This window comes from Symsagittifera roscoffensis, chromosome 4 (assembly GCF_963678635.1).
Source record: "Symsagittifera roscoffensis chromosome 4, txSymRosc1.1, whole genome shotgun sequence".
Lineage (NCBI taxonomy): Eukaryota > Metazoa > Xenacoelomorpha > Acoela > Convolutidae > Symsagittifera > Symsagittifera roscoffensis.
The window spans coordinates 9,758,973-9,903,151 of record NC_087065.1 but is presented as its reverse complement, the minus strand read 5'-3'; the positions used below and the strand labels follow the sequence as shown (position 1 = coordinate 9,903,151).

The 144,179-nt window shown below is 37.0% G+C and overlaps 3 protein-coding genes across 5 annotated transcripts; 1 reads left to right on the top strand and 2 right to left on the bottom strand.

Moving 5' to 3' along the window:
• The first annotated feature begins 23,839 nt into the window (after nt 1–23,839).
• On the top strand, nt 23,840–89,097 carry LOC134843696 (probable G-protein coupled receptor No18). 3 transcript variants are annotated; one of them, XM_063859928.1, is made up of 4 exons: nt 23,840–23,883; nt 56,414–57,303; nt 81,799–81,901; nt 88,033–89,097. In XM_063859928.1, exons 2-4 carry the CDS (start codon nt 57,033–57,035, stop codon nt 89,015–89,017), a joined length of 1,359 nt encoding a protein of 452 aa, XP_063715998.1. In that variant the 5' UTR covers nt 23,840–23,883; nt 56,414–57,032; the 3' UTR covers nt 89,018–89,097. The 3 variants fall into 3 exon arrangements, with proteins under 3 accessions (XP_063715998.1, XP_063715996.1, XP_063715997.1); XM_063859926.1 differs by lacking the exon at nt 23,840–23,883 and adding an exon at nt 24,829–25,121; XM_063859927.1 differs by lacking the exon at nt 23,840–23,883 and adding an exon at nt 55,926–56,029.
• Nucleotides 89,098–90,015: 918 nt separating this feature from the next.
• LOC134844731 (zinc finger and SCAN domain-containing protein 12-like) lies at nt 90,016–94,425 on the bottom strand. Its single transcript, XM_063861545.1, has 5 exons — nt 94,169–94,425; nt 93,659–93,825; nt 93,193–93,433; nt 92,632–92,762; nt 90,016–90,281 (listed from the first exon to the last, which is right to left on the bottom strand). Exons 1-5 carry the CDS (start codon nt 94,423–94,425, stop codon nt 90,016–90,018), a joined length of 1,062 nt encoding a protein of 353 aa, XP_063717615.1.
• Nucleotides 94,426–95,773: 1,348 nt separating this feature from the next.
• LOC134844240 (coiled-coil domain-containing protein 81-like) lies at nt 95,774–103,747 on the bottom strand. Its single transcript, XM_063860825.1, has 8 exons — nt 103,274–103,747; nt 102,341–102,487; nt 101,477–101,587; nt 100,593–100,765; nt 98,173–98,251; nt 97,324–97,538; nt 96,592–96,725; nt 95,774–96,012 (listed from the first exon to the last, which is right to left on the bottom strand). The coding sequence occupies exons 1-8, from the start codon at nt 103,523–103,525 to the stop codon at nt 95,876–95,878; spliced, it is 1,248 nt and encodes a 415-aa protein (XP_063716895.1). The 5' UTR covers nt 103,526–103,747; the 3' UTR covers nt 95,774–95,875.
• Between the last annotated feature and the right edge of the window lie 40,432 nt (nt 103,748–144,179).

Genomic DNA, 144,179 nt, shown 5'->3' with positions numbered 1-144,179 from the left:
ATGGAGACTGACAATAAAAATCCATTTCAATCTATTATTTTTTCTTTTTACTGAGTGTGGGTTAGTCGGAACATTCTGCGCTACTGGAACAGTAATCTGATATCCTGTTTTTAGTTGAATAAACTATGGTGACGGATAAGTCCCTGTATATGGTTTACCTGTACATCTTTAGAAGCGGCAATAGTTCCATGTTGAAAAGCAAATCTGAAATACCATTTGAAAATTAATACATGAATCGTTCATTATAAAAAAAAGTAATAAAAAAGTAATTTATAAAATAATAAAAATATTTTAAAATAATGAAATTCAACTACTCCCACTTTCTCCAAAAAATCACGAAAAATTTTGATAGGAAAAAAACGTTATATCTAATGCAAAAACGATGTTCCTGCACGACCTCGAAGATCTGAAAATCGCGCAAATTAGCTGATTGACTGATACATAAACTCAGCCGACCCAATGGGTCCCCCTTTACGCTATTTTGAAAATCCATTTTTGGCGACGGACACTAAAATTTCTCTAAAGGCGCCTTTGGCGCCAATATATACTAAATTTGGGGAAAGTGGGGGGGGGGGGGGGGGGGGGGTTGGGAGCGCGCATTGAATAAACGCAATTTTTATTTTTTTTGTCATAATTTTCCAAAAAGTGCCTAAAAACGCCTTTTTTGGCCTGTTTTTTCAGTAGATAAATTGGCCAAAACAGGGACTTTATAGTGCTTTGTGAGAGCTCAAAAAATCAATTTGATGGACCTAAAAAAAGTTGGCAAAAAATTTCGAACATGTTTTGAAAATTAGCTCCTCCCCCGTCAAAAATCCAGGATCCGCGCCTCGTTGCCGGCTTATTTAACGCCTGGTTTCAATGATAGCTTAAGACTACCTTGATGTTTAGAATGAATCTGATCGGAACATTCTTCTTTTGTAGTTCCTCAGTCGCAGTGTAAATTTTTGATACTCATAAAAAATACCTTTTGCATGAATGATACCCAAATGTTATTAAATGATCAATTACCTGGATTTGGTTGCCAAAATTGGGTCGTTTTGGTGTTTTGGAGAGCTCAAGAAACCAATTTCTTCGACTGACAAAAATTGCCAAAAAAAAGGTTTGAAAGCTCTCCCCGTCAGAACCAGAGTATAATCTGAGAAAAATCTAAACCTATCGTTGGGTGGGCTTAAATTAATCCGTCAAAGTTGATTTTTTTTCGTAAAATGTTCAGTCGTAGCAAAAAACTTAGATGATGATTGCTACTCACAATGTTAGATGTGTCAGGACAGTTTGAGGATGCTCGTTGCAATTCTGATCACATAAAGAATTGTTTTGTTTGTTTACGTAGTTGGTACGGAGCTGTCTGCTGAATTAACCTAACTTAATGTGGCATGCCAAAATCAATAAGTGTGTCAAATGTAGTATCAAGCAACTTGAAACGAAAATGTTATTTGACACGATTTGAAATTTAATGAAATGCAACGTTTAATGGAAACAAATTATTAGAAAACCGTTTGATCAACATTGATGATGATGAAGATGAAGTTCAAAATGACTTCATACCCGCATCCAAGTATAGGCGTAAGTAATCGATTATAAGCAGTTTTTTATTTTTTGTTGTTCTGTTATCGGTGTAATCAGTGTAATCAACTTATCTCATAGATGAAATTTTTATTATCTAAGCTTTCAACATGCTCAGTGATTTTGTGCTATGTGTGTTTCGTTATATCGTTTGACTAAAACAACTCATTTCTTATTGCTTATGTTCCTTACTGACGTAAGTTAAATAAAAAACATGTTATGTTGAATTATGCTGATATGTCAAAAATTTTCGATTGATTTTGGATAAAAGTTAACAATGTTTCTATTTTCTTTTTATACTGAGCTTTCTATTAAGAATATTATGGTAAGACATTGCGTGAAACAAGAAAAAAAATGAATCGTAATATCTACCCTTCAGGTTCGAAATCCAAACTTTTATGATTTATCAGCCTAAAATGATACAATAATTAACAATAAAAACAACGCATCACGACAACAGCCAGCAAACATTTATAATAAAAACTGATTCAAACAGAATAAGATATTGAGTTCAAAGCGATTTCATCTACACTAAAAAAATAACTCGGGCTATTGAGGGTTATTTGAGAAAAATCGTTAGAATGAATAAAGCGATTTTCGGCTGCGCTCTGCACATTTAAATGATTTATTGTTATGTTTTTGTCAAAAACTAAAAGAAGCAAAAAGCCACAAAAAAGGCTAAAACCTTCATAAATCTAGGGTTACACAAGATAGTGTATGGAAGCTAAGCTCTATATCAAATGCAGCAAACGGGGTCATTCTTTCTCTTTTTTATATACTTTCAACTTTCTCTTTTTGTGGTTCAAAAGAAGCGATTTTCGCTGATCTTGAAATAAACGCAAAAAGTATCTATATATATACCTACGTTATAAGTAAATGTTACAAATGGCAAAGCAGTTTCCGCTGATCGATCAATTTAATAAATATAACAATTTCATTTCTAACCAAAAAAGAAAAATTAGCTTATATGTAGGTTTTTTATCAAACACTATAATTCTGACTGAAGCAATTTTCCGCTGAAGTTAGATTTTACTGAACTATCTAGCTATACATCTTTAATTAGTGAGGTTTCTAAATTTGAGGTGAGTGAGAGCAAAGCGATTTTCGCTGAACTCTCAAATGCATCTCTAGTTTAAGAAGTTGATCTTGTTTCTCAAATTATGTAATAAAATCAAATAGAGCGAAGCGTGCACTGCTCATATATCTATTTTTACTCAATGTTTTCAAATCTAAAACAAAAACATTTTTTTAAATTCTATCTCATGTAATTCTGAACACCGACAATTACATAAGACGCTTTTTGCACATTAAATAATTACAACTTCTTGCGACAAAAATTTAAATTAATAACAAATGGCAGCTCTGGAAAGGTGACCAAAGATTCAAACCAAATTAAACAGAAATGCTTTTTCTAAAAAATATACGCTCTCTTGGAGCAAATTATTAGGAATTGGATGTACTGCTTCAGCAACAAAATTTGAAGCCTTTTTTTGTTGTTCTAACAGAAAATTGGCTTAGCGACATATCTAATCTTAACATTTTTTGCCAAAATGATTTTCAGCACATTCAACATGTAACAAAACCAAAGATAGAGGTGGAGGAGTAGTAATTCTTTCTAGTGAAGAAAACGTTTTGAAGATTCTGAAACTTACAGCCTCAAAAAAATCCAAATTTTTACAGTCTCGACACAATCTGTAACAAAGAAAAATTGTTTCTAACTGAGGTTTACAAGTCAACCAGTGCAAAAAATGAAAATTTCCGTCATTTGATTGATCCATTTATTGAATTGAAAATTGACACTAAAGATAATATATATATAATGGAGCCTTTAACATAGATTTATCTGTTGTGACACAAGATAGCACGCAACTCCTTGAAAAAATAGAACTGCTTGATTTTAATCTGATATCTGGGCCAAATGACAGCACGCGTGTTACACAGAAATCTCAAATAACCATAGATTTGGCCTTTGCAAATTTTCCATGCACCAGTAGAATTTTTGAACACGCAATCACTGATCATTATGGTGTTGAAGTTGACTTCAACATTGAACGCAATAAAATTTTGAAAACGAAGGATTTTACGGTAGAAATTATGGAAAACTGCAAAAGCAGGAATTCAAATTTGAGTTCGACTGGTTTTACTGTAAAAACTAATCGAAATTGAGTTTCAAGATAGCGCAATTGGGACTGATGAAAAAATTGAATTACTGCAGCAGCAAGTTCACAATACTCTGATACACAATGATATCAAAACAGCGAGTGACAAAAAGCACAAATTACTAAAAGCGTATCAAAATCAAGGTACTTTAGAGGAAAGCAAAAGTTGAGAAAATAAACTGTCAAAGTCAAAAAAATGGAAGCAGAAAATTTAAAAAAATTTACGATATTCCATTCTTTTAGAACACTGGACAACCCAATAAAAATTTGTCTGGTTATGTGAAAAAAATTAAAGGCAATAAAAAGAAAAAAATCAAATACGGAAGGAAATCCTATAACTGCACAAGAATTGAACAACCATTTGGTCACAATCGGTCCAGAGTTATATCCGAAGTTCAAAAACAGAGTCATTTTTCCAAAATTATTTCAAATACAAATTCTTTCTTCGTGTCACAAATTGTTGAACAGGAAGTTCATGACACAATAAAGCATCTGCCCAACAAAAAGTTTGAAGATGACATGGGTCTGTCAAACTACCTAATCAAAAAAAATAACCCTATTATAACAGCTCAATTGACCATTGTTTTTAACCAGATAATTAGCGAAGCAGTTTATCGCAGTTGTAATAAAACAGCAAAAGTAATAACGATTTTTAAAGAAAGAGACAAGTCACTTCCATTCAATTATTTTCCTATTTCTTTACTTTCCTATTTCTTTACATGCAATAATTGTTTTTTAAATTAGTTTAACGTGTTAAGTAATAAACAGCTTGATTTTCGCAACAAACGCTCTACATTTGATACTATTATTGAAACTTTAGAGGTTCTTATTGAGAGCAAAAAGAGTGATGCGTTGACGCACTGCATATCCTTAGATTTATCTAAAGCTTTTTATACTGTTCATCATAACACCCTTTTTCATAAGTGTCACCTTTAAGTACTAAGAGGCGTTCCTCTTGTAGGGTACCTCAAAGTTCTGTTTTGGGTCCCCTGCTTTTTCTTGTTTATATCAATGATCTTCCCAACATACCACAGCACAGTGAATGTATTCTTTATGCGGATGACACTTATATTTTTGGAACACTCAACGAAACTAAAGAACTTAAAACAGACTTGGAATTAATATCCGAATGGATGGAAAGTAATAATTTTACAACAAACAAAGGAAAAACACAAATTATAATCGCAAATGGAATAAAAAAATTGCAAGTTTTACCTGGAACCAAAACATGATAGAACTAAAAAGGGCAGTAAAATACCCGGGATTAATTTTGGATCAAAATGTTACCTCCAATCAACATATTGAATCAATAAGAAGAAATGCAATCTATTCATATTCGTTTTTTTATCAAAGAAGACTCAGCTGTTCTCATTAGAATTTACAAGCAGTTTATACAACCAATGTATCAATTTGGTGTTTTAGTATACGGAGCTGCCAATAAAACCGCTTAAAAAAAATTGCACGTACAACAAAAATTTTTAATTCGAATTTCATTTCGTCTCAAAAAAAAACAAGAATTAAGGACTGTAAAAAAACGCGGGGAGTTTGCTCAAGCAATGAATTACCCGTATACGAACTGCTGAAATTACTCAATAAAGTAATAAGACGAGAACATAAAAATGACAACGTGAATCATTTCATTTCAAAACAAGAATTAGACAAATCGCTCGATGCCACTAGGAGAATAAAATCACTAACAACAAAAAAATTAACGCGAAATAACAAAAAATGAATATCTGTGTGAATACGGACACTATATCATTCTCTAATTAATTTCAATATGAATATCATAAGAGAAAGTTCAATCGAGCCTAACCAGTCTATAGACAATCTTATTCATAAACTCAGAAATACCTATTTAATTGATTGCGACTACTTCAACGAATGGTTTTGGCAAAAAAAAGTTTTGATTAGTTTTTTTTTTAATAACTGAACTATAAAGCGAACACCAAAAAAAAACTGAAATAAAGCAAATAATATGATGTTAAATTTCAAGTCTGAAAATTGTTTTTGTTTTGCTACTTTTCTTTGCTTGATAATACTACTGTAAAAATATATAAATTAGATGCATAATAATGGAACTGTAAAAATTTAATCTAACAAATTTTTTTTCAGTTTAAATGTTACTTAGATTAAACAATCAGGACCATATAAGACAAAACTTAATTGAAAGTTCTCAGCGGCACTTCAACAGGTTGAATTACCTTCTGCGCTTGTTCAAGTTGGTGCTCTATCAGTGATCAGTTCTCCATATTATTGGATTATTGCACTTCTTCAAACAATTTTATTAAATTATTTTTTTATGATGGTGTTTTGAGAATTATATTGATTATAATTACGAAAATCAGGTGTTTCGAATCAATCATGAAACTAAATCAATATGCTGATGTTTTGGTAGTTGAAAAAGCTTAAAATATGCATCACAAACAACTCTAAAGAGGAAGAAAGGAAAAAAACTTAGTAAATTAGAGTTAATTAGAAAACTTTTTAAAAAAATTTCTCATTTTTCATAGGAACCAACGTCTACAAAAAGCGTAAAATATAAGCAATTTAGATTAAACTTCGAAGACAAAATGGACAACGAAAGGGATTTTAATCATGTATAATCGATTATAATGGATTTTTGTGCAAAACTATTGAATTAGAAATTTGAATAAAAATAGTGGATTATAATCAATTATAATTGATTATAATTGTATCGAAAAATAGACAAATAAATAATCGCTTATTATCGAATCTAATGAATTATATCTAACTATAACTTGATTTGAAAAAGAGAGATTATAATCGATTAATAATTGATTAAAATAGATTGTTTCTCAATTTTAATAAAACTGGCACTAGAATCGTAACATAATCGATTATTAACGCTTGAAACTGGATGCGGGTACTGTATCCAAAACAAACGAATCCCCCTAAAGGAAACGATTTTTGTAGGTCTGTAGCCTGTGGTGTTGTAGATATAGCGAAACTGAGATTGTAATGCTATGGGGAATGGTTTGGTTTGGTCAGGTTTGGTTTGGTCTGGTTTAGTCTGGTTTCGTTTGGTCAGGTTCAAGTAGGAATCTCAATGTCGCTTTTTGTAACTCCTCTTCATTTTAGAAGGGTTCTACGTGAGCTGTTCAAAACACTGCATCCTTCTACTCTGCTTGTATAGCTCTTCGACTTTAGTCTGGTTGTTTCTAGGTTTTTGACGTGCTCGGAAGTTTTTGAATACCACCTTCCTAGACATCGTTCTTTGCACTTTTGTGGCGTAAAACTTTGGTATTCGGACTTTATTTTTTCGTTCACTCATCTTTGAAGTAGGGTTTGTGTCTATCGTCTTGATAGCTAACTCAGATATGCGGGTAACTTTTATTACTTTTTCTTCACTGAGTTTTCTGTAAAAAGGTTCATGTTTCTTTCGATCTGATTTTTCTAAATTTTTTGTCCAATTTTTTTGACTCATCGATTGTTAAGTTTTAAAATTCCTAGATCGATTCGTTTTCTTTAGTTTTCTGTAACACTTTCACCGGTGTTCTTGCTCTATTCGCAATGTATTTCGTCGCATTTGAGGTTTCGTCTGATAATTTTGGCGAATTTCATTCAACAAGTATCGTGTCTTCTTTTTGTGGTCTGAGCATCACAATCTTCCTTTCTTGCTCCACGCATTAATTTTCCGCTGATCTAGGCATAACATTATTCGTTCCCATATCAGCTTTTATTTCGATGATTTTTTTCTAGGCTATACCAAATTGTATAGCAGAGTAACCATTGTGTCTTTTCTTAGACACTTAATGACTTTTAGCCTTGTCATTTCTAACGGTGGCTCTGGTTTTTCCTGTGACATTACAAAGCTTTTCTTATTTACTTTTTATGAGAGTTGTAACCAGTCCTGTTCTTTTATGATCCCTCACTGGGCTAAAAAAAGACTGAATTCTTTCTTTTACAGCAAAATTGGAAGACATAAACTCTTGACTATAAACTCTGACCCTCGATCAGATCTGCTTTTCATGCTAGCTCTGACGTTCAGTGCGACTTAATCTTGAGAAAAACCCATGAATAATTGTTCCGACTTTCGATACGAAAGTAACGGAATATTTGTGCTCGGGTGGGTTTTTTTTTTTCTTCAGACAAATTTCGACTTTTTAACTAGCCATTATTGACGGATTTTTTTTATATCACTCAAAAGGCATTGTTATCCTGAGCTTAAATTTGAAAAGATATTTCACCTGTGATCATTTTTCGTAAAGTTATGAGGGTTTAAAGATTGCCATTTTGGTCATTTTGACCAATTTGGGACAATCAACGCGCGATATAATTCGCGCTATTAACGCGTAAGCGGAGATTTAATCCGTCTTATAAATCGTTCCAAATTGGTTGAAAGAAGCTTATTTGCCATAATTAATTTGTTACAAGGAGCGAAATCTATCCTTTTGTACTTTATATGGCGTGTGGGGGGATGATTTTCATAAAAAAAAATACAAATTTTAGAAAAAAAAATTTTCTTTTTAATTTTATTACATTTAATTTTTTGATGTTATTACTGCTCCATAAAACCTTAAAAGGCAGTCGGAACATTCAGGGCTTCGCCCTGATACGAGCAGTCTTGTTTTGCTTTGAAACTATTCCCGAATTGCTGAAGAACGTTTGAAAAAGGGTCGATGCACACAACTACGTGTTTTTGTCCCCCAGACTATGAAATCGAACTCCAGTTCTTATGTGGGCTCAAAAACAGGTGGTAATTTTTCCAAATCGGACACCAAGATTTGAGACTTTACCGGCTTTTACTAGCTCGATTCAAATTTTTTCATTGAACTGAATCTCAAGATACAATTAAGGCCATCAGATGTACTGCATGACTAAGCTCTTCATTGTGAAATGGCCTGGTTGGGCTTTGCCTTGTCTCGCAAACATTGAGGCCCTAGAGCACGGTGAGATTACAAGGCGTCCATCAAACTTTGATAGTCGCACTTGAAAGTCACACCTGAAGGACAAAATGGTCTTGAACAATATCAATTTATGATTTAAAATAGTTCCCCAACTGTGCAATATCTTGTTTTGGCCTTCGATGATTGATTTTTTTTTCAATACCCGAATTTTAGCGATAAAAAAGGCCAGAAAGCATATATTGGAAATTTTTGGACAGTTGGAAGTGAATTTTTTCGTTTCCGGTTTATTATCATATCTGTTCAGGGTGGAGATGTTTGGTATTTTATACTAGGTTAGTATAAATTAGTTTGCGTCTCAGTTGAATGAAGCAGAAAAGATAAGTTGGCCATTGGTTTTCAGCTTGGTATGATTGTTGAGAAGTCGACAGTCTCGATATCTAGAAACCTACTGCTTTTATTTTATAGCGTGAAAGTTTTGACGCACGCTTAATTTTACTTGATCTTAAGTTATTCGAAGATACTCAGACTCAGCAACATGATTATATGCATTTTCGCAATCGAATTCTTTGGCTTGTTTGTTTTCGCTATCCCGGGTTGGCCAAAATGTGCAACCATACGTCGCACCATGAAAAATTGCCGACGTATTTTTATGTCAAAATGACACATTTTCCATGCATGGCGCGACGTATGGTTGCACATTTTTTTTATCATGGGGACTTCAAATTAGACAATATTGATACTTTTACATATTGATCATTTATATGTCACCATGGATACTTGCAATGTATGATTACTATGGTATCATGAATGGCGCGACGTATGGTTACTATGGTATCATGCATGGCGCGACGTATGGATACCATGGAAACATATATGGCGCGACGTATGATTAACAAAGAATCATATTTGGCGCAACATAGAAACTGAATAATCAAATAAATTCAATATTCTCGTGGGCATCCTAAAAGTGCTCTGAACGATCTCAAAGACAATGCTTGCATAACATTGAGCTTGCATAACAATGAGAAACCGTTTTATTACTATTTTACTCCGTTAAAAAGCTGTTTTGAGGGTTTTCGAAACCAACGTATGTGCTGCGTATGATTAGTCATTTTCCATGCAAATCAAGCATGGATGTGCATGGTTGCGCATTATCTTCTATGATGGGCAACCCGGGATTACTGCCGACGACGGTACAGCAATAAATTTTGCTGTTATTGTTTTTATGGAACTTTGTTTTGGTTTTGGTCGTAAAATTATCAAAATCCACGAGACTAAAAATGTTATTTTCCCATGAAATAATAATTTTTTCTTTATCTCCGTAACTGCTATAGGTATGTGTAATTTTTGGGAGGCGTGATAAGTAACTAATCAATGCCCTAATTTTTCGCTGCATACTTTTACGTAAAAATCAGAATGTAATTATTTTCCATCTTGTTATTCTAGATTGGGTTATTTTTGTAAATATTATCGCGTAGGGCTCCTGAAAATGCTTTGTGATTTTAAAGTATTTTAAATTGAGAACCTTTAAGCTAGTTTTTATAATGATTTGATTGATAAACTAAACCATTAGTGGCAGAACGACCAGCTTGTTTTGCTGCGTTCAAAAAACAAGACTCAATTGCTACAATTTTTCAAGTACTAGTAAGATTTTGTTTGAAGCTTTCGCATTTAAGAAAAGTGAAAACAAATCGATTATAATGGATTTTCGTGGTCTAAAGTGTTGTAGATATAATCGATTCCCATGTTACGTTCAGACAACAAAATAGGACTGAAAATGGATTTTAATCCATTTTTTCTCGCTAAAACAAAATGCATTATAATTCATTTGGAACCGATTATAATGGGTTTTATAATAAGTAGGAAATCACATTAAAATGGATTTTTTTCCACTCTATTTTTGTTTCGCGCGTCGTGCAAAAATTTGCAAGAAGTTTTGCAATTATCAAGTGAGTTATGCGGAAACTGTGCAAATCGAGCATCAAGTATTCAACGTAACCAAATTTAGTTTGAAACGTAGAAAAGATTTTAAGTGCGTTGAAGTTCGCATCTCAGTAAAGTGGAAATAAATCAATTATAATTTAGTTTCATTGTCAGTGTCCACAAAAATGAAAAAAAAAAATTCGATTATAATGGATGAAAAAAAGAATTTGCTGCTTCGAAAAACAGTAATACAATAATCCATTTTTAATTGATTATAATCGATTTGTTTTCAATTTTAATCGGATTTTAAAAAGGAAACTCAATTATAATCGGTTTTTATCCATAGAACTCAAATGAGGGCCTAGCCCCAAACGTGATCCATCGAATTTAACTGGAGGTTCTTCCCCTGTATCGCAATGATGATTCGTTACACTTTTAATGACTGAAGTTTTTCCTATTTTCAATTGTTTTCTGTTGCTCGTTAAACGGGAAATGATCTATTTTTTTGCTTTAACTTCACAAATGAGATAATACTGTCTTCTGGTTAAAAACGAATCAACTGAATCGATAGCAGCATGGCTAAATGGAATGACTGTAACATTTTTAAGTTCTCGCTCTTTTTTTACATTTTCTCAACCTCTCCTAGTATCACAAATCAAATGCGACTTTCGGCTGTTCAATTTTTTTGTTTTCAGCGGTGCCAGGTTTGCCTATTTCTACGATTTCCAATAAGCAGCTTTTCGATGACATTGTTCGATTGCCTTGATAGTTGGCATGTGGGTTAAATACTCAATCACAAACACATCTAGGTTCTTAAAAAGCTGCATTAAATAATAGTTACACAGCAAAAACATTGTTTTTTGATCATTTAACGGTCAAGCGCGACTCAAACTGTGACAATAAACCACCATATTATCTCTTTTAGGTTTTTATTAATTTAATTGCGTCTCCTTTATGACTTAGTGCCTTGTTCCAGGATCTTTTGTATCAAAACTAAACCATTTGATCCAGTGGCACAAAATAAACTGCACTTTTATCAATTGATGATTATTTTTTCTTCGTCTTATTTCGAAAACTACAAAAACAGTTTTATTGTGACCTGAGGCTGAGCGCATTGTAAAACTTCGTCCATGAAAGTCCATGAACACTTAGTAATTGGTTTTTTTCATGATAACCAAATTGGTTACTTGGCATTATCCACTAAATACTAAAACTTTTTAATATAATTTCTGAAAATGTCAGCAAGTCATTTCTGTGGCGATAATTCAGTTTTGACACAGCGTTTTGGATTTTTGGCCTGGTTTGACTAAACCATTTTTTCGTGACTATAAAAAAGGGTTGATGATGAACCGTTCTGAGCATCTTGTTGTTCCGACTTTTGATACGAATGTAAAGGAATATTTGTGCTCGGGGTGGGTTTTTTTTCTTCAGACAAATTTCGACTTTTTAACTAGCCATTTTTGACGGATTTTTTTAATATCATTCGAAAGATATTGTTGTCCTGAGCTCAAATTTGAAAATATATTTTACCTGTGATCAATTATCGTAAAGTTACGGGGGTTTAAAGTTTGCCATTTTGGCCAATTTGAAACAATTAACGCGCGATATTTTTTGCGCTATTAACGCGTGAGCGGAGAGTTAATCCGTCTTAGAAATCGTTCCAAATTGGTTGAAAGAAGCTTATTTGCCATAATTAATTTGTCACAAGGAGCGAAACTCATCCTTTTGTTTTTTAAATGGCGTGTGGGGTGATGATTTTCAAAAAATAAATTCAAAATTTAGAGAAAAAAAATTTTTGTTTTATTTTATTGCATTTAATTTTTTAATGTTATTACTGCTCCATAAACCTTAGAGGGCAGTCGGAACATCCAGAACTTCGCCCTGATAGGAGCAGTTTTGTTGTTCCGACTTTCGATACGAAAGTAACGGAATACTTGTGCTCGGGTGGTTTTTTTTTCTTCAGACAAATTTCGACCTTTTAACTAGCCATTTTTGACAAAATTTTTTAAAAGGCATTGTTGTCCTGAGCTTAAATTTGAAAAATATTTCACCTGTGATCAGTTTTTGTAAAGTTATGAGGCTTTAAAGACCAATTTGGGACAGTTAACGCGCGATATAATTCGCGCTATTAACGCGTAAGCGGAGATTTAATCCGTCTTATAAATCGTTCCAAACTGGTTGAACGAAGCTTATTTGCCATAATTGATTTGTTACTAGGAGCGAAGTCTATTCTTTTGTACTTTATATGGCGTGTGGGGGGATGATTTTCATTAAAAAAATTCAAGTTTTAGAAAAAAAATTTTTCGTTTTCTTTTATTTCATTTAATTTTTTAAATGTTTTTACTGCTGCTCCATAAACCTTAAAGGCGGTCGAAACACTCACTGCACATCCTTAGATCTATCTAAAGTTTTCGATACTGTTCATCATAACACCCTTTTTCATAAGTGTCACTTTTAAGGACTGAGAGGCGTTCCTCTTAAATTACTGAAATCTTACCTCAACAATAGAAAGCAGTATGTCTTTCTTTCTAAAAATTGTTCAACAACAGAGAAGCCTCATTGTGGGGTACCTCAAAGTTCTGTTTTGGGTCCCCTGCTTTTTCTTGTTTATGTCAATGATCTTCCCAACATACCACAGCACAGTGAATGTATTCTTTATGCGGATGACACTTATATTTTTGGAACACTCAACGAAACTAAAGAACTTAAAACAGACTTGGAATTAATATCCGAATGGATGGAAAGTAATAATTTTACAACAAACAAAGGAAAAACACAAACAATGAGGACACAAATGGAATAAAAAAATTTGCAAGTTTTACCTCGAACCAAAACACGATAGAACTAAAAAGTGCAGTTAAAAACCTGGGATTAATTTTGGATCAAAATGTTACCTCCAATCAACATATTGAATCAATAAGAAGAAATGCAGTCTATTCATATTCATTTTTTTATGAAAGAAGACTCAGCTGTTCTAATTAGAATTTGCAAGCAGTTTATACAACCAATGTATCAATATGGTGTTTTAGTATACGGAGCTGCCAAAAAAAAACCGCTTTAAAAAATTGCAAGTACTAAAAAAAATTTTAATTCGAATTGCATTTCGTCTCAAAAAAAAACAAGAAGTAAGGACTACAAGAAAAACGCGGGGAATTTGCTCAAGCAATGAATTACACGTATACGAACTGCTGAATTGACTCAATAAAGTAATAAGACGAGAACTTAAACATGACAAAGTGAATCATTTCATTTCAAAACAAGAATTAGACAAATCGCTCGATACCACTAGAAGAATAATATCACTAACAACAAAAAAAAAAATTAACGCGAAATAACAAAAAATGAATATCTGTGTGAATACGGACACAATATCACTCTCTAATTAATTTCAATATGAATAACATAAGAGGAAGTTTAATCGAGCCTAACCAGTCTATAGACAATCTTATGCGTAAACCCAGAGATACTTATTCAATTGATTGCGACTACTTCAACGAATGGTTTTGGTATTAAAAAGTTTTGATTAGTTTCTTTTAAATAACTGAACTATAAAGCGAACACCAAAAAAAACACCGTATTAACTGAAATAAAGCAAATGATATGAAGATAATTTAAAAGTCTGAAAATTGTTTTTGTTTTGCTACTTTTCTTTGCTTGTAAATACTACTGTAAAAATATATCAATTAGATGCATAATAATGGAACTGTAAAATTTTTATCTATTAAATTTTTTTCAGTTTAAATGTTACTTAGATTAAGCAATCAGGTCCATATAAGACCTTACTTAATTGAAAGTTCTCAGCGGCGCTTCAACAGGTTGAATTACCTTCTGCTCTGCGCTTGCTCAAGTTGGTGCTCTATCAATGACAAGTTCTCCATATTATTGGATTATTGCACTACTTGAAACAAATTTATTAAATTATTATATTGTGATGGTGTTTTGACAATTATATTGATTATAATTACCAAAATCAGGTGTTTCGAATCAATAATAAAATTAAATCAATATGCTGATGTTTTGGTAGTTGAAAAAGCTTAAAATATGCATCACAAACAACTCTAAAGAGGAAGAAAGGAAAAAAAAACTTATAAATTTGAGTTAATTAGAAAACTTTTAAAAAAATTTCTCATTTTTCATAGGAACCAACGTCTACAAAAAACGTGAAATATAAGCAATTTGGATTAAACTTCGAAGACAAAATGGACAACAAAAGGGATTTTAATCATGTATAATCGATTATAATGGATTTTTGTGCAAAAATAGTGGATTATAATCAATGTTTGTTAAAATAGTGGATTATAATCAATTATAATTGATTATAATTGTATCGAAAAATAGACAAATAAATAATCGCTTTTTATCGATTCTAATGAAATATGTCTAATTTAAACTTGATTTCAAAAATAGAGATTGTAATCGATTAATAATTGATTAAAATAGATTGTTTCTCAATTTTAGTAAGACGGGTACTAGAATCGTAACATAATCGATTATTAACGCTTGAAACTGGATGCGGGTACTGTTTCCAAAACAAACGAATCCCCCTAAAGGAAACGATTTCTGTAGGTCTGTAGCCAGTGGTGTTGTAGATATAGCAAAATTGAGATTGTAATGCTATGGGGAATGGTTTGGTTTGGTCAGGTTTGGTTTGGTCTGGTTTAGTCTGGTTTCGTTTGGTCAAGTTCAGGTAGGAATCTCAATGTGGCTTTTTGTGGCTCCTCTTCATTTTAGAAGGGTTCTACGTGAGCTGTTCAAAACACTGCATCCTTCTACTCTGCTTGTATGGCTCTTCGACTTTAGTCTGGTTGTTTCTAGGTTTTTGACGTGCTCGGAAGTTTTTGAATACCACCTTCCTAGACATCGTTCGTTGCCCTTTTGTGGCGTAAAACTTTGCTATTCGGACTTTCTTTTTGCGTTCACTGGTCTTTGAAGTAGGGTTTGTGTCTGTAGTCTTGATAGCTAACTCAGATATGCGCTAACTTTTATTACTTTTTCTTCACTGAGTTTTCTGTAAAAAGGTTCATGTTTCTTTCGATCCTGATTTTTCTAAATTTTTTGTCCAATTTTTTTGTCTCGATGATTCTTTGATAAGTTTTAAATTTCCTAGATCGATTCGTTTTCTTTAGTTTTCTGTAACACTTTCACCGGTGTTCTTGCTCTATTCGCAATGTATTTCGTCGTTTTGAGGTTTCGTCTGATAATTTTGGCGAATTTCATTCAACAAGTATCGTGTCTTCTTTTTGTGGTCTGAGCATCACAATCTTCCTTTCTTGCTCCACGCATTAATTTTCCGCTGATCTAGGCATAACATTATTCGTTCCCATATCAGCTTTTATTTCGATGATTTTTTTCTAGGCTATACCAAATTGTATAGCAGAGTAACCATTGTGTCTTTTCTTAGACACTTAATGACTTTTAGCCTTGTCATTTCTAACGGTGGCTCTGGTTTTTCCTGTGACTTTACAAAGCTTTTCTTATTTACTTTTTATGAGAGTTGTAACCAGTCCTGTTCTTTTATGATCCCTCACTGGGCTAAAAAAAGACTGAATTCTTTCTTTTACAGCAAAATTGGAAGACTTAAACTCTTGACTATAAACTCTGACCCTCGATCAGATCTGCTTTTCATGCTAGCTCTGACGTTCAGTGCGACTTAATCTTGAGAAAAACCCATGAATAATTGTTCCGACTTTCGATACGAAAGTAACGGAATATTTGTGCTCGGGTGGGTTTTTTTTTTCTTCAGACAAATTTCGACTTTTTAACTAGCCATTATTGACGGAATTTTTTTATATCACTCAAAAGGCATTGTTATCCTGAGCTTAAATTTGAAAAGATATTTCACCGGTGATCATTTTTCGTAAAGTTATGAGGGTTTAAAGATTGCCATTTTGGTCATTTTGACCAATTTGGGACAATCAACGCGCGATATAATTCGCGCTATTAACGCGTAAGCGGATATTTAATCCGTCTTATAAATCGTTCCAAATTGGTTGAAAGAAGCTTATTTGCCATAATTAATTTGTTACAAGGAGCGAAATCTATCCTTTTGTACTTTATATGGCGTGTGGGGGGATGATTTTCTTAAAAAAAAATTTCAAATTTTAGAAAAAAAAATTTTCTTTTTAATTTTATTACATTTAATTTTTTGATGTTATTACTGCTCCATAAAACCTTAAAAGGCAGTCGGAACATTCAGGGCTTCGCACTGATACGAGCAGTCTTGTTTTGCTTTCAAACTATTCCCGAATTGCTGAAGAACATTTGAAAAAGGGTCGATGCACACAACTACGTGTTTTTGTCCCCCAGACTATGAAATCGAACTCCAGTTCTTATGTGGGCTCAAAAACAGGTGGTAATTTTTCCAAATCGGACCCCAAGATTTGAGACTTTACCGGCTTTTACTAGCTCGATTCAAATTTTTTCATTGAACTGAATCTCAAGATACAATTAAGGCCATCAGATGTACTGCATGACTAAGCTCTTCATTGTGAAATGGCCTGGTTGGGCTTTGCCTTGTCTCGCAAACATTGAGGCCCTAGAGCACGGTGAGATTACAAGGCGTCCATCAAACGTTGATAGTCGCACTTGAAAGTCACACCTGAAGGACAAAATGGTCTTGAACAATATCAATTTATGATTTAAAATAGTTCCCCAACTGTGCAATATCTTGTTTTGGCCTTCGATGATTGATTTTTTTTTCAATACCCGAATTTTAGCGATAAAAAAGGCCAGAAAGCATTTATTGGAAATTTTTGGACAGTTGGAAGTGAATTTTTTCGTTTCCGGTTTATTATCATATCTGTTCGGGGTGGAGATGTTTGGTATTTTATACTAGGTTAGTATAAATTAGTTTGCGTCTCAGTTGAATGAAGCAGAAAAGATAAGTTGGCCATTGGTTTTCAGCTTGGTATGATTGTTGAGAAGTCGACAGTCTCGATATCTAGAAACCTACTGCTTTTATTTTATAGCGTGAAAGTTTTGACGCACGCTTAATTTTACTTGATCTTAAGTTATTCGAAGATACTCAGACTCAGCAACATGATTATATGCATTTTCGCAATCGAATTCTTTGGCTTGTTTGTTTTCGCTATCCCGGGTTGGCCAAAATGTGCAACCATACGTCGCACCATGAAAAATTGCCGACGTATTTTTATGTCAAAATGACACATTTTCCATGCATGGCGCGACGTATGGTTGCACATTTTTTTTATCATGGGGACTTCAAATTAGACAATATTGATACTTTTACATATTGATCATTTATATGTCACCATGGATACTTGCAATGTATGGTTACTATGGTATCATGAATGGCGCGACGTATGGTTACTATGGTATCATGCATGGCGCGACGTATGGATACCATGGAAACATATATGGCGCGACGTATGATTAACAAAGAATCATATTTGGCGCAACATAGAAACTGAATAATCAAATAAATTCAATATTCTCGTGGGCATCCTAAAAGTGCTCTGAACGATCTCAAAGACAATGCTTGCATAACATTGAGCTTGCATAACAATGAGAAACCGTTTTATTACTATTTTACTCCGTTAAAAAGCTGTTTTGAGGGTTTTCGAAACCAACGTATGTGCTGCGTATGATTAGTCATTTTCCATGCAAATCAAGCATGGATGTGCATGGTTGCGCATTATCTTCTATGATGGGCAACCCGGGATTACTGCCGACGACGGTACAGCAATAAATTTTGCTGTTATTGTTTTTATGGAACTTTGTTTTGGTTTTGGTCGTAAAATTATCAAAATCCACGAGACTAAAAATGTTATTTTCCCATGAAATAATAATTTTTTCTTTATCTCCGTAACTGCTATAGGTATGTGTAATTTTTGGGAGGCGTGATAAGTAACTAATCAATGCCCTAACTTTTCGCTGCATACTTTTACGTAAAAATCAGAATGTAATTTTCCATCTTGTTATTCTAGATTGGGTTATTTTTGTAAATATTATCGCGTAGGGCTCCTGAAAATGCTTTGTGATTTTAAAGTATTTTAAATTGAGAACCTTTAAGCTAGTTTTTATAATGATTTGATTGATAAACTAAACCATTAGTGGCAGAACGACCAGCTTGTTTTGCTGCGTTCAAAAAACAAGACTCAATTGCTACAATTTTTCAAGTACTAGTAAGATTTTGTTTGAAGCTTTCGCATTTAAGAAAAGTGAAAACAAATCGATTATAATGGATTTTCGTGGTCTAAAGTGTTGTAGATATAATCGATTCCCATGTTACGTTCAGACAACAAAATAGGACTGAAAATGGATTTTAATCCATTTTTTCTCGCTAAAACAAAATGCATTATAATTCATTTGGAACCGATTATAATGGGTTTTATAATAAGTAGGAAATCACATTAAAATGGATTTTTTTCCACTCTATTTTTGTTTCGCGCGTCGTGCAAAAATTTGCAAGAAGTTTTGCAATTATCAAGTGAGTTATGCGGAAACTGTGCAAATCGAGCATCAAGTATTCAACGTAACCAAATTTAGTTTGAAACGTAGAAAAGATTTTAAGTGCGTTGAAGTTCGCATCTCAGTAAAGTGGAAATAAATCAATTATAATTTAGTTTCATTGTCAGTGTCCACAAAAATGAAAAAAAAAATTCGATTATAATGGATGAAAAAAAGAATTTGCTGCTTCGAAAAACAGTAATACAATAATCCATTTTTAATTGATTATAATCGATTTGTTTTCAATTTTAATCGGATTTTAAAAAGGAAACTCAATTATAATCGGTTTTTATCCATAGAACTCAAATGAGGGCCTAGCCCCAAACGTGATCCATCGAATTTAACTGGAGGTTCTTCCCCTGTATCGCAATGATGATTCGTTACACTTTTAATGACTGAAGTTTTTCCTATTTTCAATTGTTTTCTGTTGCTCGTTAAACGGGAAATGATCTATTTTTTTGCTTTAACTTCACAAATGAGATAATACTGTCTTCTGGTTAAAAACGAATCAACTGAATCGATAGCAGCATGGGTAAATGGAATGACTGTAACATTTTTAAGTTCTCGCTCTTTTTTTACATTTTCTCAACCTCTCCTAGTATCACAAATCAAATCAGCGACTTTTGGCTGTTCAATTTTTTTGTTTTCAGCGGTGCCAGGTTTGCCTATTTCTACGATTTCCAATAAGCAGCTTTTCGATGACATTGTTCGATTGCCTTGATAGTTGGCATGTGGGTTAAATACTCAATCACAAACACATCTAGGTTCTTAAAAAGCTGCATTAAATAATAGTTACACAGCAAAAACATTGTTTTTTGATCATTTAACGGTCAAGCGCGACTCAAACTGTGACAATAAACCACCATATTATCTCTTTTAGGTTTTTATTAATTTAATTGCGTCTCCTTTATGACTTAGTGCCTTGTTCCAGGATCTTTTGTATCAAAACTAAACCATTTGATCCAGTGGCACAAAATAAACTGCACTTTTATCAATTGATGATTATTTTTTCTTCGTCTTATTTCGAAAACTAAAAAAACAGTTTTATTGTGACCTGAGGCTGAGCGCATTGTAAAACTTCGTCCATGAAAGTCCATGAACACTTAGTAATTGGTTTTTTTCATGATAACCAAATTGGTTACTTGGCATTATCCACTAAATACTAAAACTTTTTAATATAATTTCTGAAAATGTCAGCAAGTCATTTCTGTGGCGATAATTCAGTTTTGACACAGCGTTTTGGATTTTTGGCCTGGTTTGACTAAACCATTTTTTCGTGACTATAAAAAAGGGTTGATGATGAACCGTTCTGAGCATCTTGTTGTTCCGACTTTTGATACGAATGTAAAGGAATATTTGTGCTCGGGGTGGGTTTTTTTTCTTCAGACAAATTTCGACTTTTTAACTAGCCATTTTTGACGGATTTTTTTTTATATCATTCGAAAGATATTGTTGTCCTGAGCTCAAATTTGAAAAGATATTTTACCTGTGATCAATTATCGTAAAGTTACGGGGGTTTAAAGTTTGCCATTTTGGCCAATTTGAAACAATTAACGCGCGATATTTTTTGCGCTATTAACGCGTAAGCGGAGAGTTAATCCGTCTTAGAAATCGTTCCAAATTGGTTGAAAGAAGCTTATTTGCCATAATTAATTTGTCACAAGGAGCGAAACTCATCCTTTTGTTTTTTAAATGGCGTGTGGGGTGATGATTTTCAAAAAATAAATTCAAAATTTAGAGAAAAAAAAATTTTGTTTTATTTTATTGCATTTAATTTTTTAATGTTATTACTGCTCCATAAACCTTAGAGGGCAGTCGGAACATCCAGAACTTCGCCCTGATAGGAGCAGTTTTGTTGTTCCGACTTTCGATACGAAAGTAACGGAATACTTGTGCTCGGGTGGTTTTTTTTTCTTCAGACAAATTTCGACCTTTTAACTAGCCATTTTTGACAAAATTTTTTAAAAGGCATTGTTGTCCTGAGCTTAAATTTGAAAAATATTTCACCTGTGATCAGTTTTCGTAAAGTTATGAGGCTTTAAAGACCAATTTGGGACAGTTAACGCGCGATATAATTCGCGCTATTAACGCGTAAGCGGAGATTTAATCCGTCTTATAAATCGTTCCAAACTGGTTGAACGAAGCTTATTTGCCATAATTGATTTGTTACTAGGAGCGAAGTCTATTCTTTTGTACTTTATATGGCGTGTGGGGGGATGATTTTCATTTAAAAAATTCAAGTTTTAGAAAAAAAAATTTTCGTTTTCTTTTATTTCATTTAATTTTTTAAATGTTTTTACTGCTGCTCCATAAACCTTAAAGGCGGTCGAAACACTCAGGGTTTCGCCCTGATACGAGCAGTCTTGTTAATTTTCGAAAAAAATTCTTCTAGCAGTTGGTTCACGCTGAATTTGACTGTAGGCAGCAGTGAAAATAAATCTATTTTTTAAAACCTGTATTGCGTTTAATGGTTCTATCAAAAATGGGTTAACTCTACAATTTTTGTTCTACCCATTCTTTCAGTGATGAAAAAAAAATGTTTTACATTTTTTTCTGAACTCTTGTCTTCTAGGGTTTCTGGCTTTTTGCTTCAAATTGCTTTTAATTTTTTGTACGGTGTTGCTAGTTCCTACTTGAGATATCTCTCTGCTCGAGTTTGTGGTTGGCGCGAAATTTATCTAGAGTTTACCTAAGCGGGGTAAAATATCGTTGCCCGAATGATTTCGTTGTTCTATCTGTCAAATAGAACTTCTCCTTGTTGGGTTTGCACCCAGTTGATTGTAATTTGAGTGATACTCTATCAAAAAAGTTAATGATAACTCTAGTTCCTGGATATGCTTTTAAGTAATTTTGTCTAACTTTGTCTAATGAATGGTTCAATTCAATTTTTAGTTTGTGAAGCAATTCTTTCTTCATGCACAATACTGGATTTGCTGAGTGAAGTTTTTTTTTCGATTTTGGACGATGTATTTTCTACAAGTTGCACTTCAAAAATCTTCTGAACCTTTTGGCTTTCATATGAGAAGTATGAGGATATTGATTTTTTATGATTTTTAATTTTTCCAGGATGATACTAGTTTTGGATTTTTTGTCGACTGCCTAAAATCTAAAATCGTCCTTATTTACTACAAATTGTGATCGCAACCAAGATTTTTTTGTTGAATGTTTGTTTTGGTTTTCTAACACGTTTTGATTGTCCTGACTTTTGTTTGGTCTCCAGTCGTACTCTGCAAATTGTCCTTTCTTGCCAGAGATATAACATGTTTTGTTCTTGCTGGGCATACTCCAATGCGTTCTTTCTCTAACTGTTTTCCGCCATTTTTGCTTTTCTGATTCTCCAATTTTTTGAGGGTTGGTAACGTAGCAGATCTTGTTCGAAAAAAACACAACCGGAAATTTTAATAATGGTGGTGAATTTTAGTGCCTTTCTCATGTTCTAGTACATTTGTCTCGTTATTTTCTGGTGTTAGCTATTCAATGGAAAATTTCTTCCGTACTTCGACATTGCTTTCTTTGGTTAGGAACATATCTCTCACAAGTTGTGTTTCCAAACATTCAAGACTGTTTTTTATCTAATTCTGTAAGATTTTATTGGAAATATTCAAGAAAATTACTATCCTATAAAAGTCTACTTTCAAACATTCGCAAATTTTGGGGGAAAAAATTATTTCCGATTTCGTGTTTTTAGTGTTTTTATGAGCGAAGCATTTTTGTCACTCTTTCCCTATTGCTTGATAAAATTATTTGTAGTTTTCATGCCTATGTGTCTCTTGGTTAGTTTCCAGTGAGTTTTCTTCGTACTTCCTGTCTTCGTCTTCTGATATCTTAATTGTAGTTGTTCAGCAGTGCTGTATATTTTGTTTTGACAGGTACCAAAAACCATGGTACTTAGCTTTCTTTTGCATTGTCACGCAAACTCGCAACTTGGTTCGCGCAAAACCTCAACATAGTTCGCGTAAACCGCAACATATCATTTTGGGTGTAACGCTGCAACATACCATTTTGTGACTTTGGAAACATCATTTTGCTTGTTTGCAAAGTCGCCCAAAAATACTTTGTTCGCGAAAACCACACTATGTTTTTTTGAGTCACGCAAAGTTTAAAAATACTTTTTTTGAGTCGCACCGGTCACGATGATCGCATCATAACCAATTTTAACCGGGATGACTAGCTCACTTTTTAGCCTTAATTTAAGACGAAAACTTTAAATGACTAATATTCTTTTTTGCAATTTGCAATAAGGACATCTGTAATACAATTTCAAATAATATTTCATTTCGGCCTAACTCTAAACTTTCCTATTTCCTTTGCACGATTAAAGGAGACGAACAAAAAGACCACAAAAAACTGTGTTCTCATTTTTTTAAACTGCCAATAAAAGCAAGAAGAAGATAATGTTTAACTTGATAGTATATTGAAATTTCAGTCCGCCTCCTTTTTAATTCATTGCCATGTCTTCTTTATGACATTGAAGTTTTCACTGGCCTCAATGTAATTGATTCGCTGAACAAGGGAAGCTCTAAAAGAAATTTTTTTCATATGTGGGTTGCATGATTTTTCATGTTTGGTAGATCTGTACTAATGTATTGAATTTTTTGAAATCGTTCGTTTTATTATACTGAGATCACCACTAAATATGCGGCGGCTTAGTAAAATCACCTTTCAAATCAAAAACGAATGCGTTAGCATTACATTAACAATCTCTTCGGGCTAAAAGCTTGAAAAGAACTGAGACAAGCTGAATAAATTGCATGTCAATGTGCTTCATTATTTTGATTGGATCTCGCACAAAAGCGATTAGATTTGGCGCAAACCCCAGAAAGAAGTGCTGCTATTTCACATTCTAAATACCATTTGCTTATTTTGCTAGATTTTACCTTTTCAGCCCATGAATGCAGGTAAGTGGACCTAATTTTCGACGTTTTTTTGATGATAAAATAGCTGAAAGGTTTTCTTGACCCTTGTATCAGTTTTCTAAACAATTTCAAACGTTTTTATCATCACTTTTTCCAACGTTTTTATCATCACAATTTAAAAAAATGGTATTCAAAAATTCATTAATCCATAATTTTTAGGGTCAAAATTTTGGCGTCAAACAGTTGAACTAATTTTTTTTAGCGGAGGCCGTTTCAGTGTTGACAAAAACTGATATAAACTGGAAGTTTTCTTTGACAACCCTTTTTAACTTCAGAAACCAGTTGGATAGAATTAGTTGTTTTAAAACTGCGTTTTTAAAACTGTCAGACAGTTCCGCAGTTACAAAAATATTCATAAACAAACAATAAACTTTGCTTTCTTTTTGCTGTAAGACCAGTCTTTGCACCAATTTATTAATTTTTTTATGATGTCAATCGGAGATGAATTTATGCTTCATGCTGTCAACCGTGGAACTAACAAATTCCCTAGCCTAACAAACTAAAACTGAGTTATTATTTAGTAATCAAAGATTTACGACCCTTCATTGATTTATTACATGACTTTTAGGACCCCATTAAAAACATGTTCTTTTTCAACTAAACCCTTAATTTATGTTTCTACTTTTTCAGAAATTCTAAGAGATAACATTTTTTCCGCTCTTCGTGAGCTTAAATATTTGTAAACCGCCGCAAGGTTCGATCGTTTCACTATTTAAAAGGACAATCATACATTTGGAGTACCTGAAGGCTTAACATGCGAGGGTGTATTTCACAATCAAGCCAAAAATCTGGCCACTGGAGCGAAGGTATGAAAAAATAATGAAACTTAAAGGTTCCCAGAGGAAAGAAAGGAAGTCGCAAATTCCTCCCTTGGCTTTTTATCACACCTCAATCACACCGCATAGATTTTTTTCATCATGCAATAATCGGACAGCAATTTGGCCTCAAAGTCAATTTATTATCGGGAGAAGTGACCGCAGTTTTAAAATTTAAAGACCCAAATAAGCCCAAAAATCGATTGAAAATGGATCCCAACTTCCGTTTTTTTTCAGAATATTTTCAAATATCTTAATTTTACTGTCTCAGTTTCTAATTCACTAGACTAGCAAGGATCAAAATTCATGATTAAAGCCTTTCGCGCCGCATTCTTGATAACCTGCTATTTGAAAGTGGCAAGTCAGAACTAAACGAGCCATTGTGACTAACAACAGGAATTCAAGGTAAGCGGTTTGTTTCAAAATCACCCTAATTGAAGTCGAGTCCCTTTTTGTAAGATTGTACAAAAGTCTGAGTGATTCAAGCATTTTAAAACTGTAAATATTTTGTGAAGTTTTTCGATATTTCAAGTCTTTTCAAGTTTTTTATTGATATTTTTAACGAGGACCCGGTTTTTAAGGAACTCGTTCATCTATGCGTTCAATTGTAAGAACAAAAACACTCTTCGTTTTTTTTAGAAGAATCTTACAAGCAGCTCTATTCTGAAGCAATCATGTCTCAGTTGCGCTTCTATCTATCTCGACGGGAGTTTACCGCTTTTTTTTAAATCTCGACTAACGTTTTTTTTGAACTTTGCTATTCAGTTTGAAAAAATCTGTGTGATGATTATTTGTTTTCCTGAGAGCCTCGATATAAAATACAGAAAACGTTCGAAAGGAAGTGCTGGTGGCTATGACCTAGCATAAACGAATCGGTAAGCTGAGTGCGAAAGTTAATTATATTTCATTTAATGAAAAATCTATCATATTTTGCAAAAAAAATCAGCAATTTTCCATCGATTATTCACTACTGTTATGGTATTGTGATAGCTACCTATGATCAAAGTTAAAAACGCACTGAATAGAGTTTGATGCAGCAATGCTGAAAAATACTGTCACCACTCCGAGACAAAATCTTTCTTATATTTCTTCTTCTTTTTCTAAATCCGAGAGTATATAGCCAGTAAAAAATAGTTTACTAAACACTGAAGAGCTTAGCTATTGAGCTATCCTTTGACAGATTTTCGACTCTTAAAAATTAATCTCATGGCTGTCCTGATTTTATGTATTGTGCTGAATCTCGGTCCTGCTTTCGATTTTGTTTTTCTCTAGAAATAGGATCGATGTCCAAACTGATGGTTCCTTGAAAACTTGTTGTGTACCAAAGTTAGTATGATTAGTATCTGTAAGTTAGGCCCAGAACTATTTGGATGGTTTCTAAAATCCACGGCAACTTTTTTCCGGATCCAAGGCATTTATTTTTGTTACTTAATGGATTATAGTGGGTTATAATAGATTTTCATGTGTGAGAGCCTACATTTTCCAAAACCTTGAAAATAAATATCCAAAACTTGAAAGTTGTAATCACTTAGTTGTCTTTTACGTTTGGCTACTGCAAAAAATTGTATGATTTTAAGCTTGTTTTCTTATTTCTACTTGTCTCATCTTCCCCCATAAATAATTGCGTTAACTCCCATCGTTCTTACTTACTTCCTTTTCTACTACTTGCCCTCCCCCACCGCTTACCCCTTTCTTTTACTAACCATAAAATCCCTACACACATCTTTAACCCCCCCCCCCTAGAGACCTTAACGCTTCCACCCCCAAACTTAACTTACGGGGGGTGTCAAGTAGTTGAAGGATGGGGAGGCTAGGTGTGTGCGGGGTAGGCTAGGTGGGGTAGGTCGGGGGATAGGTGGAAGTAGGTGTGCGGAATTAATTTGAAAATGTGGGGGATGGGGAGTGGGTAGGTGTTTGTGAGTTTGGGCGCGTTCCACTTGTGTGTTTAAATTGTAAAAACTTGGGTTTAAAGTGCGAGGGATGTGATTTGCAGAAAAAACTACAAATCATAATGGACTTTAAAAGGATTAAAATCAATTGAATTTTTCTAAAAATTCAGGATTCAAATGGACTACACGCGATTACGTGCAATTATAATCGAACATAATGACAAAACTTTAACCCCGAAAGTCGACTACACGCGGTCCTAACGTGCAATTATAATCGAACATAATGACAAAACTTTAACCCCGAAAGTCGATTGTAATCGAATATTATCTGTTGAACCTCGCTGCGGGTCACTTTGCTTCTATTGCTTTCTTTTATCCAATTACTAGAAAAGTCACATCAGATATATTGCCATTTTTCGGAATACTTTTTTCATCGAGTGATCAGTTTTTTTTCAGAAATTGTCTGCAATATTTATCAAAGTGTGCCCCACTTCATTGAAGATTTCTTGCAAAATTTAAAGATTATGCGTAATTTTTTGAAGAGTCAAAGTATGAAAATGCTGATGTAAACTAGCCATAGGTCTTCAGGATTATTTTTGTCTTTGAAGTGCGGGTTGTTTTCAACCCCTGCCAAAATGCCGTACTTTTGATACAAATTCATGCAATGTTTTTGATCTTCAATTGTTACAAATCTGAAAATAATAATCTCGATGGTCAGTTTTAGGTATGCGTTGTAGATATAAACAATTTGAAATCAGTATGGCAATGATGGTGAGTGAGAACAAGCTCTCTTTTGACCAATTAAAAGTCACACGCAAAATACGACTTGGAGTCAATAAAAAAGGAGCTTGGCTCGACAAAACAACTCAGTTTAAAATGCGAAGAAAAAAATAAAAGGACTCAGCTTAGACAGGCTGAAAAGCCTTTCATGATCTTCCGAACGCCTCCCCCCCCCCCCCCTCAGGGATTCGACCCCCTGCCGACCCAAAGGGTCCACCCTTTGATACTTTTTAAGAAATCCATTTTTGGCGACCTTTTATATATATACTTTGCTATTATATCGGAACATTACTTATAACTATGCATTATGAGGCTAGACTGTAGCATTGCAAACAGCTATCCGACGTCATTGAAAACACATCTTGTGACGGAAACTGAAAATGTCAATTTTTTAACTTAAAAAATGAAATTTTTAATTTGTATTGCATTTTGTAAAATTAAGGGCTTCTCAAAATTGCCATTTTGGGCTAAATAATGCGCACTTTGCATCATTGTTCGGTGCCAAAGTGCTTCTGCATCAACAAATTTATTCCATGTTAAATTAAATTGGCTGACGCAAACTAAGCCCCCATTGTTTTTCAATGCAGTACAGAATTATGAGAACAGACTCTGAGCGAACTTATTGAACAATTTGTCTTCTCTGTTAAATGGACCAAATTTATTAAACTCTTAATAGAGCTTTAATTTTGTTTGATAAACTAGAATTCTTTCCGCTGATTTTAATTTTAATCAATCAAGTTCGAGCAATATGATCAAACTTTCGAAAAAGCAAAAGTATTAACTTTTGGTTTGTACAACAGAAATTCTGTCGTACCGTCCAAGGACCCGAGACAATTTATGAACTAATCGAGAGAAACTTTCAAAATTAACTCAGCTCACTTCGATAATTGCTCTCAATGTTCTTTTTGCGAGTTTCTTTACAGTTTTTTTATTGTTTTCTTAGAGAAAATGGCATAAACGGTACTTCATTAAAATTTTTGCTATTTTTGGGCCCATTATTCCAACACTTCTATTAAGGCACTCCAATTATGTTCGGCTTCCATACCCAGAACCAAGTTAAGTAGGAAAAAAATTGAATTTTTTCAATTCAAGTTTTTCTTATAGACAATTGTCCAACTTTTGAAAAAACAAAAAGTTCTTATTTAATTTAAATGTACAGTAACGATCAAAGTTCTTGCTTTTTTCACAGTTTTCTGTTTTTCAAAATTTCATGTTTGAGTGTTAGATAATTCTTACTATTTTGGTTTTCGTCATGTTACTTACAGAAAAGGGAACAGAATTCGTAAATCAAGAATTATCACCTGATGCCATTTAAATAAAAAATCAGATCATGTAGATCCTGAGCCCCATGGACTACTGAATTAGTCAAAAATATGGACTGCTATTTACGAGAATACCTCCGATGTTTGATTTTTGATGAAGAAAAAATACCAAGAACGGTCAAAATGACACAATTTATTTCAATATGCGTATTATTTACTTATCACGACTACATTGTGGTTATTGCTTTATGATTTTGTTTTAAATTAAACATCAGATTAACAATTACAAGCATAACAAAACTGCTCGTATTAGGAAGAAGCCCTAAATGTTCCGACTGCATTTTAAGGTCTATGGAGCGGTAATAACATGAGAAAATTCAATATATAAAATTAAAGTTAATTTTTTTTATTTGAGGTTTTTGTAGTTGTAACAAACCAATTTTAGCAAATAAGCGTCCCTCAAACAGTTTGGAACAATTTTTAGACGGATTAAATTTCCGCTTACGTTTAAATTGCGCGAAATATATCGCTTGTTTATTGTCCCAAAATGTCCAAATGGCAATATTTAAACCCCCATAACTTTACGAAAATTGATCACAGGTAAAATATCATTTCAGTTTTAGGCTCAAAACAACAATAACTTTTGAACGATACAAAAAAAAACGTTGTCCAAATTGGCTAGTTAAAAAGTCAAAATTTGTCTCAAGAAAAAAAACCTACCCCCAGCACAAATATTTCGTTACATTCGGTACGAAAGTCGGAACAAAAAAAATTTTAAAAAAAACTTTAAAGTTTGACATTTTTTGTGAAAATGATCACACCACACCCCATATAAAAAACAAAGTGATAGATTTTGCTACTATCAACAAATCAATTATTAATTACGGTCTACCCAAACAAACAGAGCGAATTTTTCTGTCACTAAAGCATTCTGAGACTAGCCTCAAGCAGTTAGACAGAAATTCAAAAAAAAAAGAAATTAGCATTCACAGTCTAGTACACCGAAAATTTACCAAATAAAAATATTTACAAAAAGAAACCACAAAATTAGAATCAATGTCTAAATTCACCTTTCCATCAGAGCTCACATACCAAACTTTGCTTATACCAAACTGGAGGGGATCGCAAAATCTCACAACTCACAAATCGAGGGAATCATAAAAACAGAAGGAAAATATAATTAACAAACTAAGTGATGACTAAAATACAACCCAAAATTACACCACTACACTCCAATTAACCAATTTAAATTAGAATTTGACTTTGAATGTGATACACCTTCCAACACATAATGTTAACTTTTTTTAACCGAAAAAAAATAATTCATCACTTTGAACAAAAAACTCTTTCAAAGTAAAGCTGAATATTTTTGTCAACATAACGTCAGTCTTTCATCTCCTTCATTATAATTTAGAACATTTTGATCAAAAGCTGAAAGAATGCCCAATGATATTTGAGCCACATATTGCAAACTCAAACACCAAAAGAGTCGAAAACAACTAAACCAACGTATCAATTCTTCACAAAATAATACATAGTTTTATAATTAACTTCTCAGAACATACAGGCAACTAATAAACAAATCGACACTTTTGACAGTTTGAAACAATGAGTTTTTTTTGTAATTTGACCTTAAGGTCACAAAACTAACACTTAGACAAATCAGATCAAACTCAAAACCTTTAAGAACCCTTCAAAAATGAAACAAAACACCCAATTTAGCGTTGAGTAAAAACCTACCCGGGTCGTCTAGAAAAATAAAAAAGGAGAAATTAAAAGAAACTAAAAGAAGAACTTAAAAAGTCCAAAAAAGGAGAAAAAAAAACGGAAACACCAAGAAAATAAAAAAAACGATGCCTTTCAACCTTAAAAAACAGAAACAAACTTCCTGAGATTACAATAGATGTCAAAAGTGATATAAACACAACCGCTTCTAATTTCTAAGAACCATCAAATGTAGAAAAAACCAACATTCACTTTTCAATTGAAACAGCCTATTTTAGTCTTTTCAAAAAAAAATGTCCTTCAACCTCAAATATTTTTATTTTCCAATTCTTCAAAAACTAAAGTTTTTCAATGTTTCCCAATCTAACAGAAATTTTATGCAATTTTTTTTCTTTCAATTTCTTTTGAATTTGAGGAGAGAAACTTACAGGAAACACAGTAACAGAGTTTCAAACCTCTAAAGTTTTCTGTAGTTTTATTCTTCCGTTGAGAAACTGGCACGTTGGGACGGGCTAAGATTTAGTTTTTGCCTCACTTTATTTCTTTGTTTTGCTCAATCAGAAACTGAGTTTTATGCAAATTCGTCTGTAAAAAATTTTCATCATACCATTCCATTGAATGGAAAAAATCATTATCATACAATTCCATTTAATAAAAAAAATGGCTATCATACAATTCCATTGTATAGAAAAAATGCTTATCATGTGATTTTCATACGATTTTTTGATTCTATGGAATTGTATGGAATCGTATGATACACGTTTCTTCCATAGTATGGAACTGTATGACAAGCATTTTTTGTTAACCTGGGTGTATAGTCGTGAGATTTTGAATTTTCACAATCCACTTCAAACCCAATCTATTTTGAGGTTATCTGTTTTTACAGTTCCAATAGAAACAACAAATTAAATTTTTATAAAGGATAAGGTTATTTTTCATCTAAAGAAAATAACTAGTTCTTGCACGTAGATTACAAGCATTTTCCAATCAGTAATACCTAAATAGTCACAAAACAATAAAAAGCAATTCTAAGTTTTGCTAAGCACTTACATTGGTATTTTCATACTTAAAAACTGCCAAACCGGTTATGAATAAAACACAAAATTTACGACTTAAAATTTAACAAAAAAAATCTTTCATAAATGTTTTGACTCAGTTTCTTAGATTATTACATCATATTAGTTTTTTGTATTTTTTCACTATTATATTTACTTATACGTTTTTCTTGCGTCAAAAACCACCTTAAACAGAACAATGTAGCTAAGTACCTCACACAACCATGTTTGGCCTAGCTCCCTTGGGAGTCCCACATGTAAAATCTGAGCACAGTTAGAATAAATTTCAGGATTTTAAGATAAATTAAAAATGATCTTAGGATAAATTAAAGGATTTTAGGATAAACTAAAAAAGTATTTCTGTTGTATTACATATTTATACATTATATTATTTATGATATTATGACGTGCACTATTGTACATTTGTATGTAGGCAATGAAGGTCTACCAGTCAATTTTGTTTTGGATTCTGAATGTACCGATAAAAGTGTTTCTCTCATCTACCCTTCAGACTGAAATCGTACAAACCTAGTAATTATGACCAATTCGGGTCAAATGTAGCCTTTTTTGGTGAACTACTAACGCATGTCTATAACAACCTGAATACATAATCGAAAAAGAAGAAAGCAAAATGTAATCTGGTCCCGATTGAACAAAAGTAACAAAAAATTACTCTCGAGAACTTTCAAAAACTTTCAAAACAATTCAAAACTTAAAGACTTTGAAGCTTTCAGTGAACACCGGATGGGTGTTACCCGTTTGCAGTTTAGTCCAATATTATTGCTGCACCTCTGATATATTTCTCGAACTGAATATTCAGTAAACTTGTAATATTTGTAAAGATATATTACTCACTATCCAAATTCCGTATCTAACATTTAAATTTTTAGTGTTGAACCTGACTGTCTGCAGTCAGGGACCAGTTTAGAGAGAAAAAAAATGAATCTTATCTTCAACTATTCGCTTATACCAATTTTGGTTAGGATCTATTTGAGACCTAGGAAACAAAATAAGGGTTAGTCCAAGAAGTTGTCCGAGCCTATCCGGCCGAAATTAATTGGCGTGACAAGCAGACGGTGTACTCTATAAATTAGCCAACAGTCGGAAACGCGTCAATTTTTTGCCCAATCTGCCGTCTGGGGCTTAGGAAATTGAATATACAGGCAATTAAGCATATATGGGTAATTCAAACTACATTCTTTGTTGAATCAGAAAACTGGGAATTGGAGATGACAAGAAAGAAATTGAATTAGATATGAGAAATGTGTTGCTGATGCACTAAATCGCGCTAGCAAAAAAACTGAAATCCAAAATTGAAGGTACTCAAAATGGTCAGTCTTTGTTGTAAGCTCTTACAGGACGGCGATGGCTTGGGTCACCATTTACACGGGCGATCAGTGTTCGGTTCAACCTATAACCAGTCAGATGACGCTGATCACAATTTCTGTATTTAGGAATTGCGATGCATTCGCTTGTTTTTTCAAACTAAACTTAGTCGCCATTTCTGCTTTCAAACGCAATTAAATGTATGCTGACTTTCCAATCGCTTTTTCGCATTTCTGAATTAAGCCTGCATGAATTATGCCATCATGAAAGTTTGCTCGAAAAGATTGAAACCTAAAACTTCCTGCAAAGTTCTCTCGACTTCCGTTATTCTTTGCTAATTCTCGCCCTTCACTAAATAATTAGCTTCATCTGTAAAACATTGGCTCGCAATGCGAGTTATTTCATTGATTGGGATGCAAACTAATTAAACGATTGCAAAACATTTCATTCGGTCTTCAAGCTCAACCTTAAGTGTAAAGCCATTTTTGACCACAATCTTGATGCATATGCGAGATCGTGGGTGGACATAGACAGAAATTTTCATTTTAGAGAGTTTTTTGGAATTTACCGCAGTTAGTATAGAGCAATTTTTTTGCAAAACTTGTACTTGATGAAGCCAAAGGCTCATTTATTAAAGTTTATACAATAAAAAAACTGGGTGTCGTAAAACAAAACTAGGTGGGGGACCCTTCGAGCTCTGAATTAGGATATAGGACCGGGTCGAAACTGGATATACCCAATTTTTACGTTGGCTCAAAAATTGAGTTTCTCGAAACTTGCTTTATAATAATTTCACCTACAATTGATATTAAGTAACAATTGGTAGTTAATCGAAACAAATACCTTGAGAGCGGCAAATAAATACCTATGCAAAGCGGGAAAAACTACCTTGCGTCAATTGAAAAAGATAGCTCATCAATTATCTTAACTTTGCATTGTTGTCTATTTCAAACCCATAAAATCGCAAAAAAATACAGTCAAAACGATACAAAAGTGATACGAGCAGTCTTGTTTGCTTTATCCATATTATGTCTAACTCAAATATTTGATTGAATTTGATACTCCAAAGGACACATCATTTCAGCAGATATGTGTCATTGATTTATAGTGATATATAATGCTCACCGAGTCTTTCTAATTAGTTTTTTGTTTCACACTGTTTCACTATTTAACTTTAACTGTTATTTCTACTTACGAATCATACATTCATTAAATTTGATTTGGTGGTCTAGACATCTCAGTCTTAATTAGATTCGATTGAATTTCGAGTAATTAATTTAATTTTTTTTATTGTGAATGCGAAAAAAGCGGAAAAAAACGCATGAAGGTGACCATGTTTTGATGATTGGAAACTTTCAAACAACAGTATGGCGACAAAAAAATCACCCTCGAAATTATATTTTCAATTTAAATCGATTATCTTTTTCTTGGTCAACTTCTGTTCAGTTCACATTATTCCTAAGTCTAATTATTCCTGTAAGTTGATTTTATAGTGTTTCTGAGACTCGTATCCATTTTAGTATGCAGAAATAATTTAGATGGCAAAGTCTTAACTTTTTTCAATAAAAAAAAATTGTGTCTGAATTCCTCGCTTAAAAAATACTAGTAAACGCACCCGAGTAAATGGTTTTTTGTAGGTATATATCAAGACTCTGGTATTAAAAAAATTGTTGAAAAATCTGGCCAAAAAGTCTGCCACTTTTCTATAAAATATCTTGGCTTCAATTTTTTTGGGCGCAGCGGTGAAAAAATTAATTAGGAGAAATATCACTGCTGTGCAAGCAGACAGGTCAATTAAGTAGTAGTTATCGGAGCTGGTCAGGGGGAGCGGGTCCTTGCTGACTACCATGTATTAAGATAGGTTATAGATATTCTTTCAGCAAGCTATGGCTTCCAGGGTATAGGTTTCTCCAATTGAGTTTGTTTTAAGATAGATAAGCTAACCCTTTACCTTAACCTTACCCCTAAATCCGCTAAAAACATCCTTGTGTAGTTTTATCAGCGTGTGGGGTGGTAATTTGAAGTAGAAAAAAAATTTAAAAAAAAATATTTTATCAATTTTTGAGCCAGAAATTTTTTTAATTGGCCTTAAAGTGCACTCAGAACACCAGGGCTTCGACCTGATTTTCGAACAGTCTTGCTTATCCTAAATAATATCTCAGTTCGAGTAGATTTGGTATCCGAAAAAAAAATATTTTAACTGAACAATTTTGAATGGATATTTCAAAATAATACCTCGTTTTTTCTACAACACATATATAAGTTTTGTTCAATTGTCTTGCTTTAATTACTTTTTTAGTGAACATGGAGACAAAAATCAATTTAGTCTAAAATTTTAATTTATTTGAAGGGAGTGTAAATTTAGAAACCGTAAACTGCTTTTCAAATTTTTCCCCTTATTTAGAACTAATCACTTTTTTGATTCAGCTTGTCTTTTTTTCAAATAAATGAAAAGGAAAAATATATTATATTATACAGTTGAGTAAAATTGTCGAAGTCGATAATGGAGGAGACAGGTCTGATCTAGACAGTGAACTTAATAACCGGTAAAATAAACAAAATGAAGACATTTTGTCGGTAAAAGAATGATTGTTTCACACTTTGCTTGCCCTCAAATCGAACGAAATTAAGACTAACTGCTGTAACAAATTGTGATTCAAAATTCGACCAATGTTTTTTTTTCTAATTGGGTGCATTTGCTTATGATTTGTTTTTTTTCTGTCTCTGATAATTGTCGATCAAATTCAATGTCTGGATCAAACTTGTCTCCTTGTCAATCACAAGTCGGCATTCTGACTGCTAGTTTTTGCGGCTTTGGAAATTAACTTACGGTGAATTCGGTAATTAACCAGGCTTAAAACTCAAGTTAAGGTTACTCTCCTTTCAATCTTCAATCGACACAACTCTATCGGATTAATCAACATCGAAGATCCCAATTTTTCTGAATGCGATTGAATACAGTCTGTGCTATATTATCAAGGGTACTACCTCATTTGAAGAACTTAGGTCATCATAGTAAAAAGCCTCTGTGCTAAAATTTAAATTTCCAAAGCTTAGTGTACTTCATGAAGGCCAGAATGATTAATCGAAAACAACAACTGGTAAAAAACGACAACTGGTAATTTTTAGAAAGAGTGGCTTTTCGTCTAACGCGGCATTGGCAAGTAGCAACCAGTTGCTCCGATTCGGAGCAGCGCCTACAATTGGCACGAGTCGAATAATGCGTGTAAATCAGTGCTTCCTACTCATTCTGCTGTCTGAATTATCACCTGATGTGAGTTTTCAGTGCTAAGTTTTTTTTTAAATTGTCTTTTTCAGCTAAACGTCGCCCTCGACAGGTTATCTTCTAACGTCTTCTGTGCTTAAACGTTTTCAAAACATGATAATTTCAAATTGATTTCAAAATAACTCGTTTTTTAAGCTTCATTTGAAAACTTTGTTTCTAATTCTCTAATTGCGTGATTAAAAACAAAAATTTCATCCCAAATTTATAAGCAATTAGTTGTCGTTTTGTAAAAAGGTGCAAACCATAAATGAAAAAAGGGTGACTTAACAAACAAGTAGAAAAAAGTGTACCTAACAGCCTTTGTTATCATTACCAAGAACACTTTAAAAACAAAAGCGTTTAAAAAAAGATCTTTGGCAGAATATGTTTTTGTGCCTTTGAAAAAGTTAAGTAAAACAATTATATATTATTACAAGAGAAATTACATGTAGCCTGGACTGCAAATGACTAATAAATAAGCTCTTTGGTTAGCTAAAGTCTATATATCAAAAGTGTCAGAGCATTTTTTTTCGGCACAGAACAATTTTCGACTTTTCGGATTTCAATTCACGCATGAAGGGTTTTTAGGTGGCACCAGTTTCAATTACAAAAAGTCATGCGTTTAGGTGCTTGAGGTATTTCATTTTGATTTTAAAAATCTTTTTGAGCCATAGTTTTTCTTTTCCCGTAAACGAAATAAAAACAATTATAGAGTCTGCACAGTCGATAGTTGCCTAACGCAGCTCGCTATCAAAACCAAATGATATGGCTAGTCAAAACTTCGAACTTGCAAACTTAGTATGGGCTCTCACGTGATTTTTTTTAAAAGAAAATCAAGCAACACGCTTGATGATGCAGAAAACAAGACTGCTTTTATCAAGTAGAAGCCCTGAATGTTTTACCTGCCTTCTAAGGTCTATGGAGTAGTATTTGCTATAAAAATTGATAAATTTTCTAAAAAGGAAAAGTTTTAAAATGTTATACAGTTTTATATCAATCTCCACCACTACTATCTAAATTGAAAAATGACAATATTTAGTACATGTTTAAAAATATAAAGAGACCAAATAGCATGGCTCAATTCAGTTGGGACGGGAATGTAATTGATATCGCCCATGCACTATCTTAAAGACCCGGGATGACCAAAATGCTTATCATACAATTCTCATAAATGGGAAATTTCTTTTCATACAATTCCATACAATTCCATACGTACAGAAAATTGTATGAAAACTCTATGATAAACCTTTTCCCATAAATAAAATTGTATGATAGGGATTTTCTCCATAAACCAAAAAGTTGGTTTTTGTTGCTACATTTATTTTCTGACAAATTTTCGGTTGTGTTTGCAACCGAGCACAAATGGCAAAGACCTTGGTTACTCAAAGCAACAAAAGTTGGACGGTCTTGCATTTACAATGCATGAAAAACGACCTGAATTGTCTTCCAACTGTCTTTCACAAATTATATAACAAAAGTAACAAATTTTTAATTTTTGGCAAAATTTTTCAATGATGATTAATTTAAATTTTGATTTTTCAAATTATCAAACATTGATCAAGGCACACAAAAACACGCCATACAAAAGAAATAAGAATTTTCAGTGTTTTTAAAAAAAATATGAAATGAAAAGAAAAAAGCCATTATTATCGTATCTAGAACTACGTTATGCACACAAAAAATTAAATTTTGCATGCAAAAATTTTTTTTCGGAAAATGTTTGTTTGCGTACAAAATTAGATTTGCGGTTGAAATTGTATGGTAAGCATTTTTTTCAAAAAAAAATTCAAATCAGTTTTTTTGTCACCACTCTTTTCAACTGTTCTCAAAAAGCCGCAGAAATGGTTTATTTTTTTTTCTATTATTTTCCGAAAATGTATGAAAATTGTATGGCAAGCATTTTCTCCATACACTTGATGTATGGAATTTTATGATAATGATTTTTGTGGTATGGAATTGTATGATAAGCTTTTTCGGCGTATGTTTGTCAACCCAGGTAAACAGTGAGATAATTAGCCTCTTAAAATTTTACTAAATCTAACTGGAATAGTTTTTGAGCCCGACTGAGCTTCTGCTCATATCTAAATAGAACGAGTTAGTATAGTCCCAAATAAACCAAAATGTCAATTTTAAACCGTCATAAATTGACAACCAGACAGCTTGTAAATCAAGGCAATGCTCTGAGAGGTCCGATTGTACTTCATTGTCAATCAAAAGTTTTTTGGTTAGCAAAAAGCTAAGAAAAAGCTCGAAAAAAATCAAGAAAAATTAGAGCCTGTTTTTCGTTTCTTATCTCCTAATTTCATCCCTTCAAAAGTTATGCAAATTAACCAGTGATTTGTTTTACAAGTTATAACGTACTATTAAGAGCAAATTGTTTGCCTCAGTTAAAATTGAAGGATTTATTTTGCTGCTGGCGTTTGGATAGAACGAATTGTTTGAGTGTTAATTATCTTGATTTGAATTATAGTTGTCAAAGTAATCCCAACTTCAAAGCCTTTTTTTGTGAAAATTTTTTTTGTTTTGTTATAATATACTTTGTTTTTCATTTGAGCCCCAAGTAACAAAATCATTCAGAGGGCATAGCAAATATCCGTGAAATACTCCTATTTAAGAAGTCAAAAATCATTGTCGTAATAAAAAACCACCTCAAGCATAAATGTTCCGCATTTCTTCGAAAATCGGATAACAAATATTTCACGGGTAAAAGTATTTTGCGCTCAGGGCATCATAATCTTTTGGATGGTAAAAACAAATCCATTCAAGGGTGGCAAAAATCACTACGAGCACAAGTATTCTATGCATACTTTGAAAGTCGGAAGAAAAAAAGGAAGTATTATTTTCTTCTCTTCAAGTTATTGTACAGTACAATTTAGTGACCGAACAATTTTCTATGCTTCGTGTTAACTCGATAGCTTCACTTCACTTGTTTGAAGTTTGTTCGAATGATATAATTCGTTAGTAATTCCTGTCTTTTAAATTAGTTTTGGCCCTGGTATAAGCAAATTCCAAAACTTTCAAGATCAGACACCTGGAGCACTTGAAAATTTTGTTTAGTATTAATAGAGGTTTTCTTTGTTGACTCGAATTTTTCAACACATTTTAAAAATGATGAAAAAATTTTATGGAGTAAAGCATTTATTGTTTTATTTATCATTTTAAAAACTAAAAACTTTGCTAAAACTTTTGCATCAAGCTTTCCTAGCCTCAAAATGTGAAAACTTTCTTCTGAGTAAATTTTAGAAAAAAAACATTATAATTCGAAATTTGAGTTTTACGAATATGCGAGTTCTTACAAAAGTGAGAAGAAAAAAATTATGGCCTTGGGTGTATTTTTTTAACTCAAAATGGAGAAACACAAAAAATATCCAGGGCATCGAAAGTGGTATCGGAATTAAATCTTATAGTTCACAGATCTGAGCTCCCTTAAAAATTCAAAATAATTACCAGTCGAGAAAAATATTTGAGCTTCCTTTTCACCCAGGGGAGTGAGAGAAAAATTAAACTGCATATATAATTGCGCTTCAGTTTATTCGTATTTTTAGCTAGTTCAGCTTCATTAATTAAGCATACAGCATGATTTTTTCCTTTAGTGTGCTTCAACAATTGCTCGTAGATAAAGTAGTTTTTTTTGCTTCATTCTACTTTTTTGTTAAATGTAAATAAAATAAAAAAGTTTTAATAATTTTTATGTTTTCAAGATTTTCAGACGATTGTATGTGGGTTTTAAAAAACTAAGATGTTTAAATCACAAAATTCTTTGATATTCCTTGAATTCTGAATCAAGCCATTTTCGATAGGGCCTTGAAAGTCTGAAATCTGAAATTTTGAAACAGTTTTTTTTCCATGAGTTGTTTTCAATCAGTTTTTAATTGATTTATTTTCAAAAACCGGAAAAAGAAATTTTATTTCAATAGTTTCAAAAAAGTTCATGGAAAAAAGTTTCTTTTCAACTTTGGAAGATAAAGAAATATTACTTGTAGCAATAAGTTCTAGTAAACCTTGGGTTAGTTTTTTCCTTAATCAAATTAGGATTTTGAAACTCTATTGAAAATATCTTGATAATAAAAGAGGTTGCTGTTATCTCCAGGTTGCTGTTAGTTGATTATTTTGATTTTTTCAATAGTATGAAGAAGCTCTCAAACAAAAAATTGCCGAAAACATGATTTTAAGGCAAATATTTAAAATCTTTAATTGTTCCACTTTTCTGCAAGTTTAGGTCAAAAGTTTGTAATTAATGGCTTGAGTTATTTTAACTAAGTCATTTTTATATTAGCTTATTTCTTTTTAGCTCGGTTTTCCTACAAATGAACTTTAAAAAAGCTAAAAAGAAAATAGAGCAGTTCAGTTTTCGTTATTGATAGGGATATAAAAAAAAGATTTCTTAAGCTCCGTCGTGTTTTTTTTTCCGGCCAATTTTAGGATCACATGTTATAGTTTTCGAGAAAACAAAATAAAATTTTCTAAAATTCTAAATTTTTGCGCATAAAATATTGTTTCCGGATTTTTTTGGAGGTTTGGATAAATAAATTTGGCTCCCTGTGTTGCACAATTTTCTTGAGCTTAGAGTTTTTTGTGTTGCACAGTCTTCTTAATTTTTTTAGTTGTTTTTTGTTACCATTATGATTTTCATCAGTTTTAGGGTGATTTTTTAAGGTTTCTTGATTATTACAAAAAATAAATATAATTTTTAAATAACTAAAAACAAGCCAAACTGGTCAATTGTTGGGTTAAAATATGACTCATTTTTTTGATAAAATTTTGTTTGCGAATTTCGTAAAATAATTGCACCATATTTTGCTAAGGTGAACTTTTAAGCATTTTTTTGTGTTTTTCACTTTTATTCTAATCTTAACTCAATATGTTAAAAAGCCTTTGAACTTTCATTTTTTGTTCGTTTTGACCAAATATGTTCAATGGGCACTGTTTTTTATTATTAATACGATGATTAGATTATAGATATTTTTGATTATTTTCTTGATATGATGCTTACAACCATTCATTCAATAGGATTGATTATAATTTTTGTAAAACTGGTTGAATTGTCTCAGGCTGAGTTGTCTGTATACTTTTGGCGGAATTGTCTGAACTTCAAATTGGCTGAATTGTCTTTGGCCGAATTGTTTGTGCGCCAATTGGAACATGTAAACAGAAGTAGACAATGATGGTTTGATATCCATATTTACTAAGAACGGGAAATCTATAGGCTGAAATTTGTCCGGTTATACAGATTGCTCTACTCTTTTTCCGCAGATATTCTCATAGCAGGGTTTTCATGACATTATCTTCGACTTTAACTTTGAAAAAAAAAATCCAGCTACAATTCTTTCAATTTTTTTTTTCATTTTTGATTTTTTCAATACCGGAGTGTCTCAGCATCCATGACAAAAAACTGAACACGTTTAAATAGATCGGTTAAGTATTTCTTTTTGGCGAAAAACAAATTTCCATTTTTGGAAGAAAAAGCGGATTATATATATTCTTGTGGTAATTTTTTTCAGACCAATTTCCGCAATCTAAATAATAACTTCCGAAAAAAGCTTCCATAAGGCTTCCTGAGTTCAACTATAAAAAATATATATTATAGCTGCAATCGTTTCTGGTATAGTTCTTAGAGGATAAAAATTGCCAACCGGGTCAATTTCTGAATTAATTCATGCGCGCTTTGAAGACTGTTTGTATGATGCTGAAAAACTAATCTGAATTTTATGTTGAACCAACCCGTATTAACTTTCGTTCCAAGTTGAATTAATGCACACCAATTTGTTTTATTATTTCTCTAGAGGCACTTAGCATAGTGGTAGGGCGTTCCCTCTGAAGTCGACAGATTGTGTAATCGATCCCATTCCATGGTAACAATGGTGTGTGAGGACGAGCTCTCATTTGACCTCTAGATTCAGGTCTACCACAGCCTGACCAATTTCGACTGCAATAGTGGTACAACGTGAAAGTTCTAGACGCAAAGAACGGCCCCGAGTCGCAAAAAAGGGCTTCGCTCAACAAAATAACTCATTCTCGAATAGGTTGGGGGGGATAATTCAAATGGACTATCATCGACTGATAGCTCCTCTGCGATTCGCAGGAACCACATTTTTATTATATATTTGACTCATTATTGAAACATTTTCTTAATTACTTGAACTTGGCTGTTGGTAAAGGAGAAGCAGTCGAATTTTCCTTAAAGTTTTTGAGGACTTCGCAGCTTTCATGGTCTTTTTCTGATACGAGCAGTTTTGTTCATACAAATTGTTAGTGGGATTTGCTCTGGCTCAAAAGTTCAACCTTATATCAGACGCAGATGCAATTTAATTCGTGATCTAACAGGTATAGAAATTGTAGAAACGTGGATCTAACTCTCACAGAGTGTAAAACCTCTTTAAAAAACTTGGCTTAATTGAGTCCATCCAAAAGAGTCCATTTTTTGCCTGTCTTCTCTCAGGCGAAGAATTAAAATCGTAAAAAGTAATTCTCACAATGTAAATTGCTCCAAAAACAAGAATAAAATGGTCATTTGATATTCATATTATTAGCTCAGCGTTGTATTGATAGAATTCTGAAAAGTCGTTTGTTAATCAAAGTTGCCCGCTTTGATTTTTTAAGGCATTGTGAACAGACTGAAATTCATGACTGAAGAGTTTCATTATTATAAGCTGAAGGCAATTTTGGCTAATTCTTTCAAATATCAAGCCGAGTTTTTTTGTACCTCTGAACAAAAGGTAATTTTGATGCCCTCTGTCCACCAATTAGTTTTCTAAGCGGTACTATTTTGAAATTTTGCCCTTTTTTGTTTGTCCTGCTTTGACGGGCTTATAGGTCATTCAATGAAGTTCATTGCTAAGAATTTCGATAGAAATTTAAGAGGACTTAAACTGAAAAAAGTGTCCAGATAATGCTACGTTCGTAAATGCCCAATTAGGGTTATCGCTCTATAATCGACGCCGACGAAGGCCAGAGTTCTTATCTTCGACTCTATTCTAAAATTGTCATTTAATCGATTAAAAAGACCAACCGGGTCCAATTTTCAAACACATCAATTTACCTCCTTACTTTGCCGAAAAAGGGATGTTCTTATATTATAATTGGGAATTTAATATACGGCCGCCTTAATCGGCGGATTATTCTTACCTTTTGTTCAATTTTCGCTCCAATTTTGCAGCGCATTAATTGAACCCACATACTTTGATACTTATATGGTCTCATCTACAGGTCATGCCAATAATTTGGACCGATTTTCTTTTATGTCCTGTTGATCTTATTCCTCATATTTTCCGCTTTTTTATGACCGCCCAATTTCTTTCTAAATTTACTGACCGCCCAATTTCTTTCTAAATTTACTGACCGCGCGATCAATATAACCTTTAGTAACAGGCGAGTCTGAAGTAAAAAAAAAAGGTTAAAAACTTAATCATTTGTATGTCGGCCTTATAATTAAATCTTTGGACGACAAAATAAACGTGTTGTGGTGAATGTCAAGGAGACGGCTCTAATCCAAACAGTGGAAAATAGCCAGTTATGAGAGATAGTGAAGCAAACAAGACTGCTCATATCAGGGCGAAGCTCTGAATGTTCCGACTGCCTTTTAAGGTCTATCGAGCATTATTATTATGAAATCAATTAAATATAATAAAATGGACTTTTTTTAAATTGAGAATTTCATAAAAATCATCCCCACACTTCATTTAGAGTCTGATGTGATAAATTTTGCTCCCATGAACAAATCAATTTGGCAAGTAAGCTTCCTTTAACCAATTTGGAACGATTTTTAAGACGGATTAAATCTCCGCTTACTCGTTAATAGCGCGAAATATATCGCGCGTTAATTCGGTCCCAAATTGGCCAGGATGGCGATCTTTAAACACTCATAACCTTACAAAAATATATCAAAGGTAAAATATCGTTTCAAATTTAAGTTCAGGACAATAATCATTTTCGAATGATATTTAAAAAAATCCGTCAAAAGTGGCTTGTTGAAAAGTCGAAATTTTTCTGAAGAAAAAATCCCACCCCGAGCACGAATATTCCGTTACTTTTGTTACGAAAGTCGAAACAAAAATACAACTTCACTAGATAAAAAGGGAAAACAGATTTTTTGCTTCAATTGAAATATGGGATAAACTTTAGAGCAAGTGCAATCCGTTGCTAAAGCACTGTACATTGCAGTTAACTGGGCATAAACCTCCAACAAAACTGCTCGTATCAGAGCGAAGCTCTGAGTGTTCCGACTGCCTTTTAAGGTCTATTGAGCATTATTAACATAAAACCAATTAAATATAATCAAATAAAGTGGTTTTTTTTTTCTTCTAAAATTGAGATTTTTCATGAAAATTATCCCCCCACACGCCATATAAAATACAAACGAATAGATTTCACTCCTTGTAACAAATCAGTTATGGCAAATAAGCTTCTTTCTACCAATTGAGAACAATTCATAAGATGAATTGAATCTCTGCTTACACGTTAATAGACCGAAATGTATCGCGCATTAATTGTCCCAAGTTGGCCAAAATGGCAATCTTTAAACCCTCATAACCTTACAAAAAAATCATAGGTAAAAAATTTTTCAAATTCAAGTTCAGGACAACAATAATTTTTGAATGATATTTAAAAAATTCCGTCAAAAGTGGCTTGTTAAAAAGTCCCATAAAAAACCCATCCCGAGCAAAAATATTCCGTTACTTTCGTTACGAAAGTCGGAACAACAAAGCAGAAGAAAGACACCCAATTAGAAGTATAAGTTTTAGCCGAACATCGAATCACAGTTTCCTAAGTCTTATTCTTGTTCTAAGTCTTATTTTCGTTCGATTTGAGGGCAAGCAAGTTGTGAAACAAACATTCTTTTACCGCGTAATTCATTCAATTACCAGTCAATAAGCTTTTTTTTGCTTTGCTCTCTATTACGTTCACTTTCTAGATCAGACCCGTCTCCTTGTTAAAATTGAATCTTTTTTTTTTTGAGAAACCATTTAAAAACAATAATTGATTTCTAATTCTAGAAAATTTTACCAGGAAATTTGTCAATTTTTCAACAAAATTGAATCCAAAATTCCGAAGAGCAGCTGAAAACTTCTAAAAAAAAAGCTGAAGAAAAGTTGAGAAAAACACTAGTCATATACTAGTGATATAGGCTTCAAATCTAGTGATAGGTAAAATACAAATAACACAGCCGGTTTTCATGACCTATAAAACAATTTTGAAAAGACCAATTAGTAATCGCAGAGGATTTGTCTCACAAATCAAATTGACATTGGAATTAAAAATAAATAAAGGAACACCTGTTCAGCTTGTAGAAATCTTTGATATCCAAAAGTTCACCAAAACTGAACAACCAAATATGAGAGGAAAATCAATTCATTTCAATAAAACTATTGGCATGAGTTGCGATTTTGAACGCGGCAGCATCATTAACACATCTCCTTCACGCTTTTTTTCAATTTCCAAGCGTCCTGTGATCCCTAAGCTTTCTGGAACCTTCAATGAGTCTCTTTAGGGTATTTATTGAATTTGTTTCATTAAACCCACCCATCATTTCAGCGAGAGTTAAAGTTCTGCGATAAAATTCAAACAAGTTCACATTAGGTAAAGGACGGGTCTGGAGTTTCCACCTTGTATCGCTAGTAGGAGGTCTCTCAGTTTTGTTTAGACAACCATGAGCATGAACACCTTACAAAAACTTCAGAATTTATTGCCGGACATTTAAAATGGCAGAGAAGCAATTAAGCCAATGGTCAGCCTCAGTTAAATTCAAATGCAGACGCCTCGGCTAAGAAACAGGCACGGGCGGGGTGCATCTGGGCTCTTGGCTTTTTGATGTTTGCATCTATTTCTTTTCAAGTTTATATTTTCCTAAATTCATACCCAACAACATGATTCTAACCTGGATTAGAACCGTTACCTCATGTACAATAGTCACTAGTGTTACTATCCATCTAAGCCTAACAGTTCGAAGTGAAAAAATTATACATGAAATTTTGAAGTGATGTGAACATTGACAATAGAAGAGGAAGTTAAAAATGCCAATAAGGCTGTTCCGCTTAGACAAAAAACAGCATGTTTTGACTGTAAATTAAATAAAAATTATTTGAAATCGATCAAAAGGAACAAAAGAAAGAAAATTTATTGAAACAAATATTTAAAAACTATAAGAAAAATCTCTCAGATTGAGGTTTGATCCTCCCCTATCGGGATTGGAGTGCGCGACAGATTCAGTAGCCAGATTTTTCTCAATAATAAAAAAAACAAGAAATATATAGCTTGACGTGATACGCGAAATGAGTGTTGTTTTTTTTGGCTCTGACTGGGATTTGAACCTGGTTATCCAGCGTTAGAGAGAATTGTATACACTGGGTTAGGAATGTAGTTATGAAAGTATATTCTTATTCTAAATCCCCTCTTTTCCTATAAAAAATATTGGGGTTTCTCCCAGAGAATCGAATGGAGGTTAACTTTTAATTTTCTACCTTGCGTAAGAACGAGTCTCAATGGGGAAAACACAATAAAAAGCAAATCTGACGCCCATTTTGCCAAATTGTCATTTTTTGGGCCAAATCTACAAAACTGAAAACTCGTGTTTGCTCGTTAAAAACAAACTGATTTCGCACTCCGCGCTTGTCTCAAGTTGTGGCTGAAAGATGCCAACAACCTAGTCAGGTCGCGAGGGTGGGTAGGGGTTCGCGGCTTTTTGCTGTTTGCACTTTCAAATCTAGCCATAAGAACGTATTAAGTAGGCTTTCACTCAATCGGGAAAAAGTCACGAAAGTTGTGGAATTTGATTATTAATGAAAATCAGAAGTTGAAGCGAAAATTTGATATAAAACAACAAAAAAAAACACTTTGCATTAAAAACAGGATTATGGAAATTTTGTTAAGGTTTCTCTGAATGCTTATGGGCTTGCAATTATTATTCTATAAATTCGTATCCTTGAATTATAAAAAATAAATAAAGAAAATTTTTTGTTGTGACTAATAAGGGCGTGCGGTCAGGTTAGGACTAAAGATATCACACCGTGCGTTTTAATAACTTCATTGAAGACATCTGGTGGTCCTCTCGCTATCTCGGATTGAGAGAGGAAATCGAATTCGCGTAATAATGTGAAGAGGTTTGGACTGTACAATAAAAACAGATTCGTAGGCTTTATAACCAATCTCCGCGTAAAAACCAACCTCCGCTGTGCTTCAACTTAAAAGCAGCTGGAACTTCCTCAAGCCTATTAGAATTTTTTTTGGATTCGGAGCTCCTTTCAAAGCTCTCTTTCTGAACTTGTTGTTACACCGAACGTTCGCGTTATGTTTACATTTGGAAAACAATTCTTTTTTGAAAAAAAAATTCGAAAACAGCCCTAGAGGAACTTCGCTTGTAGAAACTAGTCATTCCGATTGTTGAATATCTATAGAACCCGTCCAGACAATTCGGCCAAAGACAATTCAGCCGATTTGAAATTCAGCCAAAAGTATGCATACAATTCAGCCAGAGACAATTCAGCCAATAATAGTGACCGCCGCAGTTGCACCAACGTGTTGCGAGCTTGCCAACAGAGGGTAGGACTCTATACGAAATTTAGAGCCGGTTATCCACCGGCGACCTTACACCGAGAAATAGCTCCAATTCCGATTTTTTTTTCTTTCGAACGTAGCACTTTGTAAAACTGGCTGAATTGTCTCAGGCTGAATTGTCTGTATATTTTTGGCTGAATTGTCTGAATTTCAAATTGGCTGATTTGTCTTTGGCCGACTTGTCTGTGCGCCCTACAGAATAATTGTGCTGAGCGCTATTTTTTTTCGAAAACTGTTTTTTTTTCTTGCATTTTTTGGCGAAAATTTTTAATACTTGCAAAACCATCAGCCCAAAACTGTATGATGCCTGCAAACGTTTCTCCCTCATTACAGAAACCGTCTGACAATTTCCAGTTTTGCCAATAAAGGATAGTTGTATCGAGAAAAAAAAGTGAAAAGTCGTTTGTTAATCAAAGTTGCCCGCTTTGATTTTTTAAGGCATTGTGAACAGACTGAAATTCATGACTGAAGAGTTTCATTATTATAAGCTGAAGGCAATTTTGGCTAATTCTTTCAAATATCAAGCCGAGTTTTTTTGTACCTCTGAACAAAAGGTAATTTTGATGCCCTCTGTCCACCAATTAGTTTTCTAAGCGGTACTATTTTGAAATTTTGCCCTTTTTTGTTTGTCCTGCTTTGACGGGCTTATAGGTCATTCAATGAAGTTCATTGCTAAGAATTTCGATAGAAATTTAAGAGGACTTAAACTGAAAAAAGTGTCCAGATAATGCTACGTTCGTAAATGCCCAATTAGGGTTATCGCTCTATAATCGACGCCGACGAAGGCCAGAGTTCTTATCTTCGACTCTATTCTAAAATTGTCATTTAATCGATTAAAAAGACCAACCGGGTCCAATTTTCAAACACATCAATTTACCTCCTTACTTTGCCGAAAAAGGGATGTTCTTATATTATAATTGGGAATTTAATATACGGCCGCCTTAATCGGCGGATTATTCTTACCTTTTGTTCAATTTTCGCTCCAATTTTGCAGCGCATTAAATGAACCCACATACTTTGATACTTATATGGTCTCATCTACAGGTCATGCCAATAATTTGGACCGATTTTCTTTTATGTCCTGTTGATCTTATTCCTCATATTTTCCGCTTTTTTATGACCGCCCAATTTCTTTCTAAATTTACTGACCGCGCGATCAATATAACCTTTAGTAACAGGCGAGTCTGAAGTAAAAAAAAAAGGTTAAAAACTTAATCATTTGTATGTCGGCCTTATAATTAAATCTTTGGACGACAAAATAAACGTGTTGTGGTGAATGTCAAGGAGACGGCTCTAATCCAAACAGTGGAAAATAGCCAGTTATGAGAGATAGTGAAGCAAACAAGACTGCTCATATCAGGGCGAAGCTCTGAATGTTCCGACTGCCTTTTAAGGTCTATCGAGCATTATTATTATGAAATCAATTAAATATAATAAAATGGACTTTTTTTAAATTGAGAATTTCATAAAAATCATCCCCACACTTCATTTAGAGTCTGATGTGATAAATTTTGCTCCCATGAACAAATCAATTTGGCAAGTAAGCTTCCTTTAACCAATTTGGAACGATTTTTAAGACGGATTAAATCTCCGCTTACTCGTTAATAGCGCGAAATATATCGCGCGTTAATTCGGTCCCAAATTGGCCAGGATGGCGATCTTTAAACACTCATAACCTTACAAAAATATATCAAAGGTAAAATATCGTTTCAAATTTAAGTTCAGGACAATAATCATTTTCGAATGATATTTAAAAAAATCCGTCAAAAGTGGCTTGTTGAAAAGTCGAAATTTTTCTGAAGAAAAAATCCCACCCCGAGCACAAATATTCCGTTACTTTTGTTACGAAAGTCGAACAAAAATACAACTTCACTAGATAAAAAGGGAAACCAGATTTTTTGCTTCAATTGAAATATGGGATAAACTTTAGAGCAAGTGCAATCCGTTGCTAAAGCACTGTACATTGCAGTTAACTGGGCATAAACCTCCAACAAAACTGCTCGTATCAGAGCGAAGCTCTGAGTGTTCCGACTGCCTTTTAAGGTCTATTGAGCATTATTAACATAAAACCAATTAAATATAATCAAATAAAATGGTTTTTTTTTCTAAAATTGAGATTTTTCATGAAAATTATCCCCCCACACGCCATATAAAATACAAACGAATAGATTTCACTCCTTGTAACAAATCAGTTATGGCAAATAAGCTTCTTTCTACCAATTGAGAACAATTCATAAGATGAATTGAATCTCTGCTTACACGTTAATAGACCGAAATGTATCGCGCATTAATTGTCCCAAGTTGGCCAAAATGGCAATCTTTAAACCCTCATAACCTTACAAAAAAATCATAGGTAAAAAATTTTTCAAATTCAAGTTCAGGACAACAATAATTTTTGAATGATATTTAAAAAATTCCGTCAAAAGTGGCTTGTTAAAAAGTCCCATAAAAAACCCATCCCGAGCAAAAATATTCCGTTACTTTCGTTACGAAAGTCGGAACAACAAAGCAGAAGAAAGACACCCAATTAGAAGTATAAGTTTTAGCCGAACATCGAATCACAGTTTCCTAAGTCTTATTCTTGTTCTAAGTCTTATTTTCGTTCGATTTGAGGGCAAGCAAGTTGTGAAACAAACATTCTTTTACCGCGTAATTCATTCAATTACCAGTCAATAAGCTTTTTTTTGCTTTGCTCTCTATTACGTTCACTTTCTAGATCAGACCCGTCTCCTTGTTAAAATTGAATCTTTTTTTTTTGAGAAACCATTTAAAAACAATAATTGATTTCTAATTCTAGAAAATTTTACCAGGAAATTTGTCAATTTTTCAACAAAATTGAATCCAAAATTCCGAAGAGCAGCTGAAAACTTCTAAAAAAAAGCTGAAGAAAAGTTGAGAAAAAACACTAGTCATATACTAGTGATATAGGCTTCAAATCTAGTGATAGGTAAAATACAAATAACACAGCCGGTTTTCATGACCTATAAAACAATTTTGAAAAGACCAATTAGTAATCGCAGAGGATTTGTCTCACAAATCAAATTGACATTGGAATTAAAAATAAATAAAGGAACACCTGTTCAGCTTGTAGAAATCTTTGATATCCAAAAGTTCACCAAAACTGAACAACCAAATATGAGAGGAAAATCAATTCATTTCAATAAAACTATTGGCATGAGTTGCGATTTTGAACGCGGCAGCATCATTAACACATCTCCTTAACGCCTTTTTTCAATTTCCAAGCGTCCTGTGATCCCTAAGCTTTCTGGAACCTTCAATGAGTCTCTTTAGGGTATTTATTGAATTTGTTTCATTAAACCCACCCATCATTTCAGCGAGAGTTAAAGTTCTGCGATAAAATTCAAACAAGTTCACATTAGGTAAAGGACGGGTCTGGAGTTTCCACCTTGTATCGCTAGTAGGAGGTCTCTCAGTTTTGTTTAGACAACCATGAGCATGAACACCTTACAAAAACTTCAGAATTTATTGCCGGACATTTAAAATGGCAGAGAAGCAATTAAGCCAATGGTCAGCCTCAGTTAAATTCAAATGCAGACGCCTCGGCTAAGAAACAGGCACGGGCGGGGTGCATCTGGGCTCTTGGCTTTTGATGTTTGCATCTATTTCTTTTCAAGTTTATATTTTCCTAAATTCATACCCAACAACATGATTCTAACCTGGATTAGAACCGTTACCTCATGTACAATAGTCACTAGTGTTACTATCCATCTAAGCCTAACAGTTCGAAGTGAAAAAATTATACATGAAATTTCGAAGTGATGTGAACATTGACAATAGAAGAGGAAGTTAAAAATGCCAATAAGGCTGTTCCGCTTAGACAAAAAACAGCATGTTTTGACTGTAAATTGAATAAAAATTATTTGAAATCGATCAAAAGGAACAAAAGAAAGAAAATTTATTGAAACAAATATTTAAAAACTATAAGAAAAATCTCTCAGATTGAGGTTTGATCCTCCCCTATCGGGATTGGAGTGCGCGACAGATTCAGTAGCCAGATTTTTCTCAATAATAAAAAAAACAAGAAATATATAGCTTGACGTGATACGCGAAATGAGTGTTGTTTTTTTTGGCTCTGACTGGGATTTGAACCTGGTTATCCAGCGTTAGAGAGAATTGTATACACTGGGTTAGGAATGTAGTTATGAAAGTATATTCTTATTCTAAATCCCCTCTTTTCCTATAAAAAATATTGGGGTTTCTCCCAGAGAATCGAATGGAGGTTAACTTTTAATTTTCTACCTTGCGTAAGAACGAGTCTCAATGGGGAAAACACAATAAAAAGCAAATCTGACGCCCATTTTGCCAAATTGTCATTTTTTGGGCCAAATCTACAAAACTGAAAACTCGTGTTTGCTCGTTAAAAACAAACTGATTTCGCACTCCGCGCTTGTCTCAAGTTGTGGCTGAAAGATGCCAACAACCTAGTCAGGTCGCGAGGGTGGGTAGGGGTTCGCGGCTTTTTGCTGTTTGCACTTTCAAATCTAGCCATAAGAACGTATTAAGTAGGCTTTCACTCAATCGGGAAAAAGTCACGAAAGTTGTGGAATTTGATTATTAATGAAAATCAGAAGTTGAAGCGAAAATTTGATATAAAACAACAAAAAAAACACTTTGCATTAAAAACAGGATTATGGAAATTTTGTTAAGATTTCTCTGAATGCTTATGGGCTTGCAATTATTATTCTATAAATTCGTATCCTTGAATTATAAAAAAAAAAAAAAAGAAAATTTTTTGTTGTGACTAATAAGGGCGTGCGGTCAGGTTAGGACTAAAGATATCACACCGTGCGTTTTAATAACTTCATTGAAGACATCTGGTGGTCCTCTCGCTATCTCGGATTGAGAGAGGAAATCGAATTCGCGTAATAATGTGAAGAGGTTTGGACTGTACAATAAAAACAGATTCGTAGGCTTTATAACCAATCTCCGCGTAAAAACCAACCTCCGCTGTGCTTCAACTTAAAAGCAGCTGGAACTTCCTCAAGCCTATTAGATTTTTTTGGATTCGGAGCTCCTTTCAAAGCTCTCTTTCTGAACTTGTTGTTACACCGAACGTTCGCGTTATGTTTACATTTGGAAAACAATTCTTTTTTGAAAAAAAAATTCGAAAACAGCCCTAGAGGAACTTCGCTTGTAGAAACTAGTCATTCCGATTGTTGAATATCTATAGAACGCGTCCAGACAATTCGGCCAAAGACAATTCAGCCGATTTGAAATTCAGCCAAAAGTATGCATACAATTCAGCCAGAGACAATTCAGCCAATAATAGTGACCGCCGCAGTTGCACCAACGTGTTGCGAGCTTGCCAACAGAGGGTAGGACTCTATACGAAATTTAGAGCCGGTTATCCACCGGCGACCTTACACCGAGAAATAGCTCCAATTCCGATTTTTTTTTCTTTCGAACGTAGCACTTTGTAAAACTGGCTGAATTGTCTCAGGCTGAATTGTCTGTATATTTTTGGCTGAATTGTCTGAATTTCAAATTGGCTGATTTGTCTTTGGCCGAATTGTCTGTGCACCCTACAGAATAATTGTGCTGAGCGCTATTTTTTTTCGAAAACTGTTTTTTTTTCTTGCATTTTTTGGCGAAAATTTTTAATACTTGCAAAACCATCAGCCCAAAACTGTATGATGCCTGCAAACGTTTCTCCCTCATTACAGAAACCGTCTGACAATTTCCAGTTTTGCCAATAAAGGATAGTTGTATCGAGAAAAAACTCTTTGCGTTATACGCGTAACGTAGACTGTTCTTTAATTGGGTTAAAAAATCACTCAACTTTTAATTAAGACAAACTAAACAAGAAAAAAATTGCTGTTTTGTTTTTTAAAAAATTTTATTTTTAGGTTCAATATTGCGTGTGTAGGAAAAAAAATTAAGAAAATTAAAAACATGTTTTATACTCAAGAATAAAGATTTACTTTTTTTTTTTTTTTTTTAAATTAACATTCAATTCTTCATCAAATCAAAATAAATTGGTTTCGAATGGTGCTTGTTTTTCGTTGAATAAAGATTTACTGTTTTGATAAAACTACCTTGACGAAACTTGCATTAAATAAAAGATGCGTTAAAGGTCTGTAGGGACAGTGTTTTCGTCGAAATGAAAAGTCTTGTTTCAACTATGTGTGAGGAAAAAATTTGTAGGCTTGAGTTGATTCCAAAATTACTGAAATGGTTTCCAAAAATTTTATTTAATTAAACTTCTAAAAAAGCACAAGTTATAAGCAACTTATAAAAGCACAATGTTATAATTGAATCCAAGAAGAGCGATGAAAAAACGATATGCTTAAAAAATTCTAAAATTGATTATAGTTTGTTGGGAAAAGTTTGATAATCTAGTTTCAATTGATTTTATAAGATATTTACTCAATCTTCTTTTGATTATTTAAAACTTATTTACGGCAAAAAAGAGCTTAAGGAACCTTCGAAGACTATTGTTTTGGCAGCTAAACTGATTTTTGCCTTCTAAAAGCTGGGTACTTTAAAAATTATTGTTCCGACTTTCGATACGAAAGTAACGGAATATTTGTTCTCGGGGTGGGTTTTTTTTTCTTCAGACAAATTTCGACTTCTTATCTAGCCATTTTTGACGGAATTTTTTTATATCATTTGAAAGCTATTGTTGTCCTGAGCTCAAATTTGAAAAGAGATTTCACCTGTAATCATTTTTCGTAAAGTTATGGGGGTTTAAAGATTGCCATTTTGGCCAATTTGGGACAATTAACTCGCGATATATTTAGCGCTATTAACGCGTAAGCGGATAGTGAATCCGTCTTCGAAATCGTTCCAAATTGGTTGAAAGCTTGTTTGACATAATTGATTTGTTAGAAGAAGCGGAATCTATCCTTTTGTACTTTATATGGCGTGTGGGGGGATGATTTTCATAAAAAACTTCAAATTTTTACTGCTCCAGAAACCTTAAACGGTTGTCGGAACATTCAGGGCTTCGCCCTGTTACGAGTAGTCTTGTTGTTCCGACTTTCGATACGAAAATAACGGAATATTTGTTCTCGGGGTGGGTTTTTTTTTCTTCAGACAAATTTCGACTTTTTAACTAGCCATTTTGACGGAATTTTTTTTATCAGTAAAAAGGTCTTGTTGTCTTGAGCTCAAATTTTAAAAATTATTTCAACTGTGATCATTTTTCGCAAAGTTATGGGGGTTTAAAGATTGCCATTTTGGCCAATTTGAGACAATTAACGCGCAATATATTTCGCGCTATCAATGCATTAGCGGAGGGTTAATCCGTCTTAAAATCATTCCAAATTGGTTGAAAGAAGCTTATTTGCCATAATTGATTTGTTACAAGGAGCTAAATTTATCTTTTTGTACTTTCTATGGCGTGTGGGGTGATGATTTTCATAAAAATATTCAAATTTAAAAAGAAACAAGACTGCTCGTATCAGGGCGAAGCCCTGAAAGTTCCGACTGCCTTTTAAGGTCTATGGAGCATTAATAAGATAAAAATATTCAAAGTAATAAAAAAATTTAAATTTTTTTTTAAAAAAATTTGAGATTTTATGTAAAAACATCCCCCCACACGTCATATTAAGTACAAAGTGATAGATTTTGCGTAATAGACTTTGCTACTAACGCGTAAGCGGAGAGTTAATCCGTCTTTAAATCGTTCCAAATTAGTTGAGAGAAGCTTATTTGCCATAATTGATTTGTTACAAGGAGCAAAATCTATCCTTTTGTACTTTATATAGCGTGTGGGGGGATAGTTTTCATTAAAAAAATTTCAAATTTTAGAAAAAAAACTTTCGTGTTATTTTTATTACATTTAATTTTTTGATGATATTATTGCTCCATGAAACCTAAAAAAAGGCAGTCGGAACATTCAGGGCTTCGTCCTGATACGAGCAGTCTTGTTTCTTTTCAGAATTGAACTCGAAAGCTTTACTCGCTCGAAATTAGAATAGGGAAAATTTTCAAAATTGAGAAAAGTTTCAAAACTGTCGTTCGAATCACAACCGAAAAGAATTGTTTATAATACTTTTTTGACCATTCCGAAGCTTATTAATAGAGAAAAAACTAAAGCACACTCAAAATCAAAAGGTCCTCTCTAATTCCAACGGTCAGAAACTTGAAAATTCATTCATGCTGTGCCCTGTGAGAAGCTCATTTTTTTTTATTGAAATGCGTTTTATTTCAGTTATCTATAAACGGCAATTTGCCAATTTTTAGAAATTTGAAAACTTAGAAGTATTGCTTTTGATATTGACAAACACGCTAGTTTTTTGCTCTTGTTTTTATTAAAATAAAAAATGCTTGATCACTTGCTCCAACAAATTACCATCGATACTCATTTTATTTGCAAAGCCTTAAATCAATTTCCGTTTTTTGTATACTTCCATTTCTCACATCCATTGTGGGTCTGGAAAATAATAGCTCGTGTAATTTAGTACAAATTTTCGAAGGCCATGTGAGGCAAAAACAGGTATGCTGATTATATCCCCGCTGCAAATATTCAAATATTGAACTTTAGTAACAAATATCTTTGCTGCTTGCAATACTTAAATGGGCAACTACACTAAACAAGGGCTTACCAATTATTCAAATTAGATTTCAACAATCGCCGATTAAAGTTGCGCTACAGTGAGCATGGCATTTTCGGCTGAACAAAAATATATATTTTTTTTCTATTTCTAAGTTTGGAACTATTATTACTATGCTATATTTCGTCCAATTTTCAGGCCTCTTTCCATTGGCTCAAAAGAAAACTTGTGTCGTTTTCAGCTTTTGGGAAATATTAGATAAATTTGGTTGCTATATTGAATAAATTGAAGTTGTTTGAAAAATGATTAGTTTTTTTCTTGCCTAGGTGTGGATTAGTGATAGATGAAAACCAAACAGCTTCCCCAGTTGCGACTACTATCAAAGAATTATATATTGATTCGGTTAATTCTTCGCGCAACTTCAAACTGAAATTCGATTCAAATAAAGATTATCTCTATTCGTCGAATAAAGATTCCTTCTCAAGCTGATAGCAAAGACACTAATCTCCAATTTTACTGCGGTTTGACAAAAAAATGGCAATTTCAATCAAAATTCGATTTGGAAGTAAATTAATTGAGCGTAGGTAAAGCATAGAGGTAAAATAGAAATAAAATTGACACTCAGAAAACCTCCGCAAATTATCAAACGAACTATCAAACCATTATTTTCCCTTCATTTACAGAAAAAATTGTATTTTAAAAAAGCACCCACAAAGTTTTTGTTAGACTTGCACAAATTGTTAAGTGTTTTGATGTTCGTATCATTTTGCATTCAATGTGATACTTCTCTTTAGCTCACAAAATTCGAAAGCATACTAAGTTTTTTTTAAACTTTTCATTTTAAAATTCCATTTCATTTTTACTCTTTGAATAAATTATACTGCTTTTGAAATCTTTTTACTTTAACTTTTTACCCAATCCGTATATTCAAATCCCTTCAAAAACATGACAACCAATTCATCATTACCATCTGAAGTATTACAGACAAGCGACACTATATGGAAAATTGATTCCATAATTTTGACCTTACTTTTGGTCATGATCCTGTCCATAGTACCCATACTTACCATCTCCGGCAACTGTCTGGTCGTGTGGGCTATTCTCACCCAGAAGTGTCTGCAGCAGGTGCAGAATAGACTTCTCATCAGTCTGGCTGTCGCTGATGTTCTCGTGGCCTTGACAGTCATGCCATTTGCCATTTTCATGGAAGTCGCAGGTAAGATTAATATAACCGGATTTCTTTTAATTTTTAAAATCTTCTTTTTCTATCATATTATGTCAATCATTATCTAAGAAACTTAATTTTGTCTTTGTTTTCCGCTTTCTCTTTCAAATTTTAGATGATTTTTGTCTTATGGTGATATTATTTTATAAGCCAGATCTTCTGTAAACACTTACTCAAATCTGCTGATTTAAATTGACAATATTTACCTCTTCAAGAGTGCTCTAAACAACAAAAAGTGCTCCTTGTCGTGTTTGCTGTGATCAATCCCAAGAATGCGAAGGATTTTCAAAAACTTTTTGTCGCTAATGAGGGCATTCATGTCAATAGTTTTTCACCCTCATTTTGTTATCCGACCTTTTAATTTGTTTACCGGTCTTCTTTTGAAAGAAAGTTTTTGAGATGAAAAAAAAAATCTATTTAAAAGTGTTGGTTTTTTTTCGACCAACCATACAATCCTTCCCTTAACCAATCTAGGGTAAAAAACACCATCAAAAACATTAAGGGCAGGGGCGGATTTAAGGGGGGGGGGGGGGCGGACGCCTCCCTTCTGAGGGATTCGACCCCCTGCCGACCCAAAGGGTCTACCTTTGGTACTTTTTAAGAAATCTACTTTTGGCCGACCGACCCTAAAAATGTTCTAAAGACGCATTTGGCGCCAATATATACTAACTTTGAGCGGGAGCGCGCGCCGAAAAAAACGGAATTTTTTTGGCAAAAATTTCCAAAAAATACCCAAAAATAGTTTTTTTTGACTTGTTTTTTCAAAAAATTGCTTGCGGCGCAGAAAATGTAGTCTAAACAGCGTCTTTTTAGTGGCTTAGGAGACCTCAGAAAATCAATTTGGTCGACCTAAAAAAAAATAAAAAAGGTCGTCAAAATTTTCGAATTTTTTTTGAAAATCCGCCCCCCTCGAGAAAATCCTAGATACGCCCCTGATTGAGGGCAAAACAAATCGATCTGTTCAAAAAAAACGGAAACTAAGTTATCAGGTTTACATAGCTATTCCATGTATTTTTTTTAGACGCAATAGATTTTGCGCGCTGGTTTGAAACGAAGATTTTATGCATGAACCTTTTTCAAAAACAAAACGTGGCTTGGGGGAAGTTCTCTGGCAGAAGTCGTTTAGGGAGAAGATTTTTAGTTAGATTTTTTTTCTAAACAATTTTTTTCTGTTGAGAGTGTAGTTGTTTTCCCAACTTCCTCTTTGGGAAGTAAAAAATCCTAATTCTGTTATCGACATGACAATAGATGATGAAACAAATTTTTAGTAAGTTTGTTTCGTGTGGTTTTTATATATTAATTGAATTTTTTTTTTGAAATTTGAAATTCCGTACTAGACTTTTCACTTTCGTTCTTGTTTCGTAATGAAATTTTCCTGAATAAAAACCGCGTTTGAACTTAAAATTGCTCAGCAGTTTTTATATACAGCAAACATGTGAAACTAATTACTTTTTCATCGAAATTTTTATAAAGTCAATATCATTAGACAAAATATTCAGACTTTTTTTTAGCAAAACTAAAAAACGATTCTATTGATTGTTGTTTGTTTTCTAGTCGTTTCAATTAAAATTTGGGTAAAAAAAGTTAAAAAGGAAACATTATTTTTCTCCATAAACTGCAATACTTCACCTATTTTAGTTCAAAATATGGTTTTGTCACTCATCGGTTTGACAATTATGATAGTCGTATAGTTTCACATTTGTGGAGCAAGTTTTTTTGACTGATAACTCTACGATTAGCAATTTTTCTATTTATGAAATGTTATAATTCTCTTTTTTCGAGGAGTAAAAGAGTGCGACTAAATTTTTCTTGTTAAATATGGCTAGTTTACATCAAATATTTGTAGTTTACTCTAAACAGCGAAAAATCGTCTTTTTCGAAAGTTCAATTGATTTAGAATCGCGGCCGGTTTTTTGACAGAATTCAAATTGATCTTAAACTTATCTTAGAGGTTAAATGCATGCAATAAGCTAGTATTATATAGTAGCAATGTTTCATACACGTTGCTGGAGTTTGTAGTCCCTTAAATTACTTCCAAATCATTAAATGTTTTGCATCACATGTGAATTTCTCAAAATTTTATTTAAAATTTTTTCGTTGTTGAAAGAAAGCTAGTCATGAAACTTTTAGATGATGAAATTGTAGAGTTAATAATTTTTCATTGACTCCATTTCAGAAATTGTTTGACTCGCGCTTTCCTCAGTGGAAGTCAATCAGGGTATTTAAAAAAAAATCATGAAAAACAAGGATAGCCGGTTACTGAGCAAGTAGCGTAGACTTTTCCGACCAGTCTTACAAAATTACAACAATTTTTTTTAAACTGGTGTCGTTTTTCGGCATGGTGTAATAAAGGAATATGAGCGAAAAAATTGAACTTAAGCATTTTTATCAGTCATTGTAAAATAAGACAATAACGAAACAGTTTTTGAAAACAAATAACGAAAAAAAAAATAAAAAGTCGAAAAATGTTTCTTACAATTTTAACGTTTTTGGTTTTTAAGATGAAGCGAAACACTCCAAAAACTAACTTTATTTGAGAAAAACAGATAATTTTTCAAGTTTTAAATCAGACATAAATAGGGTAATGTAAGCTTGCTCACTCGCTCGAAATTAAACGAGAAAGCAAATATTTCAAGCCGGTTTGTCTCAACAATGGAAAAATTTTTTGAATTTTTTTATGTCATTGGAATCAAGACTGAAAAAGCTTTCACATAATATATCACTCAACCCAGTCCGACACTATTTATGGTAGCTGATTTTGCGTGAAAAACAAAACAAAAAAAATTAAGACACATCCGGATACAAAATCCCATACCCCCCCACCTCCCCCCTATTTTGAATGGTCAGAACCAAAAGAATCCGCAATTTAGATAACTTTTGGCGTGCGGTGTGCGTTTAGTGCCCAGAGTGTTCTCACAGTTCTCACAGTGCTAATTCAGTACTATATTAGACTCTTTATACAGTAGTCAACTTGACTGTGATCAGATATAAGTGTGATCAGATTAGATGTAGCAATACTGAATAATCGATAGTGCAGTGCTGATTTTTAGCAATCTCAGATATAATAAAATCCTGAGCAAAAACAGATTGGACAAAAATAGTCTTCTATCGATATTCTGTGTGCTCAAATTTTTTTTGCGCTGCCATTAAAAATGGGGAGAAACTTTGTATTCGAGTGTATTTCAGTTTTTTTCCAAGCAAAATTAGGTACCACAAATAATAATCTGACTAAGTTGTGTGATATATCATGATAAAGCCAATTGAGTCGTGATTCGAACATGAGTTGTGGCATTGAAAAATTTCTAAAATTTCTAAACACCGGTTTCAGTTTATGGTTTTTTGTCCAATTCGACCAAATAAATTGATGATAATTTAATGAATTGGTCATTTGGGCTAAAAACAATTGCTTTTTTCCAAAGGAAACTAATTTTGAAAGCTATATTTGGCACTATCTGCCAAGATAATTTTTTGAAATGGGATACAAATTTTGTGAAAAAAATAACTGTTGTTTAATGAGCCTAATTTACTAATTTTTTACGCGTGTGTACTTTTATCATCACACCACCCAAATCACACAAAACGACAATCATTTGAAGAACTTCATAACTTGAAGAACTTTTTTTATGTTTTTTTTAATGAATAATGTCGGATCATTCTGTGATACTTGCGCGCAGCAACCGGCTATCCTTGTTTCATTTGGCATTTCTGAAACTCATAAGCTAAAAAATAAACATCAAATGATATTATTTGCTTGGAGGAAGAAAACAAGATTTTATTTATTTTGTATCGAACTCGTGCGCATATGATTTTCAAAGAAGGCCGAAACCCTTCGATCCAATGCCGATATGTAGAATGGCGGTTAAAAAAAATTTCTGGTGAAAATATGCATGCATACTCTTAGTAAAGAAAAATCAATATAGATTGGAAATTTGAAAAAAAAATTTATATAATAGTTAATTTTTCCCAAAAGAAAACACTTTTAGCTGTTTTAGAAAAAACTAATTGAAAATTATATAAAATTCAGGTTGGAATATGCAATAGATCAATAAAAATACTGTGAAACTTTTTATTTATTATGGCCACCAATCTCGGTTTCTACAGACAACAGATCTTGAGAACTTTGTACGACTGCTATGACTCTACAGGCTTCGCAAACTGATACCTAACTGAAATCAGATGAGAGACACCAGAAAATTTAACGACCCGCTGATAGAAAAGTTAAATTACTTGAGCGAGTCAAAGAAAAAGACAAGAATGATAAAAACGTTCTCCAGGAAAAAAAATATGCAAAAAATGCAAAGAGGACTACCAGCATTTTATGGCAGGAAACAAGTCAATTTCAAGCTGAATCAAGGAATACGAGGAATCTAAAAAGTCGAAAACAAAACAAGAAACGCTTATTTTGAGTAGTTTTTTTTACTAAGGACCTTCGTTGATCTCACAAACACCAAAAACTAAAAAGCTGCCCTCTGGAGACTATAATTACACATTTTAACAAGATTTATCCCCCTCGACTTAAGTCTCCCCTCACGGTCAGGATTATTATAACCAAAGTTCTCTCTTCAAAAAGTGGATAACTCCCGTTATTAACAGTGACTGCAAACGTGAAAATTACATTTCAACACACTTCCAAGAAGTATGGTGCCAAAAAATGACAAACAGGTATATAATTTTTCGAAAAAAGCTACTGTGCATAAAAATGATAAAAGAATGCTCGCATCATTGCAGCGCTCTGACTTTGCCAACTGCACTTCATCGTGTCCCTTTTTTGCGTGGAAAAAAAGAGTTAGGACAGAAGTCTGCAAAAAATGAGCAAAAGAAACCAATCAGATGAACCTAAAATTACGTCAAAGTGAAGGGTGTTGTACTCTTAGTCAAAATTAGTAGTTGGTATATGATCGTTACATTATTATTATGTAAAAGCTCCTATACTTCGGCTGGTTCATATACGACCTACAATGATTAAGCAAGCAGTATTATAATATCCTAGGCCCTGGTAATCTAATCGTGTTTTGACTTTTTCGAGCAAAAATTGGTATATTTTGTTTATCTCGGCTTCTTTTAAGTATGTTTTACTTTTCTTGATCGAATTTTGGTTTGTTTCAATCTTCTCTACAGAAAAAAGCTCTCATATTTTTGATACAGCTCAGAAGTTCAACCAGTAAAAATAAAAATCAGTGTTTGGTATTGATAAATTTGATTTTGTAGATTAAAAAAAGTATGTCTGCTTGCAGGGGCGGATCTAGGATTTTCTCGAGGGGGGGGGCGGATTTTCAAAAAATTTTCCAAAATTTTGACAACTTTTTTTTTAGGTTGATCAAATTGATTTTTCGAGTTCTCCCAAAGCACTGTTTTGGCCCTACTTTGGCAAAATTTTCTGCGCCGCAGGCAAATTTTTGAAAAAACAGTAAAAAAAGCCGTTTTTGGGCACTTTTTGAAAAAATTTGACAAAAAAAATCGCGTTTTTTTGGCGCGCGCTCCCCCTCAAAATTAGTATATATTGGCGCCAAAGGCGCCTTTAGAAAAACTTTAGGGTCGGTCGGCCAAAAATGGATTTCTGAAAAAGTATCAAAGGGGGGACCCTTTGGGTCGGCAGGGGGTCGAAACCCTGAGGGGGGGGGGGGGGCGTCCACCCCCCCCCCCCCTAAATCCGCCCCTGTCTGCTTGACTCAGATGTAATAAAATTGTGTTAAAAAACTTACTGGCTAAAAAAGAATCTCATGTACGTCTTTTTTGCTTCACTGAAATCTTCATAAATTTGACAGTGCTCGACTTATACAAACTTTCGTCCAAGCAAATTTTCGCATCCATAAAAAATAGAATTTTAATTTAAAAAATTGCTTCTCCAGAATGAAGTGTCGGCGGTGACATAATTTGCGTCTGATAAAAACTAATGGTTCAAACTGTATACCTCCAATCGAGTTTTAATTGATTTCAACTGCAAAAAAAATTACCTTGCCAAGAAGTTTTTGCTTATGCAATGAATATCAAGTAAAAGTTGCTGAAAATTTAGCAAATTTCGAACTTCCTTGGGAATTGCGTACAGAATATGGGATAAAAAATTGATATATAATTGCTTTGAAGTTTCTGACTTACACCGCGGTGTTCACTCTGAAGTAAATATTTTTGATCATAACAAGTTGTCGTTATCAAAACTGTTTTCATTGTCAGTAGTTTGGTGAGAAAAATCATAGCAATGGGGTGATGCTAGTGGTTGAAAACAAAAACAAACGGCTTGACCTTCATACACAAAAAATGCTACTCAAACAGTTCCACGAAGTTTTGCTTACAGAAATCTTTCCTTCTGACAATTTATATAAACAAAAACTACATCGCTAAAACTTGCAGAAACTAGGTCGCTCGTTTTTTTTTCGAACATTATTACCCTCAAAAAAATTCAGATGTCCTAAATTTGATATCCTAATATCTTTTTTGGGTACATTGTCCATATATATATGAGTGTGTGTGTGTGTGTGTGTGTGTGTGTGTGTGTGTGTGTGTGTGTGTGTGCATTAGATTGTTGTGAAGCCTACAAAACTCCTATACTATGAGTATTTCAACTTTTCCTCTTTTTCAACATTCTAAAAAATCTACGCTTCTTTACATTTTTTGTCTGCCCGGGTTGACGTTCCAGGGATAGTCATCACTGATTCATAATGATATCATGAACAGCTGGCCACTGATCAAGCCTGAAACAACGATGAAAATTTTAGCATTAAATGCAGTCTTGAATCATGAACAACTCAAGGTGAAAATGTCTATTTCGAAAATCAGCTTTGATTCAGATATAATTCAGCGCTATTTCAATCAATACCTATTTGTCAATCGGATAAAGCGAGCGAGTACAATTTAAACAAGACTGCTCGGATCAGGGCGAAGCCCTGAATGTTCCGACTGCCTTTTAAGGTTTATGGAGCAGTAATAACTTTTTAAAAATTAATTGAAATAAAAAAAAATGAACATTTTTTTTTTAATTTGAAATTTTTTATGAGAATTATTCCCCCCCACACGCCATATAAAGTACAAAAGGATAGATTTCGTTCCTTGAAACAAACCAATTATGGCAAATAAGCTTCTTTCAACCAATTTGGAACGATTTCTAAGACGGATTAAATCTCCGCTTACGCGTTAATAGCTCGAATTATAACGCGCGTTGATTGTCCCAAATTGGTCAAAATGGCCAAAATGGCAACCTTTAAACCCTCATAGCTTTACGAAAAATAATCACAGGTGAAATATCTTTTCAAATTTAAGCTCAGAACAACAATACCTTTTGAATGATATAAAAAAATTCCGTCAAAATTGGCTAGTTAAAAATTCGAAATTTGTCTGAAGAAAAAAAAACCCATCCCGAGCACAAATATTCCGTTACTTTCGTATCGAAAGTCGGAACAATAAGACAGTTTTGTGAGCCAAGAAAAATTGTTTTTTTTATCTCTGCAAAAAATTTAGTTTGGTTTCTTACGTTTTTATATAGTCGAGAAGGTTTTTTAAGCAGTCGATTCTGCCTTACCCGAGTTGAGTTCGTGATAACCATCGAAGAAAAGTTTGTAATCCAGTTTTAATAAAATTTTTATGAATGAGTCCTAGTTATTCGATAGATCGATGAATTAGCTCATTTTTAGAGTCAATCCATGGATAATTCTTGTCTTCTATGAAGCTGCTAAAAATATGAAATAACCTTTACGTAGTCCAGAAGCTCAAAAGTTGCAAAAAAAATTATAACTTTGAGTTGGGTTGCTTGCATCAAGCAGAAGTTTGATTTTTTGACCTCAAAATATACTTCTTTAAACTATAGCTAAAAATTACGCTCGCAGTAACTACAAGCGTCTAAACTGAATTTTTTTATGATTAATCAAATTTGTAGTTTTTCTTGGAATTTTTATAGAACTTTACGACAGGAAATCGTTGGGTCAGAGCATAAATAACTTTGGTATTAGGTTTTTTTCCTACGAAAGTACTTTAAAAACATTACTGACCAATGAATTTTGTTTTTTCAATATCTAAGTGCATAATTTGACCGTTTAGCAATTTATTTCAAAAAATTTTTTGTCAAGGTTATGCGAAGTTCTTTTCAAAACATGGTCTCAGAAAGCACCCTCTAAATACCAAATTAATGGCTTTCAAATTAGTGGTTTAAGAAAGAGCGGATTAGCTTCGTCTGAAGTCTGCCATTGAAATAAATTGAAAAACTCATTCTTTTTGTTTTTTTTTCTTGTTTTTTGTTGGTTTTTACAATAATGAGTCTTATCGCAAACTACTAAATTAAACTTCAAAGCGCCCATACATAAATTACCGTATTCGTATCTAGTTTTCTTGATCAAAGCTACTTTTTTATGTAGATATATTTTTTCATGGTAACGAAATAGCAGTAAAGGGAAAAAGACCGTTTTCTGATTAACATCAAAGGTTTTGTTTTCATTTTGCTTCAACGACCTCCATGCTTTATTGCACCCAAGGGCATATTAATGATATTTAATAGAAAACTACTCGAGAGTTATTAAATGAATTGTTAGTGTCCCTCAAAGTAGAACGGGCACTACTCGAACGAGAATTTATGTTGTGTCGGAATCAAAAGATATTTTGAATATCACTTTACCAAGAAGAAAAGATATCTAATTCTAAATCCCTTTTCAGTCTTTGATTTACACATGTGACAAAAAGTGACATGGCCTGTCAGATTTTAAATCTTTGTCAGCGCAGCGAATAAACCTTGCTTGTAAAACGTTTGATACAAATTACAAAATGACTTCGGAAAGAAAAGTTTGACCGAAATCTTATTTTTATGGTGGGCTAGAATTCCTTTTAATTAAGTCAACACCCGAGCACCGCATGGTACGCAATAAATTTGCAATTTGAAACTCGGGACCTCAATTAATTTGACAGCGAGTTTTATAAACTAGTGTCTGAAATTCAGGAAACAAAACACAGCTGACAGAACAGGTCAAGAAAGAAAATCATGAAATCTTAATGTTTTCATACTTCAATTTTTGAAAACATGGGACTAAAACAAAACTGAGTTCACGTTTTGGTCATAAGCAAAATATGATTTCGCTTAAGAAGATTAGGTACAATATTGAAAGTGGAAACAGAACTTCATAAGACGGATCTAGCAGGTCAAGAGTTGGTGTTATCTAAGAAAAGAACACTAGGGCTGCCATTTTTAGCGGTTTTGTCAAAAATGCGTTGAAGGGTAAATCGTTCCGAGTTTCAAAGATTGTGAACAGAACCATTCATGGTTTGTGCTTTTCGACGGCAAGTTCTTAGAGCGTCTGAAGAGTATTGATGCCCTGAGCTCAAAATCAAAAAGATATTGCACCATTGATTAGTTTTTAAGAAGTTCAAAAGGATATTTCACCAATGATTAATTTTTGTGAGGTACAAAAGCTTCCAGCTTGGCCAAATCAGAGTAATAGAGCCCGGATAATTTTAATTAATACGGTTACCTATAATTAACTATTTGACTTTTTTTCCAACTTTCGAACAAAATGATGGAATTTTTTCCCTTGGGGTGGATAAAATTTGTTATTTAACTAGCCAGGGTGTTTTTTGACGGAATAAATTCAGTGAAAGCAATTCAAATCTTGAGTTAAAAATTTTAAAAATAATTCACTTGCGATATTTATTAGTCATCTGGTAGAGCTTTGAAATTTGCCAATTTAACTAGTTTGAGATTCATATCGAAACATAAGATTCATAGCTTTGAAATTTGCCAATTTAACTAGTTTGAGAAACATATCGAAACATAAGCGGCAAAACAAATCATTTCAACTTGAAATGAGTTCGGTGTTTTTGTTTTGTTTCTAGGTTTCCAGACGCAAAGTTGTCACTTTGCACTTAGCATGCGAGGGATAAAATGAAGAACAATCTGTAAATTTTGGTTCGATTTTTGAATTTTATCGCTTTAGGTTTGGTAATTTGCAGACTTCATCAATTATACCGAAAGCAATAAAACTTTTTTTTATCACACACAAAAAATTCCAAACTAAAAAGGCGAACTAACTGGTCATATAATTTAACAAGACTGCTCGTATCAGGGCGGAGCCCTGAAAGTTCCGACTGCCTTTTAAGGTTTTATGGAGCAGTAATAACATCAAAAAATTAAATGTAATAAAATAAAATGAAATTTTTTCATTTTACATTTAAATAATTTTTTATGAAAATCATCCCCCCACACGCCATATAAAGTGCAAAAAGATAGATTTAGCTCCTTGTAACAAATCAATTAGGGCAAATAAGCTTCTTTCAAACAATTTGGAACAATTTTAAGACAGATTAACTCTCCGCTAACGCGTTAATAGCGCGAAATTTATCGCGCGTTAATTGTCTCAAATTGGCCAAAATGGCAATCTTTAAAGCCCCATAACTTTGAGAAAAATTATCACAGTTGAAATATCTTTTCAAATTTGAGCTCAAGACAACAATACCTTTTTATTGATAAAAAAATTCCGTCAAAATGGCTAGTTAAAAAATCGAAATTTGTCTGAAAAAAAAACCCACCCCGAGCGCAAATATTCCCTTACTTTCGTATCAAAAGTCGGAACAACAAGACTACTCGTAACAGGGCGAAGCCCTGAATTTTCCGACAGCCTTTTAAGGTTTCTGGAGCAGTAATAACATTCAAAAGTTTAATTTAATAAAACAGAAAGAAAATTTTTTTCTTCTAAAATTTGTTTTTTTTTAAAATGAAAATCATCCCCCCACACGCCATATAAAGTACAAAAGGATAGATTTCGCTTCTTCTAACAAATCAATTATGTCAAACACGCTTTCAAACAATTTGGAACGGTTTCGAAGACGGATTAACTATCCGCTTACGCGTTAATAGCGCGAAATATATCGCGCGTTATTTGTCCCAAATTGGCCAAAATGGCAATTTTTAAACCCTCATTACTTAAAAAGTATGGCTAGTTAAAAAGTCAAAATTTGTCTGAAGAAAAAAAACCCACCCCAAGCACAAATATTCCGTTACTTTCGTATCGAAAGTCGGAACAATAAAAAAGGTTGAAAATAATTTTATTAATTTCAATTTTCTGACATTGACTGTCCCTATTTCCTTTTTTGACGAAATTTTCCTTTCAAAATTATGTTGGATGCAACTTAAAAGGCAATCAGAATAGTCAAAACTTTGTCCTGATATACGAGGAGTTCAATTTTTTTCAAAAAATTTTTGTTCAATTGTTTTTGCGGTGTTTTTGTATCTTGTGAAATGTATTGATGTCTTGAGCTCGAGTTAAAAAAATTCACCTTCAATCATTTTTGTAATTTTTTGGGGGTTTGAAAAGTCTCTGTGTAGCCAACTTGAGGTTGTTAACTGCCATTGCCCTATTAAAGTTTTAAGGCCAAATGAATCAGTCCAAACTCAACTGTCTGGATCATAGATTTGAATTTGTTACTAGAAGCAAAAAAATATCACTTTCAACTTAAGATTGCGTGTGGTGGAAGATAATTTAAAAACATGAAAAAAAGGAACTGACTGAATTTTAAAAAATTCAAAACAATTCATTAATTTTTTATGCAAAGGTTGTTCGAGGTCATTAAATAGCACTCGGAACAATCAAACCTTTGCCTTTATACGAGCAGTCTTTTTGTTCTGACTTTCGAAATTATACTTATACTAAGGGTGGTTTTTTGTTCAGTCAGTTTTCGACTTTTTAACTCAGCACTTTTTACAGATTTTCTAATACCATCTAGAAATTTTGTTGCAACGAACTCAAATTTATAAAAAAAAAAGTCAGCTGTGATTGTTTTTTCAGATGATATGGGGATATAAAAATTAATATTTTGGCCGAATTAGAATAATTAAGGCGCGATATTTAATTTTTTTATTACATGAGTACGCGACAGAGTAAATCTTTCCAATTTGAATTTAAGCAAGTCGATTGGTCTTATTATGAGAATAAGAGACACTAAGTACATTTCCTTATTTCCTTTTTTAAATTATTTCGTCAATTTTTTAACCAAAAAACTTTTTATTTGTCCTTAAAGTGCAGTGCAGTCGGAACATTCAGGACTCCGCTCTGATATATGGGCAGTTTTGTTCTTTAATAAAATCTAAATCACGGGGTGGAAGAATTCCGGTTTCATTTTTTATTTCACTTCACCACTTTCAATAGTAATTTTTTTAGACAATTTATCCACGAGGGATAGGAAAACATACGAGCTGTACAGCTCATTAGGACGAACCACTGTTGTGCCCCTGCTTAGGATCTACACGTAATTTTTTGGTTATATTTCTGGGATTGAAATAATCAACTTTTTCACTTCGTCTGTAACTTAACAGATACTTGAGTTTTTCTTTGAGTGTTCTGCTGATTGGATTCGAGACATATCCACTTAAAATCCCGGACAGAAGTGGCCAGCATCGGAAATTAACCGTCTGAAGACACAGAGTCTGCCGTCTATAACGCCTAAGAGTGTTTGAGAGAACTTGTGGTTTGAACAAATAAGTTTAAGCTAACTGACAAAAAAGCTATTTTGGTCAAATTGAAGTTCAAAAGACTTCTCAATTAGATCTATTGCGTGAAAAAAGCTAAAATATCTCGCATCAAATATCCTGGAACAACAATATAATCTGGTAAATCAGAGAGCAAAAATAAATCAACGTTTGTCTTTTTTACCAGTCGGAAATCTAAAGAGTTCGAATTTTCCTTTATTGTTATCAGAAAAGTATGAAAATGAATCCACCAGTAAAAACCAGGAGCCAGGCAGAATTAAAAATTTATTGCAACATGTTGATTTCAATCACCAGACAAACAGGACTGCCAGAATGTTCCGACTGCTGTTTAACGTCGATAAAAACATTTTTCGTTTTGAAAAACTTGCTTGGCAAAAAAATGTTGCTCAAAGTACTGTACACTGCAGAATTTTTGCGAACGAAAACACCTACAAACATTACTCAGTTATTTTGTTGATTCCAGAAAAAAGATGACAGCATAAGTGGTTTCATACAAAAACCAATTAATCACTGTTCATGAATTTTCTGCAGCTGAGTTAACTTAGTGGACTAAACAGAATAAAATAGTTTATTTAGGAGTATACAGACAGATAAACAATAAACCGCATGTACAAATCAAACCCACCAAGGATCATGCAAAAAGCTATGCAGCTTACCGAGGCATCACCCTGAAAAAAAACTATGACAGAAGTTGCGAGATAATATCCGACTTGATGATTCAAAAAAATAAATCTAGAAGACCTCCATTATCTTTAAGAAACAATGAAAACAATTTTTTGAAATAACCAATTAGTTGATGCTCAGTTAATTGGTTTAGGTTATCTGGTATCAGTTTGTTTGATTTCAAAAAATTATTACATTTAAGAGACACATTTTTCCATGAACGTAGCATTATTTGTGTTCTAGTTTTCATGCTTGGTAAAGTTTTTGCCACAGAGGCCCGAGTAACCCAACGATTATTCAGAGATTCCAAATTAAAAGTTTCAAGCGTAGTTTTACCACGAAAATGATTAAAAGTTTCTTTGAATACTTGTCTGAAATATAAGTCAAAAACGGTGTCAATCTCAAACGAATGTAGGATATATGAGGCATGCTCAAATTTTCTCTTGAAACAAATAGTTTTAAAAATACGTTTTTGCATCACAAATATTTTTTCTAATAGGCTTTTTGATGTTGCACCAAATGCAATTAAACCGTAGAAAACGAGTGGCTTTGCATAGCAGTTATAAAATTTAACCAGCACATTTTTTGAGAAAAAGTTTCTACCCTTCAATAGTAAACCGCTAAATTTAGCTAATTTACCAAAAACATTATTAATATGACTTTCAAATTTGAGTCTGTTGTCCATTTGAATTTCTAAAAACCTAAAATCAGAAACCTTGGCGAGTACATTATTACCAAAAGAAAATTTTTCATTTAAGTTATCTTGTCCAAACTTCAATATTTTGCACTTCTTTTGATTTATGAGCAGTTTGTTGTTATTGCACCAATTACATATTTTATTTAATTTTGTCTGGAACTTCGTTTGGGATGCAAATTTTTGAGCATCAACTACCGTTGTATCATCTGCAACTAATATTAGCTTAACGTTGCTGGCCGACGGCATATCATTTATGTATAAAAGGAACAGAAATGGCCCCAAAATTGAACCTTGAGGAACAACTTTTGTACATTCTCGCAGATGTACACTTTTCGTACATTCAAAACAGATTTTTTCCTACTGACGTTTTTCCCGAGAGTCACCCAAAAATTTAATTTTTTCGTTAAAAAAACAATACAAGACAGTTTATCATCAAAACTTCAAAGTGATTTTAAAGTATTCTTTTTTCAGAGGCATCCACAGAAATTTTTCTAGGGGGTAGGGGGCGGCTTTTCGAAAAAAAAGGTAAATTTGAAAATTTTAGTGATCACCCTGAAAGAATCAAAGGAAAGAAAAGAAGGCTTTCTTTCTTTCCCTTAATTCTTTTAATACTACCACTGATGAGCTGAAATCCTCGTAAACCCTCTTTGAACTTTGTAGTTTTGTTACTCATGGTTATGGTATCTCAAATCTTGAATCTTGATTTCGAATAATAAGAGTCACCAGCAGAATAATAGGATTAAATTTTCTTACAAACGAGTAAAAAAGCAACAAAAGTTCCATGCTCAAACTGGCTCTTGGCAAACAGTTTCAGTTATCCGTTTTAGCATCTTAACCCTGTCATTAAATTATACATTACGTGAGAATGATTTGAAATATTTTCGAGTTAATGGTTGGACACTTTCGTTCCCACATGAGCTGTAAAAAAACAAAGCTGATATCATCAGGCCAAAAACCAGTCTTTTAAATTTTTACTTTAATTATTTGATTTAAAGTTTGAAAAAAAATTGCAGCTTCGATTCTGTAAAATTCAGATCGGAATTAATTTTTTCTTCATACTAAGTTAGACATTGTTAGAAAATAGACTGCGTCTATATGTTTCTGAATTACAAAGACAATTCTTTAAACAAGGTCTCTCATGTAAATGAAATCCATTGTAAGGTAAATTTTGCCGTCACATTAGTTTTTTTGCGGATTCCGCAACCAGCGAAAATAGTATATTTCCCGGATTCCTCAAATATGTAAGTGTAATCCGCAAATGTAAGTGGAATCCGTGAGTTTATGCGGATTACGCTTATAAATTGCAGATTCCGCTCGCATTTTGTAAATATCACTTACAGCTGTGAATTCGACGACAGATTAAGTTTACTAAACACATATATTCTTATTTGTGGATGAATTCCACAAACAGTTCCGGGTTCTGCAAATTTTGTTTCTGGTTCCACAACTTTTGTTGCGGATTCCGCAAATTTGACTTTTTTGGAGCAATTTTTTGGAGTGAGTGAATTTGTTTTAGCTATTTGTCCGTGAAAATAAAAAAGCAAAGAAGATCAAAGAAAAACAGGAATGTTTCCGATTCCGCAACAATTCTCATTTTAGCCTTTTTGGAAACGCTGAAAATCCAGTTTGGGCCTCCTAGTAGACTAATTTAGTAATTTATTTGACTTTCAGACTAATGTAAACAACTTTACCCCGCGACAAGGTTTGAGAAATACGGTGTTTTTAAAAACTTTCTGAGCTCGACCGCTAATAACGCTAGAAACGTGAAATTTGGCACGGAGATAGACAAACATAATAGAAAAGCAACAGAACGTTTTAATAACCCATTGTGTCACCTCCTGAGGATACACAGAGCTCGAATCTTTTGTGCAGAGATTTCATAAAACTGACTCTTGTTTCTCGTTTTTCAACCAGCAGCTGCCTGGATTTCCGTTTCAACAATTGTCAAATACAGTTCTTTCTCCGAGAGGACACCCCAGACCAGAACACACACGGAAAACTCCAGGAATTGTTACTTTGATCCGCAATTCTCGTTTTGCTCAGTGTTTTTTAGGTATTGTGTTGCAGGCAGAAGAGATACTCGTCGGTAAATAGAAGCTACAAAACAAAAAATTGCGTTTTTTAAGCAGATGTCAACTAGTTTTTTCATGTGTAATTCTGTCAGAAATTTTGTTGCTTGATTTTGTCGAACCGAGCTATCTTAAACGTCTCTGAACTGTTCTGGAAGAAATTTTGATATTTCCTCTTATTCTAAATCATCGATTGCTTCTGCATTTGCAGAGAGGTCCGCCGATCATCACTTATCAATTTTGCTGAACGCCCTTGCCTTTTCTTATTTTGCACCGATTCCTTTTTTCTCAATTGTCGAAGTTATTCGGTATACTGTTGCTCGAGACAACTCTGAGGCTTGGTGAAGAAATGCAGAGTCGTCTAAGCCCGGATACTTATAGATGTTTGACTTTTAGTTTCACATCTTTAAACCTCATTGCGATAAAGATCAAACTGTATTGACCTTTCACGCACCGCGTGTGCACGAGCTACTTTTTCAGAAACTCGAGAAAACCTGACACACGATAGGCAACTGCGTGATTCTGTTTGTATGAAAATTTGGATCTTGAAAACTGTTTAGAAGAGAAGTTATATTAGTTTAATAGTTGTCTAGAATTGGTGTCGCGGACTATATATCTTCAATAGAGTTTTACCTTCAAGTTTGATTGTACTTACAATTTTAAAATAAGTTTCATTTTTTTTTACTACTAACACATTTTTGATTCGACTTTCGAGGAAAACGACGGAATATTTTTTCTTGGGGTGGTTTTTTCTCCAGACAACTTTCGACTTTAACTAGCCTTTTTTGACGAAATTTTCTTTTATAATCTGAAAGTTATTGTTGTGCTGAGCTGAAACTTAAAATAAATTTCATCTGTAGTCTTTTTTTGTAAAAATATGAGGGTTCAAAGATTGTCATTTTGCGCTATAACGAGTAGAGATTTAATCTGTCTAAATCGTTCCAAATTGGTTGAAGCAGACTACTAGTCATTTTTGCGCTGTTCCTAGGAGCAACATCTATCATCTTGTACTTTTTATGGTTTGATTTTTAAAAAATCTCAAATTTCAGAGAAAAAAAAATTATTTTTGAAAATTTCATGGTTGTTTCGAACACTGTTTCATAGAACTAACAAGACTACTCGTATCAGGGCGAAGCCCTGAATGTTCTGACTGCCTATTTAGGTTTATGGAGCAGTAATAACATTTAAAAAATAAAACAAAATGAAAATATTTTTTTTTCTTAAATTTGAATTTTTTTAATGAAAGTCTCCCCCCCCCCACTCGCAATATAAAGTACAAAAGGATAGATATCGCTACTTGTAACAAATCATTCATGGCTAATAGGCTTCGTTAAACCAATTTGGAACGATTTCCAAGACGGATTAAATCTCGCTTACGCGTTAATAGCGCGAAATATATCGCGCGTTAATTGTCCCAAATTGGATAAAATGGCAATCTTTAAACCCCCTTAACTTTACGAAAATTGATCACAGGTGAAATATCTTTTCAAATTTGAGCTCAGGATAACAATATCTTTTGAATGATATAAAAAAATTTCGTCAAAAATTGCTAGTTAAAAAGTCGAAATTTGCCTGAAGAAAAAAAAACCCACCCCCAGCACAGATATTCCGTTACTTTCGCAGTCAGAACATTCAGGACTTCGCCATGACAAGATCAGGTTTTTCATTTTAATTTCTTGTCATGAATCATTGTGGTCGGAACCTTCTGCGATATTCGCACAGCAACCGGCTGTCCCAGCTTTTTCAATAGGGAAGGGAGCATTTCTTAGTGACTATCGTTGAATATAGTTGTTTATCGGCAGATTTCGTCCGTATTTGAGTGCTAACTCGACCAAATTTAAATTCCTACTGACTTTGCATATTTCAGTCAATCAAAAACAACTCCAATTTCATGTCACTATGCGTTTCTGAATTTTGTTTAGCGATAAAACCCTATTAGAAAGAAACACATTTGAACCCAATCGTCGTCTATGACTTGTTTTGATTTCACTTTTCTTTTTAATTGTTTCTGAGCCAGCTAACTTTGCTTTATTTTCAGCAACTTTACTTTTATTATATCACAACATTCTCAGCTCGAGGTGCTTAAAGCTGGTGATTTACGGCTGCCCCTTTTTATCAATATAAATTATAACATAATCTTGAGATTTATTGTCACTTGTAAAAACTGCTTGGATCAAAATGGTAGAAATAAAGGGAAAAGTTGTAAAATTTGGATATCAACGTAATCAGATGTAATAAATACGAATATAAAAACAGCTTCAAAATAGAACTTTCTTTCAACTCGGGAACAGGGCTGATTAAAGATTGATACAAGTTTTCAATAGTCCAAACTCACATGCACTTAAACATTGTTTTACGATCGTGCCAGAGGATTCACAAGCTTAGTAGATATTGCAAAAGTATTGACTTGCTGGGGCGAAAATTGCGTAAAAGGTCCCATCCACAGTAATATACGCAAAAACTCGGAGTTAGAATAAAGATTATTGAGTTATCTCAAAAAATATCTAACAACTATTCTAACTTTTCCGATATGTCATTTTCTTTAATAGCAAGATAGATTTGAAATTGAACATGATAGATTTGAAAATTGAGTTACGAAAAATAAGTAAGGAGAGACGGACGTAAAGCTTACTTAAGAAGAGTTACATTATCATGCCAAGCTGTGGTACTTTGTCACAGTTTGAATTCTTTGGAAATAGTTCCTGGAAACCACTTTGCACTAAAATCTACATACAATTGGAAAAACTTTGAAGTCAAAACTCTCCCGGGTCGAGGTGCTAACTTTATGTTTCGTCTTTCAAAGTCGAGCACATGTCAGTGCTCGAACAAAAACGAATAGCCGAGTCAAGATTTTGGGTCGACCATAAACTCGGACGCACAGTCAAAACATAACAAAATTCCGTCCAGCATAGTCAAAACATATCGAAGTTTGGTCAAGCACGGTCAAAACATACCTAGAGAACGGTCTAAAATACATCGAGCACGGTCGAAACATACCTCAAGAACGATCGAATCAAAAGCAACAATTTCTTTGAAATATCAACATATTTGATAAGGTTTTTCGACTCAAACAGAATACCAGAGTATCCATTATATGAAAAGAAGCTCAAAAATGGTGCATCTCAACAAAAACATTCGAATTGCGGTTCAACCAATAGTTTTATTCCGATAAAAAAGCATCCTGACATAATATTCGAAAGCATATAATATAACGTTAAAGTTTGTAAAACTACTGATACTTGAAATTCAAAACATGCCCGAATTCGGTCAAGACGATCAAAATATATCTCGCCTGGGTCGAGCGCGGTCGAGCACATTGTTTTGAGTCGAGAACGGTCAGAACATGCTCACATGTGATCGAGACGGTCGATACATACCGACTTTTGGTCAGGACTGTCAAAACTTACCAATTTTTGGCCTAGAAGAATGAAACAAGTAGTGAGCAGCTTGACCTGGGCTGATGAAATCGAAAGACGAGTGGCTAAAAACCAGAAGATAAAATTGAATTTTGATTGACGAGCTTAATAGACAATATGGATTGTAGAGAAAAAAGGTTCAACATGCTTGAGTTTGATTCCACTGACGATTGCGTTTCGTACAATGAAGATAATTACACCAAAAATTGCTGGGTTTTCCATAATTTTTCGTTTCCACGTTTTTCTACTTTATGTTGCTGGAGCCTTTCAGTAGATTCCTCAAATTTTCAGTAGATTTTAAAATTTTAAGAGTTCTGCAACTATGCCATTGAAAAAAGGTACAATTTTTGCGGCTCAAAAAATTGATGCGGAAATTCGAGACGAAGGGTTAACTTTATTATTAGTTCAAATACATAAGTGACGGAATATTTGTGCTTGGGTTGATTTTGTTATCCAGACAAACTTCAAATTTTAACTTGCCGTTTTAAACTTTTTAATTAGCCGTTCTGGGAAACTTTTCACTGTATTATTTTTTCGTGAAGTTTTGGGGGTTTGAAAATTGCCAAATTGGCAAATTTGGACAATTATTGGGAGAATATTTTTTTGTTTTATAACAGGCAAGCGGCGAAATAATCCAACTCAGAAAACGTTACGATGATAACAATTGGTATATTCATTCTGTTTCTTCCGTTATTGTAGGCTGTATCTCTCTTTTTGTTGAACATATTGCCTGAAGTCATCTTTTTAAAATCATTTCAAACAATTTCCTATTTTATTCAATATGGTTTTATAAACATTAAATGATGCCATAGATGTTCTAAGGCAGTCAGACAATTTGCTGAAGGCGCCTTGGGCGCCAATATAACTCATTTTGAGAAGGGGCACGCGCCAAAAAATGCAAAGAAACGGTCAATTTTTTAAAATGCTCAAAACGTCCTTTTTAGCCTGTTTTTTCTTTTCAAATGAAAAAAAGGTTGTCAAACGTTTCAATTCATCGCCAAGATTATCAAGTTACATCATTCTCGTTTAAATTGTAGAGGGGAGGAAAAACGACATAAAAAAATTGGTTTGGTTCCGATTTAATATTTTTCAGCCAAAACTTTTTTAATAACCAACAAAACTGCTCGTATATCAGAGCAAACCCTGAAAATTCCGACTGCCCTTCAATCCATTAAGAAATAGTTTTTGGGGAAAAATATTGAAAACCTATAAATTTTGACAAAATCAAAGATCAAGTGTATACATTTGAGTAATACAAAATTATTACGACTATTTAGCTAGCCTTAATTCATTTTGGAACGATTTCTTTGTTTGGGATAGTTGGCCACGCATAATAATTCGCGTTACGCTTTCAGCATTATGAATAAAATCTTCAAAACGCGCATAAGTTAGTCCAGAGCATGGACAAATTGGCAATTTTGAAACTCATAGAACTTTGCAAAAAAAATTGGAGCCAAAATATCATCTTAAGTTTGCTATCAGGCAATCGCTATCTTCAATAAGGCATAAAATTTTTTGTTGTAAACGTTTCTTTCGATCGCCTAGAGCTGACCGACTAAAAAACCTCACCAAGCATAATTATTCCGTTTTCTTCGAAAGTCGGAACAACAAAAGGATATATAAACGGCCCACTGTTCCTTTAGTAACCTGAATTCCACGGAATTAGTCAGCGAATTGGTCAAGTCATTACAGCATTCGAGACAACTGCCTCCCACAAATGATCGATGGTGATTTACAGACTACTTAGAAAACCTGATATTAGTTTTTCCTTTCTTAGAATAGTATACAAAAAAACTACTCGTCTTTTAAACAAAATTTAACTCCAATTTTGTGCAGTTTAGCAAAAACAATTGCTCAATTGTATTTAAGAGTCTAACAAATTTTTTTGTTCTATTTTGTATATAAAATTACCTACATGAGGGCCTAGCTGAGATCTTCAGCTTTCCATCGAAACTTTTTGTGTCCAAAAGTTCAAACTGCTTGTGCTATTGACCAAGAGTTTTTGGAATTAAAACACTTATCTGTCGCCCTCTGAATAAAGGGCCAAACGACGTCTTAAAAACAGTTCTTCTGCGATTTTTTTCGACTATTTTAAAAATAAGAAATTCATCTATCATATGTCAAATTTTCAATCGTGAAGCTTTATTAGTGTAATACAGAAAACAGCACAAACGTGAAAACAACTTCGTTCATTTTACTGCTGAAAAACTGAAAGTTGCAACTTTTATGTCTCTTCACTGTGGTCGAAACTTTTATACTTCAAAAGTTGAGTGATTGGTTTCCAATTGCCACGACAAAGAGAATGATGAACAGGCTTAAGCGACAATTTGTCTCAAAACATATCAGAAGTTTTACAGACAGTTTTGTGATGTAACCTGACCGATAAAACATTTTTTCTCAGGGGAATGGGACTTTTTAACAGCAGTAAAACAACGCGGGTCGAAGTGCTCACTTTACATTTCAAATTTCAAAGTCGAGCAAATGTCAGCTCCCGACCGAAAAAAAATAGTCGAGACAGGGGTTTGGGTCGAGCACAAATTTGAAACATACCACCGTCGAAAAATACCTCGAGCACGGTCAAACATACCTCGAACACGATGGAAATATATCTCGAGCATGGTCGAGCACAGTCGAAACATACCTCGAGCACGGTCGAAACATACCTCTATTTTTCCACGGTACTTTGGATTCAAAAAGTTTTTTTTTCAAATATCAAACATTTTAAACATTTTAGACTCAAATTGCAAACCTCTTTTCCAAAAGGTGGAACAAATAGCTCAAAAAATAGCTCGTCTCTACAAAACTTTCAAATTTCCAATAACTTTAATTATTCCATTTTAACAAAAAAAAGCATCATAAGATGTTACCCGAGTTAAAACTACAACGTTTAATTTTGGATAACTCATGTTGTTTGGAAGTCAAAGCATACCCGAACTTGGTCGAGCACCGTCGAGCTATTTTTTTTCGGTCGAGCGCCGTCTAAGCATATTTTGCATGGGTCGAAAACGGTCGAGCACATTTGTTTTGGTCGACCAATGGTCAAAAAATAACGAAATTTTGTCGAGACGGTCAAAATATACCGAATATAGGTCGTCCACGGTCAAAAAAACACCGATTTTTTGTCGAAATGCTTAAAGCATTCCAATTTTTGGTCAAGCACGGTGAAAATAAATTGACTTTTACTCTAAACGATTTTTGGTCGCGACGGTCGAAACATAAAATGAGCACCTCCACCTGGGAAAAATGGGCTCTCTGATTCAACCTCTCTTAAATTTACTGATCATAGAGATGTCTTAGTTATCCCATACTGCCTGTCATCATAATCAATAAAGTGTGAAACAACTTAATGGGAAATAATTAAACAATACCTGAAAAAGCCAACCAAGACAACTAATTTTACAATTTTTCGCTAAAACGAGCTTGAGATTGAAAGTTAGCTGATTTTTTTTGCTGCTTGGAGAACAAGCCCTCTGTTTCTAGCCAAATTTGGCCCCAAATTGTACCGCTGCTGGAATCCATATAAATATTTGGTTTGCAACGTCGAATTAGCCCCAAATTTACACATAAAAATTTGATTTCGAACAAAGATTGCTTTCAAAGGGTACCTGTTTCTCAGACAGTAGAAGAAGCTCATTTTTTCTACTCTGTATCAATCGGTTTTACTTATAAACGAAAAAATTTACAACAGTCGGAATTTTTCATTCGTTTTTTCTTAAAAAAAACTGGCTGACATAAGAAAATAATGAGTTTTGACTGAAAAACTCAAATCAGTACTTAATTTTATCTATGCTTATTCCAATTGACTCACCATAATTGCCCAGGTCAAACGATGCAATTTGATTCTATTTACGTTGTTGCTCATTAGTCATCAACTTTTGAGTCCGGGATAAAAGAAACAATACAACTTGTATCAGGGCAAAGCCTTGAAGGTTTCGACTGCCTTTTAAGGTAAAGAGTAAAATTACTTCCTAAAAAAATTGAAAACAGTTTCAAATACAGAGAAAAATTTTAACATTTTTCAAAAGCTTTCATCCTCAAATCATCCCGCACACGCTATGCAAAGTACAAAATGACATAAGCGAACGACAAAGAGACGGGTCTGATCTGGACAGTGAACTTAATAACGAGCAAAACAAACAAAATGAAGGCGTTTTGGCTGGTTACTGAAAAAATAGGCATTAAACGAATAATTGTTTCAAACCTCAAATCAAACAAGACTGCTCGTATCAGGGCGAAGCCCTGAATGTTCCGACTGCCTTTTAAGGTTTATTGAGCAGCAGTAATAGCATTAAAAAATTGAATGAAATAAAATAAAATGAAATTTTTTTTTAATTTGAAACTTTTTATGAAAATCATCTCCCCACACGCCATATAGAGTACAAAAAGAGAGATTTCGTTCCTTGTAACAAATCAATTATGGCAAATAAATTTCGTTCAGCCAATTTGGAACGATTTATAAGACGGATTAAATCTCCTCTTACGCGTTAATAGCGCGAATCATATCGCGCGTTAATTGTCCCAAATTGCTCAAAATGGCCAAAATGGCAATCTTTAAACCCTCATAACTTTACGCAAAATGATCACAGGTGAATTATCTTTTCAAATTTAAGCTCAGGACAACAATGGCTTTCGAATGATATTAAAAAATTCCGTCAAAAATGGCTAGTAAAAAGTCAAAATTTGTCTGAAGAAAAAAAACTACTTATCTGTCACTACTTATCTGTCACTACTTATCTGTCACTACTTAGTGACTAAAAAACTCTGTCACCGCTTATCAAATGGTATAAAAATGTTCAAATGTAGCTAGTTAAAAAGTCGAAACTGACAATGAGAAGAAAACCGCGAGCACAAATATTTCATCAAAAACCTTATACTCATGCATTTGAATTGCTGTTATTTTATATTCTAAGTGACTAGATTTTGACTTTTCTAAATTATATAAAATTCAACCTAAGATCTGTGACATCAAATTTTATAATTGCTTAAGAACGCCACCAGTTGGAACGACTCGGCAGTTTTCAAAGCATGAAATTTAATTTGCAAAAAAAAACGATTTTGCTTAGAAGTCAGGGCGAATTCCAGGCGTATCTGACATGATTTTAAACTACCAGGCAGTATTTAAATGAGAAATATAAGAGTCGTTTTCCTTTAACTGAGTGATTTCTGAGAACATTTTGATTTCAGTGAGTTGGAAGTTTGGCTTCATCGTGTGTGACGTGTGGCGAACTATGGATGTGATGTGCTGCACTGCCAGCATTCTCCATCTGTGCGCAATTGCACTTGACAGGTTACTTCTCATTCTGCAAACTGGTTCAAATCTTAGTCTGTCTTGAAGGAACAAAAGAGCAAAAACCGCAGTTTGAAAAGCCTCAAAACGAAAAAAAAAAAACGCTAGAAAACCGCTCCCACCGCTTATTTCAAGAAATTAAGCAAAACCTAATCTACAAAGTGTAAAAGAAGTGGGCAGAATGTTTTTGATCTTAATGTTTTTGGGTTGATATTACTTTCTTGGAAGTTCTATTTGAAAATTTGAAACCAATGCAGAATTTTTTTTTAATTTAGTTTGATAAATGGGAAAAATATCATTTTTTTTGGCCAGAAAGATTTTGAGACCGATTTACTGGGCTTGTGTATAAAAAGCCACGTGTATCAACAGGTATCAGGAGACTGTCGGATTTGCGAAATATTTTGGTGCTCAGAATAGGTTTATTTATCAGAATACATAGAATTTTTCTGGTCTTAATTCTGACATGCAATTTTCATACTATGGCCCAATAATTTCATATATTTAAAAAATTGCATGAAAACTTGATGACTGGCATTCTCCGATATATGAGAATTAGACGACTAGTGTTTTCCAATAAATTGTCTGGTTCATGAATGTGAATTGAATGACTAAAGACACTTTAAAAACATGAGTTTTGCTTTAAGTTTTTGCGTTTGTCCTGGAACACTATACCCAAAGATATTCTCACATGAGAACAATCCGTATTTTAAGAAGAAAAATCTATGCAAAAATCTTACAAATAATCTGCATTGGAAGACACGCCATCTAAGTTGACTTATAGAAGATCATATGAAACTATAATAAAAAACGTAACTTGGCAAGCTTCTACTTAAAACAACTCCGTGTTTGGAAATTGTGGCCTCGTTTTTTGACCAATTTTTTTTTACAGATTTTATCTTACAAAAAACAAAACGAAAGATATTTCCGACTTTTACGCAGTACTTTTTTGTAATTTTTGTTTACAATGTCTGTTTACAATTAAAAATTACAAATTACAATTATATCACCGAACAGTTTTTTATGAAGAATGTCAGTCTTCATATACGATTATAAAAATCCATGATGAAAGAATGCTACTCATACAATGAGAAACTTTTGAGAAGTTTTTGCGTAGCATTTTCAAGAGGAATAGTTACATAATTATATGGCGTTAGAACTTCAAACACGAGACCTTGTTTTAATATACCATTCCAATTCAAGACGGTTCTCGGTTCAAGGTAGATAACTGGCTCTAATTTTATACATAATCCTACCCTTTGTTGGCAAGCTCGTAACTCGAGGATGCGACTGCGTCTATCATTCTAGCTCGGTCAATAAAACATCGTCTCAGCGAACAATAGTAATGGGTTCTTTGCCCAAACTATTAAAAAATGTTCTGATATTAGCAACACTTTTGGTTTTTCCGATGTTCTACACATCGGATGTTTGCTTGGTGCCCCAACATAAATTAGACTGCTCCGTATCAGGAAGAAGCCCTGAATGTTCCGACTGCCTTTTAAGATCTATGGAGCAGTAATAACATGAAAAAAATATATAAAAAAGAGATTTTTCTAATTTGAGAATTTTTTTTGTGAAAATCATCCCCCCACATGCCATATAAAGTACAACGTGATAGATTTCGCTCCTAGTAACAAACCAATTCTGGCAAATAAACTTCCTTCAACAATTGTGGCAAATAAGCTTCCTTCAACAATTGTGGCAAATAAGCTTCCTTCAACCAATTATGGCAAATAAGCTTCCTTCAACCAATTTGGAGGGATTTATGAGACGGATTTAATCTCCGCCTACGCGTTAATTGCGCAAAACATATTGCGAGCTAATTGTCTCAAATTGGCCAAAATGGCAATCGTTAAACTCCCATAACTTTACGAAAAAAGATCACAAGTATATTATCTTTTCAAATTTAAGCTCAAAACAACAATACTTTTCGAATGATATAAAAATTTTTGTCAAAAATGGCTAGTTAAAAAATCGAAAATTGTCTGAAGAATAAAAACCCACCCCCCCCCCCCCCCCCCACCCCGATCACAAGTATTCCGGTACTTTCGTTACAAAAGTCGGAACAATAATATTTTGGACGCTAAAAATTTCGTTTCTCGCATCGAGTATTGCTTAAGCCATGAGAATAGATAAATAGATATAAAACGCGCATAAGTTAATCCTGCATAAGTTTGTTACCCTATTTCTGAATTAGATCATTTCTAAACCAACGAAGTTTTTCAAAAAATGGTTGCATGTTGCAGAAAAATGGTTGTTGAGAAAAAATTATTAATTCTGAGCTGTTTTTACAGTTCATCCTAATTTTTGTATAATTATTATCAAGGGGCAGCATACACGAGTCTGCGGTGAAGACAAATTTTGTCGGCTCAAGAGCAATTTAATTGAATTTGAGCTCTGAATTAGCTGAATAGGAATTTGGGGTCTTTCTAAAAGCTAACAACTTCCTTGAATTTTTTTTCAGACAGACTTCAGGCGGGTCATTTGGGGATGTTGTGTTGAACGCATCTCCGATTTTATATAATTGAATGAATAAATTTGGTCTAATTTGATTCAAAATAGATACCAAGGGACCCATTGAATGAAAACAAATCAGACTAATGAACAAAACTATTTATCCAATGCGCCATTGAAATCTCTTCAAATTCATCGCCTAGTTGGGCACCGCAACACAAAAAATTAACTTCAAAATGAGCAAAAAACATCCATTGACATTGAGCTTTTATCAAAATTCAAAAATTTATTTATCATAACTAGATTATACTAGTCGATAAAAGGAAACGAGATAATAACTAAAATCAAATCACAATTTCTTGGCTTTTTTCGTCGTCTAGTAAGGTAATCATATAATGAGCAAACAAACCCGCCTGTTGTCGAAATTTAATAGATTGGACTATTGTCCATAATAAGTGGATTATAACCCTTTGAAAAAACTACATCCATCGAAAAAATTCTCCACACTCTTCAAGGCATCGTGCCATTCTATACCACAAAATATTGATTTTTATCGAAAAATTGAAAACAAACAGGTAATAGATATCAAGGAACCAATTTTCAAAAAATTCTCTGGAAATGGACCAACTGAAAAAATCCAGAAACAGTTTACAAAATTGAGAAACAATAACTTATCCAAAGGTATCAAAACAAATACTGATGTGATTTTACTTGAAGATTTCGCTTATTTTAAGTTTTTGTATCAGCAATTGTCGTTTATTAAAAAAGGAAAAATAAACACTTAAGCGGACATTTAAGCACGACACTTAAACGGACACTTAAGCGGACACAAATGAAAAATAGCACATTTAATATCTTTTTGCTTGCTCGTTACTTATCACCCTAGCTCTCCGCGCTGCCTTCCGGTGAAAACTAAATTGAAACCAATTTAAATGCGAACTCGAAGGAAGCGTTGTTGGGGGAATAAATTTCCCTCGGCTTGTTATGTGACAGTGAATGGAACTAGTGACAGGAAATGGTAACACTATTACCACGCCCTTTCCCTCCCTCGAGGGAGCGAAGTTTAAATTAAAACAGCTATTTGCTGATGAAAAAGTCCAATGGAAGGAAGCGGTTGAGAATAATGAGCGGACATAAAAACGACAACAAAAAAAACTTTTTTTCCGAGCATTGAATTTTTGAACGCACGGAAAAGAGAATTGGAAAAAAATAATCCTGCTTCGCTGAGCCTTTTTATCTCAAGCCTAAACTGGGAAAAGAGATATAAAGAAAGATTTTAACTTGGTCTAGTTAGAATGAGAATTTTAATTTATGACAATTATGTCACAGAGTTTGGCCTACTAATTGGCAATTTGTAGTTTTCGAGTCAATGTGTGAAGCAAAGAATTTAAGTTTATATTAAATCCAGTGGCGGATCCAGAATTTTTTCGAGGGGGTGGGGCGGATTTTTAAAAAATTTTCGAAAATTTTGACGTACTGTTTTTTTAGGTCCACCGAATTGATTTTTTGAGCACTAAAAAGGCGCTGTTTTGGCCAAATTTTCTGCGCCGCAGGCAAACTTTCGAAAAAGCAGGTCGAAAAAGCCGTTTTTGGGCCCTTTTTGGAAAATTTTGACAAAAAGATTGTGCATTTTTTTGGCCCGCGCTACCCCTCATAGTTAGTATATATTGGCGCCTAAGGCACCTTTAGAAAAATTTTTGAGTCGGTCGGCCAAAAACGGATTTCTTAAAAAGTATCAAAAAGGCGTCCCCCCAACCCCCCCCCCCCATCCCTGAATAGGCCTTTGATAATTTTTCTACTTTTGTCAAAATTAGCCCTGACTTTTCTGCCTGCTCTTAAACTAGTTCCAATTTTTAGTCAATAAAGAAGTTAATGAACGTTTGAATGGAAAAATAAAACTTTACTGGATAAAAAAGGAAAACAGATAGTTTGCTTCAATTGAAATGTGGGATGATTATTTGACCAGGTGCAATCCGGCGCTAAAGCATTGCACATTGCAGATAACTGGGCATAAACCGCCAATTAATCTACCCATATTGCATCTGAAGTGCTTTTATTATATGTTTTTTGTAGGCGTTGATTTAAGTAAGAAACGAGAAAAAAAATTCAAAATTTTTCAAATCAATTCAAATTTATAGCGCATTTGTTTTTAACTTTTTCACCAGTAGAGTTGTTTCATGATGCAAATTTTAAGTTTTTTAACAAATAAAATATCTGCACATTGCTTTAATTTCATGATTTTCTTGGCAAATTTATTTTTCACTTACCGTGGGAACCTATCAATTATTATGAAAAAATTTTGTTGCTAAAATGTTTTGACCAGCTACGTTTTAATTTGGATCTGTGAGCTAACTTGTTTTCAAAAAGAAGATTTGACGTCCCAGCTTTCCAAAAAATAATTGTTCTAAGTCTCGAAGAAAAGGTTGAATAATCGCGCTGTGTTTTTCTTTCATATCAATATCCACCATTTACGAATTTGTTATACTATCTAAATTGTACCGGCAGCCTGCACTCAAACAATACAATTTTCTTTTTAAAATTTTTATTACCCAACGTGAAATTTAAATTTCAATACTTCACATATAAAAACATATTCACAGTACCAAATTGTTTGCTTTGTTTTCATATCGGAATGATTAGTCAAAATCGTCAAAGTAGTCCCAAACTCTAACTTCTATAACTTTGCGGTCAATTAATGCCGCAGGTCAAGTTTACTTTTTTAAATTTTGAGCCCCGGGTAGCAAGATTTATCACGCTGTATAAAAACTCTGCTATAAAAAATTCTAATTTAAACGTCGGTTTTTATATGGAGAAAAAATCTAACCCAAGCACAAATAATTTTACATTTTCTTCTCAGAAAGCTGGAGCAAAAAACCAAACTTTTTATTCTATTTTTTAGTGTGAGTGATATGAAGAACTACCAAATTTCATCCAATCTCCGCTTTAAATAGATGTGAAAACCGAAAATATATACTTGTTTTTATTGTGGTTGAGAGATGTTTTTGGAGTTTTAAAAAGGCTCAATACACGATTGAGAGAATATCAGAAAGATAAACCACTCGAACTCCAACGAACGAAGTTTCTTTGTGGTAATTGATTTTCCTGGTCAACGGCACGCCCAAAAACATGTTCCCTCAGTGGCTGATCTAAGATTTTCTCGAGAGGGGGGTGGCGGATTTTCATAAAACTTTCAAAAATTTTGACTGCATTTTTTTAGGTCGGTCAAATTGATTTTCCAAGCTCTCCTAAAGCGCTAAAAAAGATAATTTTTTAGCCAAACTTTCTGCGCCGCAGGCAAATTTTTGAAAAAACAGGTCAAAAAAGCCGTTTTTGAGCACTTTTTGGAAAATTTTGTACCCAAAAATTTGTGCCCCCCCCCCTTAAATCCGCCCCTGTTCTATCTCATTACTTGATCTGAAAAAAATATTTAAGTCTCATCTAAACAAAAATGATAATCGGATCAGCAACTGTTTTCAAGGATGATTCTTGATGTGTTGTTGATAGTCGCATGGGTTGGAGAGAACTAAACCTGGTGCGATTATTTTGCCTTCTCAGATAAACTTGACCAGCAAAAGAAGGTTTGCCATGGTACTAGTTACCGGTATCCATTTGGACCGACCAACCATTGTGTTGCTTTAGCCTCAATTTAAATCCTTAATGAATGAAAATTTGTATTTTAGATACTGGGCAATAACAGAGCCTTTCACTTACTCAGTCAGAAGAAACAAAAGGTTAATGTCAATCATAATCGCCATCGTCTGGATCTCAAGTCTCATCATCTCACTGCCCCCTGTCACAATCTGGTACGGTGAAGGTCACGGCATGGACGGACTAGGGTGTGAACTAATTGTAGATCCAGTTTACATTATTTACTCAGCAGTTGGATCTTTCTACGGCCCGCTTGCGGCCATGTTTGTAATTTACGCGCGTATTTATCATGTCGCGGCTGAAAGACTTCGCGCCAAATCCGAGCGAAGGTCGACATATTCGTCCCCGGGAACAAGCCAATATCAGTTAAAAAGGATAAACAAACAGACTGAAATTCGAGAAATGAAAACAAAAATGAGTGAACATTCGATGCACTCGAAACCAACAAATAGTACTCTTCAAGTTCCTACTTTGACCCGGGCTTCAGTTTCGGTTACCAATAATTCGGAGCATGCAAGTTCAAAAGGAGGCGACAGAAGTCAACACAAATCTTCTTTTTTGACGTTGGATATTCCAACCCGGGACGATGCGACAATTAATAATCAAGTGGTCGGCGCTTGTCCTCCGTCGCCGTCACGTGGCCGAATCAGAAAACCTTTGATAAGTGTGACAGTCGAACGAAAAGCAGCGAACACTCTGGGTGTAATTCTGGGCTGTTTTGTCCTATCTTGGCTCCCATTTTTCACCCTTTACATAATGTCCCCGTTTGTTGACGCAATTCAAAACTTACCATATTTGGTAACAAGCTTGGTAACTTGGATGGGATATTTCAACTCGATGGCGAATCCGATCATCTACACGATTTTCAACCCCGATTTTAGAAAAGCTTTTTCGAAGATTTTTAAGTGCTTGGATACGACTCCCCAATATCAAGTAGCAGTTCCGTTGAAGAACAAATCGAAACCTGCTCTGCACGTTACATCAGATGACCGATCGGTAGCTTCATTTGGTGTTTAAATTTGCATCTATTTAAATCACAAAAACTATCATTTCAATTTGATAAACGTACAAGTTGCAGGGCCTATCAAAAATTAAGCAAAACGTTGATTTTGAAATGGAAAAATTATACACAAATTATTAGGTTAAGTAAAGAACAAGAAGCCCTGAACGCTCATTTTATACTCAGAAATTTATCTGAATTAGTTTTTGGGGAAAAATCGATTAAAATAGCAGCTCTTTCTTCCGATCAGAGCAAGTTATAAATATATGATCATCTCCATATTAGATCAAAATTGTTTAGCTGTGATTTACCTCTCGATTCTGACTGCTGAAGTCAAAAGCGCTTTATAACAAAGACGAAATTGATCTCAAATAAAAAAAATACCTAAAACCTATCTTCAAACAGTTTTCAAGCCTTCATAAATCAACAACAAAAAATGATTGCAAGTTATAATATATATTTAGATTCTGAGCAAAAAAAAACTCGATAACTCGAGCAAAACATATAATTAAGAAGATTTTGAAATATTTCTCTGTTTTGCGCAAGATATCTTTTTTTACAAAACCTGGATAAGGATATAACAAAAATTGGGCCCTGTTTCGTGTATTGTTGCTTTGGATGTTTCATTTATCTGAACTTTGTAAAAAAAAAGTGTTCACCCTGTCTTCTAGATCGAGTTCCTTTAGTTCACTTCACTACCAGTTCTCTATTTGTACTCAAAGTTGTTTAGTAGTTGAATTTGAATTTAAATTTAGTATTAATTTTTAAACAAATTTGGAAGCACCGAGCTTAACTTTATATATAAATTTGCAAAAAATATTCATAGAAAAGCTAATTTTGCTGAAATAATCTAAATAAATCCCTGCCAAAAATGATTCAATTTCAAATGAAAGGCACTTTAATTTAAGACCGCTGATAACAGATTGGATTGCACAATTCGAATAGCAATTAAAATGTATATGTACTTTTTTGCTAAATTTTCGAAAGCATCGTATCAAATTTTTTTTCTTTGAATTTAATTTTTCTCGACACTGTGAATTCTGAAGTGACTCCACAGTTGGTTTGAATTGGGGAAACTTTTCCCACACTTTTTGCAGCCGAAACTTTTTTCACTTCCGTGCAGTTTTTGGTGCGAACAGAGAGAAGAAAAACGGGAAAAGTCTTTTCGGCACAGTTCACAGTAGAAGTCACGTGCTCCGGTGTGGATGGTCACGTGGGCTTCCAAGTGAGCCTTCCGTGTGAATGCTTTGTCACAAGAATCACATTGGTATGGTCGCAGACCTGAAAACGAATAAGAAAATTGCGATATTTTCTTTTGTAAAAAGGACGCTTAAGAATGTACATAGACTGTGAGCTATAGACAAAAATTTTATCAACTTTAATGAAAAATAGTTTCCCTTTTTAAAGCTTCTGAAACATGACAATTTCTAGCGGCATTGTCATGTTTCAAAAGCTTTAAAAAAGGGCATCTTTTTTTCAGAGAAGTTGATAAAAATTTGACTCACCAATTGCACCGGCTCTGTAGTTTTTGTTTTTCCTGTAGAAAACAACGTGAGTTTTTGGAATTGAGAAAACTGAATAACATTTGAAAAGTGTTCCACAAATTGGAAACCTCGAAAAGTCACGGCTGCGTTCAAAATTCACGGCGACATTTCCTTTTGAATATTTCATGAAGAAGAACCGAATGAAAGACTTATTGGCAATCTTATTTAGAAGTCAAAAATCTGACAGCTTAAAGGACATTGACCGGTCAAGAAAATTTCCGTATTCGATTTTTCGGCTTTTGAAAAAGGGGTATATGAAACAAAGTTCACAACTAAATCACCAAAGAAAATTGATCACACCTCAAAAGTTTTCTTATGTCTGATGAAAGAGTAGCAATGGTAATTATTGTGGCTCTTCTTCCTTTATTATTTTAAAATAATTAGATTCAGTGTTAGATTAAAAGTAAAAAAATGTGGGCAAACTGCAAGCAAATTTGTTTACCTTTTTGTAAGGGAAACTTACAAAGTCTATGTCACAAACAGTAGCAAACGCCCCCCCCCTTTCAGGGATTCGACCCCATGCCGACCCAAAGGGACCCCGATTTGTATTATTTTGAGATAACGATTTTTGGTGAGCTCCCTATAATTGTGCATTCTGTGCATTGTATGCCGATTCCAGATCATGCCAAAATCAGCTTTGTTGCGGAATCCACATCATTGCTACTTTTCTTTGATCTTCTGTGCTGTCTTGGATTCCACAAACAAATAGTCAAAACACTGTTGCGCTCAAAATCGCTTCAAAAATAGACGAATTTGCGGAATCCGCAACCGTATTTGCGGAATCCAGAACAGTTTGTGGAGTTCACAAACAAACAAAAAGACATGTGTATAGTTAAATTGAGCTGTTGCGGAATGCGCAACCCTAAGCGGAATCCACAAAGTGTAAATGGAACCCGCTAATTGTAAGTGGAATCCGCATTTTGTTTGCGGATTCCATTTACAAATATGTATAATTTAGTAGCATTTAAAATTATATCTTTTAATTACATGATTTGATTTCACTAGAATAGGAATTTACTAGATCAGTGTTTGGGATTATTGGAATCCCAACTACTGACCAGTTTTTGGGATCGATGAAACCCCAAATACTGAACTAATTCGACGTTTTGCTATGACGTTGGGTTTCTAATCCCTCTCAACCTTATGACTCCAAATAATGAATTTATTCCATATTTATTCCATATTATTCCAGTTTTTGGGATTCCATCAATCCCAAATACTGACCAGTATTTGGGATCGATAGAATCCCAAATACCGACCTAATTTGGCGATATGCTGCGTGGCTTTGTGTTTTCTTTCCATACACACTCAACCCAATGACTACAATTACTGAATTTATTCGGCGTTATGCTTCCAAAATCAGTATTTGGGGATGGCGCAACCCCAAATACTGACTTAATTTGGTGACGTGCTGTGTGTTGTATTTCTATACACTCTCAACTCAATGACTCCAATTATTGAAATTATTCGGTGTTTTGTTTCCAAAATACTAAAAGATGAGATCCACCGATTTAGGTAACCAATGTTTTAAGACTTGTTCGTGGATTCCGCTGGCAATGTTTAAGTCCTTGCTTTTAAATTCCGCATTACTAGAGATAAGAATTCCAGCTCTAGTTTTTAATTGTTCATATGCAAGTTCAATGTTGAACAAAATTTGGAATCCACTTGCGGATTCCGTTTAAATTTTGCGGAATTCACTTACAGTTGCGGAATCCGAAACAACTAGCTATATCCGCTTGTTGCGGAATCCGCGACACAACAAATGTGCCGACAAAAATTGCGTTACATTCACATGTACGCGGAATCCACAGAAGTTTTTTTAGCGGAATCCACTTACATTTTGGAACATGTTTAAGGATTAGTTTTTGGAATCCAGGAACATACAGACACAAAATTGTGCGCCTATCCAGTGCAGAGTTTGGCCTCGTAATGGAGAAGTCAAGTTCATCAGAGAGTAAACAAAATTAAGTATCACGAGAAGTCAAGTTTTTCAGAGAGTAAACAAAATTAAGTACAAGGAAGAGTCAAGTTCATCAGAGAGTAATCAAAATGAAGTACCATGAGAAGTCATGAGCAGTAACTTTTACCTGTGTGGCACACCATGTGTTGCCTGAGGGGTCCCCTCTGGTTGAATCTCCGACCACAGATGTCGCACTGGTACCTCCTCAGCCCCCGGTGGATCTGCATGTGCTGCCTCACCGTCCCCTGTTGCGTGAACCTAATAAGACACACCACACGAAACAATTAGTTCAAGCTAAAAAAAAGTCACCCTTTACTGTTATATAAATGTAATATTTTGTTTGAATTACAGTAAGACTAGAAAACTCATTAAGCTTTGACTTAAGCATGATATAGAGCGTATAAATCAGCAAACACCTGAAGCTCAATGTTTTTTTAATCTTTCATCAAAGTTTCATTTTTGATTTTATTTTTCTCTTTTCAACCCAGTGCCATGAGAGAGATTATCAATTTTATTTTGAGTTTCTTTGTGCGAAGAGCTTCTGTTTGTCTTCTTTGTTAACAAAAAGTCGATTTATTTTGGCCGGAAATTTACCCTAATACCATAGGTTGAGTTAATTTTTCGAAAAAACTCAATGTGTTGCCTGAGGTTATCTGCTTTTCATGTGATCATCGTGTAGACAGTGTACCTTTTGCCGCATATTTCACATGAAAAGGGCTTCAGCTCTTCATGCATCATCTGATGTCTTGCTAGACTCTCTTCATCCTGAAAGCCTTCCTTGCACACACGACAAAGGAACGTCACGCAATCATTTCCAGAATGTTCTAGAACTTTCTGCTGTCGATCATCACTTGACGATTGAAAGAGAGGTGGTTTTGTAATCTTCAGATTTTCAGTTTGTGTTCGTTTCTGCAGTCCGGTGCCAAATTCTTGAATAATACAAGTCAATCAAAACAACCAAAACATGATTTTTTTTCTGTTTTTCCACCATGCGCCAATCATTTGCAATGCGGGTACAAAAATTTTAAAAAAAATTATACTAAAGTAGAGGGAAAATTTCTTTGCTTCATTTTTCAACAAAATGCTCAAACTGGCCGGCAAAAAAAAACGATATCCTCAATATGCAAATTATCACTTGTCAGAAAAACATTTACCTTCATGAAAAGCAGATTGAGCGATGAGAGTTTCTTTTCCAGTTTTCTCGATTGGTTCGAGCGTGCCATCTTTCTCATCTTCATTTGAGCCAGTTAGTTGTTTGATTAGTTTGTCAACACTTTCGGACCAGGTGTTCTGAAGTTCCATATGCTGCAGCACAGGTAGTCTAAAACAGATCGGGAAAATGTAATTTTGAATGCCTATTTTGTATGTTCTATCTACAAGTAAACAGTGCCAATTATATCTGGGTTTGACAATGGTCTGGCTTTGGAATTGATTTACGGTGATTGTAAAATTATTGGTGTTTTGCTGTGGTTCGTTCGGGAAAACTTCTGCGAGTTTTGCTGTGATTTGGGAATAAACATCTTTTACTCAAAATTTGAAGTCCTATTTTCTCGTCGTAATAACGCACTAGTCAGTAAATTCTAAAAAAATATTTCAGGTTTAAAAAACCATTTGTACAGTTCTGCAACGAATATAACTCCTTATTTTCAAGGATTGCAACGTACTTTATATCTCCAAATGAGCCAGCATCTTGTCCATTAGTAGCTTCAAACGGCAACAGTCCAGACTTCAAAATCTGAGCCAGCGGAGATTCGGTCAAACTTGGAATTGGCCGCAAGTGTGCCAAATTAGCCAATGGAAAGGATTGAAGAGTCGAATGAGCTCTTAAGATTTGCAGATAATTTTCAAAAAATGACCTCTGATTTTCAGCGTTCAAGTTTGTGGCCAAACAGTTTTGTATTAGATTCGAAGCAAATAGCATAGATTTTTGCAGCTCATTATTGGCTAATGAGTTGGTAAGATTAGGAATCAAAAAACTAGATGGAAAAATTTGATCAATTTTAGAAAACTGTGGCTTGTTTTGAGACATTTTGAAAAATTTTGAGCGACCTCTTAATCAAGTGACTGATTTGAAAATGGCAAGTTATGAGGTCAGTTAACTTAATGGACACAATTAACTAATGATGAGTAATTATAAGTTTATCACTTAAGGCGAAAACAGGAAGTAGCGGTCATCAATTTCAACATTGGTCAGTTAGTTTCGAACAATGAATTGAGAAGGATCCAAAGACTCTTCAAAAAGAATCTTTGTTTCTCCAAGATGAAACAAGGTTTCTGCTTCTAAGTTATTTAAAGACAGTTCTCAGACGTGTCTGTTCAAAATCAGATGTTAAAATTTACGATCCTAACCTGAAACCTGACAAAACCACCAAAATAGCAATAAGAAAAAACTTTTGCGGATATAGTTGTAAATTCACCCTCTAAGTCAACAAGTTTCAGCTCATCTTGATCTTTGATTTAGCTTCTTTTGGTCGTTTCAAGCAGGAAGCAAACCTATTTCAAACCTATTTGTAAACTTTCAGTAATCAGATCATCTTCTTTTACTTGGTTGGTTACCAATAAACGAATCGCTTACTGCCTGAAAGTTCTCACAGATGCTCTGTTTTGAAGTGTTATTTCACAAACCTCAACAATGAGTTAAGTTTATTGCGGCAATCAAGATCCAAGGTCAACTCCTAATGAGTTTCCGTTGCTTTCGTTCAGCTCCATGGGAAGTTTTTTGGAACAACACCCTTTGTAACAACACCCTTTGTAATAAAGGAACAAATATCCAGTCCAAAAACATCCAATGAAGCACAAAATCATTAAACATACGCAGATATTGAGCTGGAAAAGAATCCCCTTTTTCAGGCGTTAACCCAAATCCACTTTGATTAAATTGGAAAGGAACTAACGAAATTACTTAATTTTCAACATAGAAGATAATCGAAAAGTTGTTTCAAACTGGAAAGCTGATTTGAGCTGGGAAAACTGTTTTTTTTTCAGACGCCTCGATAAATCTTCAGGACTTTTTTCTTATTATGTGAAAACCATTAAATCAGAATTTTGTATATTTTAGCAAAAACATTGAAATACTCAAAGGGCAGGTTGAAATTTCAATACCTCGCACTGATGCTAGAAGTTTCGCTAAGTTGGAGTGTTGAGGGCACTTAATGCTAATCCAAAGCACATTTTGAGACAAACTTGCCACTTGTTTTTTCCATACTCAAATTTTATGCTGGATAATTGAATAGATAGATTGTTCATTGAAAAAAAATAAGGGCAACAGATATTTTCTTATTCAGTATTCAATATTTCAATAATTATCATTTAAAATCCGTGCAGCTCAATATGTTATTTTCTTCGGTCGGGTTTGTTGTCATAACGTGTTGTCATATCATGAATCTGGTTCCAGACGTGTACGCAGAGGTGTCCTTGAGGATGTTACTCTTGCCTCTGTTGTTGATCCTCTTAAAACACTTACTACACTTCGGATAATGGGCACACTGATCCATCAAACACGAACCACCTGCAAAACATGAGTGATAGTTTTTTTTATCATTCTCAGTTTTCTAATGTTTTAATCAAAATAGAAAGCGCAAAACTCCAACTGAAATCTGTGAAACAATTTTTCATTGATGATATGTCACCCAATTTCATGCCCGCATTGACAAATATTCAATTGCAACAAATTTTTTGAGAACATTTTACAATCGCCCAAAAATGATTGATTGAAATTTGGATTTGGACCACTATTAAGTTCTAAAGATTTGGACCATCATCAAGTTTCTGGAACTTAAGACAAAGTTCCAAGAAACGGTGATTTTGAGCATCGTTATTGGTCAAAAACGCGGCTTTCCTGATATTCAGATGGTTGCACAAATTAATTTTCGATATAAAAGTTAGCAGTTTTATAATAAATAGCTTCGTTCAATTCCGTTTGACGAAAAGCACAATGCCAACATTTTTGCATCAATTATAAAAGAAGAAAAAACTATAAAAACTCACTCGAACCGTTTTTAAAATTGGACTCGAACATATTTCAAACATATCCGGGCAAGGTTGGCTTTCTTACCAAAAACGGGTTTCAATTCCGATGAGTGTGTACCTGGTCTAAGTAGGTGAAGTGTCTCTGCCTTGTCTCTGGCCTGCTTGATCATCATCTGTTGCTGCCACTCAATGTCCAGATGTTGCTGCACTTTCTGGCGTTGTAACTGCTTAGCCGCGTGCTCCTCACGCAATCTAGGCAAATAACAGATTCAAATACAGTCCCCTTTTTCTGGGAAAAATCGGAGCAAAACATTTTTTGATCAGACTATTCGAAAGTAAAAACAATAAAACGCGAAAAAAGCCTATTTTTGGTATGACCCCGAAACTTGTCCCAGAAATTTGACCCCGAAACTTGTCCCAAAAATTTGAGCCCGAAAGTACTGACAATTACCGAACATAAGGACAGATCAAAAATATATTTTTGGTATGACCTCAAAAGGGGCTCTAATAATTAATTAAGACCCCAAATATTGGAATAAAATTATTGTTTGTTATTTCCTGAAAATATTCGAATAATTTGGGGGAGTTGTGATAATATAGCTTGTCATCTGCTTAAAAGTAGATACCTCCAAGAGCAATATTCGATGTAGCTCTTTAAAAATCATCGCAATGGTGATATCATTTTAAAAAATACTTGCAAATTTCGTTGATGTTGGTATTTTATTTCAACGTCCCGCATTGTTGAACTCAGAAATTGAAAAACAAACAAAAAATGAATTAAATGAATTTTGGCCTCAATATTGACTCATGAAACTATGGACGCTCTTTCTTTCTTAAAAAACGAACTCACTGTGTTTTGTTTCTGTTGAGCATGTTCTGCTGCTCATATTCGCTCATGAGTTCGTCGATCAACTCATTCTGTCTCTTCATAATGGCCAAATCCAACTGCTCCTCTGCCAGCTTCTTCGCCTTCTGTCGCTTGCTGGTCTCCGACTCCTCCTCCGGACAGAAGATGGCAGCTGGTCTGTCTGGCGCAAGAGGCAGCTGCGGAATTTTAGTCAGCACCTGAATTCAAAAAATTGCATGTAGTTCTTAAGCAGGGGCACAACAGCGGTTCGCCGTGATGAGCTGTACAGCTCGTATGTTGGTCCTGTCCCTCGTGGACAAATGAAAAAAAAGTAAAATTTCTTTGAATTAGAAAAAATTATTTTAGAATTTTCAAAGCATTAACAGAAAAACAGTCACTTTAGAAAACAATCTGTTAGATTTTGCCTCAAAGATTTGTACGTTTGCATGAAAAAAAATTGCAGGGTTTCTTGGACAAAAATTGGCTTATGAGGTTTTGTAGATGAGGTTTATGAGAACAGATTCTGAGTTTTCAAATCTATTTCTTTTATTCAATGTGCTCATTATTTTATTATATGTGCTTATTCAAAGCCAAACAAAAATAGGTTGCTTTGTATTGGCATAGAATGCAACAAAAAAGTAGATGTACTTTTTGCAAAATTTGTGAACTTTTTCTGTATTCCACGGTTGTTTTGAAAGAGGCTCCAAAGTATATAATTATACCCTTCAGTTCACTCATAGCTTGAAAAACGAACTCGATGAGACCAGTTGTTCTCGAAAATGGGGGGCGGAAATAAGCTATGTTCATTCGGACAAAACAGTGGACGTCAGCTTATCGGTTGTGTCTTCTTACCTGGTAGTCTAAACTCTCTTTCATTTTCTGCTTTTTCTCGATGTCATTTGAGTTTTGATTCCTTCTCTGAGCAGACAACCTGAATCAGAGGCACTCTAAGTCGCAGTATTTTGATTAGCAAAACACTAAGAAATAAATTATTCCAACGAACTCTGAAGTCTTTTGCAACGTATCAAAGAACACGTATATTAATGATGCTGTTTGAAACAGTGTGTGTCAAATTTTGGAAAAAAAAATAAAAAATAATTTGGTTTTTATTACAGTTGAGACCATAAGACCATAAAAATTACCCCTTTCTCAAGACCATTACCCAGGGTTTGAATTAAAGTATTAAAGGAGTTTTATTGCCCACAATCATATCGTGTTATCCAATGATTTTAGATCATGATTTTTTTTCATGAGAACTTCATTTTCAAGAGTTTTTTCATTTGTAGATAATGAGAAATGGTCCATGTGACGAATTTATTCACTGCTCTTCCCGTTTTTTCAGTAGAAGCATATCTTAATTGAAAAACTTGCAGACTTACTCATTTTTTGGACAAATAAAAACGCACCAAAATCAATTTTCTCAACAAAGATAGGCGGATACTGTGCAATTGTCACAGAATGTTCTGACCATAGTCTTAGAAAACGTCTTAGAAAATGTACTTCTTCTCGCTCAAACAAGTGTCGTTTTTTCTGCGTGGTGATATAGAAAGCTCTGGACAAAAAAAATACAACTTAAGCATATTCGATAGGCATAGTAAAACAGGCACACTATACAAAACTTTTAAAAGAAAAATGACAGGAAAAACACAAAAACAATTATTAAAAAAATACAACTTTTTTATTCAATTTTTTTTAGAGTTTTTTTCAAAATTGCGTTAATAGAACCTCAAAAACATGATTTATTCGAGTACAACTAAAATAAAGCATAAATAAGCCATTATAACGGACTAAAATGAGCATGATCGCTCGCTGTACTAGCTCGAAAATAGACAAAAATCGAAATATTCAAACAGGTTTTTCTCCACACTGAGGAAAATTTTTGAATCTGAAAAAGATTTAATATGGTATATCACTCGACCCATTCCGATGATTATTTATGGTATCTATTTTTGCGTGGAAAAAAACTAAATAAATACATAAATAAAATTGAAGATAGTTTGCAGAATGCTTATAACAAAATTTACACAAAGAATATCGAATAACCCAATATCGAAAGATAGTTGATAAAAACCCTGTTTTGGTGATTGAAAAACTGTCTAATTGACGACTCTATTTCTTAAATTCAATAAATGAGCGCTAAAGTATTGTTGTCAATGCGCAAAAACAGAAGAAGCGGCTGAAGTAACAGAAGAAGAAGAAGAAGAAGAAGAAGATGAAAAAGAAGAAGAAGAAGAAGAAGAAGAAGTAGAAGAGCAACAACAACAGCAGCAGCAACAACAACAACAACAACAACAACAACAACAACAACAACAACAACAACAACAACAACAACAACAAAACCAGATGAATAAAAACAATTCTCTCATTACCGATGTGTCAAGTTGCCAATTAAAATTAATTACAGATTAATTTAGCAAGTGACTGAGTGAGACAAATGACAAGAAAAGCAAGATTTACAGCATACCTGTAGACAAGATGCACAGTAAAACCTGCTTGAAATTTTTTAATAACATCGAATCTCTTAGTTGAATGAAAATACGAAAAAATCGAATTCAAAAAGAAGAAACATGAATTTAGTAGAATAATCAAAGTCAATTAAACTAAGCGCATCATAAAAAAATTATATATCCGCATAAAAGTTTTTGTCGAGGCAGAGAGGTGTTTTGCTTTAAAAAAAGCTAAAGATTTCTTCGGAAAAGTTTTTTTTTGAAAATCCGAAAAAGTGGACCAATCACTAGCAGACTTCTGACTGTTTTCTTGTCTATTGCCTGATTTTGAAACTACCATGTCTGCGTCCATGTCTCCATTTGCTGCGGTATGATAAAATTTTTTGTACAATTTTTGATTACTGTGGAAGTAGAACAAAATCTTCTATTAAAAAAAAATTTAGAAAAAGTTGTTCTAATCCACACAATATCAGAACTCGTGGCCTCGAAGACTGTTTGAATTTTGTGTTTGCAATTTTTACAGAAAGAGTAAGAAGTTTCAATAACCAGGAACCAAACAACTTCAATCATCAGTTTTCGGATAATTACTGGCAAGCTAATTCTGACCTGACATACAGTGCTGATTTAAGTTAACCGGACAAAATATACAAAACTCGAATTTTCAAACGCAATTTTCCCAAATTGGGTTAAGATTAGACAAAAAATGAAGAGAACAAAAGTTGCTTAAAATTTCGCCAGAATTAATATTGGGCAATTTTTTCTCTGCAATTTTTTACAGAAGTGTATCTCATTTTTTGTTAAATGTGTCTCAAAAATGACACCCACTGTCGTCTGAGTTGTTGTTGTTGAGTGGCGTCTAGTCTGAACTGCTGTTCACTCTCCCCCTCCCGCCGTCTCCTCTCCCCGCTCATCTGTCGTCTCAGATCACTCCTGTATTGCTCCCTCACCCCTCTGTACACTTGGGCTGTGTGGGGCCTCTGCTGCAGCAGAAACATCTTCTGCAAACACACAGAACATAAAATTCGAATGACACTAAATTAAAACAGTTTCTTCTAGAATTTTAAGTTCAGAAAACACTTAAATTTTGATGCACACTTGCCCGAAAATGCACATTTAAGTAATAAAGTATATTTTTTTGAAAATTAAGTTATTACAATAGTGTAAAAAAGCAGAGATAAAGCAATTTTATGATAAGAATTTTGAGAAAAAAAAATCCAAAATAAGACATAATTTTGAATACTTTTTTGGTGCTGAAATCTAGAATTATAGCACTAATTCGTTAATAAATCATTTCAGGAATATTCGAACCATTTATTCGGCTGAACAAGAAAAAAATCGGAACTCGGGAAATATACCTCTCCGTCTCGAGTCGAGTTGTTGGTCTTGAGCAAAATAAACTTCGCTCCAAATTTCAGAATTATAAGAATTTGGCTCTGGTTGAAATCTTCTCGGTCAACCAAATAGCGAAAAAATATACACTCTTATGACAAGACAGACTATCGTAATAAATCAACATCTAAAATCATTTACGTTTACAAATTTGAAATTTTAACCTTAAATTTAGATGTAAAAGTTTATAAACTACGGTATCACATTACGAGGTCAAACTGTGCACTGTATGTTCCTGGATTCCAGAGACAAGTCTTAAAACATGTTAAAATTTTGTCGGAACGGATCAAAGGAAATTGAAGAAGAAAAGAAGAACATGCCTGGTATGGTGGTTTCTGTGCCTGGATCTGCTTCTGCGCTTGAGCCACTCCTCTGTTAAAATTAGCATTCAGAATCTCCATCTTGCGTCTATGTGCGTCTCTATCATCTTGCTGAAAACCATGAGTTGTAATTATACGAGAAATTAGACGCGTCTTCTTAGACGCAATTTTGATATTTAACCGAGGGAGTTTCAGTACTGCCTTTTTCACAAATCACGTTGAAGACACCAGTTAATGCGGGCTCAAGTTCTCAAAAATATATATATGTTTTGTACTATCTGTACTCGTGCAAAAAATTTTTTTAAGCTCATGACTTTCGCCAACACTTTTTTTTAAGTTGATGCGATAGGAACTTGAAAAACACTTAATTCCAATCTTGAATTATTTTTTGGTGGATTCAAATGGCTGTAAGACTTTTAAAAGAAATGAGAAGCGGCGTCTTTTTGCACGCAAATTTAAGTGCTACGACAATTTGGAATCATCGTTACAAAAGTCATATTGAAAATAACCGTTAATGCAGAAAGAAACCTTTGAGAAAAAACGCGCAAATTGTGATAGGTATTCAAGTGCTGAAAAACCATTTCAACCTCGAGTTAATATTGTTTTTGAACGCGTCCAGACAATTCGGCCAAAGAAAATTCAGCCGATTTGAAATTCAGACAATTCAGTCAAAAGAATGCAGACAATTCAGCCAGTAAAAGTGACCGCAGCAGTCGCGCTAACGCGTTGCGAATTGTATGTATCTTTTTGGCTGAATTGTCTGAGTTTCAAATTGGCTGAATTGTCTGTGCGCTTTTTTGAATTGTAATTTCAAATAGCCATCAAACGTTCTCTTAAAGATCTTTTCCGAATCCAACAGCTAACCTGCTGTTCTGACACTTTGTTTCTGAACAGGTTGTACTGTTCTAGAGTTCGATCCATCGCTTTGTTGTGCGCCGATCTCTCCCGAGCACAGCTCGCGTTCTCGTTCTTGTCGCCCCGGTGAAAACACGCCAGACATACTTGATCATCCTGGAATGAAAACTTAGCTGAGCAAACAGGATTCAGAAGTAATGTATATAATGCTTATTACTGTTATTACCATGAAGGTGGTTAATACCATTGACGTAGTTAAGCAAAAATTTTGGCTGCAAGAAAGGGTAGTATACTTTTGCTAATAACTTTTGTATATCAACTTTTGATACGTTTTTCTAAAAGTTTTGACCAAAGGGTGGGGGTATGGAGCAGCAACCAAAAACGTTACATTGGTTTAAACGGAACTTTCAAAATTATTATTTTATTTAACGTTTCTGCGATTCAAGGAGGATCTATGAAAGGCCTTGCAGCCTATCTAAGCATAGTCCATTTCTCTTATTTCCCTACATTTCAGACTTCTTCAGAAGTTCTTTTGTTGAGCGTGGCTCTTTTTTAGCGCCTCAAAGTCGTTTTTTTTTGCTTCAAGAATTTTCACATGGTACCACTATTGCAGCCGCAGTCGGTCAGACGGTGATAGACCTGAAGCTAGAGGTCAAGTGAGAGCTCGTCCTCACACACTATCATTGCCTTGGCAGGGGATCGATTACACGATCTATCGATCACGAAGTGAACGGTTTACTACTATGATAAGTGCCTCAAAATTATAGCTGAAAACTTCTAACAACCCCATGCCATCATGGATTCAACAAAAAGTTTTAAGCACGCCATCGATTGATAAATAGCCACAAACCTAAACCAACTTAAAAGTGATAGAGTTTTTTTTAAATTTGTTTCAAATCTTATGGTAATTTCAGTAGTCTGATCGGAAGACAAAATTTCTACCTGGAAGCTGGACCTGCTTTTTCTACCCGTCGGAACAGCACTTTGAGGTCTCTTCAGTCGGTCGTGCTGCACTTGAAACGAGGATTTCCCAGCTACCGGAGAAGAAACTCCACCGTAGCTGAGTGTACTGTGGACCTCGTTGTCAATCAGAAAAGAAGGATTCCTTTTCAAGCAGTTGTTGTTGGCGTTGGCGTTGCCGTGAAAGGAGACTAATTTCCGGTTATTGTTCAAGTTGTTCGCCAGAATAACCATCTTTAAACACTATTTTAAGAACAATAGTTTTGCTACCCGTTATAGATTTTTTTCAAGTATGTTGATTTATGTTGCCGACGTTTGTTTTGTTCAACCAGGGCCATAAAAATGCGCGGTTTGATTGGTAAGCTGCGACATGTTTTTATGGATTAGCTCGAGGTGCACGTTTCTATTGGCAATAAACGGTCATGCTTGAGGATTAAACAGATTTTTCATTATTTTGCATTACATTAGTAAAACCTGGAACTGTAAATTTGTTGAAAACAGTCGTGTTATTTTTTGTTTGAACAAGGACATCCCATTTTTTGGTTTGAAATGATTTGAAACAGTTATCTGAGCCAATAGGCTGAACAATTTTGTAATTAAAAGGATCCTCCGGGACCTTCAGAATAGTTCTTGTCTAGGTACGAAGTTCGGGAAATTTATTGAAAATCTAATAGCAACTGAATTGTAGCCAACAAATAGTAGGAAAGCCTTAAAGATCAAGTTAACCAAAAAAGCTGATTTCTCAGGATTTTTTTCAACTTTTGAAGAGGAAAGCATCTACTAAGTGAAGCTTTTTGATTAATCAGAATCTTTCCTTTTCTACAGTTTTTTGATAAAATTAACTTGTTTTGAAAAAAAATACATTGATCAATGTATATAAATTTTGTGAGGAAAAATCAAGTCAGTTTACTGTTTAATTTTTCGGCAATTTTAAAGTAATAAGGGCTCCTTAAAAATATACTCGGCCCGTCTCAAAATTTTTCATCACAGGGGTAACAAATCCTTGTTTTGATTTGAAAATGTACAGCATGTCCCTTCATGAAAAACTAGATAAAACATGGTCAAGTCAAGTATAATTTTGAGTTATTTGAAAAAAAAAATTAAGAGAGAAGAATTTTTCTTTAGCGTTTTTTTTGTGAAAAAAAATCGTTATTTAGGTCAATTGTTTGAAATCTGATAAATTTGTATAGATTAGCGCGCAGAATCATTGTCAAAAACGACAGAACTAGCGGATAAATCAGGCAGTGAAAGTTTGGAGTTATCAATTTTCAGTTTCAGCAAATCAAAGCAAAAGAAACATTGATTCCATCTTTTTTCAGAGAAAAACTTAACAACTATACTTTTAGCACATGTTTTTTAAAATAAAATCAGAGCTGATATACGTTATCCAAACAAAACGAATGAAACCTGAAACTTAAATTGGGTTTTTTTTTTCAAAGTTGTTTGACTTTTAACAAAAAAATTATCAACACAAAAATGTTACAGTACCTTTTTTTGCAAAATTTGGGTCAAAAAAGTATTCCAAAAGCCACTCTTTTAGGTTTTTTAGTCATTCAAATATTATATAAAGTCATTATATATACTAACAATATATATAGTCAATCGAATTTTCAATACAATCATGAAAGGGACAAGACCAAATATTCGGTGTATACGTTTTGCTTCTCCGTCAGCCTGGTCACCAAGATGCTTAAACATTTTCCTGGTATTTGCGAAGCCGCCGGTGGCAAAGTTGCTACACCCCCTACTCCTGCTCTTTGCGTCTACAAAATTTCTATGTTCTTGTGAACTCTTCTAAAATCGGTTACTAGTGCTGTTCTAGAACTCATGCCGCGGTGACGGCCATCGCACATGTCCTGTGCGTGAGTATAAAAATGCTATCGATTAGTATTATGCTTTATGAGTATTCACCAAGCATTATAAAATATGATTCCACTACTCTCCTTTTCTGTCTCTAAATCACATGTTTTTCTAGCAAGTTTTATGTTTTTTATATTTACAAATTTTCCTTTCCAATGTGGGGAAGCCCTACCCCCACTCCCGTGACAAAACTATCCATCGATCGTATACCTGATATTAACTTAAGGTTGGACGCAGGAATGAACACTGGCCCTTCTGGAGCTGCCCTGGAAAGAGTATCTATGTCATTCTTGAGGCGATTCACATTTTCGCGGTCTGTGTCCTGAATCGTGACACTGGTTTCCTCAGGGTCTGACATCTTTTCATTTAAGCATTCCAAGACGCGCAGACTCGTTAATTTTTGCTGGTATAACTGCTGTTGCTCGTCGTCAATATCCACTTCTGGTTTGACCGATCATCGAGCCACTCATTGTCCTCATATTCGACGATGTCTACTTCCAGTGACGCAGTTATTTCTTCTAGACCCATTAAATTTTCTGCTATCCTCTTCAGGTCTGTCCTAACCACTTTGAACTCATCCCCGTATTGACTACACTTTGTTGCGGGTCTTTCCCTGTCACTGTGTCGGGTCTGTATCGAAAAGAGTAGATCCCGTTCCATGTTCATGGGAACCTCTCTCTGCTCGGGGTCGTCTCGATCGTCTTCTGCATAGGGCAAGGTTTTTTATCTGCCCTGATTATTTCATTAGGATGCAGGTCCAATGGTGGGTTTGTTCCTTTTCCAGTACCTCATTACCATCGTTCTTTTCGACGGTGCCCTTCACATTGACTTCGCAAGCAAGCTCCATCTATAAAAAATCACCGTTCTCCATGTTTTCAGGCACACACCAGTCCTCTGTGGATGGGTCATGGGGTTTGGTGTTCTCGAAAAGCGCAACTCGGCCTGTGCTGAGCCTGTAAAATTGTCTCTTTTGATGTACTTCCATTATCATAAACTGACTGCCCCCTCAATTTATTCAGGAGCTTCCTAGTATTTTTCGACTGAGTGAGATTTGTCTTGTCATAATTTTTTCTCTGCCTCGCCTGAGCTTGTTACGTGTTGCGTCTTGATCATTTCTTCTGTGGCAATGTCTTCTTGCCTTCATACACAGGGTAAAGGAATTTTAAAGGCAGAGCTTTTTCAGGCCTTTGCAAATGTCTATCATAATCAGTCATGTTTCGGGAACAATAAACCTCAAAATTGACACCAGAATCCGATTTTGTTTCTCTACTAAGCCATTCGTCTTTGTAAAATGAGCCTGGGCTACCTGAGAACAATTCATCAGCTCCTTAGTGTGCTCAAATACAAAGGCATTTCCATTGTCCGACTTGAATGTCATCGGGAATCCGTTTTTAGCTGTCCAAGTTTTAATCAGATGATCGCAAGTCTCTTCAGCTGAGGCCATTATGCATGGCACAGCTTCTGCGTACTTTGTGAAGTGATCACCAGGTCCTGATGTAACCACTATCTGTCATACGTATCTTCTGATGATCTATCTGCACCACTTAATGAAACTCGGAATGACATGCCTTCTTCATCCCAGGCCACTCAAATCGTTTCGAGAATCTCCGGTACGCCTTTTCAATCCCTTGATGCCCGATCTGATCATGTGACCTGAATACTAGTTCCGTTTGATAGAGTTGCGTCAAATTTATTGCGCTGTCTTTAAAGAACTTTTTCCTCCTCTCCCTCTGCAGGTAACAATAAGTAAGCCATATTCAGATTTAACCGACCATGTAATAATGCATGTAATAAAGTCTCAACATTTTTGCATGTAATATTGTCTAAAGATTGGGCTTCTCGTCATAAGTTCATTTCTTTTCTCTATTTAAAAGTCTGAGAGTCTGTATCTTGCCTTCAACTATGTCCTCATGACCCGAAGTTGACTATTCAGCTCAATGGGCTGATTTGAGTCATCTTTCATCTTGACACACCAAATTTTTTCCAATGACTTTGCCTCCAGTTGGAACGGCTCAAGTTCAATCCCGACTGCTTTATTTTGCTGTAACAGATTCAATGAACGTTTCGACACCGCTATAATGTCCAAGTCATCTGCCGCGTTATCAAAAACTATTTCACTCGAGAACAGTTAGCGATCGCTATCAGGGCCTTGATACACCTCCCTGTCAAAGTCTCTTGCAAGAGTCTCCACCAACCATGTTGATATGCCAATTCTGATCATTCAGATCAATGCTCGAGTTACTTTCTGAGTACGTGTCAGCCTCCAATTTCTTCAAGATCTTTTCAGCAGTTAACTCTACCGTGGAGCACGTCTCCATAGCAGAATTTGATGTACTTGATCTACTCATATATTTGAAATCCCCGGACAAAGTTTGGTCCACCGGTCTTTGTCCATCTAAGTCTCCATTTCCTTCAGTGTCCGACTCCCCTGACAAACTCTCTTATTCCGAGTGTTTCGATTCTTCTTCACTCAGTCATTGGTGGTTTTATCTATAATTTCTCCTTGAACATCAACAATGCCGTCGCTGCCGTCCATTTAGGATCGACTGTGCTTACCTTTTTTCCAACAATCCACCTAGCATCCTCATCAACTCCGGTGTGACCTGCACTGCTTTGTATAGTAATGAAAGGCTGTTCAAGTTCATGCGAGAGAGCTCCTGTTGATTCAGGCTCGAACATAGCAACAGATTCAAGGGGAGCGGGTCCTTCTTGGATAAAATCTTAATCTTTGCCGCCAACTCATATAAAATCAGGGTGTGTTGGGTAGGATGTCCTAATTTGTCCAGCCATCGCATCAAAATAATGGCTTCATAGATGTCTTTGCCTGGAAACGAGAACCCTTCTTTCATTTCCTCCTGATTGGCTTGCTTCTGTTCCAATGTTTCATAAAATTCAGTCTTCTTGCCGAGGCTGTCAACATTCTGGTGTTTGTCACGCCTCTGTGCGCAATTATCATGTGATAGCCATCCCGGCTAACTTTGATCTCTCGAGTACCTTTTCAACCAGGATAAGGCTCGATTGTCCACTCGCAGCTTAAGGGGAGCGCTCCCTAAATAGGTGCAATATTTCTCAACGATTGCGTCCACTGCAAACTTTTCTAGTTTTGGCGCACTGTACTTCCAATAATTGCGCAGTACATTACTGCCATATGCAATGGGCAGCGACTTTTTTCCTATTCCAATCTTTTTCTGGATGCAGTACTCCAGTAATGCCAGCAACAGAGGCATTAGTGTCGAGAACGTAAATGCCTTTCTCTGTGGGCACGCCTAGCGCTGGTGCCTCGCACAACTCCCGCTTAAAGTTCTCGAAAGCTTCCGGAGCTCGTTCATTCCAATTAAACATTTTCCTTTGTAGCGCATTAGCTGCGGCATCGGGTAGGCTTTGCCTGCGTAAACATTTTTGAGTTCTTGATTAAAAATCGCAAATCAAAGAAAGCTCATATCAGCTGGGTTGCTGTTCTGGGGGCCTTTCAAGTTAAGACGGCCTCCACCGCAACAGGATCCGACCTTAGGCCATACATATCTACCATTATCTCCAGGTACTTAATCGAATCCCTGAAAATCTTGCTTTTCGTGTGTTTGCCTTTCAAGCCAATTCTCTTCATGCAGTCAAAAATTCTTCAAGCCTGTCAATAAAATCAGGCAAGGTGGGTGTCGCTATCACTGCATCATCTACGTAGCATGCAACAAGACTCCATATGTCTTCGCTATGCCAGTCGAGGCCTGAGCCATTAGCCATTGAAAGGTCGCCGTGGCAATGCAAAAGCCAAAATGCACCCTTACACAGATACAAGCACAACTCACCCACAAAACCGTTCTTCTCCCTATCCTGTTTCCACAGGGAACCTGCCAGAAGGCAGAACCCAGATCCAATATGGTGTACAACTTGGTACCTCCAAGTTTTGAGAGGCTCTCATCTATGCATGGTATGGTACATGCGTCCTTTAAAGTCACCGCCTTTCAGCCCTGATCCCAGGTTTGTATTTGCCCATGAAGAATGCCCGAGGCGTCTTTGAGAGTTCTACCATGTCGTCTTCGAGCAGCATTTGTATTTCTGCTCTGCACGACTCCATTTTCTGCGGTGTCATGTGGTACCTTCTTTTGGTTCAGTCTCGTGCTCGATAAAGTTAGAACAGCCAATATTAGCTTTATGTTCTGAATAAACATCTGCGTTTCAATTTAAAATACCCTCTAGTATCTGAAACTCTCCCTCCACTATCTTATCTCTTAAATGTTTTGCTTCTGGTAATATCGGCTTCTTAGACTCTAATTCATAAGTCGAGAAGCGTTCCTGAAAATTTGAGCAGCTCGATAAGCCGTCATCTGTTTCAGACATCATTTTGAACATGTTATTAAAAGAAATAAATTGCTTAATTCTTTTTAAAACCAGATCTTCATTCGCATGAGCTGAAGAGTCTTTAAGTCGATGCTTCTTCAGGTTCGGTCTTTCTTCATAGTCAATACTCACAGAGTAACCAAGTTTACATCCGCGCTGCAATGAAAACATTTGTCCAGTGTAATGAACAGTACGCTCAAACGAATCCAGTTTCGTGTGACGAATCCAGTTTTCCTTCCTGAAACCACTAAATTTTGACTGTTGGAATTCGGTACCAAGCGAACCTGCTTACTATTGCGTAATCGGTTGAAATTTTTTATCCTTAAAATAGCTACCACTGCCTGCCTATGCTGTAATTTACCTTTCTGTCTAAAATGTTTGGTATTTTACTCTCATTCGTTTTTATCCTATTTACTGATCGTTTACCATACCGTGCCAGGGTTTCTTATTCTTTTCAGTCCATTAAAAAAATAAATTGTCACGCTCAGATTCCTGACGAAGTCAGCCCATAGATGAACTGATTCGAATCATCCAGGTTCCCCAAGACGAGAAAAATTATCCAAAGGTTCTGTCCTCCCATCTGGAGGACTGTTATTGGAGTTCTCCCTGCCATATAGGTGTTCCGCGATTGGCGGCTGCCAGTAGTAAGCTCTTGGGTATCAGGTCTTCCCTGGAGAGACCCATTCTTTCCCATGTTTTATCGGAATCACACTAACTACCGCTCTTGTGTCTCTCTGAGGATCTCTGTGACTCCTATCTTCTTCCTGTCAGTGTCTAGCAGAAGTACAGCCACATCTGCTTCGTATCCAATGTGTGTCCAATGTCTAGACCAATCCTGCGGACCTTCAATTATTCTTGAACCCGATCAATTATCTGTCCTATTTAGTCATTGTCTGTCGTAATATAGGTCTAAGTATCGGACCACGTAGCGCCCGTAGAGTTTCATGGTCCCGGTGCCATCTGTCATTAACACGGCTCGCAAAGCCCTCGATTCAGTGCGCGTTTCTGCTTGTCTCAGATCATCCGCATAAATGTCCAGATGCATCATGGTGAACTCCGAAGGTTCACTCAAATTCATTAATACCTGATTCCCCGCCACTGAGATTAGCGACTGTATCTTGCTGCCCTGAGAAACCATCCCAAATTTCAGCCCAGAGATCACCATCATTTTCATGTTCAAGCTGCTCGGTGCCCTTGCTTCCGGAGTCGTTGAGTTGATCATGAATCTTCTCATTTTCCAGTTCGAGCTTATCTTTCTGGTTTTTTTTCTGACTTTCAATTCCTGTTGAGCTCTGTTCAAGGCATCTCTCGTCGCTCCTTTGTAATCTTTTTTGAAATCCTGAGCCGCGGTCGCGGTTTCCATTCCGCTCGTATCTTCTACTACGCGATCGTATCTTCTACTTCTTGCAATTTCTCTTTCCTCCGAGCTTCCGTGTTGCTCATCAAACGTGCCTTGCCAGCCTTACCGCCTTACAAAACATCTTTACACCTTGGGTGCTTGAAATACGCCTCAGCTTTTCAAAATTTCATAAATCCGACTTACAATTACCCTCCAGGTTACAACAGAAACATATGGGGCCAAACTTTACAATTGATCCTCTAATAAAATCTTCATGATGGATGTCCGACGTGTCTTCATCTTCAAGTTTAAAACCAATTTCCTTCATAATTTTTTTATAGGTGGTACATGGGCTTGTACCAGCTGCTACCCTGGTTTGTAGATCCAATGTTAAAATTTTTGGAACTGTAATTGTAATAACATGATCTCATTGGAGGCTTAAGCAGCAATTATTCCTTAGATTTCAGACACAGCTCTTCCGGCGTTGGTCAATGGGCTTAGAGAGGTAGGTAATTAGTCGCTAACATCGTCCTGAGTTCATCGATCTTCACATCACAATTGAATTTTGAAGCTACTGCCAAGTTAATCCTACTGTTTGAATCGTCCGGTCAGTTACGCCTTCTCAAAGTTTCCGAATCAGCGAAAAACTTGTATACGGTCTCTCGAAGCGCATCATCGCTTGAAGTCCTTGCATTCCCCAGCCGAAACGGTTCAACAATATTTCAGCAGTCTCCCGTTGATTACTTTTTTTTCAGCAGAATCCCGTTGATTAGTTTTTTCGCCATCACACATATCAGGGCTGTCCCGTCCAAGTTTCTATTGAGCAGACTGCATTACTGTTTTTCAGTTAAGTCTTTTCATTCAAAAATCAGCTTCATGACTTCTATTTAGTTTTCTATACAACCGTCGGCTTCATCCTTTTAACATCTCGTTTTCTTGAACAAGTTTTTAGATTTTCGCTGCGCTCATTTGCCCTCGACAATCATGTTAGAACCGTCTGTTAAGAGTTTGAACCGCTGTCGTTATCCCGAGAATATCCCGTCTGATCATGAGTATCAGTCATTTGAAGCTCTGGAACATCCCTTCTGTCAGGGTCGCTAGGTTGAGCTCTTCCCTGGTTCGAGTGATTCCACCCTGAGGAATCACTTATCCAACCGGCGTAAGTGTCCCGTGAGGGTCGATCGTTCGAGGCTGGTATGCTGCCGGTAGAGCACCTTGTGATTGTTCGTTGGTTTCCTTGGCCTGTGACTCTCAGTGGCGTAATTTGATGGATTAGCCTTTTCTCTAGTGGATCCATTTGTTCTTCCTCTATTTGAGTGATCATTGAAGTTCTTTCCTGGCTCTCTTCTCGCCTCTCTCGAGCTTCCCTCTCCTTCTTGATGAACTCCTAGTTCCCAAGAGACTATCTAACTAACCCATCATTGCCTGAGTGAGTCTTTCCATTGTTACAACTATCTTGGTATCGAGAGTCCCAAGAGTCTGCTCTTGTTGACTAAAATGCTCCATATCATCTCTCAACCGTTGCTCCCTTTGATCGGCAACTGGTGGCAAGTCTCTGGCAAAACGTTCATCCTTTCTCTCTTTCAAGATCTTCTCGCTTTGACTGGCTTCCTGTTTGTTGCGATGTATCTCCTGTCGCAAGCAATACCTCTCGATATGAACCACTGTTCAAGCTGAATTGGGATCAAAAGTCAAGAAATTTTTCGTTATTATCGCCCTCTTCCTGAGTGTCGATCTCGTCATTAGTTCTGGCCCCCATAGTGAATGGGAAGAAATTACCTAGAGTAATCTTTACTCGTTCTGAGAACAAAGAAAGTGCGGCCGCCTTCCTTGACAGCCCATGCATCAAGGTGTGGCCAGTAATTGAGCCCTCCATCACTGGTTTTTCATTCGAGATGCCGGACAGTTCCGACGTCTCTTCTCGATCTTGTGTTCCGGTCGAAGTATCAAAGTCCTAGCCTTGTTCAACTTGAGTAGGTTCACTTGCTAATCGCCTCGTCCCGTTCCCCTCGGTACCACATTCCACCGGATCCTCGTGATGAGCTGGTGAGCTGGACTCTGAGTATGCCGTTCAATGTGGTTCGTTTGTCTTCCGAGACCTATTGACTCCTCGTTTCAACCAGTTCACCTGAAACTAACTGCCCCTTCTTGATCCGAGCTTTCTGGGTTCTTTCCACGAAAAGGCCGTTCATTCTGTTCCTATCCTTTTTTGGTATAAAATATTTAGAGCTATTAACCTGCTTGGGTATTCTAGACTTGTCTAGAATAATTTTAACCTATTAATAGTTGCTGCTCACTTACTTGATTCGCTTGTTGTAGTAATTGCTGTCTAACAACTAATCATAAGAACACAACACAATAAGGTTCCAAACTAACAAACGACCACGAATCTGATTAAGTTATGACAATACAAGGTATCTTCAATTATGCACAGCCTTGAATTAAAAATTATCAGACAAAATCGCTTGATAGCAAGTTATTTAAAAGATATTCAACTCACTACCCAATCGACAAAAAAACCTAATCAATATGGAAAAGGAAGAAGGAAAAAGTTTATGAGCGTTGCGATCAAAATGTCGCAATTTGATAGTCAAACTAGTTTTTTTTTATTAAAACAGAGCTTTTCCTGTTTAGTGACGCACTAAACAGACAAAACCTAAAAGAATTTGTCTATCTCCCAATTGGACTACTAATGCATCCACCTATCTGTGTTACCTATCTTTGTATTAACAATCTTTATATTACCTTTTGTATTACCTTCTCTATTAGGTATCTGCCTTCAGAGTGCCCGTGCTAGACCTAATAAAACTCTCAAGGCAACCACTTCTCCAAAAACAATCAGTTTCGGGTTCCAATCTGAAGAAATTCAGTATTGTGTTTCTGTTAATCTTTTGAGCTAGAGTCGCAATCTCCGGGCTTAGATCTGTATCAGTCTTCTTTTTTTAAATAAAAAACAAGTCACCCATGTAGTCACTGGTTTTTCGTCTTTTTTCTGTTACCTATTTGTTCTAATATTCTAAGATATATTCAACTAATTTGCAAGTTTGCACTTATTTTCGTGCCATACATTTGTAAAATTCAAAACCTTCCGCATCGGCGTTTGAGGACCCTTTTGGATCGGCAAAAACGACCCCTCAGGATTGGTACTCTTCGGCGTTGACAAAAATTTGACTCCTAGCTTCTCATTACTTGTAAATGAACCTGGTCTTATTTATTTCAATTCAGGACATACCAGCAAGCTAAGAAATAGTAAAATTCAGCATTTCTTTTTTTCTCAAGTACATTCCGGCTTCTTGAATCCGGTCGAAGGGATGTCTTCTTGACCAACCAGGAAGGGTAGCAAAATACTCCCAATAGCCCTCCTGATTCTCGGGAGATGCTCCGTAACGATTGTAGCTGCACAATATTATAATTTGGAATGCTCTTCCGCTAAAATCTTCGACTATAATGTTTGTCGTTTTTTTAAGTATGTCGCCTGTCTGTGTTATATCAGCGAAAATCGTTCATCTGATTCTCGCGTTTTTTTCAATTTTCGCGAGAATCAAAACGCTCAAGTTTCTTTAAAAATAAACGAATTTTTAAAATTTCATATATCAGTCGAAACCGACCTCTGCCAATTCGTTCAATTTAATAATTAACCCCGTTAATTCTTCGAAACAGCCAATTCTCTCACTCAACTGCTCCAAACAGAAGTTCGTTTTTGCCATTCATTTTGGGCCATTCTGGTTGAATGTCACATATCTTCACCAGATTTGCCCTCTCATCAATGTCAGGAAGGTTTTCAGTTCTGGCTCTCAGCCTTCCTGATTGATCAAATCAGTATAGTTACGAATGTGACAGCACACTCGTTAATTTCCTGAAATCTCTCGCTTTTCTCGTTCGTTCTTTTACTCATCTGTTTTCTAAGTATAGAGTTTTCCTTTGTTCTGACAAGCAAAAGTCGTCGTTATGATTTTATCGCATTTCAGATGTCGCGAAAATTAAAATTCTCATATGTTTATCTTCCGAACGGATTTTTAAAAATCAACAATTTAGCCCAACCTGAACCTTTCTAATTCGTTCCCTTCGTCGACTAAGCACGTTAATTGTCAAAATCAACACATATTTCGCTTCTTAAACTAAATTTCGTTGGTTGCATGCATTATCGGGGTCACTCTGGTCCAATGCCACACTTCCTTGCTTAGATAGTATGTAATTGTCACTGTTTGGTTTTCTGAACCCTGCTTTTCAGCTTTCTGTGCTTGGCGCAATCCAGATCCAGAAAAACACATCCTTGTCTGTTCTTTTAGAATCCGCTTTCGGATATGGAGTGACAACACTATTTCAGTCATTCTCGCCGAATGTCTTGAGTACTTAAGTACACGCGACACTCAGCACGGAAAATTACCGGGCAGATGATCCCTGTGGGGCACAACCATGCGCAGAGACTTAGAGCTCACTGGACTGATGAATCAAAAGATTTTGGTCTATGATATCGGGGGTCTATCTCTTGCTTCTAGAGATCAAATTATTTGTAGAAGCAACAATGAGGATATCTATCTTTGTTAAATCTGAAATATGTCCGGTGTCCCGTTTGTCCGAATAAATGATGGTCTTAATCTGATGACCTTAATCTGACTGCAGATATTCAATGAGCTCGGCAAAGCGACATGGTCTGTAGTGGTTTGTTCTGTGACTAGATATGCTGTACCTTTCTCTTACCTAATTGACGAAGTTCCAATTGTTTTTTGACTTGGTGATTTCATAAAATTCCGATTGTTTTTTGACTGGGCGATCTGATGAAGGTCTAATGAAGTAGAAATTTTTGCTAAAAGGTAATTTTCAAACAATTTCGCAACTATGTGCATCGTCAGGATTTTAACAGTAACATAATCGAAACGACGATAATACATCAACTTAAAAAGGTTATTTACAATAATTCACATACATTTTGGTTCTAAACCATCTTATTAAAAAATAAGCCAACCACAGTTGGCCTCTAAATTACCCTTAAGATTAAAATTAATTAAACAGTTTTAACTAGTTTGTTCGGAAGTTTCTGAGTCATAATTTTGATTTAGACATGTACATTTTATTAATAAAAAAACCAAAAAAATTTTGGGACTAATTTTTCAGTGTTAACTCCCTGCTCATCGCGCGTGTTCAAGTCCGGTTTCTCTTTCCTGATATGTATTGCCTCTAGTGTTAACAATTTGTTTTGGTTGTTTGACCTATCTATAATTTCCCAACTAAGATCTGCGCTATTTCCCTCAAGTTGGCATTGCTGAAGGTGGAGGCCTACCGGTGAGTCTGTTTTCTTATTTTCCTCAATTCTAGTGGTCAAATGTCGAACAGTTTGTACGACATAGGTGGAAAAGCATCCATTACATGAGAATTTGTAAACCACTCTTGACTTGAGGTAATTAGAAAATGCTGACTTCAGTGATGGTAAACATGATTCTAGTTTTCTTTTTGTGAAAACCACTTGAATGTTGGTTAATTTTCGTAACCTGTTAGCAAAATATTGGCTTTGGTTAACTCAATATTGCACCATCCGCATTGGATGCTTCACATCCTTTGGTGATTGAGTTGACAAACACCTCTCACTATCCAGGGGCTTACCCTTACCCCCGATGACTTTGCACAGGGCTTCTGAAGCCACCTTTGCGGACCAATTTTCAGGGTATTGATTTGTCAGCCAATGCGCCCTATTAGTTTTCATATCCTTATCAAGTTGCTCCCAGCTAGTTGTACTCCTAAAAACCCTGTGTACAGTGCCTTGGATAACACTACGCTCATACTGATTTGCGGCGCAGCTTTTATAGTTCAGTATAGTCTCTGTATCTGTTGGTTTCTGATAACTGCAAGTTACACCCCTACCTTGCGATACATTTATGTTCAAATTCAGGAACGGCAAATTCCCCTCCGAATTAGTTTCCTCTAGAGTGAACTGCAGATTTGGATGAAGAGAACTGGCGGCATCGAGAAGACAACTCGGCTCCCCTCTGATTGTTCTAACAATGTCATCCACATACCTGAGGAACAATTTCACCTGGGGAGTATCCTTCTCCTTGTTCTTAGCGCGGCAGCTGCTTTCACGGTACCAGACTATCTCAGTTTTTGATGCGTTATTGTCATCGGATGTTTTTTCTACATTTTAGATGATACCAGTTTCTGCAACTCTCGCATTCAACCCCCTTTGATCTATATGTGACTTTCCTGCTGCAACATGGGTACAAACCGTTTTTGTCATTAATTTGCTGTATCTCCGTTCCCACCGGTATTTCTTGTCTTAAAGCAAATGTGCCAGTCGGTCATATTTGAAAGTTTGACCTTGAGCAATACGAATAACGTAATTTTGGGTGAAATGAAAATTTTTTGAAAAATTCGAATTGAGCATGTCATGCTCAACTTTCTCGCGACAACTGAAAATCTCAGTAATATAAGATCAGTACAATTGAACTGCAATTGCGGGAAAGTGGTCGAAAAAGCAGCGGGAAATTGCTATTCGCAATTTCCAGATAGTATCACAGTAGAGTAGAGCTGTGTTATCCTGAAATAGGAGACAGAACGATTGCGAAAGCAGAAGATGTTCATTAGAAGTGGACCAGAGTGAACCTTCAGTGGAAAGTTGGACAACCGGGGTCTCCCAATGGTCCAGCCCCAAAAACTCAATTCCCAAGTTGAAACTCATTTCTTTTGCTGGAATTCATTAATTACAGACTTCTTGAGTTAAAATTTAATTCCCTTTAACGCTGCAGTCGCTAGTTAATTTAGTTACTCCAATTCTCGAGTGTGCTGGTATGTGAGTACCCAATTTAGTTTTTTTGAGTGTGTTTTGTAATCGTTATGTTGAGGTAAAGAGAATTTTAGGTTGATCCATCTGAAATGGATCAAAAATCCACTGTCTAATTTAAAGCAACTAAAATGGAATGTTCCGACCCTGTTTTTGACGGCGTTCGTGTTTTTTGGATATTTTGAGACCTAAGTATGGTAACGTTCTTATTTTCTAGAGTGGGGGGGGGTATTTTGGTAGTGGCCTTTAAGCTGTAACGAGGGTTTTAGTCTCATGTCGCAAATGAACCGAATTGGCTCCGACCGTTCGAGGTAGAAAACTCAAGAGATAGAGTCCCTGACTCTTGAGCCAAGGGTTATAGGGCCTATTTTTCTGTAACCTCAATGTGACTTAAGTAGGCGACTGTTACATAGTGTTTTTATGGCGCTCCTGGTTGTTTTTACGACATCATGCCTAAGGAGTCAAACCCACTTGACACAGCTCCGGGCTACATGCCCATTCTAGAGTACCGGACTTTTTGAAAAAACTCGAGAAAATTCCTGTTATGCTCTCCGAACGAGGCCTAGCTAACCGAGTAAAGAGGGTAACTAGGGGACAAAAAACGAGCAAAAAGACAAAAAGCGAAACAAAAAACCAAAAAATATTAGAAAAAGGAACAAAAAGCATTAAAAAAAGAAAAGGACAGTGACCTTGACACCAGATAAGTTGGATCAAACCTTTACATTAATTAAAATAGTATAACCATACTGTTTTCACAAGACCGATCGTTTCGATCAAATCAGCAATTTTATACAGGTGCCTGAGTGTGGGGCGTTGTTAAGGGTTTTCAGATAGATCTCAACTTCACTGGACCACTAGGAGACTTGACTGGAAAAAAATAGCTGGTAATCTTTTCCAGTCAAGTCTCCTAATGGTCCAGTGAAGTTGAGATCTATCTGAAAACCCTTAACAACGCCCCGCACTCAGGCACCTGTATAAAATTGCTGATTTGATCGAAACGATCGGTCTTGTGAAAATAGTATGGGTATACTATTTTAATTAATATAAAGGTTTGATCCAACTTATCTGGTGTCAAGGTCACTGTCCTTTTATTTTTTTAATGCTTTTTGTTCCTCTTCTATTATTTTTTGGTTTTTTGTTTAGCTTTTTGTCTTTTTATTCGTTTTTTGTCCCCCTAGTTACCCTCTTTACTCGGTTAGCTAGGCCTCGTTCGGAGAGCGGGAAAACGGTTCACAGGAAGGGGACCCGACAGGTGCTGGACACACCAAATGAGCATCCAGCAAGGACGAGAACAAACAGAGAAAGGCACAGGGGCGTTTTGTTTGTTCATTCGACGGACTTCTAGGAGACTTGATTGGAAAAGGTGACCAGTCAAGTGGGAAAGTGGTTTTGGTGAGTGGTGCGGGATACGCCAAGGAGACAACCAGCACGGAATCAGAACAGCCAGAGAAGGACAAACAGGGGTGTTCTGTTTGGTCAAACGGGTATCGTTAAAATCCACATTACATTATAGGAGATAAGTGTAAAATTGGATAGGCGGATTCCCACTGTTTTGAGGATACGTTTTTACTCAAGCAGAACCTGGAAACAGGTTCTACGGTTTTCTCTCAAGAGGTTTAGCACCCATCGCGCTTAAGGTAATTTTTGGCTGAAGAAGGGGGCTAGATAGGGGGGAGGTTAGAAGGGGGGCTGGTAAGGTTAGATGTTGGCGGTTGCAAATTCTAAAAAGGGGGGACACGTTACAGTAACTAATCAATCAATATCGTCAATCTAGTTACATTAGAATCTTACACGCGTGAGTTACAAAACGAGGAAGTCCAAATTTGGGATCGAATTAAGGTAGATGCCCTGGTCGGATCAGGTGGGGGGGGGGGGTTCGGAAATAGACAGTTTTTGTAACCTGGAAGGAGAATACCCCATAAGAACGTTAGTGGGTGGAGGAAAACGCTTGACAATCAGGTACCAGACGTTTTTTCACGAAAGGACGAAATTGGTCACCTTTGAATTTTAGGTGGGTTCATCTTTCTGTTTTTATAATTTTTCTCGTTTAAGTTTTTACGTTTTCGGTACCAGTTTTACCGGTTTTGAACAAACAGGTGATCACAAGACACCTGCGAACAAGTTGGGTTTCAACTTGCATTAGATTAATAAAGGGAGACAAATACAGGGGGGTTAGTAATTGAAACTTTTGGTTAGTAAGGTTGGGTTTTGGGTAAACTTTTATACTAGATCTCAAGTGGTGGTACCAAGGATAGTGGTTCAAGAGTCCCAACAATGAAGAAGAAGAGATTCGATTGTCCCAACACAAGGAAAGAAGGAGTCTTGGGACAGTGTGAGGTGGCCCAACACTTGATTGGCAAGGTCTTGGGACGGTACCAAAAAGTCTTGGGACAGTGCGAAGAAGTTTTGAGACAGCACCGAAAAGCCTTGGGACAGCACCGAAAAGTCTTGGGACAGTGCGAAGAAGTCTTGGGACAGCACCGAAAAGTCTTGGGACAGAACCGAAAAGTCTTGGGACAGTAGGGAAAAGTCTTGGGACGGTACGGAAAAGTCTTGGGACAGTACGAAGAAGTCTCGGGACAGTACGAAGAAGTCTTGGGACAGTACGGAAAAGTCTTGAAACAGTACATAAAAGTTTTGGGACAGTACGGAAAAGTCTTGGGACAGTACGAGGAAGTCTTGGGACAGTACGGGAAAAGTCTTGAGACAGTACGGAAATGTCTTGGGACAGTGCGAGGTAGCCCAACACTTGAGTGGTAGGTCTTGGGACAGGGTGAAGTGTCCCAACACTACGGTGTGAGGTCTTGGGACAGTGTGAAGTGTCCCAACACTTAAGTAAAAGCACAAAAAAGCACTCAGATTGATTAACAAACAGCCTAAAGTCAACTAGATTAGGATCACCTATTGATTTTTTTCTCAAAAAAAAATTGAGAAGAATTTTTAGATTTTTGTCTGTAGAATTGAAATTTGTAAATATTAATATTGTAAATAAAAAAAAATTGTGAATAAAAATCATGAGGCGAAGTAGGGTACCGATAGCAGACAAAAGAGTACTAGAGTCCAGGAAAAATCTTAAATCGTCGCAACGGAAGGCGACATTATCGGATCCGAAAGTAATGAGAAAGAACTTTTCCGTGAGTATGGTTAACACAAGAAGCGCAAAGGAAAACAACACGAAAGAAAGCGCTGTGGAAAGACAAACAGTACCTGCCATAGAAATCGATCTTGAGACACCAGATCCAATTGTTGATGAGGTGTAAAGAAAGACAACGGAATTGACACCAATGCGGAATGCGGAGGAACAGGAAAAGAAAACGATAGAGTTCTCGCCGATTGACATTGTGGACGATACAACAACCAACACGCCGGAAACGTTAAACGATGATTCTCAAACAAAAAGAACGTCGTTCACAGAGAGGATTGCAATGATGGTCGGAATGAAACCAAGAGAGAAGGAGGAGGTAGCACCAACGACCGAGAAAGGCAAGACATTTGGAACAGTTTCTGCAATAACAACAGAGGCCAATCGAGACGAACTTGGAGCAACAGCTAACCATGAGGCAACAGTTAACGAAGGGGCAACAGCTAACCAAGAGAAAACAACTTCTCTTGAACTGGGCGACTTGATGGCGAAGTTGGAAAAAATCGACAAAAAGTTGAAGTACAGTGAAGATGATCGACAAATGCTAAAGAAGGAGATACGCTATAATAAGAGCGAGAGCCTGGACAATTGCTTCAATCTGGCGAGGGCAACTGAAGAGAAGCTACAGCAAATGTCAGACAAGGTAAAGGCTACCGACAAAGAGAGAGAGAAAAACATCAAAAAAGACATGCAAGAAATGAAGCTACAGTACGACACTGTGAACAGTAAGTTAGGGAGTCTGGAGACGAGAATAGACACAATGAGCAGGGACCAGGCCGAAAGTTCATGTGCCGTACAGTCCAAACTGGATGCTCTCTTGAGAAACTCTACATCACAAGACAAGCTGGTAACAGATCGAACGCAAGGCAGTTCGATCTTGAGTCGATTTTGTAGAGCCACAACGGAATTAACGAGAGTCCACACCGTTACCCCGGAGTGCAGCGAGCGCAGGGGCAGGGGGGGGGGGGGCAAGACTATTATGAAGGGTGGAACCTCGAACTCAACAAGTGGCCCAGTGGATTTCACCACCGTAACTAATGTGGGACCCGATACCATGACGTGGGCTAACACCTGGTAAATGATGAATAGGACACTGGAGGCATTAGCTACGAGGAATATTGACTCCAGTGGAAGAGGCGGAGGCAAATCCAAGAAAACCTTCAAGAAACCAAAGGAGTTCAAAGACGACTCAGTTGGATGCATCGACAAATGGGTAGAAGTCATGAGGTTACACTTGGAACAAGACAACTTGAATGACGATAGGCAGGGCTGCACGGCAATCTTGAGCAACCTAGATGGGGTAAAAAGTGACGACTTGAGAACAATGCTGGCAACGTACTATACTCTTTCGAAGGATAATGCACCAACTCCAGAAGAGATGAGACAAAAGTCAAGGGAGCACATGTTGATGAAACCGAAGAAGTATACTAACTCAGAAAATAGAAACATGCATGGAGGAAGTCAACCACAGAGGTCGTCGTGGTACAAGCCTAGAGATGGTATGTACAAACGTAGGTCATGCGCAAAATGCGGATCAGCGGATCATCACGTGGCAGATTGCACGACGTACAAACAAGGCATGAAGAGTCTGGGATATGCGCCGGATGAAGAAGATATGAGCCAGACGGAGGAACATGAGGTCTATAGTGGCTTGATCATCAAAATAGGTGCGAGGTGCTTCTTGTGCAATCAAGAAGGCCACCTCAGGATGGATTGTCCGTTGTTTTGGGAAGCAGTGAAGAACCAAAACAACCCCAAACACAAGCTAGCACTGGCTGCGGTACAGAACACGAGGAACAGGCAAGCTGAATTTGACACGATAAACTCCGAGGCATCGAGTGCAGAATTACCGACAAAAACGGTGAAGGCTGTAACGCAAGTCAAAAATGCCATAGAAACTGAGGCCACGAACTCTCTAGAAATAAACTATGAGAAAGCAGCTGCGGAGGCTATCAACAAAGTGAAACAGGACCTAGCGACGAAAGAGATCGAGCAAAGACTGAAGCAGGAGATCGAAAGGCAGAAGTTGAATGAGACATAGTAAAGGCCGGTTCCAGTGCCAGAGGCCGAGATGGGAGCGACAAGGAGTGGAAATTGTAACAATCTAAAAATGGTGACAGGAAAACCATTCGGCATCACAAAAATTGGAGCCAGGATAATGTCGATAATCACAGTGGGCGGCCATGAAGTAACAAGAAACCCGAGTGAAACGAGCGATCAGACGATAATGCACATTGATGTGTACGCAGATTACGTGAGTACAATAAGTCCAAAAACAATTTCTAGAGCCTTAGGAGCCTGACTCACGAGGGGCGGCAGCAAGTCAGTCCGCGTCGAAAATAGATACACGGAGGTCTATGGTCCACCTGAGGTAATGTTAAACATAGATGGAATAAACATCTACACAAAGACTATGACAACATGTGACGAAGAACTAGCCGGACAGATCTACGTGGGCAGAGAAGAACTGAAAGTGAGATCGATTGGACACTGCGCCATGTTGGAAGAAGATGCAATGCATATCGGAACGGAAGCAGACGTATCAGCATACGTGCTTGATATAAGCGGCAAGAGGACTCAGTTGCGCGGGTTACTAGACACGGGAGCGGTCTTGAGCTTTGTACCAATCGAAATTTGAGAGCGAATGGGCTTCGACAAAGACGATTTGATAGACTCGAGAATACGGCTGCCAGCTGCAAACAAAGGGGCGCTGCGGGTACTAGGCAGGACACCAATAATAGCCCTAAACTTGGGGGAACGCAACCTGTGGATGAGCTTTCTTGTGGTGGAAAACCTGGATGAGTCTGACCAATTCATTTTAGGCAGAGACTTCATCAAAAATTTCGACATAACAATTGATCTAAACAATGCCATATTCAGGATTCGAAACCCGGAAAGGAAGTACGTAATTAAACAGGTAAATTTAATAATGACGAATGAGAATAAAACACCAGTATTCTTGAGTAGGAGGGTGAGGCTGAAAGCAAACGAAGCGGCAATTGTAAGCTTGCGGATGACAAAGAACTAAGTGACAACAAGTAAATTATGCATAGTCACAAATCCAAATAGTCAAAGTGCTGCTCTTTTAGGAAGAACCAAGAGCGACCTCTGCGTCAGTGTCTTGTTAAATACTCTTGATATACCCATCACAATCCAGAGGGGAAGAAAACTGGGATACGCTTCACCCGTGAAAACTCGATACGAAATGACTGAAAATGTAAAAGAGAATGAAGTTCTTGATTGTCCCAATCATAGGGACAAGATTTGTATCTTGAGAAGATTGAAGAAAATAAAAGATACGTCAGGTCTTGTGAAATCACTTAAGTCAGAGACAGTCGATGGACTTTCGAGCTGTTCGAATTTCCCGGAAAGACCCACACTAGACTAGAGGAAATAGAAATGGATAAACCGGTTTTTACCAGAAATACAGCAATTGAGGGGCAAGTTAACGGACGAACAACTCGAAGCCATCAAGGACGTACTAGAGCGGAATGAGGAGGTTTTTTCCAAACATAAGGGAGACATTGGATGTTGTAATTTTGTTGAACATGAAATAGAGCTTGAAGAGTCAGCGGTACCGCACAGGGAGGGGGCGAGGCGTATGACCCCACACAAATCGGATGCATGTAGAAAAGAGATAGAAACCTTACTAGAGTATGGTATGATAGAACCATCCAAATCACCGTAGGCGTGTGGAGTAGTGATGGCTAAGATGAAAGGCGACCAATTAAGGTTTTGTTGTGACGTTCGATTTTTGAACTCCGTCACGGTGAAGGATGCCTATCCCATACCTAGAATTGATGAGAGCTTCTCGAAGTTAGGGGACGCAAAATTTTTCACGACTCTTGATTTAGGATCAGTTTTTTGGCAGGTCCCACTGAGGAAGCAAGACAGGGACAAAACAGAGTTTGCCTGCGAGCTGGGGCAATTTCAATGGATAAGGATTCCCTTTGGTCTTTGCAACGCCACGGCTACGTTTCAACGATTGATGGCGCACGCATTGATAGGTGTAACGAAGAAATACGGCAACCTGGTAATATGCTACGTGGCCGAAGTGGTAATAGCGACACCAACACTAGAAGACCACATCGAGCGACTAGACGAGGTGTTCGCCTGCATGAAGAGATCGGGACTAAAATTCAAACCATCGAAGTGCGAAAGACTCAAGGACTCGATTAAATACCTGGGGAGCATGGTGGATAGACATGGCATCAGACCAGACCCAGATGCAGTAGAAGCGGTTTTGACCTGGAAATCGCCAAAAACGGAACATCAACTGATGAGCTTCTTGGGTTTTGCGAATATTACAGGGATTTTATTAAGGGCTATGCGGACAAAGTATACCCGATGCAACAACTAATGAGGCACAAAGGCAAGAAATTCACGTGGAACAATGCAGCAGAAGAGCCCAAAAGAATGACAAGATGACAAGCAACCTCTCCAAATGGATTTGGACGGGAGCCAAAGAGAAAGGGGATCTGGAAGAAGACAGCTACAAGATCTTGAGCCAGTTCTACAAGGAGAGAAAAGATTTACTCTATCACACAGCTGATGGGGTGGTAGCATGTAGGAGAAAGGATGCGGAGAAGATACGACGCAAGCATAACCTCATCATACTACCACAGTTATACCAGATTGAAGTGTTGTTCAGATCGCATGATCAATTGGGGCACCAGGGGATAGACAAGGTGCAACAGAGAATACTACACAAGTTTGATTGGCCGGGGTTAAGGAAGGCTTGCGAAAGATGGATGAACGCGTGTCTGGCAAGCCTACAGGTGAAACACCCACAGAAGATGAAGTTCCCACTCAAGTCCGTTGAGAGCTCCGAATTCAACGAGGTTGTGCAGATAGACCACCAGAAGATCTGCATGACGGAGTCGGGATACAACCAAATACTTGTCATAGTAGACCACTTTACGAAGTTGACAGAAGCGGTACCCTGTCAGACAGCCTCAGCGGAGGAGACTTGTGAGCACCTGATAACACATTGGATATCACGATATAGTTGTCCGATGACATTCCAGTCGGACAACGGGAAAGCCTTCGTGGGTGACCTGACAAAAGAATTGATGAGGAGGTCACACCTTGCTCAAGAGCACTCAACGACTTACCATCGTCAGACTAACGGGTTAGTGGAGAGACAGAACAGAACATTGTTGAACATGCTGAGGGTATATTGCTCGAGATACATGACAGATTGGGATAAACATCTGCCGCAGGTGGTAGGGGCGTACAACAAAACGCAACACTCGACAAAAGGAATCAGTCCCTTCATGATGTTAACGGGCAGGGAGAGAGTAATGCCCCTAACATTCTTTTACCCAGAATACGGAGGGAAAAAGACGTCGCCTCAAACTTATGTGAAAGAAGTGGTCAAGAGACAACAGGAACTAAACGAGCTTTGCAGGAGGAACACGGCGCAAGCACAAATGAGGCAGCGGAAGAAATATGATTAGAGAATACTTCAAGCGAAACCGTATGTAGTGGACCAATACGTCTGGGTGTTCCAGAACATCATACCTCCCAAGGGGACGGAGAAACTACCTAAGAAATGGCGTGGACCGTTCATGATAACGGAAGTACACCAGCAGGGACGGTTCTACCGCTTGAATACGGAACGAGCAGCGCATTATGAAAATCTGAAATCTAAAGTCCCATCTCCAAAAGACCGGTGCGTACCGCAGAATATGGAGGGACTAGAGGGACATTTTGGTAGAGCCAGCATGCGAAGTGAACGAAAAAGGCACCAGAGAAAAGAATGATGGCAACGAGGACGTGAGCATGGACGATAATGAAAAGATAGAAGCAGACTCAGATGCGCAATCCTTTGCGGAAGAAGACTGGAATGATCCAGAGCAGAGCGGGGTGCCAAAATGGACGGAACCAGACTTGCCGATAACAGCACGAACAAGGAGTGGCAATCGCAAACGGACAGGCATGAGGTACAATAGGTACAGGGATGACTTCTTGATTGACAAGATACAGCCTGAAGAATTAAGCGAAGAGTTACTGAGTGTGGGCGAATTGGTAGTCGACGATTAATGGCAATTCATCAACTACAGCGAGCACTACCCGCAAGAAGACTACTCCACACTACCCACCCACACCGAAAATGTGATGATAAAGAAACTCAGAGAAGTGAGAGAGACCAGCGGGCTGGAACTGTATGAGGAAGAGGATGAGCCTGCCATAGGACGGAATTTCAAAACTAAATTTGATATACCCAATGAATATTCAGAGAACATCCTGATCATGGACAGAGAATTCATTTTGTCAGATAGGACAAGTGCGATCTGTATAACGGCGTTGAACGTGGAGTTTCTATTCAGGCAGAGACCGGGGTTGGGAGGAATGGCTGCACTTCCCCCATCAGTTTCACAAGTCCCGGGTAAATATCTGTGCTTTTTGGTAACGAGGATCAATGAAAGGAACACGATAGATCTCGAGCATTTGATGTTGGCACTGACGAGGCTGAGAGACTTCATGGTCGAAAGAGGAATAATGGAGGTCTCAATGCCGGTCTATGACCCAAGGATGGGCAAATTGAACCCAAGGGAATTATACGCTATCCTACACGTGGTCTTTACAGAAATGGAGATAACGGTACACCTACAAAAGAAGTACTACTTGAGAATCACGGGGCGGACAATTTCGGGCGGACGAGGAGGTCTCTTGCTAAGTACAAATAGGGTCTCGAGTTAGGTACAAAGGGGCACGAGTCAGGTAGACGGATTTTAATCTAATTGGCATGACAATTAAATATTAGAGAATTAAGGGTGCTAAAACATGAAATCAATCTGCATGCTCTTAAAAATCACTAATTGAACTATTTTAGTAAATAATTGGTGGGATAATGTTTTAAACACAATGATGGGAAGGCTTAGGTTAGGCACAGGACATCTCGATCTAAAAACTGCATTTTATTTTCAGATTGATTTGCAAAATTGTGTTGACGACCTAGCCGAAAAAGTAAAAGAAGTTCTTGAACAAGTTCAAGATCAGCAGCATTTGAAGGGAGACATTTCTCAAGTACCAAGTTGGTTGGTAAGGCAATTCTCAAGTTGGATGTCAAGGTATTTCTCAAGTTGGTTGGCAAGGTAATTCTCAAGTTGGTTGACACGTGAGATCATTTGGAGGATGTGACAATGGCGGATCGCTTTTGGAAATCTATGCCTGCAGCGCTCAAGAGACCTACGCTCGATGACCTATACAAACGCTTGAGGGATCTGGACTTCACCCAAGTCGATGAGAGGATGGCGGTGATGTTGAACGCCATCCTGAAGCTAGAGGCGCAGGGTGAACACAGGGAATCAGCTACAGAAGCTAATTTGATGGTTGGCTACACGACGGAGGGGATATCCAATCGGGAGCAGACCAGATGGTTGTCCTGGAATGTGGATGGAGGCGTGAGGAGATTCGACTTGGCGAGAAATCCTGGCTTGAGCAATTACACGGAATATGGCGCGGGAGAATTTCCACTCCCCTCCAGACCCCCATCGGGGTTCGCGGCCCAATCCACGAGCAGGCCGTTGTCTATGATCTTAACAGACGGAGGAAGCATACCCGGACCTCAGTAGCTTGAGGGAACTAGAGAGTTCACAGAGGGAAAGAGACAAAGCGAACCTTGACAGGGATGGCGCGAAACTGAGAGGGACCAGGCAAACCTGGAAAGAGATCATGCGATCCTCGAGAGGGATCAGGTGTGGCGTGATCTCAACATGATCAAGGCGCAGTACCAGCAGGAGCAGAGGGTCCGTGAGAACGAAGCAAACTGTGAGCAGCTGAAGTCGGAGATGGAGAAGCTTCAGAGAAGACAACGAGAGCTCGCGAGACAGAAAGAAAAGAGGACAAGGACAACAGAGTGAGCCGCCACAGCATCGAGACCTGAGTCGCGAATGGAGGTGGACGAGGTTCCTAGGTCCAGCGGCCGGTTCAACTTAGACCGGGCTGCCCAAGAGCACATGAATGAGGGGCTGGAGGTATGGATACCACCCGAGCCGTTTCCCTCTGTGCACAGACTGGATACACAATCGATTCGACCATTGATGGAGGTCAAGCTCCCAGGGTATACCCCTAGTTCAACCACAAGTAGTAGCCAAGCCGGGTCGAGCTCATCACGTCTCAAGGAACTACAGGATAGGTTACAGTCGAAAGCCCGTGACGATTCGTTGGGGGAAGGGCGACCTCCTACTTGGAGGGACCATCCAGTTAGGAGTGTGAAAATCGCGAGCTACAAGAAGAATAAGGATGGCGCATACCACAGGCACAACCGAATGGACTGGACGGCAGCACAGCGGGCCAAGAGGGACTGTTTCTATGACGCGGCCTGGGCTGAATACTTCACTCAGCCCAAGATACCGAAGGGTGCGGTTCACCTCATTATAGGGGACAGCTTGATACGGGTGCTGACGCGGATCCAGTCACACTGGCAGGTTGGAGTCGATATTTGAACTCCGTCACGGTGAAGGATGCCTATCCCATACCTAGAATTGATGAGAGCTTCTCCAAGTTAGGGGACGCAAAATTTTTCACGACTCTTGATTTAGGATCAGTTTTTTGGCAGGTCCCACTGAGGAAGCAAGACAGGGACAAAACAGAGTTTGCCTGCGAGCTGGGGCAATTTCAATGGATAAGGATTCCCTTTGGTCTTTGCAACGCCACGGCTACGTTTCAACGATTGATGGCGCACGCATTGATAGGTGTAACGAAGAAATACGGCAACCTGGTAATATGCTACGTGGCCGAAGTGGTAATAGCGACACCAACACTAGAAGACCACATCGAGCGACTAGACGAGGTGTTCGCCTGCATGAAGAGATCGGGACTAAAATTCAAACCATCGAAGTGCGAAAGACTCAAGGACTCGATTAAATACCTGGGGAGCATGGTGGATAGACATGGTATCAGACCAGACCCAGATGCAGTAGAAGCGGTTTTGACCTGGAAATCGCCAAAAACGGAACATCAACTGATGAGCTTCTTGGGTTTTGCGAATATTACAGGGATTTTATTAAGGGCTATGCGGACAAAGTATACCCGATGCAACAACTAATGAGGCACAAAGGCAAGAAATTCACGTGGAACAATGCAGCAGAAGAGCCCAGTAGAATGACAAGATGAAAATCAACCTCTCCAAATGGATTCGGACGGGAGCCAAAGAGAAAGGGGATCTGGAAGAAGACAGCTACAAGATCTTGAGCCAGTTCTACAAGGAGAGAAAAGATTTACTCTATCACACAGCTGATGGGGTGGTAGCATGTAGGAGAAAGGATGCGGAGAAGATACGACGCAAGCATAACCTCATCATACTACCACAGTTATACCAGATTGAAGTGTTGTTCAGATCGCATGATCAATTGGGGCACCAGGGGATAGACAAGGTGCAACAGAGAATACTACACAAGTTTGATTGGCCGGGGTTAAGGAAGGCTTGCGAAAGATGGATGAACGCGTGTCTGGCAAGCCTACAGGTGAAACACCCACAGAAGATGAAGTTCCCACTCAAGTCCGTTGAGAGCTCCGAATTCAACGAGGTTGTGCAGATAGACCACCAGAAGATCTGCATGACGGAGTCGGGATACAACCAAATACTTGTCATAGTAGACCACTTTACGAAGTTGACAGAAGCGGTACCCTGTCAGACAGCCTCAGCGGAGGAGACTTGTGAGCACCTGATAACACATTGGATATCACGATATAGTTGTCCGATGACATTCCAGTCGGACAACGGGAAAGCCTTCGTGGGTGACCTGACAAAAGAATTGATGGGGTCAGTTTCACAAGTCCCGGGTAAATATCTGTGATTTTTGGTAACGAGGATCAATGAAAGGAACACGATAGATCTCGAGCATTTGATGTTGGCACTGACGAGGCTGAGAGACTTCATGGTCGAAAGAGGAATACTGGAGGTCTCAATGCCGGTCTATGACCCAAGGATGGGCAAATTGAACCCAAGGGAATTATACGCTATCCTACACGTGGTCTTTACAGAAATGGAGATAACGGTACACCTACACAAGAAGTACTACTTGAGTATCACGGGGCGGACAATTTCGGGCGGACGAGGAGGTCTCATGCTAAGTACAAATAGGGTCTCGAGTTAGGTACAAAGGGGCACGAGTCAGGTAGACGGATTTTAATGTAATTGGCATGACAATTAAATCTTAGAGAATTAAGGGTGCTAAAACATGAAATCAATCTGCATGCTCTTAAAAATCACTAATTGAACTATTTTAGTAAATAATTGGTGGGATAATGTTTTAAACACAATGATGGGAAGGCTTAGGTTAGGCACAGGACATCTCGGTCTAAAAACTGCATTTTATTTTCAGATTGATTTGCAAAATTGTGTTGACGACCTAACCGAAAAAGTGAAAGAAGTTCTTGAACAAGTTCAAGATCAGCAGCATTTGAAGGGAGACATTTCTCAAGTACCAAGTTGGTTGGTAAGGCAATTCTCAAGTTGGATGTCAAGGTATTTCTCAAGTTGGTTGGCAAGGTAATTCTCAAGTTGGTTGACACGTGAGATCATTTGGAGGATGTGACAATGGCGGATCGCTTTTGGAAATCTATGCCTGCAGCGCTCAAGAGACCTACGCTCGATGACCTATACAAACGCTTGAGGGATCTGGACTTCACCCAAGTCGATGAGAGGATGGCGGTGATGTTGAACGCCATCCTGCAGCTAGAGGCGCAGGGTGAACGCAGGGAATCAGCGACAGAAGCTGTTTTGATGGTTGGCTACACGTCGGAGGGGATATCCAATCGGGAGCAGAACAGATGGTTGTCCTGGAATGTGGATGGAGGCGTGAGGAGATTCGACTTGGCGAGAAATCCTGGCTTGAGCAATTACACGGAATATGGCGCGGGAGAATTTCCACTCCCCTCCAGACCCCCAGCGGGGTTCGCGGCCCAATCCACGAGCAGGCCGTTGTCTATGGTCTCAAAAGACGGAGGAAGCATACCCGGACCTCAGTAGCTTGAGGGAACTAGAGAGTTCACAGAGGGAAAGAGACAAAGCGAACCTTGACAGGGATGGCGCGAAACTGAGAGGGACCAGGCAAACCTGGAAAGAGATCATGCGATCCTCGAGAGGGATCAGGTGTGGCGTGATCTCAACATGATCAGGGCGCAGTACCAGCAGGAGCAGAGGGTCCGTGAGAACGAAGCAAACTGTGAGCAGCTGAAGTCGGAGATGGAGAAGCTTCAGAGAAGACAACGAGAGCTCGCGAGACAGAAAGAAAAGAGGACAAGGACAACAGAGTGAGCCGCCACAGCATCGAGACCTGAGTCGCGAATGGAGGTGGACGAGGTTCCTAGGTCCAGCGGCCGGTTCAACTTAGACCGGGCGGCCCAAGAGCACATGAATGAGGGGCTGGAGGTATGGATACCACCCGAGCCGTTTCCCTCTGTGCACAGTCTGGATACACAATCGATTCGACCATTGATGGAGGTCAAGCTCCCAGGGTATACCCCTAGTTCAACCACAAGTAGTAGCCAAGCCGGGTCGAGCTCATCACGTCTCAAGGAACTACAGGATAGGTTACAGTCGAAAGCCCGTGACGATTCGTTGGGGGAAGGGCGACCTCCTACTTGGAGGGACCATCCAGTTAGGAGTGTGAAAATCGCGAGCTACAAGAAGAATAAGGATGGCGCATACCACAGGATGGACTGGATACTTCACTCAGTCCAAGATACCGAAGGGTGCGGTTCACCTCATTATAGGGGACAGCTTGATACGGGGGCTGTCGCGGATCCAGTCACGCTGGCAGGTTGGATTCTTGACTTTTTCTGGAGCTGCGAAGCAGCAGATGTTGGCGTCCCTGGAGATGTTGGATATGGTGAAGATGTATACGGTCACTCTGATGATGGGACAATTGACGTGTCTAGAGGAGAGTCAAGGAAGGTGATGAGGTTGCACGAGAAGATGAGTTGTATCCTTTAGGAGCTGAGGATTTGTTTTGATCCCGCCACACTCACTATCTGTACGGTCCCATACAACATGAAGTTTGACCAACGTGCGATGGAAATGAATGAGAAGGTGCGAAATATCAACGAAGAAACCAGGCAGATTCAGCAAAGAAGCGTGCTTCCCGTGAGGTTGCTAGATGTGGCCGACCTGATGAAACGCTCCCTTCCGCTCGATGCATCCTCGGATGGCATCCACTTTGATACGCCCAAGGGAATGGAGTGGCTGAATGGTGTCTTCCAAAGAAACCTAAACCTGCTAGAGTCGGACATGCTGGAAACGGCCCAGTTTACCTTTGGTCCACCCCGATACCTCCTTTCTTTGCCCCTAGACCCCTAGGTGGCCCCTAGACCCCTAGATGGCGAAGTTGGAACAAATCGACAAAAAATTGAAGTACAGTGAAGAGGATCGACAAATGCTAAAGAAGGAGATACGATATAATAAGAGCGAGAGCCTGGACAATTGCTTCAATCTGGCGAGGGCAACTGAAGAGAAGCTACAGCAAATGTCAGACAAGGTAAAGGCTACCGACAAAGAGAGAGAGAGAGAAAAGCATCAAAAAAGACATGCAAGAAATGAAGCTACGGTACGACACTGTGAACAGTAAGTTAGGGAGTCTGGAGACGAGAATAGACAAAATGAGCAGGGACCAGGCCGAAAGTTCATGTGCCATACAGTCCAAACTGGATGCTCTCTTGAGAAACTCTACATCACAAGACAAGCTGGTAACAGATCGAACGCAAGGCAACAGAGTCGATTTTGTAGAACCACAACGGAATTAACGAGAGTCCACACCGTTACCCCGGAGTGCAGCGAGCGCACGGGCAGAGGGCCAAGACTATTATGAAGGGTTGGAACTCCGAACTCAACAAATGGCCCCGGGGATTTCACCACGAGCACTAACGTGGGACCCGATGCCATGACGAGGGCTGACACCTGGTAAATGATGAATAGGACACTGGAGACATTAACTAAAAGGAATACTGACTCCAGTGAAAGAGGCGGAGGCAAATCCAGGAAAACCTTCAAGAAACCAAAGGAATTCAAAGACGACTCAGATGGATGCATCGACACATGGGTAGAAGTCATGAGGTTACACTTGGAACAAGACAACTTGAATGACGATAGGCAGGCCTGCACGGCAATCTTGAGCAACCTAGAGGGCACAGCATTGAAATGTATAGTTGCAAAGAAGGAAGATGAACGTGATACTGCGGACAAGATCTTCGAGATATTGCTGAACCGATTCCGATCAGGAATGAAGGGCCACCAAGCTATGATGAGATTTGGAAAAAGAAGACAGAGGGATGATGAATCAATCGATCGATTCCTGGATGATCTTGAGTGCTTGAGAAGAAGGAGTGATCCTGAAGAATCAACAAACAGAAGGAATTTCAGCATCGCCTCGAAGTTTATCGATGGGGTAAAAAGTGACGACTTGAGAACAATGCTGGCAACGTACTATACACTTTCGAAGGATAATGCACCAACTCCAGAAGAGATGAGACAAAAGTCAAGGGAGCACATGTTGATGAAACCGAAGAAGTATACCTACTCAGAAAGTTATATTCAGGATTCGAAACCCGGAAAAGAAGTACGTAATTAAACCGGTAAATTTAATTATGACGAATGAGAATAAAACACCGGTATTCTTGAGTAGAAGGGTGAGGCTGAAAGCAAACGAAGCGGCAATTGTAAGCTTGCGGATGAAAAATTACAATGAACTAAGTGACAACAAGTAAGTATGCATAGTCACAAATCCAAATAGTTAAAGTGCTGCTCTTTTAGGAAGAACCAAGAGCGACCTCTGCGTCAGTGTCTTGTTAAATACTCTTGATATACCCATCACAATCCAGAGGGGAAGAAAACTGGGATACGCTTCACCCGTGAAAACTCGATACGAAATGACTGAAAATGTAAAAGAGAATGAAGTTCTTGATTGTCCCAATCATAGGGACAAGATTTGTATCTTGAGAAGATTGAAGAAAATAAAAGATACGTCAGGTCTTGTGAAATCACTTAAGTCAGAGACAGTCGATGGACTTTCGAGCTGTTCGAATTTCCCGGAAAGACCCACACTAGACTAGAGGAAATAGAAATGGATAAACCGGTTTTTACCAGAAATACAGCAATTGAGGGGCAAGTTAACGGACGAACAACTCGAAGCCATCAAGGACGTACTAGAGCGGAATGAGGAGGTTTTTTCCAAACATAAGGGAGACATTGGATGTTGTAATTTTGTTGAACATGAAATAGAGCTTGAAGAGTCAGCGGTACCGCACAGGAAGGGGGCGAGGCGTATGACCCCACACAAATCGGATGCATGTAGAAAAGAGATAGAAACCTGACTAGAGTATGGTATGATAGAACCATCCAAATCACCGTAGGCGTGTGGAGTAGTGATGGCTAAGATGAAAGGCGACCAATTAAGGTTTTGTTGTGACGTTCGATATTTGAACTCCGTCACGGTGAAGGATGCCTATCCCATACCTAGAATTGATGAGAGCTTCTCGAAGTTAGGGGACGCAAAATTTTTCACGACTCTTGATTTAGGATCAGTTTTTTGGCAGGTCCCACTGAGGAAGCAAGACAGGGACAAAACAGAGTTTGCCTGCGAGCTGGGGCAATTTCAATGGATAAGGATTCCCTTTGGTCTTTGCAACGCCACGGCTACGTTTCAACGATTGATGGCGCACGCATTGATAGGTGTAACGAAGAAATACGGCAACCTGGTAATATGCTACGTGGCCGAAGTGGTAATAGCGACACCAACACTAGAAGACCACATCGAGCGACTAGACGAGGTGTTCGCCTGCATGAAGAGATCGGGACTAAAATTCAAACCATCGAAGTGCGAAAGACTCAAGGACTCGATTAAATACCTGGGGAGCATGGTGGATAGACATGGCATCAGACCAGACCCAGATGCAGTAGAAGCGGTTTTGACCTGGAAATCGCCAAAAACGGAACATCAACTGATGAGCTTCTTGGGTTTTGCGAATATTACAGGGATTTTATTAAGGGCTATGCGGACAAAGTATACCCGATGCAACAACTAATGAGGCACAAAGGCAAGAAATTCACGTGGAACAATGCAGCAGAAGAGCCCAAAAGAATGACAAGATGACAAGCAACCTCTCCAAATGGATTTGGACGGGAGCCAAAGAGAAAGGGGATCTGGAAGAAGACAGCTAGAAGATCATGAGCCAGTTCTACAAGGAGAGAAAAGATTTACTCTATCACACAGCTGATTGGGTGGTAGCATGCAGGAGAAAGGATGCGGAGAAGATACTACGCAAGCATAACCTCATCATACTACCACAGTTATACCAGACTGAAGTGTTGTTCAGATCGCATGATCAAATGGGGCACCAGGGGATAGACAAGGTCCAACAGAGAATACTACACAGGTTTGATTGACCGGGATTAAGGAAGGCTTGCGAAAGATGGATGAACGCGTGTCTGGCATGCCTACAGGTGAAAGACCCACGGAAGATGAAGTTCCCACTCAAGTCCGTTGAGAGCTCGGAATTCAACGAGGTTGTGCAGATAGACCACCAGAAGACCACCACACGGATCTGCATGACGGAGTCGGGATACAACCAAATACTTGTCATAGTAGACCACTTTACGAAGTTGACAGAAGCGGTACCCTGTCAGACAGCCTCAGCGGAGGAGACTTGTGACCACCTGATAACACATTGGATATCACGATATGGTTGTCCGATGACATTCCAGTCGGACAACGGGAAAGCCTTCGTGGGTGACCTGACAAAAGAATTGATGAGGAGTTCACACATTGCTCAAGAGCACTCAACGACTAACCATCCTCAGACTAACGGGTTAGTGGAGAGACAGAACAGAACATTGGTGAACATGCTGAGGAGATATTGCTCGAGATACATGACAGACTGAGATAAACATCTGCCGCAAGTGGTAGGGGCGTACAACAAAACGCAACACTCGACAAAAGGAATCAGTCCCTTCATGATGTTAACGGGCAGGGAGAGAGTAATGCCCCTAACATTCTTTTACCCAGAATACGGAGGGAAAAAGACGTCGCCTCAAACTTATGTGAAAGAAGTGGTCAAGAGACAACAGGAACTAAACGAGCTTTGCAGGAGGAACACGGCGCAAGCACAAATGAGGCAGCGGAAGAAATATGATTAGAGAATACTTCAAGCGAAACCGTATGTAGTGGACCAATACGTCTGGGTGTTCCAGAACATCATACCTCCCAAGGGGACGGAGAAACTACTTAAGAAATGGCGTGGACCGTTCATGATAACGGAAGTACACCAGCAGGGACGTTTCTACTGCTTGAATACGGGACGAGCAGTTCATTATGAAAATCTGAAATCTAAAGTCCCATCTCCAAAAGACCGGTGCGTACCGCAGAATATGGAGGGACTAGAGGGACATTTTGGTAGAGCCAGCATGCGAAGTGAACGAAAAAGGCACCAGAGAAAAGAATGATGGCAACGAGGACGTGAGCATGGACGATAATGAAAAGATAGAAGCAGACTCAGATGCGCAATCCTTTGCGGAAGAAGACTGGAATGATCCAGAGCAGAGCGAGGTGCCAAAATGGACGGAACCAGACTTGCCGATAACAGCACGAACAAGGAGTGGCAATCGCAAACGGACAGGCATGAGGTACAATAGGTACAGGGATGACTTCTTGATTGACAAGATACAGCCTGACGAATTAAGCGAAGAGTTACTGAGTGTGGGCGAATTGGTAGTCGACGATGAATGGCAAATCATCAACTACAGCGAGCACTACCCGCAGGAAGACTACTCCACACCAGAATAAGAAACAGATCTGAAGCAGAGTGAGATAGAAAGGAGGGAAAACACAAACTTGAGGATACTAGAATGGATGCGCGGTGTCAAGAGCAAAGGAGATGAATAGCAAAGCATCCAACAGGTCGACATGTCAGCAGAAAAACACGTGAAAACAAAAGATTCCCTCTTCGGTTGAACAGCAACCGACAGGCCGCTCGAGATACCGCCAGATAATTTAGACCCAGCATCATCGACGGGGACGTCGATAAATACTTTTGCCCGGGGAGTGTGGGTAGGACCTACGCACACCGAAAATGTGATGATAAAGAAACTCAGAGAAGTGAGAGATACCAGCGGGCTGGAACTGTATGAGGAAGAGGATGAGCCTGCCATAGGACGGAATTTCAAAACTAAATTTGATATACCCAATGAATATTCAGAGAACATCCTGATCACAAACAGAGAATTCATTTTGTCAGATAGGACAAGTGCGAATTGTATAACGGCTGACTTGACCTTCAAATCGAGACTAGAGGCTGATTTCAAGAGAGAATATCAGAACGTGGAGTTTCTATTCAGGCAGAGACCGGGGTTAGGAGGAATGGCTGCACTTCCCCCATCAGTTTCACAAGTCCCGGGTAAATATCTGTGCTTTTTGGTAACGAGGATCAATGAAAGGAACACGATAGATCTCGAGCACGTGATGTTGGCACTGACGAGGCTGAGAGACTAATATAATGGCACAGGACATCTCGGTCTAAAAACTGCATTTTATTTTCAGATTGATTTGCAAAATTGAGTTGACGACCTGGCCGAAAAAGAAAAAGAAGGTCTTGAACAAGTTCAAGATCCGCAGCATTTGTAGGGAGACATTTCTCAAGTACCAAGTTGGTTGGTAAGGCAATTCTAAAGTTGGATGGTAAGGTTTTTCTCAAGTTGGTTGGCAAGGTAATTCTCAAGTTGGTTGACACGTGAGATCATTTGGAGATTGTGACAATGGCGGATCGCTTTTGGAAATCTATGCCTGCAGCGCTCAAGAGACCTACGCTCGATGAACTATACAAACGCTTGAGGGATCTGGACTACACCCAAGTCGATGAGAGGCTGGCGGCGATGTTGAACGCCATCCTGCAGTTAGAGGCGCAGGGTGAAAGCAGGGAATCAGCGACAGAAGCTGTTTTGATGGTTGGCTACACGACGGAGGGGAAATCCAATCGAGAGCAGACCAGATGGTTGTCCTGGAATGTGGATGGAGGCGTGAGGGGATTCTACTTGGCGAGAAATCCTGGCTTGAGCAATTACACGGAATATGGCGCGGGAGAATTTTCACTCCCCTCCAGACCGCCAGCGGGGTTCGCGGCCCAATCCACGAGCAGGCCGTTGTCTATGGTCTCAACAGAAAGAGGAAGCATACCCGGACCTCAGTAGCTTGAGGGAACTAGAGAGTTCACAGAGGGAAAGAGACAAAGCGAACCTTGACAGGGATGGCGCGAAACTGAGAGGGACCAGGCAAACCTGGAAAGAGATCATGCGAAAGAGATCATGCGAAAGAGATCATGCGGACAACAGAGTGAGCCGCCAGAGCATCGAGACCTGAGTCGCGAATGGGGGTGGACGAAGTTCCTAGGTCTAGCGGCCGGTTCAACTTAGACCGGGCGGCCCCGGAGCACATGAATGAGGGGCTGGAGGTATGGATACCACCCGAGCCGTTGCCCTCTGTGCACAGTCTGGATACACAATCGATTCGACCATTGATGGAGGTCAAGCTCCCAGGGTATACCCCTAGTTCAACCACAAGTAGTAGCCAAGCCGGGTCGAGCTCATCACGTCTCAAAGAACTACAGGATAGGTTACAGTCGAAAGCCCGTGACGATTCGTTGGGGGAAGGGCGACCTCCTACTTGGAGGGACCATCCAGTTAGGAGTGTGCAAATCGCGAGCTACAAGAAGAATAAGGATGGCGCATACCACAGGCACAACCGAATGGACTGGACGGCAGCACAGCGGGCCAGGAGGGACTGTTTCTATGACGCGGCCTGGGCTGAATACTTCACTCAGCCCAAGATACCGAAGGGTGCGGTTCACCTCATTATAGGGGACAGCTTGATACGGGGGCTGTCGCGGATCCAGTCACACTGGCAGGTTGGATTCTTGACTTTTTCTGGAGCTGCGAAGCAGCAGATGTTGGCGTCCCTGGAGATGTTGGATATGGTGAAGATGTATACGGTCACTCTGATGATGGGACAATTGACGTGTCTAGAGGAGAGTCAAGGAAGGTGATGAGGTTGCACGAGAAGATGAGTTGTATCCTTCAGGAGCTGAGGATTTGTTTTGATCCCGCCACACTCACCATCTGTACGGTCCCATACAACATGAATTTTGACCAACATGCGATGGAAATGAATGAGAAGGTGCGAAATATCAACGAAGAAACCAGGCAGATTCAGCAAAGAAGCGTGCTTCCCGTGAGGTTGCTAGATGTGGCCGACCTGATGAAACGCTCCCTTCCGCTCGATGCATCCTCGGATGGCATCCACTTTGATACGCCCAAGGGAATGGAGTGGCTGAATGGTGTCTTCCATAGAAACCTAAACCTGCTAGAGTCGGACATGCTGGAAACGGCCCAGTTTACCTTTGGTCCACCCCGATACCTCCTTTCTTTGCACATATACCCCTATCCAGCCGCCTGGGAGCGAGAGTTGATTCAAGAGACAGTTCGAGGAGCAGCCGGACCAGACAGCCATGGTCCACACCAATGGAGGCCGAAGAGGCGGAGTCATCCAAGCCCCAGAGTTCGTTGGTGTCTTCGGTAGTGGTGGTGGACAACAAGAAGATGGAGAGACCGGCAGAGGCGAGTAAGACGCGATAATCGGAGAGAGTAAAAGAGTTGGACCTGGAGGATTTGGAAGGCAGACAGGATTTGGCGGAAGTCTTGGGGCTCAAGGATGTGTCACACGAGGACTTGAGTCGACACCACTGTATAGATTGCTTGAAGGCCCACGAGGCACACTTCTCAAGAGCGAGGACAATGGAGTCAGCAGACCTAACTGGGATCCCGCTGAAGTCAGTGATGGGACCAATCAACTACAGGCCACTCAAGCAGCTGGGAAGTCCGGGACTCATAGTGGAACCTCCCAAACATCGAACAAGTATAGCCCGAATCAGGGTGGCAACTCCCGCACAATTAAGAGTGGTAGAGAAGCTGCTTGAGCCGGGAGACATGACGAGGGTTCCAAGTTAGCCGATAATCCGAGATATGGTAAGCCCTGCGGGAGCTCACAGTTGGCAAAAACATTGGCAGTGTATGATCGATCAGACCCGGGAGCGGCAAGAGTAATCATCGTGGCGGGCTCGGATTTTGATGGACATCCCCGAAACTGTTTTGGCCGGAAACCTTAGTGTATTTGCTGATTGGTGCGTCTGAGTTAAATCAGATGCTGACCCTGGTGGTAGCGATCAAATCGGAGATGCCCTGCGAGCCGGAGCTACTGTTATTTGCAGGATTGAACGATCACTTGCATGCGGCAGGACTACAAGAGCACCTGAAAGGGGAGGCGCCAACGCCTAAGAAGATCTGGGAGGCGATCCAGACGTTGTTCGCTGCAATGAGTGAGGTGCAGGAATCGGTGGTTTCTAGATTTGGACCCAGGACAAGGGTGGTATTCACGACGTCCCCGGGCTACGCGAGTATGCCACCCGCTTTACAGTTCGTGTATGCCATGTTGATCTTGATAGCGGCGGCGGCATGAGCTGATGTGTCTCATGCCTCAAGGGGATTCTATGAGCTGGCGGATATCGTCATAGTACTGGACGAGGTCCTATTGCTTGAGATCTCGAACCTAGCTCGGCAGTTGAAATTCAATCCAGAAATCAGGGACGATCACCCGACAATAAACTACTTGACAGCAAGTCTATGGTTTCGAGGCATGGATTTGACAATCACGAGCTCCACCAGCAAGGCGAGGGGACCGAACAACGAGAGAAAGAACGTGGCTGCGGCCGAGAAATAATTGGAAGCGATGGCATACCGTCTGACGCAAGAGAGAGACAGGTGGCCGTTCCTGACACCAAGGCTTGAGAATGCCACGGACAAGACGCGGGAGAGTGCACCATTCCTCATCAAGCAGATATGGGAGTTTGTTGAGGGGCAACTGGAAGTGGCAGAGAGCAGGGACATGACATTAGGAAGATTTGTCACAGCGGCGAATGAAGTCACCGTTAGGGGATTCTGGAGGGAACACGCGAAGGGTGATCTGAAGACGAGAAAAGATCACGAGATCTTAAGGTTCTTGAGCCCTTGTTGGGAGAAGAGGTACATGGCTAGAGTGTTCTATGCGAAAGATACCATCTTCGACGCGTTCGTGCAGGAACTGGTGAACACGCCATAAATCTTGTTGGCCCTATTTTTGGTCTACCCCAGGTATTTATTCAACATGCGTCCGGCTTACATGTTCAGTAGAGGGGTGGAAACACTACGAATTGACGGATATTTGACACTAGTACTCTTGACCCACGGAGACTGACTGCATTTCATCGATTGATGAAATATGGAGAGCCTCTGTCGATGGGGAAGACTCATCCCAACGCGGAAACCTACTCGTACAAGTGCACGGCCGGACTGAAGACGCTGTTGGTGGAGTACCTCTTGATGCAGAATCGATACCTGACAGGCGAAGAGAAGAATCCTAAGACGAAGGAGGAATTAAAGGAGGCGAATGGAGGCATGCCTCTCTTGACGGATCTGTGTCTAGCCATGAGATCTGACCCACTAGGGATGATCAGAGGACTTGGTGAGGTAGTGACCTGCATCTATGGGCCGGCAGTGACATACGCCTTTCCTGACCCGCTTGTGGCGGCGTACCGAAAACTCAGTGGCACACGTGAGCTTAATAAGTGTGCTAGACGGAACAGCGCTAAACTGGTACAGACAGGAGGAATTTAGGGCACGGATGAGCGACACAGTGCTCTTCGGGAAAGTGAAGGATTCCGAGCTGATGGTGTTTAACTTCCGGGGACAGTTACAGTGCAGAATGGGGGGGGGGGACGTGAGGGCCCCATAGAGGTCTACCCCAAATTCTGGAATTTGAATCCCCTGACAGCGGATAAGCAAGAGATTTTGAGAATCCCGGCATGGAAAGGAAGTTTTGACCTGGTGAAGAGAGAGCTAGAGATGATACTTGAGCGTGAGGTTCTGTCCACCACTGTCCCAGAGTTCACGATAGTCAGAAGAATGACACTGGGAATGATTAGCCCGTTGGTGGTCCCATCCCTACACGCGCAACAGAAGGAATTCACGGACGGTTGGGATCCCTTGTTCATTGGGTACAGAGCCGCAGTTTATTTTCACACGTGTGACATCAAAATAAACTCGTGGACGACCCAAGCGAAGAGGATGAGCTTTCGATGCCCCGAAGTTCGAGGTTGGTGATATCTTGAGGATTCTTGAACAGGCTAGGCCGGAGAATATGCTGCCGGTTTGGAACGATGGAAGAATGATTGTGGAGGAAGGACACATAGCCTTGAAAGATGAAATGAAGTTCGCCACGAGGAAAAATTGAGCACCCTACAGGCTGGAGCAACTGGAGATGAATCAAGAGGAAAAGGAGCTAAGTGCGGAAGGCCCCTTATATGTAGCCCTCACGGAATACAAGAACCAGGACCCAGCTACGCCCCCACCCCTATCAGTGGGCACCCCTGGAGACAAGAGAAGCGGTCCCGTGGAAATTAGGTTTAGAGACGCAATTGAGAGAAGGCGAGCTGAATCAGAAGAAGGGGAGAACATGGATGAGACTCTCAGTGAAACAGGAGAAGAAATGGGGGTGGGGAATACGCCTGAGCAGAAACCAGCTGAGAGGGATTTCACCACACAGGAACTGCTGCAGGACTTGAGTGGAGACGATTGGGCGAACACAGCCACACCACCCCTGACATCATCCCCTCGCAAAGAGCTGGAATTGCCCTTGATGAGCGAGACTTCCAACATGGGGATGAAGCTTTTGAGCGCTGAGGAAAGCAAGAAGAACGCTTTTGAAGGCAACAAGTGGATGTTTTTGGTCACTCTGGATGAGAAAGCGTGTCAAGAATTCTTGAGCGAGTTCGATCAGAAAGTGAAGAGCGAGACTACACTGGAAGACTTCAAAGAGGAGTTATGGAACATGGTGGTGAAGTTCTCGGAACCTGTCCTGATGGGTACCGGACTGGATGAGAAAGCAAGAGAAGAGCTGTTGAGCAGGATAATCAAGCTGAGGGAAGAAAAGCGGAAGACCAAAGGTGACGCATGTAAAGACAATTCTACTCTGAAACAAAAAAAACTGACGATAAAATGATTAAGGTTGAAAGGGAGGATAAAGTTAAGACTAGTAATATGGTTAAAGATATTAATATCCTTAAGGCTCGAGAAGGGGGAGGCAAGAGTCGGAAGGGCTGGACTGGGACAAAGAGGTCGAATCACATATGGTAGTGACGACGCCCCCAAGCAAAAGTGTGAGGTCTCGAAAGAGGAAAACGGAGGTGCAAGAGTTGAATAGGCCCTCGGCGGATGCGGTCTCTGAGAAGAATCTGAGGTAGACAGCTCCCATGGTTCTAGCGCGGTGGAAGAAAACGGCCTACAAGGGCAACTTCGAACCAAGGAGGCTGGCCGAGGTGTTGAAAGAGATAGAGGTCTCGACGAGTCTGGCGA

What these genes read in the sequence shown, in the direction of transcription:
- LOC134843696 (XM_063859928.1), top strand. Translation starts at nt 57,033, where the DNA reads ATGACAACCAATTCATCATTACCATCTGAAGTATTACAGACAAGCGAC. An exon ending in CATTTTCATGGAAGTCGCAG is followed by an intron (nt 57,304 to 81,798) that starts GTAAGATTAATA and finishes TTTTGATTTCAG; the next exon opens with TGAGTTGGAAGTTTGGCTTC. An exon ending in TGCGCAATTGCACTTGACAG is followed by an intron (nt 81,902 to 88,032) that starts GTTACTTCTCAT and finishes TTTGTATTTTAG; the next exon opens with ATACTGGGCAATAACAGAGC.
- LOC134844731 (XM_063861545.1), bottom strand. Translation starts at nt 94,425, where the DNA reads ATGCTATTTGCTTCGAATCTAATACAAAACTGTTTGGCCACAAACTTG. An exon ending in GGCTCATTTGGAGATATAAA is followed by an intron (nt 93,826 to 94,168) that starts GTACGTTGCAAT and finishes GATCTGTTTTAG; the next exon opens with ACTACCTGTGCTGCAGCATA. An exon ending in TCAATCTGCTTTTCATGAAG is followed by an intron (nt 93,434 to 93,658) that starts GTAAATGTTTTT and finishes GTATTATTCAAG; the next exon opens with AATTTGGCACCGGACTGCAG.
- LOC134844240 (XM_063860825.1), bottom strand. Translation starts at nt 103,525, where the DNA reads ATGGTTATTCTGGCGAACAACTTGAACAATAACCGGAAATTAGTCTCC. An exon ending in AAAGCAGGTCCAGCTTCCAG is followed by an intron (nt 102,488 to 103,273) that starts GTAGAAATTTTG and finishes TTTTCATTCCAG; the next exon opens with GATGATCAAGTATGTCTGGC. An exon ending in CAACAACAACTCAGACGACA is followed by an intron (nt 98,252 to 100,592) that starts GTGGGTGTCATT and finishes CCTCTGATTCAG; the next exon opens with GTTGTCTGCTCAGAGAAGGA.